The sequence below is a fragment of the Seriola dumerili genome, unplaced genomic scaffold (genome assembly GCF_002260705.1).
Source record: "Seriola dumerili isolate Sdu_G_001 unplaced genomic scaffold, Sdu_1.0 BDQW01000091.1, whole genome shotgun sequence".
NCBI classification, from domain to species: Eukaryota; Metazoa; Chordata; class Actinopteri; order Carangiformes; family Carangidae; genus Seriola; species Seriola dumerili.
Window position 1 is genome coordinate 1,257,363 of NW_019174346.1, and position 144,179 is coordinate 1,401,541.

The window sequence follows — 144,179 nt, forward strand, 5'->3', positions numbered from 1 at the left end:
AGAGTTGGACGAGAGCCTGAAGGCCGACAGTTGTGTCTCCTCAGGCTGCTGCAGCTCCTCCATCCTGCTGCTTGGATCGAGAGACACAGAAACGAATTGACAGGCAGAATTTAAGTTTTGGGGTTTTTTGGCTTTTCAAATTAAAATTGCATTTGTGTGAGTTATACAGGAAATGTGAGGAATCAGTTTATTAGGTACAGCTGTGCAGTCTAATCCAAAATATTAGTCCTGACATTAGAAGTGACTCTTCTCTTCTCTCACTGGCTTCCGTTCAAAGCCCGCATCCAATACAAAATCCTCTCCCTCACCTTCAAATCCCTCCATGATTTCGCACCCCAGTACCTGTCTGACCTCCTACACCCCTATACCCCGTCCCGTGACCTATGGTCCTCGGACACTGGTCTGCTCTCCACCCCCTACACCAACCTGCGATCTTTCGGTGACAGCGCATTCAGTGTGGCAGCCCCCATCCTCTGGAACTCTCTCCTGGAAGAGACCTGCACAGCCTCATCTCTGGACATTTTCAAAACACTGCTGAAAACCCACCTGTTCACCAAGGCCTATGGCCTCTAGCTGCCTCATCTCCTCCAACCTCCTCCAATCTCTGCCATCCCTATTCTGTCTTGTCTTCTTTTCATTTATTTGTTCTTTATTTATTTTGTGTTTCTTTCCCTGTAAAGCGGCCTTGGGTACCTTGAAAGGCGCTATAAAAATCTGAGTTATCATTATTATTATTATTATTAAATGGACATACTGTTGTTGCCTCCCTGTACAATGGTCCTCAAGACGCTCACAATGAGGAGTCTTCAGAGCCCGTCAACTGAGTCCTTCGCTGTTATCTATTCAGACATGGCCTCTTTTTGCCTTAACATCAGTTAAGAAGGTGAGAGGGGACCATCAAAGTCAAAAAACTCATCAGACTGGACCGGAGCTGTGCCATGCTGAGGAACAAGCATCCTTTGCACCAAAAAGCATGAAGAGTTATCTCAGGTCCAGCACAGACATTCGGAAGCTTTTCATCCTCCATCTCTCAGGGAGAAAAACACACTGTGAAATAATGCCCTGTAACTACCATGGCATGTCCAACAGGTGCACTACGGCGCACAGGAGCTCTTTGTGTGCTGTCCTGTCATAGGGGCTTTGTGTTTGCATTTTATAAGCCTATATGGAAGAGGTGGTGGTCTATATGTTCGGTGAGTCAGGATCTCTCTAAAGGTCTATTTTTTCTTAAGTTCAAGTGACCTATGAGTGGTGAGCTGTTCTCCATTAGTCTATCCGCTGCCCCCATGTTCCAGTCTGCATTGCTCTCATCAGTGAACGTTCCTCTGCCTCAGCCTGTTTCTGAGAACTGGCAGGAGCAAGAGGCCATGCGCAATTCTCATATCCATGAACATACATTGCATTCTCGAGAGACCTGGACATGTGACCGCCTGTGTGTATGGATGAGTATTGAAGTCTTTCAAGCCCTGGCAGAGGCTGTGTGTTTACTGTGATGGTAACTAATCTGACAACTTACAGTTCAGCAGCACATTTACATCCTGACAGAAAAACACTCAACACAGAAGGGAGCTAACCTTGGACATAAAGACTACGAAGGTGAGAATTGATGAGAGCATGATTTGTACAGTCGTCTGCTTCTGCTCATCCATGAATCTATTGTCAAACTGAATGTGATCTTGTATCTGGCATAGACTTGGTTTATGTAGAATATAACACCTGAAAGATACAATTAAATGTGATGGGACATTTTTGTGAAGCCATTTTATGCTCAGAGTCACTTTCTGCCAGTGTTCACTGAGATAATGTGTGAAAAGCAAGCATATGATTATTGACTACACAAAAATCTTTATATAACAATGTCATACATTGACTGAAGCCTAAGCCATAATGCTCACTGCCAGCTATGACTGAGGACGATGTGGCTAATGAGTGTAGATTAACAGGCTTATACAAGGGAGATTGTTGCCTTTTATCCATTTCCAGAAGAGTTAATACCTCCAGTTCTGTTGGCCTGTGCAGTTGCTCAGCAGTCTCAGGGTGCCCATAGCACACGTTTGATCTTTGAAGCAAATATAATATAGGTACAGTAGGCTGGTCCACTGTTACACTGCAGTGAAAGGCAATTACAAAAGTCAAAGTGCTGGCTCTCCTGCACTACATCTGTTTTTAGCCTTGCTAGTGTCACTGCTTTGGTCCACACTGAAATATAATATGAGGTTTATGGCGTCCAGAGGATAAATCTTCATCACGCTGGTGATGCCCTGACGTCTCCTCATGTGTCACCAGCAGGTTGGCATGGCTGATTCACGAGTAAGTACTGAACGGATTACCATGAAGTTTGGTAAAGATATTCACAATGTGCCTTTCGAACTAGCGCCTTCTGTAAATTAAAATTTATATTTGACCAATAATTTGGTTTATGACAAAATACCTTCAAAGTCTATGACTTTCCCATCAGCCTCAGTTCTACTTTGTGCCAATTAGCAACAGTATTACAGTCTTACATATTGGTGAAAACACTGATGTTTGAACTGTAGAGAAGTGTCAACCACTACCATATATATATATAAATATACATATATATAAATATATGTATATATTTGATACCTAAATGTTTTTTTTTTTTTAATTATATCTTTATTTGGAACGGGCAGAATAGTACATCTACATGGCATCAACAATAAAGCAGAAATAAATGCCATTCCAGTTTTTGTTTTAAATACAGAAAATGTGCAACATCAGACTCAGGGCTTATAAGACCAAAGAGTGTACAGTCAGAAATCGGGGGTCAGACCCTGTTCGATCTATGCAGATCCCACTCTCCTGTAGTAACATAAACTACGTGAGTTTGGTGTTAGATTCAAATCAGTGGGAGCACAGTTATCTTCTTTAGGCCCATGTTGACAAGTTGCCCAGACTAGATCGCTTAGGGAAAATTCTGATACAGCTTAATGAAAGGTAGACCAGTTAACTATGTACAGAACCCATGGGGGGGGGACCCCTGCTGCCGCCGTCATAGAAATAATCATCAAAAACAAGTCATAAATTAAATGAGTAAATTACAAAGCAATATTACCAGTGGGATCAAATAAAGTCTGCTCTCGTGGGGGCAATGAATGAAATCCAGTTGTTCCAGATTTGATAAAATTTGTCCTTTTGAAGTCTTATTTGATAGGTCAATTTTTCCATCCTATATATCTCCAGAATAATTCCAATCCAGTCATCTAGAGTAGGCGGAAACAGGCTTAACCATCTTCTTGTAACTGATTTCTTACTTGCCACCAAAAGAATTTGCAGCAGCTTTACCTCTCTCCTACATTGAAAAAAGGGAACATGACCCAGGTACAGGACATCAAAGCTCAGGGGTATTTGAGTGTTAAAGATTGTGCTTAAAGAAATGATACCTAAATGTTATGGGGAAAAAAACTTACTTGTTAAATATGTGTAGCTCATGTTTTGCAACTTTGCTTAAACTAGATACCAGAAAAAAAGATCTCATGAGTGACTTAACATGATTAACATTAACCTTTCTGCTCACACGTTCTTCAGACAAACTCACACACCGTGCACATTTCTTCACACTTACGTGCTCACAACATAATAAACAGGGGCAGGGGGGCCAGGCTGGGGCACAGACTCACAGAGGGATGGCATATTTAAATAACATGTACAAAGTAAACCACTTGACCTGTGATATGAAGTGGCAATAACAAACAATATCCATTAATAGAATGAGGTTTTCTACAATATATAGTTATATAAGTTCTGGCGCCTCTGCCAGGTACTGGTACCATTTTAAAACTATGAGTGACTATATAACACAATATTAATCCAAATTTTATGACCAAGTTGAAACATTTTCTGAATTCCAGGATATTAATGAAAAGGGTGGCTGCTTTGTATTAGTTTCAAGCTCCCTCTGGTCTCTGCAAGCACTGATACACATACCTTGATTTGCATTGTCATTGGACAGAGATGAAGGCTGATCATTCTGCTGCCCATCCCTGATACGCCCTGCTGCTTCACTGCTTCCTGCTTCTGTAGGTTTACACTGAAGAAATTCTCAATATTTTGAGACCTTTTCATTGATCCTATTGTTGCTCTTTCCCCGTTTACCGTCTGTCCCTGAAAAAATAGCAATACACATTCTTCAGTTACTTCATGAACTCACAAAATGATGTCTTTCTTAAAACTGGACCTTTGTGCCTATTATCTTGACACAGATATTACATTTGGTCGTATAATAAATTATACATTTACAATATAAAGCATCTCAAACAGACATGTTAGCAAAGTCAGTAATTGGCAGGACAATGCTCTTTATGATTGAATATCTTGGCCAGTACGTTACATTGTACCTGTAACTGGACTGCCAGTCGTATAATACGGAGTGTCCCTGCCTGACCACATTTCTACCATTGGTCAGATTGGTCAGAGTTGGAGCTTAACTGAACATGAGACATACCGAACAAGAGAGAGCAGGGGGGAGAGAGAAGTCATTGGTAACAGCTAAAGAAATTAGCAGATGTGAATGGCATGTAAACAACAGAAACAACTGCAACTGGAAATGAGACAATACGCTTACTGCAGCATAGCAATAGAAGCCCTGTTATATATGTAGAAATAAAAGGTTTCTGCCCATTGAAACACTACAGGGCTTTTAATTTGAAACGCCTACAGTTAGTGTTGAGTTTGTAATGCAGTAATGCGGAGTGACTGAAAATGAGGCTTCTTTCTATAATGTGACCGACTCTACATCTGAAACAGAGGGAGTTAGACATAAAGACCTGCCTCTATTAAAACTCATGACATTCTGGAGTTGAAGTAAATAAAGAATAAACTATTGTGGATCCAGACGGAGGCTGTGCTCTGTGTCAGACACTAAATAATAAAGATAGTCTGTCTCTTCTAACTTTCTCTCTGAGTGATCATGTTACAGTAAATACAGCTGAAATCACAGCTCAGTCTTTGTCTTTAATTTATGTGTTTGGTGATTTTGTCAGACACGTTGCAGTTATAAAATCAGGATTTGACCATGGCGGTCCAGACTTATACCAGACTCTGACCTAGTCTTGTTTGAAGATGACACAGAAGTCTCTCTTTACTGACATGCTGTCAGGGACGGTGTGTTGGCGAAAGTGCATTGAGGAAAGTATATACACTGTTGCTCATAAAGTTGGAATAAAACCTTTAAAATAAAATATTTAAAATATTTTTTTAGCGCCAAACAAATGTTATGCATGAATTCATTTCACCTGAGTAATTGGGACACATAATGTAATCATTGCACCGGGTCAAAAGTGATTACTGATGAATTTAAATAGGAATAAACAGAAGATTGTGTCTGAAAACAAAATTATTCCAACTTTATGGGCGACAGTATATATATATAGATATATATATATATTATACTGTATATTAATAGTTCTCTCAACTAGCCAGCCTGGCTTGTTAGCTAGCTGCTGCTAGCGTTAGCTGCCCTAGAAGTTCTCCGGAGTAATGTTGAACACAGTCACAGTCACAGTCACAAACACTGCACAAACTTCAGTTTACTTACCAATGACTTTGCTTTCTTGTAACAGCAGAATTGTCTAGATAAATCCAGCCTTGCCAACCGCCTTCATGAATGTAGTTGACTGCCTTGCCGGCTTTGAATGCGTCCTTGTTTACTCCCTATCAACACGTCGCTGGGACAGTGGTTCTTCCCCAGCAGCCTTTAATGTCAGGTGCTCCACGACCGCAACAATCAGAGGGATGATCTGAACACAGGTGTCATGCATAAAATTAAATATAATAATTTGACCAATATTTAAGCACTGTTATATAAACAAAAAAAACTTGGGGCAGCCAATGAGAGTCTAAACCACCCCGTTGGCCCCGCCTATGCTGATAAACCCTCCTGATATATGTAGGTTGCTAAAGACTTTTATTCTGACACCATATTCAAGCCATGTACTACTTTCACCACTGTTGTTTAAGATCAAAAATGAATTTGGGCCTTTTATATCGGATAGTATCAGTTTTCTTTCCAATGAGTGTTGCAGCCTCAGCACTGCTCGCAGGGCTACTGACTCTCTGTAGCTTTTAGCTGATCTTTCCATCTGTAAATCTCTTTCTGGATTGTGGAAGTGACCTGACCTTGACTGATACATCTTGTTGTGTTAAAAAATATGCATTGTGTGCTATTATAATGATTATGGAGGACATATTTATACTCCAAGTGAATTAAAATGAGTGCTGTCTTAAATGTCCTCTGAAGAGTAAGAGGTGGAGCAGAACCACATTAGTAATGAGTGACTCGGATAATGTTTGTGAAACAGGCCGGAAATTCATCCTGCTCATGTAACTGCAGTTCACAGATGATTAAATAATATGGTATCTGTGCAACAATGATTAAGTCACTTAAGATCACAGCTAATGTGCTAATGATCAAACACAGTATAGATGCACAGAGTGTGAACATCCAGACATAGAGACAGCTCCCCTTTCACTGAAGGCTTTCCATCCAGGCTCACTGTCCGTTAAAGTGAATATTTCCCTCCGACTTTAAGAAAAGGCACTTAGACGTCTCCAAATTAACCTCACGAGACCGACTTCCTGTCAGCTGCAGTGTGCACTAAATGTGTAGCAACGGGCAGCTCATCAGCGCTTTGAAGAAATGTTCCGTATCAGCTTTAGTGCAGTGTGGGGACTGAGTACTTCTGGCACATTGTTTTCTAGTTGAAGTGGTGAGCACAGGTCCTGGGACTCTTCTACTTCAAGCCCCGAACGCCTCCCTCTCAGCATTCTGGAGCCTCCTGACTTAGAAATGAAGCTCTGTTCCCCACATGACAAGAATACTAGTTCTTCTTAATGAGTCTTGGTCCTAGAGTGAAACACATTTTACACAATGTAGCTCCAAGGCTGCAAAGCCTCTTATAAAAATGTAACAACCAAAACCTTGTTTAACACTCAAAAGCGATGAATAATAATAATAGAAAACAAAGAAAACAGTGACAGCATTCATTTTTTCCCTGCAGTGATTTTATTACAAAGTTCATGAGGACTTACAGTATTACAAGAGAATTTGTCAACATGCGAAAACAGAACAAAGCAGAACACAGGAGTTTAACAAACTGGTAAGATAAGACAATCCACTGTTCACGATAAACATAAAAACTGATTAAGTCCTCAGGAGGTGGGAGCCGGTGAATGACTACAGTGCAGGCATAGAACGGCCACATTCACACTGACTCAGCAAAGGTCAATCCAACCAAGGCAAGATGTGCACATCTCAAGAAAACATGTTACAATTTTTATATGCCATCGGCTTTTCTCAGAACTTTTAGAAAGCTTCACTTGTATGTACATAAAACTGTACAAAAACATGGCATCACAAGCATTTTATCCTATATAAATATACCAACAATTAGGATAACAACTAGATTCTCTCTTGCAAAGACATATTTTCAAGGCAATTGTCTTTGTTCTAGATGAACTGTGAAAAAGATGAAATGTTCAGTTAATTTCAGTTCGTTTGGGAGAGGGCCTTTTGAATATGAACCAGCACTGACATTTCATAAAGTAAAATAAAAGGAAAAAGAGTAAACAGTTTCTACCAATTATCTTTGGAATTCATGCTAAAATCATAGGCTGCCTGACAGCAGACACGGTTGTGGAGATCTATGTACACTACACCACCAACAGATTTCTTTATTTTTTCACACAACCACTTTGCTAAGAGTCTTTGATCAGTAAGAAAAAAAAAATCCCTTGCCAATTTCAGTACAGTAATTTGTCCATCTGTCCACATAAATGATCACCATACGATACACACTACAGAGAGGCAAAAGATACTAGTGAATTCAACATTAAATCAATGTTAAGTACAAATTAAACATTATTCAACATACTTTTGAGTGTATTTAGGTGCTTCATGATGTCCTCTTACTTGGATCAAAAAGAACCGTTCTGTGTTTGAGTTCATTCAGCATGAGTTCAAAAGAAAGGTCAAACCTGGTGATATATTGTTCCAGGGGAGAGTAGCAGGAGGTCATTATCGGCTGGAGTGAGAGAGTCCAACTCATCTCGAGAGGGGAGGGGGGAAATAAGCTCAGCCTTGTTTTTGTTTTTGTAGAGGACTCCAATCAAACTCCTGTCATCCCATTTGGTGCAACAACCGACGATTACCACTTATCTGCTAAGAGTTAGCCCCATTTAATTAATGTAGTGGTGATCAAAGAGACAAATCTGAAGATACGTTCCAGATTCACTGACGTGATAAGAGTACTCAGGCTGGAATCAGGTTGAGATTTAACCCCAGAGATAAATCTGGATGCGAAGCAGTTGTGAATCAGAATTAAGTCAAAGCATTTAAATAGATAAAGTTATGATTGAGGCTATGTGACATTGGTTTTATCACTCAGTGCTATCTTTCTCACTTGTCATTAATTCCAGGTCAGTGATCTTACCCGCTGCTTTCAGTTCGTGAAGCGGCTATCTACAGCTCTGAGAGGGGTGCTCGGGGGAGCCGTGGGGGTTTAATCACAGTGTATCATGGCTGTTGTTTGAATTTTATTTCAGTCGCTAAATGGCTTTGAAAACGGCATAATGTGCTTTCTCCCCCTCAAGGCAGGATAATCGCCCACCTTATTTAATCATGGCCATGTCCAGTAATTTCCATATGTTTTCAGTTTAATTATTCGAAATGCAGTTTTCAATGGCAGCATGATGAGGTAAGTGCTGATAAAAATACCCCCTTTAACTGATTGTAGCTCTGCGGGTGGATTTGCATTATCTGGTGGGTGCCTTGTCCTGGGGGTGTGCTCACACATGCCCTAGCTCAGGACTCATTACTCACCCTAATTAGGAAATGTCCATTTTTGGCTCTTCCACCCTTACTCAGAGACACAATCTCACTATGGAAATACTCTGCAGAGGTGAAAGGTATCTACAAATCGAATCAAATCAATGTTTAAATCAAAGACACTGGCCAGCTCTATGATGTTGTAAGGCAGGCTAGTGTAGTCATCATTAACATCCAATTAATCACTAATATATAGTGTCCTTCAGACATATCCTTCAGATTCGCTCGGAAAATCTTTGTAAAGATAAAGGAAGCCCACGGGCATGCCCTATTTTTTATTCTCTGTTCAATAGCCAGAGGAGGAAAAACGCCTAATAACTTATTAAGCATGTTGTCCTCAATACAAAGAAAATCATCATCAAGTGGAGCTGCAGTAAATCGTGCCTGACTGCTGCTCTGCAGACCTGTGTTTAGACTCAACAGTTTTCTGCATTTTCAGATATCAATTACTGATACCGCAGCAAATATTTACTCACGTTATTGACAATAACTCTAGAGATTTATTCAAACCTATCTATTTAATAGGTAGTTTCTGTGAGTGCTTTGTGCATTGAATTCACCTCTGAAGAAGTATGTATCTAGTGAGAGCTGATATTTTGAAAAACAAAGAAAGAGCTGTGAATGTGGAGCACTCGTGTAGTTTACATCAGCTTGATACCAACTTCCAAAAGTGCTCCATCTCTCCAGTGGCTCTCAACACTGAAGTGCCTTTTCATGTAAATAACTTGCGCATTCATCAGATCTACTGAAGTTCTTATAGACCATGAGGGGAGAGGACGACGAGCTTCAGAGGAAAGCGTTGAGCCCGTCTGATTGTCACAATAGAGAGAAGTGTTTTAAACTGAGACACTGGCATGATTTCATCAACAGGGTGAGTCACAAGGTTTCATAAGAAAAGCCAATCATAATATGTCGGGTGAGTACTCTGCGTTTGGTCATTGCGACTCCGGGGTTACTGTGGCCAAGTCAACCGTTTTCATGATGAACGATAGGTCACAGTGCTCAGAGTCAGTGGAACATAATGTCAGTTTAAATGTTGCCACACAGCTTTCTCCACCAGTGGCAGCGCTCTACAGGGAGCAGAGGTAAAGGCCATTCTACCATGATTAGGGGTCGAAGGTGTGTGTGATTGCGTGGAGCGGATAAATGCCTTCCACAATATCGAGCTCCACTTCTGGAGATGGTTTCAATCAAGTTTAAACAGCAGCAGCAAAGAAAAGCTTAAATATGCTAAAATTCTGAGGCAATTTTTTTTTTCAGCTTATGCCAGACAAAAATATATGTAGAACACACCATTCAAATGTATTTACAGCACTGTACATTAAGATAGACCGTTTCATTTGATTGTTAGTCAAAAGTCTAAACTTGCCTTTTGATAGGGCCTGACTGGCTGTCTAGGAAATCATATCTAAAATGGCACAAGAGCACTGATCACAACTTTCAAATTCAAGAGATCACTTCACAGAATGGGACGTGGCTAACTACAACAATAATCACTTCCTACTAAAGTAGCAATTTCCATCTGTATTTCCTTTTGATCTGTTTGAATTGTATCCTTCAAGATTTAGTATAAATAAATCAGTGAGTGCATCAATTAACTGTGTGGAATTCTTAATAAATATGCTAATAACTTAATAATTTAAGGAGCAAATGACAAAAACAAGTGTCCATGCCAGTGATTGAATGAGTCACAGCCTATTGTTACCTACAAAACGGGCATTGGCTTTAGTGTGTGGACAGCCTGTTTCTCCTCCCCATGTGGGTATATCTTTCCTCATTTGTGCACCAATCAGATGATGATAATTCTCACAGGTAAATTTCTCTTTTTGGAGTGTGGGCAGAGGGGGAGGTGGGTGGGAACTCAGAGGCTACGCTCAGGGGCATCTCCTCTAAGGGGCAGTCCTGACTGGCGTCGTGACCGCTGCTGGAATAGGCACTGCGGGAGGGCGGAAGGCGCGATCGGTGCTCCTCGCCACCCAGCCTGACGCTCCCGTTTGCCAGGCGTCCCAGGCTCCCTCTCTCCTGGTAAGGCACGAAGGTGGAGAGTTTCGGGGGGTTCCTGGTCTTGCGTACAGGGGAGGGATGCCCGGGCATCCAGCAGGCGTCTGAGTGGCCCAATTCGCTGCACTCTGTCGTACAGTTTCCGGTCATTGCCACATCAGGGAGGGAGCGGATATCTGTGGGCAGGAGAGAGAAAACGCCGCCATCAGAGAGAGCTGCATAGTGACATAAACATCGGAGCAACATTCATAAAAGAAAAAAAAAAGTCATAAAAAGGCATTTGTGAATAGAAATGGTGTCATCCGAAACACCCCATGAAACCCACCCCCCTCCTTGAGGTCTTTGCAGCTGTTGCTAAGCAGTCAGCAGCAGTTGCTATGTAGCTGTTGCTATGCACTGTGTAATGAGCGCTACTGTGTGTGTGTGTAGTCCACAAGCCGATGTGATACATTCAGGAGACAGCATGCTGTGTCTATGTCATTTAGAAGTATCCAACAGCAGTTTGTCTGGTATATCTGTAATACAGTACATCATCGTATTGTTAACACGATCAGAAGCAACATATTGATCTCTATTCGAGGGCTGTGAATGCTGCTCCAGATATGTGTCACCATGGAGAAAGGACTACAGGGATGGACAAAATACTACAGACACACACGCTGCAGACGCAGAATTTGGTTACAAAGGGAATGGCTCCGTCCCTTTGGGCAAAACCACTGCTGACTGAGTTATTGATTGACAGTGCTGAAATGAGTTCCCTGCCCCTGATTATCATCCATTTTTTATTCAACTGCTCCTAATTAAATAAATGGGTCCATGACCCAGTGACCTCGTTTTAATGTACAATCTGTCAAAGCTCCAAAATAAGTTTGCCTCAGCTATCAGTCAAGAGGCTCACACAGTCTCTGAAAGTAAAACTGCACTCAGGAACCCATGGATTTGTTTACCAGAAAAGTGCAGCTGGCAAACAATAGACTTGTTAAGCAGCCCACCTGTTGACAAGCTAAACATACAGCCAAGATTAAATGGAAATACCACTCAATTTATCTTTGTTATCCCTTCAGTCTAGGACTAGGACAGCCAAATCAATGTCTGTGAAGAGAGGAACAGACAACTAAGATCCGCGAGTCTGTGATGTCCCCTGCATGTAAAGTTTTGATTGCTGTGATAAATGCATTACTGTAGTGCCACAGTGTTGTTCCCGCCGTGGAAGAACACGTCCATCACGGATGCTCGGACTTGTTTTGTGGCAACAGTGGGACAGTGTGTGAAAAAAGAGAGCAAATGTATTCACAGGGAAAGCGGAGAGGTTCGGCGCTGCACACACAACAAGCAGAAAGATGTTGCTGCATGTGAATGATGCAACCACAAGAGATGACGTATTAGAGGTGGTGGCGAGAGTTCATAGCTAACAGAGAAAATGCCAGCTTGACAGTAAGCCTATGAGACATAGCATCAGTATTGTACTCATGACCACTGGCAAGATAATTATCCCACAAAATGTCAGACCTCTGAGGCTGGAAAAACTGCATCTGGCCCACCAAGGCTTCAATCAATCACAAGCCAGAGTGACACAGCATGACTTTAAATCTGAAATTCCTTCAAATAAATGTATGGAAGTTATTTGTTCTCGTTTCGTTTCCCTTATTTATGTCTAAAATATTCATTTCTCATGGATAATCCACATACAATTGTCCCAATGTTTATTAAAATAATAATAATTGGACAAGAAGAATGCATAGCTTGATCTATTGTTGCGGTTAATCTCGTTGTTCCTGTAATCCTAAATAGCTAGATGTTTAGGCTTTTTAATACATTTACTTCACAATTGAGCAATGTTCTGCCTTACTCATGCTTAATTATATCATTATGCTTAAGTGGCAAACTCTCCTCTCTGTTTATGAGGCCAGTGCCAGTGAACTAAGATTCTTTTCAAATGAATGAACCACATTTTAATGCTTGATTAGGAGAGAAGAAACTGAATTTGGAGCTTTAGGAAAAGACAGGCAACCCAGGCATGAGTGTGTGTGCACACACTGCCTGATGCATGATGATTGGAGTTTCATTTTCTCAGCTCCGCTAAGAGCGTTGTCTGTATGCATCACTGCAGTGAAATGGACTCTTGCTACAAAAGATGTTCACGGGAAGAGACTTGGGGAGAGGGTTGAGGAGTACGCTTCTAAGCACAAGCACAGTCGTGTAGGCATCTACTCCAAAAGGATTTCACACTTGATTAAAACCTCTCCACAGCTTCCAGGAGGTTTATGCCACACCAAGCGGCCTCGTGTAAAATTAGATCCACAACTACAAATCAGTGTATGGACAAAAGATGTACATTTACACAGGTTTTCTAAAACACTTCACATGTCACAGTTGGGCATATTTATTATTTTATGAATTAGAAATTGCCTGTATGTGTGTGTGTGTGTGACAAGGTTTGGTATGAACACACGTACAGCTAACTCACAGTGAGGCACAAATATTTATATTTGCCTATTAAATGCCGAATTTCTCTTTTAACTCATTCAGCCTCTTTAAAGAAAAGATAAAAGACGTAAAGATTAACACTGATTTCCACATCTTCACTGACACTGACGCTGGCACTTTACTTTAGGTCGACTGTGTTTTGAGAAAATATAATTTGGACTTATTTAATGGAATGCCAGATAAAAGAAAACATGTAATATAAAATGATACCATGCACCGGTGACAGGAATTAAAGCACATACTGAACCGTGCTCATCATCATCAAGGGCCAGAAAATCAGCAATGACAGCTAAATACACCGTCTAACTTGCCAAAGTCTGCCATTTTCTTCCAACGGTGCCAAAGCACATATCACGCACGTCATCAAGAGAAAACATAGATGCTCTAATGCCAGCTATTTTAGTAGGCCATTACCTTGTCTGTTAGTGTTTCATCTAAATTTTATATGGTTTTATTTATAAAGTAGGTTTGACACATTGTCTGTTCTTACCAGACAATTTAACAAACGAGAGCTCTATATTCAACTGCAGCCTGTCACGTTGGAGTAATTGTTTCTACATGCTGTCATTAGTGTTCTATAGTGCAGATAATTTCCAGTCACACAGGTCAGTTCACAACAGTTATTCAACATGTAATAATAATAAATAGTTTATTGTTGTTACGACAGCATGTTATGATAGGGTGTATCATTTGTGAAAGCACAAGTTTGAACATTTGCTTGCACTGACCTTTCTGTCACACTCGAATCCATCTCCACAAAAAAAATCAATACTGATAATTATACTTTTGTGTCTGCCTTTTGCTGTGGCCATTAGCCATCTGTAGCTGTAGTACCCACTTACAGTGTGGCAGAGTACTGTACTGTCTGCTCTGCACATCAAAAGCACACTCCCACTCTGAGCTGCAACAATCATTGTTTGAATATTTGCTGGACACGATAAAGCAAATGAGTCAACCACGAGGTGAAGGAGCAGCCAAAGGCACACTGGGAAAATTGGTATTTTCTCACCCACTCAAACCTGTTTTCTGCTGTACCTATACCTGAAATAAATCTGCTCACAGTCTGGAACAAACCCTTTAGAGTTTATAGTCTTGTATGTCATGGATGGAGAGCCAAGGTGGACAATGGAGAACAGATGGGCAAACCACAGCACTATTATGCCAGTGGCTGGAACAGGCTGACTGGATTTAGGGAGCTTGTGATTTGGTTTTGAAGAGCAGTGACTCAATGACATTTCTTCCTCTCTGCAGAGCAGAGCTCTTTTCCTCTAGTCTTGGGGATAGATTGCACCTGCAGCTTCCTCCTTTTTTATATTGGGTCAGTCCCATATTCCCGCTTAAAGCAATATCATGAAATAAAAAAAAAAAAAAAAACAAGACAGTAATTTCCACCTTCCACCACCTTCAGTAGCACATCACACTGAAGCTTAACGAAGCTTCTAAAAGCACCTCCAATGCAGTAGCATAACATGCACTCCACAGTGCAGTTACAGAGTGGGGGTACACACAGAGCTTAACCCCCCGGCTGACAGATACATGTGAGGGGTGGGTTTGCATGCAGCTTGCATCAGTGTGCCAGTGGGAGGTGTTGAGTGTCTGAGGCAGGCTTCCTCATCGTCTGATCCCCTGCCCACGGGCATGGGGGAAGCTGCCTCTTCCTGAGATTTCACACTGCTCCTCTCTGTTTGATTGCAGCCTCTCCCCACCGGCTGCTTTCCAGCGTGTGCGCCACACTGCTATGATCGATGGCGAACAAATATGAGCGACCCACACCTCATGGAGGGATAACGGGGAAAAACAGCCACTATCGTTTGGGAGTGTGTGAGTGATATTAATGGTATATTTGTGGTCCCTGCAAACAGTTTATGTGGTAAATGACTAAAAAGTTCCAAGAAACAAAAGGAAAAAGAAGAAATATCCCACATGTGAGCAGACATTAGTGTCTGGTGCTGGCTATCAGTATAATAACTGTGTGTGAATGTATTCTGTGGTTGTCATCCTCCGTGAAGAAAAACAAAAAGAACCCAGGGTTTTGTATTTCTTTAGCTATGACATGTCAAGTCTTGTTATTCAAGTGCTCAGAACACTTCCTCACAGTAAGCAGAAGCTACCAAAAACAATCCTTTTTTTCCTCCAGAGGTGCATTTTTAAGAGAGGAAAACTTGCTACAAGCACACAAACATAGTGTTGACATGCACGTTTTTCCTTGCTCAGTGTAATGGAATACAAACCTTAGACGTGCACTTTCACATCTCAGGAGCAAAATTACAATGTGTAGGCTTGAAGGCTTTGTCACCTTGCCTTTAGAGAAAGTGAGATGTGAGATAAAGCTGCAGTTAACTATTTAGTGGCAGTGCTGTGGTGTTATTCTGCAGGTAATTGGCATGCCAATTAATTCCATGTGTTGTGCAGGATACTTCACGTACACAGCATCACCTGCCTCTTACACAGCCTTGTTGGATACGTTTATTTTTAAAACCTATTATAAATGTATTGTTAATTGATTTCATGTCTTTTGTTTCAGTTGTCAAAATGAAAATATATGAATACATCACTTTATAAGGAGATAATTCAGTCTCTGTTTGGTTTCTGGGTGTAAATGTTGTGGAAACAGGTTAATCACTGTCAGACTGTCTACAGAAGATGATGCCAGGATGAGAATTTGGTAGCAAAGTTTCGGGCACGCGTGTCAAAGTCTCAGTAAGGTCTGAATTCTCAGCTTCTTGAGCAGGCAAGCCTCTTGCTGACAAAGGCTGATGAGTGGACATGTCGGCCAGAGGCCTGTCAGGAAAAGCGCTGTAGATGGTTCAGTGGGTGATGGTACACCTCCTGTCAGTTCTCTCGCCATCCACCATTTTGTCTCAGAGTTCCTCTATTTGAAGACTGCCTTTTGTATCACTGCATTTGACAAAGCCTTAGCACCTGCTGACAGATCACGCTATGCACCAGCTCCTCCAATTGAGAAGTTGATATGTGGTGTGATATGTCAACCAATACTAAGGCTTTGTCAAACTGTGACACACACAAGGCATTGTCGGATAAAATAGATTCAAAACACTGGTGGAGGAATGTGAGGAAACAGGACTAAATCATAATATAGCTGCTTTTGTAAGTAATATAATCGTTTGTTGGCACACAGAGGTGTTTGTGAAATGCTTGTGTAGAGAACAGCTTCATGCCTCTGCCCACAACAATATGTCAGGCTTGCTGGTCAATTACTGACTGGAAATTGCATTCTGAACTTTAACAACACAATATTGATCTGCAGCAGCTGCCAATGCAAAAAAAACAAGAAATTATTTCTCATGAACATAAGAGATTCAGGTTTATGATTACCATCTAAGTCCAGTTTCAAGACTGTTCCTTGATTGATTTACACTTGGTCAAACCCCAGTATATGGCTGGAGCACGTACAGTCGATGTGTGAAATTGAGGAACCGCTGAAAACAGTTGACATCGTCACGTCCTATTTACATTCTGCCTAGTATCAGCTGGTTCCAGCCCTTTATTTGTTTGCTTCTCTCCTCCTCTCTGTGCTCACATATACAGTACTTTAATACAGCTGAATTCACAATAAAGCTGTTCTCATTTACATGTTTTTCTGTTTCTGTTGACAGATAATGGAACAAGTTTGAAATAGTGACTGGGACACAGTCCATTAAGACTACATGTTAACTTCTAAGACATTTCCAAGCTGCTTCGGTTAAAATCCTGATTTTATAACCACGATGTCGTCTGACGAAATCACCAAACACATAAATTAAAAGACAAAGACTGAGCTGTGACTTCAGCTGTATTTACTGTAAAATAATGACTCAGAGAGGAAGCTAAAAACACCAGAATATCTTTCTTATTTAGTCTCTCAAACAGAGCACAGCCTCCGTCTGGGTAACAAACTGCTGCTCCACCTCTCTGCCACTAGACACTCACAGAGATGGAGAGAGAGAGAGAGAGAGAGAGATAAAAGACAAAGACTGAGCTGTGACTTCAGCTGTATTTACTGTAAAATAATGACTCAGAGAGGAAGCTAAAAACACCAGAATATCTTTCTTATTTAGTCTCTCAAACAGAGCACAGCCTCCGTCTGGGTAACAAACTGCTGCTCCACCTCTCTGCCACTAGACACTCACAGAGATGGAGAGAGAGAGAGAGAGAGAGAGANAGAGAGAGAGAGAGAGGGAGAAGAGAGAGAGACAGAGAGAGAGAGAGAGGGAGAAGAGAGAGAGACAGAGAGAGAGAGAGAGGGAGAAGAGAGGGGGGGAGAGAGACAGAGAGAGAGAGGGAGAAGAGAGAGAGAGAGAGAGAAGAGAGAGAGAAGAGAGAGAGAGAGGGAGGGAGGGGCTATACTCTCCTCTAAGTAGCCAAGGTTTTTAAAAAAGACCAGTTGAAAACACTGCAGACTGTAAGAACCTGTTTGCACCAATTCAGTTTGAAAGAGCAATGGCCAATGATGACACTCCAACTAAGTCACATGGCATTAGGCTGACCAATGGTGGATCACTCCACTCAGTCAGTCAGTCAGTCAGTCAGTCAGTTACTCACGAACACTTGTGATTATAGGGTTGGCCCCGCTTTGTGTTTCTACTTAATAAATGGCATCTGCAGGGACACACAAAATACATTAGATATGTAAATAAAAATCAATGATTATATAATAAATAATTAATAATAATGCAGATGGATAAATTACATATCCATCCAGCCCATAGTATAGCATGTCCTGACCATAGATCTGCTGTTAAAGTTAAATTTACCTAAATCTCTCATTGGAGCAGTCGGCTCGGATAATAAACAGCGTTACTCTATACGCTGTGTTCAATCTCCTATTCATACAGAGAGCGCTTCAGGGACTCGGAGTAAAATGTGCATGTTGAGGTTGAAACGCATTAGTTAGACATCAGTGCCTAAATATAGAAATTTGCATTTGTTCCTTGGGCCAATGCAGGTATTTTATTTTATTAATGCTGTTCATTTAAATCTTTACTGTGGGCCACGCCACAGTTGATGTAGGATGTAATACTTCACACACGGATGCTGACTTGGATTAAAACATCGTATTAGTACAGTTAGTGCACAATTAGTAGTTCATATATATGTATATGTGTCCCATATGATCATATACAGAAAGTATATGTATAATATTATTCATTTGTCATGGTCCATGAAAATACAATCATAATTTGTATTTTAACAACATGTAATTGATATAATTAATTGAATAATGAGGAAATTTACTGCCACATAAACCACACAGATTTACTGTTTTAGTAATCGTATATTTCTGGGAGCCACGTGATGACCTGGTTGTATAATTACATTTAGACCCACTTTCCTTCTTTCTTTCTTTGTCTCACTCCTGAAATACGAAACCATGCATTTGATATTTCTGAGACGCTCAACATCTGACAGTCCACTCCACACAATTTTTCACCCATGTTCATCTTAGAATGCAGAAAGTTTTGTGGAGGTTTTGGTCGGTGGAGCATCAACTCTCTGTGGGGCGTGGAAGAGACACAGGCGGGGAAAGTGCGGCGGTGAAGTTAAGACAGCAGGGACTTGAAATGCCGCTCCCGTCCATTCACCTGGCGAATCTCTGTTCTCGAGCCAACAAAAAAGAATGAACTACCACTCATCAACAGGACAAACTCAGACTTTTCACGCTCGGCTGCCTTGTGCTTCACTGAAAGCTGGCGGGGAATCCATCCCGGACAGCTCATTACAGCTGCCTGGTTCTCATCTCCAGCGAGCGGAGTGCATAACGGAGCGATTGGGGAAAACAAGGGGAGGTGGAATCTGCTTTTATATTAATCAAGGTTGGTGTATAGATGCCACACATTGAGAAAAATAAAATGTGCAGTCCAAACATAGAAACTCTCATCCATGAACCGCAAACCTTTTTCTTCTCAGCCTGTGTTTCACTCTTTTATTCTGGTCAGCGTTTACCTCCCACCTCAGGCCTGTGTTAGTGAGGTGATGCAATACCTGACTGAGCAGATAATCAGCATGGAACATAAACAGCCAGACTCCCTCCTGATTATTTTAGGTGACTTTAACCGAGCAAACCTCAGCCACAAACTACCAGAAATACAGACAACATGTTAAATGCCCCGTTAAGGGTAAAAACACCACTGCTCTGCTATGCCATATTAAAGCACTCTGTTCTTCTCTGCTCCCCCTCAGGAAGGCACCAGGCCCAGACGATGTGTTACCCTCCTGTCTGAAAGTCTGCACTGACCAGCTGACCCCCATCTTCACTCGTATCTTCAACAGATCTCTGGTGCTGTGTTAAGTCCCCTCCTGTTTCAAAGGCTCCACAATCATCCCAGTCCCCAAGAAATCCTCCATCACAGGACTCAGTACTGCAGGTCTGCTGCCCTCACATCTGTGCTCATGAAGTCCTTTGAGAGAGGACATCGCAGGCCCCCCTGCTGGACCCCCTGCAGTTTACCTACAAATAGGTCAGTGGATGTTGCAGTCAACATCCTGCACCACTTCCTGCAACACCTCAACTCCCCGGGGACATATGCAAAGACCCTGTTTGTGGACTTCAGCTCGGCCTTCAACACTGTCATCCCACAGATCCTCCCATCTCCACCTGCTTCCTGACAGACCAGGAGCAGCAGGTGGGGCTGGGGAAAATCACACGCAGCACCCGGACAGTAAGCACGGGCGCCCCCCAGGGATGTGAGCTCTTCCCATTGCTCTTCCCACTCTACACAAACAACTACACCTCAGGAGACCCATCTGTTAAACTCAGACGACACAACTTCGCCCTCATCGAGACAGTGATGAGTCTGCACACAGACGGGGGGTGGAGCAGCTGGTCTGCAGGTGCGATCGCAACAACTTCGAGCTGAACATGTGGACAAAGACTGTGGAGATAACTGTGGACTTCAGGAAGACCCCCCATCCACTGCCCCCATCTCCAAGCACCTGAAAGCTCCTGATCAGTTCAACCTGCCTCAGGAGCTGCTGATCCTGTTCTACACTGCAATCATCGAGTCGCCTCTCTGCACTTCCATTACTGTCTTGGACACTAAACAAGACAATTACAGGCTACAGTGGACAGTCAGGAAGAAATGATCATTGGTGCCAACCTGCCCACCATCCAGGACTCAGGAAGCGGACAGGAAACACCACCGCAGTCCCATCACACCCTGGACACAAGCTGCATGAACACTGCACGCCCAAACACGTACCATCACTCTGATGAACGATCAATCAGTCATGTGATATCAGAAACAATCACTGTGATGCTAAGACATCCACTTACCTACAAATTATGTTTATATTAGGTTTAAACTCATACTGTGTAAATATCAATACATGTATATACTGTAGGTAGATATGTAAACATGCACATACTGGACAGAATCACCTGCTGCATGAATAAGTAACTTATTCCACTACCCAATATTCAGTTTAGCACTTCTTGCATTCTTCCCACGCCCTGCTGTTTCCTCCTGGTTGACTTGTATCGTGTATGTCTTTTGTGTTGTATATGGACATTATATGTCTCTTTATTATATATCGTGTCCATTATTGTCTGGACTGCATTTTTTCCATCTTTGCTCAGCTCTGTTATCCTTGACTCTGCTGTACGTCCACGTCTACCTCCCTGCACACTGATCCTGGTTCTGTGCACTGTGTGCAGGTACACGCACAGCCACTGAGAACTGGAGTCACATTTCTGGTATGCACAAACATACTTGGCCAAAAAAAATGATTTTCTTATCCCCTTCAGTTTTGAGTGTAATTTAATTAGAAAAGCTCAAAGTGTGTAGACTAAAACCCTGTGGTGTGAGGTTGTGACTGGACACTCAATAGTCTGATGATTTTTTTTTTTTTTACTTTTGGCTATTAAGAACAACTCCATTACAGATTCCACACAGGTAAAATAAGGAGACAGGGTGTTCATCAGCTTGAAACAAACTCGGTTGGAAAATGTTAAGAATACATCCTGACTGCATTACGTTTGCTAAGTTCTGCTTTCAGTGGACGTGTATGTCAACAAGCAGCAGAAGACTGTTTCTGACTGTTTAGCCAATAAAAAACGTGCTTCGTTTTTCGCTTAACAACTGGTGACAGCTGTGAGATTGGAAGTGAAGATGGATGGAGCAGAGAAAAATTAACACCAAAAATACACACCCAAACCTTCTTTCTCGAGCGTCGCTTCTCTTTCTTGCTCCCTATCCTTTGAATCCTTTCTCTTGCTTCAGGCTTTAACATCTGCAGTGTGTGGCTCTTTCTACCTCCATGGCCTCGTACCAGCAGCTACAAGATGTTTCTTCTTGTAGGAGCAGAAGAAGAAACAGTCGGCCCTATTGTGAATGTCTGTTGTATTTAAGCTGCTAATTTCCTCAAAGTGAATTTACAGAGGAACACTTCCAGTAATGTGCCATGGTTTGTCCTGACAGGACTCTTTCTGTTGGCTTTCTGTTGGTTATTTTACTTCCTGTCTTTGTCCTTTTGCCCTCTTTGGTGATTGTGTGCCCCACCCTAATGTGTTTCACCTGTGTTCAATCACCTGTGCCGCCCTGTGTTTGGCTTTTCTGTTTTGCCTGTTTAGTTCCTAGTTTTTGGGTTATTTTTGGATTTGTCGTTAGTGACTTTTTTTCTTATTAAAACCTCTTTTTCCACCAACTCCCTTGTGTTGGCTGCATTTGGGTCCTGTATGTACAACCCCTGACATAATGCGCTTTTCTACTCAGGTGGAAATATGTTACTACTAGTGTCTTTATTTGTGGGCCACACACTAAGCTGCCTCTGTTTAACCCAGCACAGAATTAACTTCTTGATTTAAATATAAAATGTGTTTTTTCTTGGAGGGGTGAAAGAAATGAAGTACTAAATATACAAACTGGATATTAGTGGCCAAAAAATTTGAGTATAACTCATCACTAATTTTATTTTCACTGACAACAAAATGAAAGTCTCCTTTACGTGTGATCTACAGCTCTAACTATCAAAGAAGGAATTATTCATCTCTTAGGATTTCCCCCATGGAGTTAATTCCAATGTAGCACTTTCATGCTCACTATCTTTCACTCATTGATCTTATTGACACGTAGAACGGATGTCTTCCATGATCTATTTGTTGTTCTTCCCCTTTCGATCAAGATCTTATCTCTTTGCTAATTCTGCCTTTGATCTCCACGGTCTGCAGAGTGAGACATGGTTAGCTTGGGAGACGTAACATTAGCTGCTAATTAGCCTTCACTTGCATAGACATATGAATAGAAGAGAGAAATGTTGACATATCCTCACCATGCTTCCATGTTGTGTGGGATGCATAACCTTGCCTGTGGTCTTGGGTGTTTCAGGACAACTTCTATCATTTGATCGTACATCATATCCTCAAACCACAAACAAAGTGGTCAGGCTCAGACTGAAGAGCAGAGTACTGTGTAGTCTGGATGCGTTCATACATATATCAGGACATGTGATATAAAGAGATATCTGTGGTAAAAGTTAATACCCAGAGATTTAAATAATACAGTCACAGGAGATGCATCATTTTCATGCCAAGTATAGACAAATATTCAACATAATCTCACAAAATCTGATCTTTAGAATCATGTAAGCGGTCCATACAGCGGCTAAATAATGACCCTGGAGAGGCCAAGCTTTATTTGAATGTTGTGTGTAGATAGCGAGTTGCTGCATGACTGACAATTCACTGGGAAAGTCAGCATACTAACGCAGTCAGACGGAAAGCCCACAATGCTCTGAACAATACAGCCATGCATTTGGAGCAGGACAATTCAAATTTACAACATGATGAATTATGAAAATTGCCTTTTGTGTAGCAGAGAGAGTCAACAGGAAAAGAACCGCAGCACTATCCCAGTGCTGCTCTAGCCTTCTGTACCCTCTGCCAGACGATAGCTTTTCTGACAAGGCTTTGATTAAGGGAAGGGGAGAAAAGATCACATGGAATCAAAAGGATGATTGAATATATAATTATTATGGAAAACTGCAAATTTCAGTCTTTAAATATCGAGTTCAGGAGAAACGCAAAACACAGAAGGCGGCAGGGGGTCATCATCTTGGCTTCTGAGGCCAGCGTGATTCCAGCCTCCCCTGTTGTTCTTTACTAATTCATTGCTTTCTGCTGCTTGTGTCTGATTGACTTTTATAAGCTTTGGCATGGCAAAGAAGGGTCAACATCCAGGTTCTTTGAAGCTGTTGAAACCCTCCAACTGGAATGATCCTTGAGCACAATAACACCCTTGACCTTAATATTTGGTGAGATATGGAATAAATGGAGGGTGGGGGCTGGGGTGTGGGTCAGGAGCACTTGGGCATATCTGGGATGCAACGTGTTTTAGTTAATTGAATGAGGGCTACACCTGCACTTTAGTGCTGTCTTGTGTATTAAAGGGGCATAAAAGAGCAATATAAATGTTTTATCACTTTAAAATAACATCAATGGACGGGACATACACTGCATTATGAGATAATAAAATGAAAATTTAATGAAAGGATGGGTAAATGAGGTCACGGACACAGTGCAGTAGTCTGGGTCTGTCTGTGACCCTGGATGTGCGTCGTTCAATCTCGACGTTCAGCATAAATGTAGAGACTTTTCAGGGATATTGTTTTTAATAAATTGGGTAAATTCACAGAGCTTTTTGTGCCGTGTAAATATGGCTAGTCGTGAGCTACATTGGGGCAATCAAGTGCAAGGGAGCCGTAGCAATAGCAACAACAAAGTGGGAAAAAGCAGTAAGAGGTGGGAAAAAATACAGCAAATGCACAACAAGAGTAAACATTGCTGTCACTTTTTTTTTTTTTTTTTTTTTTATGACAGTGGCTGCTCTCACCATCTGTTTTTTCAGCGCCTGTGGCGGCTGCATGTTTGATGGGTACCTCATCTCCAGGCTAGATACTGCTTCAAAGTAGACACTTCATCAGGATGAGTGACAAGTGTTGGGGCCTTGCAACATGACCATCTGAGATGGAGTTACCCAAAGGTAAAGTGAAAAAATCCATAAAATAGCATTAAGTAAGATGGACCTCTGATGGCGAACAAGGAATTGCATTGTGATTGTCAATGTTACAACACTGTAATTTAGGAGTAACAAAAACTGGTCACAATTTCACAATGAAGTCAAGCATGCTGTGTAATTAGAGCAGAAATTCATGGTGGAAACAGGCTACATCGTCATGCAATATTCTCTCAGAATTACTCTACTTTTGGCTTGAGAACAAGGGCCCTTCAGGGATGCCTCGCATCAGAAAGTGAGTTTTAAAGTCAGTTTTGAAATGCATAAATTTCCAGAACTGGTGAAGTAATCACTTAGATGTGGTATTGATCAAAAATCCTGTCAAGCCACTGTAAAAATATGTAGATGATTTTATGTAATAGGGAAGTAAAATGTCTATCTATCTATCACCTAAAATGAATAACACTGCAACATGCTTGGCCATGAGCAAGACAAGTCATTTTACTTAGCTTAGGGCATGTAGGATATTGACTGCATGATGTTAACACAAAACTGCAAATTAAGAATCGATCCTGTCACCAGGACCATATTTCCATTTGTAAACAAACAAATGAGCAAAACAAAAAAAATGTGCCGCTGCTCTCAACTTAGAGCAGAGAGGACATGTTCAGTTTCACAGGGTGTAGTCCTCACTCAGTTTGTAAGGTCCCTTAACTGCACTGAATCCTAAGATATCCTCAACTGACTGTGAGAAAGCCTTAAAGCTAGAGCGGCTTCATTCCTCTGTGACTCACTGGAAATAAGGAAATGCATGTCAGACCCATACAGTACAATTCCAGTCCCTCAAGTGCCATCCATCATTGAAGGGCAGAACACTAGTTAGAGGGAGGTTCAGCGGCTCTCGGTCCCCATCACACTATGATGGAGAGATGACCCCCGGGGCCTTTCTCTGATGCCGGCTTGAGCTGCCCGACCAACTGAGGTTGAAGTGGATCTGGCCCCTGGCCAGCATCCCCTCCCTGATGCACATCGCTCTACCTGCTCTGCGAATCACATCTGGGGTGAGACTGGGTAAGACCCACTGAGAGCAGCAGAGCAGTACCACCGCTTTCTATTTCTGCCTCCATAATTATCTTTAAAGTTTCGACTCCAGATCCCATGGACCTGCCAGCGGACACCGCTAAAAGGAGTGTCTTTTATAGCTTTGAGTGACACTGGGGTAATTATGAAATTTTTCTCCATGTGTCTTTATAAACTTGTACTCTCAAGCCTGTGTTTCACACATTACCACCTCCAAACCTGCTGCTTCAGCATGCTGTTGCCCAGACTCGATGGCGTGGCAAGAGTAGGCAATGTACTATCCAATTTTTGCCTAAGTACAGAGAGCCATCCACTTTTGTTAGAGTAATACATGAGCACATCTAAAGCTTAGGGATCCTGGCTTAGGCATACTGGCTCACTCATTCATTTTACAAGCTTAGTGCTAAAACCGGACATTGTGGCAGCAATGGCGTTAAAAGCACTATTTATGGAACCTAATGTGTGCTTATATGTGTGTACTTTTCTTTCTGTGCATAATTCAGAACACTCATCTGGGTTTTCATCCATGTTATATACATGCAGATAGAGCTGAGTAGCTTGTGTAGACCTCAATTAAAATGAAGAGGACTGGGAATCTGTCCCTAGAAAATGTTCCAGAAATCTTCTACTAAATCTCTTATGATTTCTGCTTTCCTCTTTTTTCATTATTTAGACAACATTTAAACTCATGTTTTATTATTTAAACATCATTTTCTCTGTTTTCTATTGGAATTTTTCCTCTTCTTTCTAGAACATACACACTATGTCATGTTTATATATAATACCACAACACAAAATATACGGTGTACTCAAACCCAAATAAATTTCAGGTTCTGACAAAAACATGCTTTTATCAGTGTAGTCTTCCAGTCAGCTGGACATAATGATGAAACTACAGAGAAATCACTTTTATGTGTCAAAGAAGGTAATACCAAATTGAATGCAAGGGGTAGATTTATTGAGATAATGGGACTTCTATTCTAGTTCCATCTAAATTTCACATGTAGCTGCAATCTCTGATACACAGTGAGAAGTCAGTTCACTCTAAAAGACAATAAACCGATTCCAGACTTTGCTGCTGTTAATGGTCTGAGCTCTGACACCATGTCTTTTCTCTCACATAGCCCTGTTCAAAGGTCTGGCCTATCTGAAGTCATTTGACAAACACTGTAATGTGTGCAGCCTGAGTTGGGGATGAGCGTGGAGGTCGTATTGTTAGTGATCACAGAGGCGAAAGCACATTTTCAGATTCAAATTGGGCGAAGGGAAATCAAGACGCATTCAAAACTGTGAGTAGTTGACACATCGTCGGCTCCATTTTGAATTTAGCTGCATTGTCCCATAAAGTCATTGCTATTGTAAACCATTGTCCACAGTGTCACGGCCTAATCCAGGTTAGAGAGTTTAATTCTGCTCCAGTTAGGCTCTTCCAGTGACCTATTTGCTCTGAAAAAAAATTACAAACAATTTGGGGGGGGGGGGGGCAAACAGCCGCTGCTGATGTGAGCTGAGCATAATGCATGTGCTAGAATGAGCTTGGGATTATAGGCGTATTACTCATGACAACTTGCCTCAGGGGACCACTTGTAAGGACTTTTTTCCACAGAAGCCTCCACAAAACTGCCAGTCCCATGACCTGTCCCTTCTCGGGTGGCAGCAATTCCAGCAGTGGCTGGCATAGGCCTCTGTGCTGGTACAGGCTGGCATGGTCTCCTCCACTCAAAAGTGGGGACTCTGACAAAGCACATTGACATCTGCTTGAGGAAATCTACACCCTCGCATCAGTACACTATATTGGTGCCCGGGCAGGGGCCCAATCTGGCACTCATAGGCCAAACAAGCCCCATTAGTCTGATGTTCTGACTCTCAGTCTACACAATGGCTTTCTCCACATCTTTCCTTTGTTTAAAATGTGTCTCATGCTTTGTACACACAGACCAGATATACACGGGGAACTCATGATGTCAAAAGCAGTAATGGCTAAAATGGTTGTACCCTTGATATGGCAAGCGCTGAAAGCAGAGGAAAATCCCTGACAGGAGTTCAAAAAGAACAAATATACGACGGTACATGCGTCATCTGAGAGATCTAAGGCAGGAAAATCAGACAGCATCACTAAAGAACTTCATTATCATGCAAACGGCATTTATACCATTTTATCTCACCCTTCTCAACAGCCCATATGGCAGAGAGTCCGTACAGAGGAAGACACAGGGAGACCTCACACTGGGCAACTGGCCACATCAAAATTCCTCCATCTGTGGTCAGTTGAGTGTGTGTGTATGTGTTTGTGCGTGCATGTGTGGGTGTGTGTGTGTGTGTGTGTGTGTGTGTGTGTGTGTGTGTGTGTGTGTGTGCGTGTGTGCGTGCACACTGGTACCTGTCTTCAATCCACCTGTGTCCTATTGGTGTGAGCCTTCGTATCACAGCCAAGATGCCTAACCGCTGATCCCCAGAAGAGTGATTATTGTCTGGGTTGGACTGGACATGACGGGATTGCCAGTCAAACTTGTGTCCTGAGCAGAGAGAGGAGGCCCATCATAGGTCCCGGATGACTCATACCTCGTGCTCTGGGGCGGCAGGAGGTTAAACTATTTGTGTGTGCTGGGACTCAAAATACGCTCACTGGCTCAGGGTAGGAAAAATAATCATTTAAAAAGTCAGTTTGTTTCATCAGTTGTCTTTGTCATGAAATCAAATTAATGGAATTAACTAAAAGACTATATGAAGCAAAATCAAACCAAGTCAACGCAGAGATTATAGATGACTAAATTTGACAGATCATCTTGTGTAACTGATTTCTTACATAAATAATAGTTGTTCAAACTTCAATCCTCTCAGGCAACACCCCCTCTACCCTAACCTGCAGCCTGCAGACAACACTGCAGCTGCAAAAACACTGCAAAACCCTGTAATGATATATAGTCAGTATTCTCCTGAACATATATGTTTCAATATGAGTCCAGGATAAGGCAGCACAGTGTGCTTTATAGTAAAGGAGCAAATACAATATTCATCTGTCGTGAGCTTCTGATTTCTACTGATAAAACTTTTCAGAGGTTAGTGTATTAAGGATGCCACAATTTACATTAATTTTTTATTGGTTTTATTAGACTACAATTCAATTGGAAAGCCCAATGTCCAATTCTATAATGTGTTATTTGCTTGATTTGTATACATATACAAATGCAATCACATGTAACTGTTTTGTTTGCTTTCCTTTCGGCTTGTGTTCCCGCCCCCAGCCCACTTCTGAAATCAAAACTACCATGAACCAGTAACAAAGAGTGTAAATGACTTTGATACGACCACTGTTCAAAATCTGATCAGCAGTGTCTGAGATACAGAGAGATGGACAGATGGGGCAAAGCAGCCTTCATCTGATTTCACTGTGGAGGACAAATCATGCATCTTGACAGCAACCAGACATACAAGATAAGCAGTTTTCATGCTGTCTACAGCAATCAATTTAAAGAGAATTACAGAGCTCAGTGATTATGATGAGAGTCTATTAAAGTAAAATAGCACCGTAATCAAAATGATTTAGGGATTCGGGGTGTGACGCAACACACACAAATATGAAGAAATACATGCATGCATGCAGGTGCATGCACACGCAGACACACACGTGCATCTGATGGATAAACATTTCTGATGAGATTAACCAACAGAAGAGCAATGTGCACGCTACATGTGTGAACATAAGAGTGAAAAATACACAAGGGGGAAGTGAAATGGAGTGCACTCTAACACGGCCTGAAGATAAGAATTAGAAAAAAGTGGGAGGAGGGAGCAGCTGCTCAGGCATACGAAAAAAGGAACTCCAGAAATTAATTGCTGCAGATCAGGCAGCATGCATGTCATATATCACAAATTTTATTACTGTAGTTTGAAACTACTCTTAATTCCAAAGCCAAGCACCATGAGGGAATATGTTGATGTCTACTTCAGTGAACCAGAGAGACTGTTAGAGACCGCACAGACTCTTTGCTCTCTGCCGTGATTCTTCAGTCTGCAGGACTCCTCAAAAGACAGAGAACATCAGATGATATAAATGAATTGATTATAATGATACAATAATACAATACATGACAACCCCTGGCATTAACATACTTAATATTAGCATGTCTTGAAGAAAGGAATTGCACAGCCTGGGATGTATCCACACTGAGACTCCAGCAGCTGACCTAATTCCAGTCTAATACAGTTAAGGTCTGAGTGCGACCATAATTTCAACAAACAGCTAAACTAAAATGGATCATGACTATACATCACTCTCCGCTGTGGGACACTGACACTCTCTCAAAATGTAGATTCAGCACTGCCAAAGTTCAACTTGTATAACAAAACACATCCATGTCGATATTTCCTGGGCCCAGTGATGCAAACCTGACAGTCTGGGGTTCATATACTGTGTTTTATCCAACTTAAATGGAATGACACATCATGCTCACCTCCCCATTTTTTGGCTGTCACTCATCTCCACTGCAATGAATAAAGCTCCGCACCAGTACAACCTGTCACTCTGTCACTCAAATGCTTAAAAAAAAGGCTTCACGTCACTGTTCAGGTGGAGCTGGGGAGGAATTCCTCTGTCTGGTTTGATTTTTCTGTCTAATGCTTCATTTTATGTGGGCTCTCGGTTATCTCCCTGAAGTGGGAATCACATTTTAATTAGGTCTATCCTCAGTTAGCGGTTCATCTTTGCATCTCCCTGTCCTCGGGGCTCATCCTATGGGCTTTGCTTACTTGTCAGAGACTCTTAGTCCCCGCTCCCTGTCACAATCTAACATCTCCCCCATCTTGTGCCATCTTTTCATTCTTTAACTGCTCCATCTCTTCTCCCAATCTTGCTCTCCCGCTGCTGACAACAAAGAGCACCCTGTCTGACAAAAACCTGTGTTCTGCAGATGTGAAAAACACAATAAACAGGTACAACAATAGAAAAAAGAAAAAAGGAAATGCATATTTCACACATAGGAAAGTGAGCAAATGGAAATACTCAACAGCTAGCCTTTATATGGGGCAAACAAAACTATTTATTAAATGCGATGTTAAGCAATTTCTGACCTCTATGCGGCCAGAGGGAAATGCCATATTGGCAGAACTTATCCTCTCCTACACACCCACCACCCTCTTCTTGCTCTTGAAATATGGTGTCACTAATTGATGTAAACAAATAAACATTTGCAATAGAGATGAATAAGCAAGCTAATTAGATCCAGCACAAGTGTCTAGTAAAGAGGCAATGCATCACAATGCAAGACATTGTACTAATAACAGAACTTTGTCATTCGTTTTGGCATGACGATGACACGTTTTAGCCTGTGATACTGTGAGGTTTTGCTCCTGGGAATGCTTGAGACTGAAAAAGGCTTTTTTTTCCTCCACACTTAAAAAAAAAAAAAAATCCAGAAATGTCTCCACACGTGGAAATACAGTCCCATTGACAAAAGATACATCTGTGTATTTTTCACTTCGACCGTGACAAAGTAACTGTTCTAGCAAGTCCTGGCTGATACATGCCCCACTCTGCACAGGGCAGAAAAAGCCTCATTACTCACCTCAAACCCGCACCCCAAGCACGAAACGCAGAGATAAAACCTCACTTTAATACCACAAACTAATGATTTACAAATATTGGAAGAAAAGCGAGACGTTCAAGGTGAGCAACAAAATATCCTCATGTAAAAGTGTCTGATCCAGAGAGCGGTGCGATGCAAATTTACCATAATGTCTGAAAATGTGAAGCATGTGAATCACTTATCAAAGTGTGTTGCAAGACATGTAATGAATTATGTTTGGCAGCGTAAGGCAGCAAAACAGTTGGCAGCTGCACGGCAGGTACAGCGTTGGCTGGGACTTTTTTTCTAATAAGGACCTGTGCTGAGACCAACAGTGGTCACCCTGTGGATTGATTACTGTGCCTAGAAATTATGGCCTGTGCACACCTAAGCCGCAGTGCAACTTGGGTCCAACTGGAGGCAAAAAGGTGCTTCGAGTAAACATAGTGTTGTCTGCACAGATGTCATGGTTCAGATTTATTTAGAGGGCAAATGCTCCATTAGTTGGGCTTTTTAATTAGCGCACTTGTGAGAGAGGGTCATTAAGGATGTCTGACAGAGGACCTGCTGATGAGGAGGATGGAAACACGGCTAACTCCGGCTCAGATACCATACACACACACACACACACACACACGCCCACGCACACACCTACACAAGCACAGATCTGCTTAAAAACCAATAACATTTCACACAGTCATCGACAAACACAGCGAGTCAGCGTCACGGGTGCCACAACATTTCCACTGTAAAACGGCCACAGAGCACAAACACATCTCCCAGAAATGTCTCCATTGGCAACAACAGCGCCCACACCACGACAGCCTATTAAAACCATTTACATTTAAATACATATTCATGGCGAGCGCGACAGAGAGGAGGGGATTGTCACCGTACCGTTTTCCGGGTGCTCGGTCTCTCCAATGCTGCCATCTGGAGTGGTTCTCTCATAGTGGTCCTCAGGCAGGGTCAGGGGTCCGATGCGAGGACCAGACGATGACTTGCTGCTGGGAGTCTCAGATTCCTCCAAACCGCTGTCATAGTAGCTGTGCTGAGAGGCATCCTGCAGGTCCTGCACAGGGTTAGTGGTGGAGAAGGTCACTCGCCGATGGGGATGCTAAAAAACAGAGAGACAACAAATGAATTCCTTCAAAACAAGGAAAGTATTTTTCAGCTACACTGTCTTTTCTTGGTTTGATGGCTCGACTGGGAACAGCTACAGCTCAGGACCAATGTCTGAATTTTGCTGGCCTCCTAATGTTCACTCTTCAAAAGTCAGAAAATAGTATTAAATATTAAACACTCTTAAATATTAAATAGCCTTTTGCACTAGTATTATTCTGAAGATTATATAAGGTAGAAATATATACGAACACAGTGAGGTTATGGACTCCAATAATAAGAGTGTGCAAATTAGGGGCAGCAGAAATTGAATAAATTGAGACAAAAAAACACGTACACTATTAAAAATATCTCTTTATCATAAAATTTAAATATCTCAATATGGGGCATGTGTTCAAATATTCTCTATGATACTGTTCTGTATATATAAAGAATGATTCAGATCTATTTGTACGCAGTGTATAATAAATAAGAAGACGTACAGCATGTTCAAGAACTTTGTGTTTCTATTTATGTGTCTACAAAAATACCACATATATATTTACAGACAGAATCCTGGCCCATTGATACTGTATGTGACATCAGCAGGTGTAGATCCTCGATACAGGAAGTGAAGATGTGTATTTATGTTATTCATGTCCAGCACCAGATGGAAGTGACATACAGTACGTATTGAGAAGTAACAGTGGACGTGTGCCATGCGCACTATTGTCACTGATTTCAATAATTACACTCAGAACATTTACTTGGAGGGAGGCAGACTCTTTATTTAGTAGATGTATAAAGAGATTCCTGTGTATGGAGACAATGTCTGTGTATTTGTGCGGACATGAAGGCAAACATTAGAGGGTGTCATGGAGACTGGGAATTTAAAAAGCACCATTATTGCTGTTATTATCATTATTAGTCAGACAAAAGTTTCATTTTCTAAATCTGCCACTGCCAAATGAATTCTGATGACAATGATTGGTACACTAATCAGTAGCCCCAGTGAGCTACTTCCTATCTCCATATTTTAATATTTCCCTTTTCCTCAGCTTTTGATGTTTAACCGAGCAGAAAGCTAGACAATATTTCTGCAATTTAACTAAAAACGAGTCCCTAGGAGATCGAAATAAGACTAACGAAAAGAAAAAAACAGAGCGCTGGAAATATAGTTTGTGACAGTCACTATTTTGCCAGCATTAGAATAAATTATTAGATCTGTTTTCGCTGTTACACACTGATGAGATGTGATGAAAGAATGAGAGAGTAAATGAATGAATAAAAAACATTGATGAAATCCTGAATCTGATAGCTTGAAGAGGAGCAGAGCGGCATTATAATAAATCATTCAAGATCACACCCTTTATCAAATTGAATGGCTTGTAAATACAGTTAGGAGACCATTAAATTTCCTCTTCCAAAGATCAGTTTACTAATGGCCACTTACCACCGATCCACAACAGAAAGATGACTCCTCACAGTGCACATGCAATTGCATTCTTCCCCCAACCCCCACACATGAGCACCTCTTGTAAAAGTCAGGAAAGCACTGATACAGCAGAACAGGCCAGCGTCTGCTGCACGAGTCAGCTCAGATCGATACCTCGGGACTGTGCTTTCTACCATTCCACCACTTTTCTGGCAAACAAATCCATGCTAGTAATCATTCAAACCATCAGCCTTTTAGTACGTACACACCAGATATTGAGAAATGCTTTTAGGGCTTAGGTAAGAGCTAGCAACACTGTGTTGTTAATACCATTAGTGGGCTTCAAAATGTTTCCAGAACCCTGTTCATCTCCCCATCACAGTCATATTTCTCCCACTGCACAGGTGCACTTCTTGGTCTTTCATCTAAATAATGATTACTTGAGGCCTGGGGTCCATCATGTTTTTTCTCCCAGCAGTACGTCTGCATCACTTCATCAATAAATCATACACAGTCACAAAACGGTCTCGGACTTCTCAGAGACCTGTAACATTTACTGGAACTTAAGATAAATTTTAAAGCACGAGCGAAAGATTCTTGAAAAATATCCAAACAAAGACTTTTTTATGTTTTTGTTTGTGATAGTGAGAAATGAGAAAATAAGGGAAATGGGAGGTTTTGGTGGATAAAAATATATTTTTTCTTTTTTTTCTATTAAAGATGCTCTTTGGCTGGTGCATCTACACTCAGCAACATTTTTAACTGTGGAAATGTGTTTATCAGTATGTGTTGGAGCAAAAATACAAAGGCAGAACACACCATTTATAATTCATTCAAGTGGAATTTAAATTACACTGATTGATCTAATTGAAGTTATGAAAATAAGCCGAACTTAACAAAACTCCTCCATCACACCAGACGATTGTACTATTGCTTCTGTTTTATTTCATTAAACTTGCTGTTGACTCATGCAGCTGGATATTTCAATGGTGCATTCTTAAATATGATTGGAGGCCTCTGAGACTCCACGACTATTTAAATGTGAGGGGGCATTTAGTTGTTTAAATATGGATTCTTGCTTAAACTTCTCCTCAAGGCATCACTCCAGAGAGTCAGCATGTTTCCTGGGTATGATAACTAGCTAGGGCTGCAGAGATGGGAAATAGATTCTCCTTTTAGTCAGAGCACAAATCCTTTGCCAGGCCTTGGGGGCTGCAGGGATGCGGCAAGACGGAAGGATGGAAGGGGAGGCTGAGCAGGAGTGGGGAGTTGGTCAGGCAGACACGGACGGCGCTTTGGCTGGAGGGGACAAGCAGAAGGATTAGATTCTGGGAGACTGGAGGCGGGAGCGCGGGATTGTTTGGGCATTGTGGTAGGAGTAAGAAGCTATGGGGCTGAGAATGAACGAGGGGACAATTATGATGACATCTGAATTCATAACACCATTTAGTTTGGGTTAAAATGGCCTCGTTTATACGCATTATATTACAACCCCAAAGCAGATGGAAAGATAGAGCAGATTCTGTCCTTACAAGGGGACCAAGACACATTTTAATGTAGTCATAAACAGCAATCATCCACTGCCTACCTAGAGCTCCAGCAGCCCTTTGGAGCCATGTTCTTTTTTTTTCTTCTTTTTTTTGTGGAACTCCCAGAAATATAAAATCCACCCGACTGCCTGAACACTTTGAAGCCCCACGTGGTTAGATTGTTTAAAACAGATATAAAAAGAAGGAACCAGTCAGATAATAATGCAGTTATTTCTTTGATTCAGTACGCAGGTCATGACGAGGTTCCTGTGGTCAAGTGTAAAATGAAAAGTAATTAACTACACTGTTATATAAACTGGGCCAATCGGGTCTCGTTCATACAATGGCTAACCAGCTTTTAATAAAAATAGACAATAATGACATCCACTTATCTAGCCTGAATACTCCATCCCCTTCCAGCTGATACCTTCAGCATAATACACTTGAAAAAAAAGCACACTGTACACCTGCACTGAACGGCAACCTGTGCCTTTGTTTCCTGTCTGCTGACTGACGGGGGCATAAGGTTGACAATAGAAAGACGGGAGATTAATTTCTTCACAGACCAAATTAAAACGTCTCTATCTCACCACCATTACATCTTTTTTATAAAGATTTAAAGCTTTGATAATTTATGGAAATTAGTTACCAAAGCTGTTGCTTATGATTGAAATTTCCTTCTTGATGTGGATACTGCAAATTGTAATAGTCTACAATTAGTCTTCTATATTGCATTCGAACTTGGGTGGGGGGGGGTGGGGGGGCAGCCTTTTCTACATTTGTAGGTGTCACAGAAAAAAGGAAAAATCTTTAGGTGCTCTAAGGTGAGCGAGGAAAAAAGTTATATTAAAAGCCTTTAAATACCAGCACATCAAGTGCTGGTATTTCAGGCTGTTGTGTAAGAGAGTAGTCTTTGTTAATTGACTGAACTATCGGTGTAATATAAAAACATCTATAAGAAAAGACATTTGATTTCATGTGAGCTTCACCTTCCCTCTCCCTCTCATCCTTCAACTGATCTCTACAAGCCAGCAGAAAGTATAGGCGCATGCACAGAGTATACATCCAGCAGGGTGAATTATCAAGACCACACCTCAGTTGTCATATATATGTTATATTAGAAGAACATAATATGACATGGTGTATCTTCAAACAACAACTGGTTATGACTGTAGTGATGAGCAGATAATTATAAAAGACGATCTATGTGAATTAAATTATGAGTTTGAGGCTTAAGGAAACAGAGAAGCCTGCTGGTCTGAACTTAGGGATGCGTATTAGGTTATGTAGAGACTGACAGCCTGTATCAGATTTATGGCACACTGAAGCATCAGAATGAATATTTCATTCATCAAATCAGATTTAAACAACATACATGGGTGGTTTGATTTCTGATTTAAAACTTGGCTCTCAACCTGCCCTTTTCATCACTTCACATCTGACACATAATGGTGACGTCATGTCCAGAGAGCTGTTAGCCCTGTTAGCTGGCTGCGACTGCTACAGAAAAACATGTATCAACCACCTCTGTCACTAATGTTGTCTGGTGTGATGGAGGACTTCTGCGCGGAGACTAGATATTGCTATGGTGTGAAGAGGAAGAGGATACATCTCCATTATTCACCCGGCCTGCGGCTTGCCATTTTGTGTCTGCATTGAAAAAATACGTGTGTGTCGTTTCCACAGCAACCGACACAGATGGGTTATCGTTAACACTTATATCTAATCACTTCCAAATAACAGTGTGGACAGTCTGTCCTAAAGATTGGATTTGAAATAAAAAATAATGCATTTGCCTGCAGCCTGGATGAAGGAATAAGAAGGGAATCCTGGGGCGAATAGCTGTGCCTAAGCAACAAGGACAGCATTTTGGTGACTGTGGAGCATCTCTATTGCCACTGCTGATTTGCACCACTGATTTCTGATGGGACAGCAGACCCCACTGCTGTTGTGCTCCTCCCATAGCACAGAGTTCTGGGTCCATTGTGAATGCCCTGGAGCTACCTGACACCACTCTGCCGTCAGGTGCCCTGTCATCCAGCCAAGCCTCACTGATTGCCAGTGCACAGGGCTGCTGGTACTTATGCAGATGGGAGAGCTTTTCCATCTTCTCTGCCTGTTTTTGAGCAGACATCCAGCAGAGTTGCAGGTGAGTGAGATTCAGCGCTTGAATCTCTGCCTCATGCCTCCAAGTTCGTCTTTGTGTTTTCACTGATCTTCGGGTGAACATTTGGTGATCAAGCTAGTCACGGCCATGTCTGTACTTGAACTACCTTGTAGAAATTATTCCTTGGTGAACTGTAATTCACAACAAGTGGCAGCTTAGTGCTTGATTGTACGTATGGTGGAAACTAGATACAGTTCATATAATGTAGAGGCAGCAGTGTTTGACTGAATGTTCACAGAATAATAAAATACATGTGATAACTTTAACTCAAAAGATGATTTTATAACAATAATTATTATTATAGCAGAACAGTACTCTGGAGATTCTTCCATTAAAGTACCTCCATTTGATATTAATCTTAATACTTTAATATCTATCTCTGAATTTTAAGCCAAAGTGGATGGTACCCCATTTATGCCATTCTGATTGCATCTCCATTATTCTTGTCTGTCTGCTTGCTAAAATATATCTGGATCAAAGTCAAGTTGCACAATTTTTATGAATTAAAATAATCCTTTTTATTTTTTCCTTTCCTTTTTTTATTTTATAATCCTTTTTTAATCAAACCAGTTATCCATTTTCTTCCACTGACAAATAACCACATGTGCTAGATTGGTGTAGAGTAGTAAAAATAGATGCTACATGCTACTGATTTTGTCATGTTGCAGTTTTATGCAGCAGATATTTGTTGTAGCCTTCTCCAGATCTGAGCCTCAACACAATCCAGTCTCTGCGCTCTGCAGGCAGTTCCTTCCTCCTCATGCCTTGGTTTCTGCTCTGATCTGCATTGTCAGCTGTGAGACCTCATATAGACAGGTATGTACCTTTCCTCATCATCTCCTAGCCATTGAATGTACCACAGGTGGACTCCAGTCAAGGTGTGGAAACATCTCAGAGATGATCAAGAGAAATGGAGGAACCTGACCTAAATTTCAGGTGTCAAAGCAAAGAGTCTGAATACTTATGTCAACGTGATATTTCAGTTGCTCTTTTTTTTTTAATGTGTTCTCACTTTGTCGCTCTGGGTGTAGACTGATGAGAGAAAAGTGTATTTAAACCATTTTAGAATGAGGCTGCAACATATCAAAATGATAGAAAGTGGAAGGGGTCTGAATACTTTGTGAATGCACTGTAAATTTCATTGTTATGTGAAAATGTTGTTTTTCCAAAATCTAAAATAATCAACAACACAGCACGTACCCCACCACTGAATATAAGTGAAATTTATTGTTGTTTCCCATGTCTGGTGGGTAACAAGCAATTTGTCACAGTTAGTTTGTTGCCAGATGTTTTCCTTTAAATTTTTTATTACACAGAGGTATTGTTTATGGTGAGTCACTGTGGCCAGAGAAACATGCTGAATATTCAAAATTTCTGTTGGAGGAGCAAAGCACAACAAGAGCCTGAGTGTCACAACTTTGAAGACACATGAATGGGGATAATAAGCAGCTAAACACAATCACTGCTGCGTTGTGCAGCAGCGGGTGCAATTTGCAAGTGGAAACTCGGGTTCAGTCAGATTGCTCACTTTTCTTCTAATAAAAGTAAACTGGTAAAATGGGAGGCTTCAGCAGGTAAAGGATGCAGTTTGTATGTCTGACACAGATGAGTGGAGAGAAAGGAATCTATACGGGTATGAACGCGAGCTGCATTTCATTTAGTTTACAATGGAGTGTCTTCAACCGGTTGGAAAGCCAAACAGCTCTGGTATACTCTACTGGAATGCCCTCAACTTTTGAAGCAGCAGGAAACCTATGTGGCCCTGTTTATCAATCCTGAGCTCAGGTATATCGTATGTGTTCTGGAGCTGGGAGCCAGACTTTTCCTATTGAATCACAGTTATGTGTCTCTCAGATATTATGAAATGGGTTTTCTGCCCATGTTAAAGGAAACGGCTGATGTCTCAGTGCCCCTGTGATATGAAAAATTCAATTTAAAAGGATGAGAGAAAGAATGGTGCACGGCCTATTTTCATTCCCCCACACTGAGAGATATGAGAATGATGTTCTATTGTGTGGAGGAAATGATGCCAATCGTACTGCAGAGAAATTCCTTCATAATTCAATTCAATTTCTTCTAAATCCCGATGGCAAGCTCCTCTGCCAAAGAGCAGTAGAATGACGGAGACAAAAAGGGAGGGCTGAAGACTAAGATGGAAGAAGAGGGACTAAAGATTGAGACTGAAACAATGGAGAAGTAGAGAAAGAGTCACAGAGAGCAGCCAGATGTACTGAAAGGTAAGAGGAGGAGACAGCGATACAAAGTGGAGGGGAAGTGGGTGGAAGAAAAACATTTAGTAATGATTAATTTTGATCACAGCGACATTTTAAGTATAGCCAACTAATATTCTCTAATTACTTGGCTGCAGCGTCTGACAGAGGCAGCGAAAACCATTTTTATTGAGATCTAACAGGACAAGCTGCTAGCTTCTGTGAAGTGGTGTTCAGCCTGGTACACTGGTGTATGGCAAAGTGAATCTATAGTATATGCATCTTTTGTTATTTAATGTGTAGCATTAGTTACAAAATGTGCATGTCTGACAGCCTGCGAGAGTCCCCCCCAGTGCGGGACCAGGAATTTCCATTTAGTTAGAGCGTTTGCGAGTTTACATCCTGGCTCTGGCATTTTGGGCGTGTATGTAGGAATCAATGAGCTGCTGCCTCTAAAGGCACAGAAAAAATGAGCTGCACCAACAAATATGACAATGAAGAAGTGCACCTCTCAGTGTATGCAGCAAGCAGAAAGCCATAAAGACTAAAGCAGTTGAAAAGGAAATGCATATGGAACTGTTTTTATTTTCCATTCCACCATTATGTCCTCCATTCTCATCCCATCTACTGCTCTCTCTCTCTCTTCTCCCTCTTTTTCTGTCTCTACACGTGCACACACACACACACACACACACACACACACACACACACACCCACACACGCAGTTGTTTTTGTAGGTGCAATAGCTCCAAGGCAAGCAGCGTGGAATTGGAGTCTTCAAAGAGTCTTGGATTATCAAAGAGACACAGCTACCAGAAAACTAGGGGACACGCTGGAGAGGGGGAGGGAAGAACATAAGCGAGAGGCGGGGAGGGGGAAAGAGTGCAGAGGAGTCAGCACGGGTTTGGGTGGAGGATGAAGCGATCAGACAGGGGAGGGGTGGGGGTTGAGGGGTGGATAAAGACCAGGAGTCCCTTTGTTCACGTACTGTAAATGGAGAGAAAGAAAGACTGGAGTGAATGCATTAAAAAACAATCACATAGACCTTAATGGTCTTGATAGGCAAGACTGAATTCGCATTCTTCACTGTCTGTGCTGCCGAAGTATTGCTGAGTTTTTCTGCACAGAGAATATCATTTCAATGGGAGCACTGGCCTTGAAATACCATAATGTTGTCACAGTAAAACCAAGTATTACTGCAGCAGGACCCACCATGTGTGAATATAGCTGCCACATCTAATGACAAATCTGACTGTTCACGCCATTCCATATGACAGGATGTGGGAGTGCTGGTGTGAATGCATCACCCTCTGACAAAAAGCTCTCCGTCAGCCCCTCTGTCCCACAATGAGCTATGGATGTCGTTTTTTTTCCATTACAAGAAGTGAGTGTATGGAAGTGATTCTGGTCGGTCCCCTGCTGTCAGCTGCTGGGCATCATCCAGCAATGATCCTGTCCCACTGCCACAGCTGCCACACAAAAACCTCCCACCTTCACTGAGCGGGTTTGAACTAAATTAGATTCACTTAGTGTCTGATGAGGGCGTAAAATACGCTCAAAACAAAGCGGGAAACGTCTACGTCAACTCTTCTTGTGAAGGATAAAAACTTGTGCGAACAGAGGTGTCCCTCCTGCCTGTACCTGTCTGGTAACACTGGGTTACGCCACGGCTTCATTTGTTCTGACACAGGCAGTCAGTGCAGAGTTGTGTCTATACAGCAGAAACTGTTGAATTCTTATCAAAAATTATGTTTGTGCCTCTGTGCCTCACAGGCCACATGTGCAGATGTTCTGTGCTATTTCAATTGAATCAGTTAGCGAAGGCGCACATGGACAGGAAAACAGACAAACCCACAAAATCCTAAAAAATCGAATCTCGACTGCTGCTGCTGCTGTCAGTGCAGCGACTGCACAGACTTCTCTTCTTCTCAGACAGTGTTTGCTCATTATCTAATAATCAAATAATCATTTTGTGTGTTTTTCAATTTAATTACGATTGATTCATCAGTTAAAAAACTTTTCATTGCGTGGGTGTGAAGTTAATATGCTGTACATATTAGATGAATAATACACAATATATTTTGATTGATTGAAGGGTTGTAACGGTAGACGGTTCAGTTCACATCACAAGAAGTTCGGGACGACGAACGCATGAGGCTGGGTCTCTTTATTTATTCTGAACAGCAGTGCAAGTTACAGTTTGTTCCACCTTGTGTTATATGTTCCCCCTGTGCTGGCTGGAACAGCCTGTAGTGACTCAAGCAGTAAAATGTGACACAGGCACATCTGAGTGATGTCAATGAATATGCGTTAGCATGTTCAATGTGTTTTCGCACACATACCTTACACCTGTCAAACCACGCCGTCCGCGTCCCATCCACCACTCACTCTCTCCTGCTCTCTCGTTCACTTGGAACCCAAAATCTTCCCACACGACTGATGTGAGAGAAGCAGGCAGGTACTGAAGTTCCTGTGTGAGCACTATTTGCCAAAGTGTGACTGACTCATGGTGTGTTGCTAACTTGCTAACAGCTTACAGCTTAAGGTTTGCGGGTATGAAATTTGGTTCCACATTAAGTTCATTCATCTTCACACATGTGCTGCCGTGTAACGTCCGTACGACTGCATGAGCCGAACTGTAACGTCCGTGCTGTGACGGTCCCGGATGAATACCAGTACCGTTACACCCCTAGTTAATTGGTATTTTTCTGACATAATGAAATAAGATGATGGAATGGGGAAACACAAATGTAATATTCTTTGGTGTCAAGAGAGATTTGGAGAGGAGGGATGAGCTTTGGAGAAGCCAGAGAAAGGATCAGTGGTAAAACTTAATTGGGAAGGGCACAGGATTAAAATTTTGATTGGTTTAGGGTTTAGATAGTGATGTCTTTCTACCGACACTCTCATTGTCTTAAACTGTGGGGACTAAATATGCTAATATGAATTAGCTCAGAGGGCCAAAAGAAATCTTAAAGAATGAACACAATTTTTAGAGTTGGGGGTTTGCAAGCAAAGTGCGAACACACACTCTGGAAAGGAATCAGTGCCGCAAACAGAGGAAACAAGAGGTAAGTAGACTGGAGAACATAAAGAGAGGAAACAATAGAGAGAGAGAGAGAAACTGCTGTTTGCTAGAAAAGATGTTCTGAGGTTAGAGAAGATTTTACCAAAGAAGAATGATGTTGTGGAGATGCCCACAAAAATAACTGAAAACTGCAGGAGAGCAAAATTGGGTTTTAAACACTAAACAGCTTTTGAATTTGGATCCATTCATCATCATCATCATCATCATCATCATCATCAGTCTTTTAACAGTTAATTGAGCTTTAAATATCTCATGACATTTATTGAAATATTGTTGTGTTGTATCTTAATAATTGTAAAATAATTTTCCAAGAAGAAGAAGGAGAGATGGAGAAGATCCATGTTCTGCCTGACCAATTCAGATTTAAAGTTTCTTCTGTTTCTCTTTGAGTGATTCAAATCTACGAAACTCACTTTCTTTTAGTTGATCTTCTGACCCAACATTAACACTTCCTTGAAGGCCAAAGCACATTTGCAGCCTAAATAATTTCCAACAACCACAACAGGAGTTGCATTGAGAAGAGAACTGTTGTGAATCAGAGGGACTACACTGTACCTTGGATGCAGGCCCAGAGGCTGAAGGGAAGGTGAGAGGCAGGGAGGCTCCAGGAAGCAGATAAATGATAATAACCCTGCATTATTTACTGTAGAAAGGCTAATCTGTGTTTGCGTTACAGTGAGGTCTTAACTGTGGTTCTGTATAGAAGATTACAGTCAAGTCGTTATGCATGGTATATTTGTTTGTTTCACTTTTATATACACTACATATACTGCAAACGATCTAGTCTTCATGATCACTAATAATGGAAAACAATCTGCAAACTGCCTGCACAATAGGATGCACTGCAGTCATCGCAGCACTTATCTTTATATCATGTGTTATTGAGAATCATTGTCTCCCACTGGAACTGTGGTTTCACATCGTCACACATGAAAACATGGTGACAGTGATTCTAATACTCCCAGAAATTTGGCTTCAACTTAAAAGCTGCCACATCTGACCTCAGCAGGATATTTTAGGTGGCACATATTTGCACTGTGTGACTCTGCACCTCTGAAACAAGAACATCACTCCCTTTTTGGTGAAGTTCCTCTGGTGAGAGAGACAATCTGTGCTGTACTGGAGGAGAGTAAACTGCTTTCACCAGGAGGAGCTGATTTTATTGGCCGTGATAGAGGGCGGCCCTTACGACAACTATGATATGTAATTTATCTTAATCAGGCCTCTGTTATTGTGCTGCAGGTAAAAAAAAAAACTCTTTTTGCTCAAACCCAAATGATCTAATGCTCTTAACTTGAGCCAGACTCTGCTCTTGAAGAGTCTCTGATTTTCCATGCCAAAGGCAAGAGAAATCAAATTTTACATAAATATCTGGAATTGGCCCCAAAGTTTGTCAGATCACATCTGGTCATGCTCTATAATGTTGCTGAGCAGATGCTTTGGCAGCTTTGCAAATTGTGATATCTGTGTGTGTTTGGCATATGGGTTCAAAGCCCTCTCATGGTCAACTGCAGCTTCATATATTTTATCTAAATAATGTCCCATGGGCACGTTTCCAATTCAATCTCCAAGAGCTGTGGTGCTAAACAAAACTGAATTAAAGACAAGCTGAATTTCAAGGCAACACGAATTTAAAGGAAATACATGAAAAGGAGCGATTCCCCACCATGCTGATGGTAAGGAGAAAGAGGTCACAGTAACACGCTTGTCTGGAGAGCTGCGCTGCATCCAGCTGAAATAAATATCATTCTTTACCCCAAGGAAGAACTTTTTTGGTATCAATTCACAACCATGTCTGACATGGATTATGGCTGATATTTGCAGTTTACAATACATTTTCTAGTTGTTTTGGCTTGCAAGCAGTTGCTTCAGGTTCTGTGAAACCAATCAATATTTACTGTTTTTAAGCCCAGAGCAGAAGTTGCACAGTCACCACACAGTAATAGCTGTCTGTGGGCCAGTGTACACTTTGCCAGTGTACTCGTGTCAGCAAAGAATAGTAAGCTCAATTGGACAAGGTTTACATCAAGCACCCACTTAGATGTTGTGATGCTTCCTTAAGTGTATACTCATTGCAGATTGTCAGTTAGCCTCCTCCACGTATCTTCTCTCTCCATTTCCTATAATACACTGTAAAATAAGCATCTTCCAAACTGTCACAGACAGACACATGAGGACTCAATAACACTAGAAGGGAGAGATAGACATGGAAGAAGATGGGCTGATGGGGGAAGTGAAGAATCATACATGAGAGAAATTAATCCTCAATATCCACTCCCTGCTGTGTACCTTATTGCCTCTCAAACTTCCCATCTTCAGAGTTAATATCTTTATTGCAGCAGCATCTAGCTGAGAAGCATGCACATACTTCCATTTGTTTGAACTGGAACATAATTGGATTGGGAAGAGGGATGAAAAAGCCTTCAACCCTACTTAAAACTTCTTTTTTTTCCTGCCCATCCTCTATGTGCATGAGAGTGTGCGATTCTGTGTTTCAGTGTGCGTGTGCATGCACATGTATGCATTGCTATTAATAGCATCTCTCGTGGTCTTGCTTGTCTCCATTTGTTACCCATGCAGGCGAGATGTCCCGATTGGCAATACATTCCAAGAGCTGGACAATTTGGGAAGTGTGCCTGGCTCTCATTCTTGCACCCAGAGTAATCCTTCCAATGTAACTGGAAGGGGAGATCTCATGCTCCTCCATCTTATCAAGGAACTGAAAAATCATGCTTAATTAGATTCATAGTGACCTTTTTCATCTCTGGCTACAAGCGCCCAGTCAGTGCCGAAGCAGGATGTGTTCTCAACATTGATCTTTCTGCAGACCCGGGGATTGAGAAGAGCCCGGTGCAGTGAAACGAGGCAGAAAAACAACACATCAAAAATCATCAGATGAAGAGATTACTCTGTTTGAGTGAGCTGCTCTGTGTGTTGAGGCCTTCAGGAGTTGGTGTGTTTTTGTGAGAAGAGCTCTGTAATCCACCTACTGTATCTCAATCATAGTGCAAACATACTCACACACACAACTATCAAGTCCTGCCCTCTGTCTCGTCACCCATTTGCCAAACATGCACATGTAATCCTGCTGCATTCCTCATTCCCAGACTCTACCATCAGTTGCATCTCCTTGTGCATCCTGCTACCCCTCTCTCTCTCTCTCTCTCTCTCTCTCTCTCTCTCTCTGTCTCTCTCTCTCTTCTGCAACAGCAGTCTGCAACTGAGCAATGATCTTCCTGCAGGCTTCAAACAAAAGATGACTTACAACTCCCTTCCAGAAAAAAATAGATACCCTGCTGATAAAGCCACTACGTACTGATCTGCCATTTCCAGGCAATGGGGAATGCATGGCCGATCCCACACGCTCAAGGTACATTCATGTATTTGCGGCAACACATTATAAATACCATATATACCACTGAAAAGAGATCTATTAAGATATCTAATCAAACTGCCTTGAGTTCAATAACACAGGGACTTCTCAAAGAGTATGAGCAGACTTGTGTTTGTCACGGTTGCTCTGCAGCTTTGGTAATACTGTGGGGGAATACACTAGACACAGTTGATACAGATATGGTATGATATTGATGACAGATTTGATTAGTCCACTGATGAAATTTTGGTGGAGTGCTCCACAATGGGCTTTAGACAGAGCCCCAAAGCAGAACATCTAGTATGAATACTCTATTGCCATATCCTTTCAGAGCTCATTTGAGTCATATCTGACATATTTATGGCTCATCATGTCATATCGTGGCCATCAGAGTACAAGCACCATGAACCATTTAAATACTGTGGGCCATGCTGTCACCTCCTGTTAGTAACATATGTCTGATAGATGCATAAGAAGAGGCACTCAACTTGATTCTTTCATAGTGCTGCGGAGGAGCTGGAGCCCAGAGTTGGCGAATTTACTGGCAGGAATGATTTTGCAAGGAGGCCTATTTATTTGAATAAAAAAAGTGACTGCTTTATATTGAATGGAATGCATGAGGAACAGAGATACTGGAAGCATAGGAAAATACAACAAACAGGAGCCTTATCTGGATAGAGAGTGGTACAATATCTTTTTAAAGAAGTTAAAAGTTGCACCCAAGAAATCTATAATGATCCTTTGTGTGCACCTTAACAGAGTTGCCTGGCAACCGAACTAGAGTGCTGCAGTGAATTAAAGTGTCAAACGAAATACATTTGTAATCCAAAGGCAACATGGATTAAATTTTAGACAGTAGGAGTGCCTCTTGGACAAGATTTCAATAGCTAAGGTGGGCGATGTGAATTGGAAAAAGGCAAATAATTTTCTGCGCCTTAATAACTTGCAGAACACTGGCTCGCACCTGAATACGGACGGCTGAATGAGCACAAAATAAGCACAACTAATTAACTGTGTAGTTTTAAAATGGACTGTCTACACGGATGCAGTTAGTCACTGGCCACCGGCTGGAGGCTATGAAATATCACGAGGGTGGACGAGGAGCTGATAAATCATGATAGCATATAGATCAGTGTCATACCTCTTTCCTCTGAATTATTGATCAACTCATACGCAGAGCTGCTGTTTGAAAACACATTTCCTGATTGTATTTGGACTCCAGCAGCTAAAAAGCATATCAAAAATGGGATCAGGGAAAACAGTGCTTCTAATATGCTTGGATGAAGATGAAGATGAAAAATCTTAGAAGCAGCCCCCCCCCAAATTCGTCTCCTCTCTGTCTGAAATGCCACACACACACACACACACACAAATAAAGTGTTTTATAAGCAGACTGCTTATTTTCTGCTAAACAATGTTAAGCATTTACACAAAGGGACACAAATGAGCCTCTGATTGAAGATAGAATCAGTGCCCAAGCAACCCATCACAGCTCCTCTCAGTCCCACATATGCATGATTAATACATCAAACAACATCAATTCTCTTTCCTCTTCCACTTGTCAATGAGAACACACACGCACACACACACCCACAGTATACAGACGAACACACACACACACATACAACTGCATATACCCCCACGCACACACAGACACAATGTACCCAAATCCTTACAGGACTGCTCATGAGCACACAGAGACTGCCCCCTCCATCATGGTTAATACATCAAACAGCATTAGCTTCCTGGATTCCTGAAGCTTAGACAGACACGGTTCTGACAGCCCATGATTCCTCGCTGGCTGCCTCCCCCTCCAGCTTCCCCACTTTCTTTATTCCCTATGAAGTCTGTTTGGGTGGTTACAGAACATGCTGCCAAAATAGATTCACTTACGTATTACCTTTGCTTTTTGTAAGCTTGTATAATGTCATGTTAGAAAGCCATCTCTACAATAAGATGACACTGCTGGAGCTTTAGAGGCCTGGGAGATGCAACAATAATAACCACAAGCCCTGATCAACAAACTCTTTCTTTTATAAGATTTCCATATTCTTGTGACATCAGCAGATATTTATAACCATGAATATCCAGGAGTCACTTTTGTACCATCAGTGAATCCTCAGTGAAAGAAGAGAGCAGGTGGCTTATTGGATCATGGGCTAATAAAATGAACATTCATTAGTATATCTTTAGCATAAAGTGCTTTGTAATTACCATGAGAGGCCTGTTACCTTACAATGCAATCCTGCATATAATCTCCATTTGATTTTATGGTGCTTTCAGCAGGATATTGATCTGAACTTGATTTTAGAGATCAGAGCTTTGTCTGAGCAGGAATCTCTGTCCCTCCTGTGATGAAACTTAAGCACAAAGGAAGTTTTAGTTTTAGTATTTCTCCCTTAATTCTATTGACAAACTGTCAATTTTTTGTGATGCTTTCAACATCAAATGAATAAACCTGCTGTTCCCTTCAGTCTCCATCTGTTTTCATTTCACTGTGTATTAAAAAACACTATAGCAGTTCTAAAGTATCTGAAAAAAGATATGCTGTTTAAAGCCCAATATTTACCTTATTCCGATTCAAACTACAGCCTGCTGTTATCTGTAAAATGCTGTGGTATCTTTCGGTATCTAATCTGATTTTAGAGTGAACAAGTGATTTATGAACAAGCTTCTCAGGCAGCAAAGACATATGCAGCACTGTTATTTTTCCACAATACTTTCATTGGCTTAAAGTAGTAACATTAGGGCACTTAGCAGATTGTTTCATGGTTTTGAATGGTATCCAATGATTATAGATTCAAAATAAACACAAGAAAACCAAATGAAAAGAGGTTGTGTGTGTTATGGGAAGCCTACTGAGCTGCTGATAGTGTAGCTTAAGTGCAGGGGGACTCACATGTGATCTGCTATACTGCAAATCCTCAAAAAGAGGATAAAGAAGCTTTAAAATCACATTTACAGCACAAGAGCAGCATCCCGCTGATAAATACAGATCATGGTATTTGACCCTGTCCATCAGCGCATTGAAAGCCTCATGGCTTCCACACTACAGAGTCACAAACCAACCTTTGTCACTAACAGATAGAGGGCTACACTTCGATAAACTTAAATAAGCACCAGTTTGTGAGACCCAGGGAGCAACTGGGGGCAAGTCAACTATGACTTCTGAATTGTCCAGAGTTTTGCTCAGTTATTTGACCTTTTGTTTGGTCCATTAAAACATGCTCTTGATTTTAACTCTCAGACTTGGGTCTGAAAAAGCCAGAATGCAGAGTCTGCCGTGAAATATGTTGTGTGTCACACTGATCGATCGGCCTCCTAAAAGCCAGCATGCCATATTTGTTCCCTCATAACATTCAACAACAACCTTAAATGTCAATACTGATCACCATCTGCTAGACATTTTCAGTACTACCTGAAAGGAATTAAGTTCACAAGATTACAGGAATCCGATGGCAGCAGGAGCGTGGATCGTGCAGCTCTAGCCACGGGCATATTGTTGTTGCAGAAACCAATAACTCACCATACGTTTCTAAGACATTCCTAAGGTGATATGAAACCTGAGATCTCTATTCGATCAATGCGTCATTATGGGCTTTTTAGCTAAAAATACAATCAAGGGAACAACTGTATAGATTAGCTGTGTCTTTATACAGAAGGAAACCTGCTATTCAGTAATATCTAGCAGAAGATAATAGTTTATGTGTATTGATATTTATCCTTGCAGAGGTGTTTCTCTATAACTGTTTATTAATTTTTAGTTCTGTTTTCTTGGAGAGACAATACTCAAGTCTGTAATGAATTTACTGGGTGGATGTGGAAGTCATTTCTAAGGGCGAGTTTGTGTTCTATCAGCCTTGAAGTGCCATTAATTGGACGTATTTTATTGTCCCCACAATCTAACGAGAAGAAAGAATGCAGACGGATTCCTAACTGTCTGTCTACTCCTTCATCATGCACATTAATTGATATGATTTTGACAAAACAGCAGGAAATTATGCATGCCATGATTTTCAAAATAAAGTTGATTGACCTGAATACAGGACACACTTTGTTTGTCTTTCCATAAAACACACTCAGTTACAGGTCTCATCACAGAGGCTGACATGAGCTTGTCAGGTGGGAATTAAATAATTAAACTGGATGGGAAAACATCATACATGAGCTGACATCTCATGTTTTTTTTTTTTTTTTTATGCGGAAGATACACAGAGTAATGTCACACACTGTAGCATTTAGCGGCGACAGTTTGCAACTCTAGTCCCTAGATGGACTTTTATGAGGGAAAAATGAATATACACTGAATGAAAAATACATTTTACACTGTCCACAACACACACTATAAACAGACAGTACAAATTACAATCAAAGTACCAGGGACACATTTAAAGGAGAGCTGCGTAACTGTGCTTCAGTAACGGTTCTGCATTAGCTTTAAAATGGCATGAGGCTTTTTGAGCTCAGTAGTAAGGAGTTCCACATATTGATCCCCTGAATAGAGAAAATGCCCAGAGTAACTGAGCCAGAAACCCTGAGAGGTTTCACCGTGTCACCGAGCGCAAGGAGCAGTTATAAAAACATTTATAGATACAGTGAGTTTAGTGTGGCGCAGTCAATGAAAGTTGTCGTGCTTAATGTCTTGAGAACGTATGAATAATGAGGTCTTATTGACTCGCCATCCATAATCTTTAGCGCACAAGACCTGCTGACTGCTGCTCATATACCAGTCTTACTAGTTTGGATTATTGTAGAAGGAGCTTAAAAGAACGAACTTTCACACCTTCACACACATTAACAACTGATGGGTTTTACTCACTGTTACTATGTAAGTTTGCAAACTGCAGCTATACTGTCAGACAAACTGAAGATTTCTATAATTAGCATGTCTATAATTTCTCATTTGCAATCTTGTTAACCATTTCTGCACTTTTCTTCATTAACAGCACAGAGTGAGATGTTTTACTTTAGAAACCTGTTTTGCAGATTGTTCTTTAAAATCTAAAGACTGCGTCAGTTCTTGATGTTAAGTGTTAATCAGGGGTTTTTGAATCATGCTGCCATAGATTTCAAAAACTGCTACAATGGAGCAAAACATGATACTTCTGCTAATTATAGAAATCTTCAGTTTGTCTGACAGTAAAGCCGCAGTTTACAGTTTAAATCTGAACTGATTTGCTGCCACTGAAATTCAAAGACTGTGGATCATCAGATAGGCCTGGGTTGATAACCGTGTTATTTGATGGAGATAATGAACAACCACTCTAGGAATTCAGCTGTTTTCTTCCATCAGACATTAGAGGCATGTGAGAAAAAATAGCTCTATTTCCCTGTTGGCATTTTAGTGACATTATGATGTGAAACGTCTCTGGAGAGTTGGGCAGAAATCTACTATATAAGTTCAAATAAAAAATCTTCTGTGCTTTATAACCACCGTGTATCATCTGTCTCTGATCGATCGCTAAAGCCAAAGTCCAGATGACCACCCTGAATCAATAAAACAAAATTAAACGTGCTCTTTATCTAATCTTCATAAGCTTTCTCTCGTCTTGCGCTAAAGTGTGTTTTCACATTGTGATGGTGGCTGCTCCGCGGCTGATGGAAGCGGTGGCAGGGAGGTTAACTTTTAGAGTAAATACAGCGATGGCAGGTTTTCACCAGTGTTGGAAATAGTTTGTCATGCTTTTCCCCTTTCCAAAACTGAATAAGAACAGACCTCGGTGACTCATTGGCACTACAGTAGTAGGTTCCTGCTTTATTTATGAGAGCTGGTGGTTTTCTCCTGCGTCTCTCCTAGGCCCGGTGATTCATGAATGGACTAGACAGACGGAGCCTGCAATTGTGGAGGTGCATTGGGAACAGTGGATATTGAGGATTAATTTCTTTCGTGTCAGACTGTTATTCCCAACCCCCATCAAATCCATCTCTCCCTTGCTCTCTATCTACAATGACTTTCCCATTTCTTAGTTTAATAGTGTGAAGCACAATTATTTGTCCACTGCCTGAAAAATGGTCTGAATATTACCATGGAGCAACCCTCTGATATACTGTAGTATATATTATGTTGTTGTTGGAGGTTATGCTTTAGACACCACCAGTCAAATTCTGGCTTGTTTTTAAGCACATACGGGGTTATATTACTTGCATAGTGGACCCGAGCAGAAAGAGCAGTGGGCCTATTATCCTGCCAGGTGATAAAATCGAAGATTCGAGGAGTGAATGAAACCGTATATCTTGGCAGTGCTACTGTAGCTAAGTTCAATTGTGTCCTGGCTATGGCAGGATCTGGGCATTTTCATCTTGTCCTGGTGATCAAATGGGGAATGCCCACTCATTTGATTGGCTTAAATGATGCAAATCTTGCCACATCCTGTCACAGTTGGAACTGTTAGACAGTTAACTTGAAATGTAGCTTGTGTCTCTAGTTTTAGTGACACAGTAGGTGTCCAGAGGAATCTCTGAAATAGATGAATATGTCCTGGTTCCAACAGTATGTGTCCCCAGATATTCACTTTTTGGCAGATTGTTTAATATTCCTTTCTAAGTAATGTTCCTTCTGCATCCTGACCCACAAAAATCAAACCATAAAACAAACAGCTCTAACCCCATGTGGGGTTATTTCTGCAGCTGTTGATGGTTGCTTAACTGCTGACATGCCAGTCAATCACGACAGAAATAGTTTGAACCGTCCTCACGACATTGATTCTGAAGCAACTCCTGCTGTCTGACAGGAGAGATTGCTGACATTTTGCATTTCACCTCACCAAAGACAAATTGTTCAACAAAGACCTCCAGCTAGAATGTCTTTATCAGCGGCTCGCACGAAGGCAGCTCATGATATTCAGAAACAAAAATGACGAGGGCTCTGTTGAGAATAAAGGGAATTTCAACCTATTTTGGAAAGTACGATGTCAATGTCCAATACGATGCCTGCCATACACAGTGGTACAACATGGTGGTTACTTCAGTTACTTTGCCCTGCATTTAGCTACAGCCATGCACACAGGTATCACAGTATCACAGCATGCTACTCTGTCTCACACAATGAGATCAACCAGCACAAAAGATTTCTAAAGGGTCAAAAATGTATTTGCATTAATTAAAGTATAAAAGAAGCAAGTGCTGCAGACCTCAGAAGACTGATGGCACTATTTTCTGCTGGACCCCCTCGGTGTTGTTATTAGATCGCTTCCTGGCTGATCAATGTGGTAATTTGATTTATAAAGAACAAGATGTATTGAACTTAGCAATTACTAAGGGCTGTACAGAGGAACTGCAGAGAAGCTCCATCCGCACCCACAAAAAGCCATTTTGTGCCACAGTGCAGCTTTGATCTGTGGGAAAACAGATGCAGATCTGTACACATGCTTTACACTGTAATCCTATTTTGTAGTATAATCTGTTCTCTCATAGTTCCCTCATAGTTCAGCAGTCGTTCTCAAATCTTGTTATTTTGACACAGGAGCATGAAATATCATGAGTCTGTCTCAAATTTTAGCAGATCAAGGCTGTTCACCTCAGCTTCACAATATCATTTCATACAATGTCAGAAATTTCTTGAAAAAAAATTATCAAATTATTTAACAATGAAACTCAGTTATGGAAAGGAGTATTCAAGCTTTCTGATACACCTCTTTGGCACTGTTAATATTACAAGATAAGCTTCTGGCTTAGAGGAAGCTGGAGCTAACAACACTCCAAAACAACACATTAGCATGTGCCTCTCTTCTTATGTTATCAGGGTGAAAATGGAATATAAAAAGGCCCATTGCCCGTCGCGATTTCACACCATTTTGCCGGGGTGCTAGGTGCTCACATGACGTAAATACATTTTTCAACAACAACAGCACTGTGACTTGACCACTTGACCTTGTGATTATTTCTTCATCACACAGAAAGATTTGATGGGACAGGTTTAATTTTCACTGTGAAAACACAGGAAGAAAGGCTGCGCCTGGCCCACCTGCAGTAAACAAACAGACTGGACATGGAGACTATAAGACACAAGTGTCACTGTCAAACCTTTATTTCTTTGAATGGATGTGATGATTGTGACTGGTGGTTAGAAGCTATCTTACAGCATGACTGTGGCACACAAGACCACCATATACTGTATGTTGTTATTTAACACAACAGTGAGTTTATTTTTGCTAGTTTTTTAACATATACGCAAGTCTCTGGTGCTGAACACATGAATGTAATCATCAGTCTAACTGGGGTCAAGTCAAAGCTTTTGACTTCATGACAGTCAATTTGACACCGACCTCGTTCCCAACAGCCTCAGATACGGACTGACGTGAAACTGCTGTAGCTCTGCTAAAATGAATGTCAGATTAGCCAAGTGTCTTTAAAAAAATCTTTTCTATTTTTGAAAGATAACTCCCACTGGAAAGAGTAGAACGGCTTTCCTCAGTCTGCAGTCAGACCTAACTAAACAGCCAGGAGGGTTATGATGGGAACAAAACCAACAGGACTCGGAGAGCCCTGGAGGTAACAGTGGGTTTATCATAAAATAAATATTAGAAGAAAGAGATGGAATAATTCCAAGAAGCTCGATGGCAGCAGAACAACATGACCCAGCCACTCTTTCTCATCATGACATCTTCTTCTCTACAGCCAAGCAAATAATAAGACAGAATTTCCTTTCTTCTTCTTTCCATGTCTCACTCTCTTGCCCTGGTGCTCTGTCACTCACTGTCTGCGGTCTGCTGGGTGTAAGAGCACGTCTGACACATTTCCATTAGTGGGGAGACTATTCAATTACCATAGCTCAAGATATTTAAACCTTGCCAATTACTGAACATCTCCCCTTTAAATTATGCATACACGGAGCTGATAAGGTTGTGTGTAGTGATTTCTCCTTTTGACACGTTGGTGAGTGTTCTGCTGTGTCAGACTTGCTTCTTCAGAGAGGGAGAAGACTACATATTTGTTTCATTTACATAAAGTCAGGCCTTGGGTTTCACTGTCACATTTGACGACTCCAGCCTTTATCCACAAGTGCTGGAGCCTAAAAGTTGTCGGCAACAACCGAGAGGAGGTTTTTCTATGTGAAAAGTGTGAGGCCGGCCAAATTTGCAAGGCTTTGTGATATACAGTGCGTGTTTTTGGGTGGTAAACTGCTGATCTTGCACTGGGTCTTGAGATTATAGAATTGCTTACGCGTGGTAGTTTTCTTAAACAAGTAATAATCATTGGCTCTAATTTCCTTGATGCCAAATCCAGTGGACATTTTTGTGTGTGCTCTCCAAGAGCATCTGATCTCTTTCCCTCGTATCCTAGCAACCCCCCTCCATTTCAAACGATACAGTAGCATTCACACATCCTCCTACTCGGCAAGCCCACATACTTCTCCCTGCCCTGTGTCTCTGCTCTCTGCACCTGACCCAATCCCCGGGTGAGCAGCTACCTCCCATCTCCTACCAGACTTTTTCTTCACCTTCACCCCAACCCACTCATTGTTGTGGCTTTTTTTCTGTAGAGACACACATAAAATACTAAACACAAACCTCAGTGCTCTGGCACTTCTCTGTGTTCTATACATAAAGTGTACGGTGGCGGGTTTACATGTTGTGTCCACTCTGACACGCTCGGTGCGGTGGGCGGCTCTGCAGCTGCCACACTGGCGTTTCATTGAAGTGAACTTCCATTTTGTGACATCCCTGCGTTAAAAATGCATTTCTTCCTTTCATACTCCATCCTCTCTTTAAATCAGATGATGTTTATGGGAGAATGTCCCCATTGATTGGACAAGAGTTCAAGAGAGAATCTATTTTATGTGCTGTGGAAATGATAGACAAACTGAAAGGATTCATAAAAAAAGGTGAAGGTATAGGGCAAAGTTATAAATGATCTCTCTGAACACCAAGATGATTAAATAACTTGATGAAGAAGTTTCAGTGGTAGCTGAGTCACTCTGGTGCTATGGTAAATGGATTTTGCCATGCAGTAAAATCTGGTATATGGATTATGCTCATGGGTTAAAATATCTAAAGTATTTGTTGTAAATTATGAATTATAAGTGACGTGTCACTTCTCCTAATTCTTGATGGAATTATTGTCTTCTCTTAGTGAACAGATAATATGTTTACCCTTCGTTATTCATTTAACCTTTTCAACAAGCTGCTTATTACAGAGCCACTCAAGACCACTCTGCTGCCAGCATGTGTGAATACTGATATGTTGAATACACATTATCTAATTACATTCTTACCTGCTGTACCTATAGCCGGCCATGTAGCAGCCTTCCTTCCAAAAAGTTGTTTTAACAGCTCTAATATATAATCAGATATTTCACATGTCACATGGGTGAGCAACAAAAAACAATAAAACCTATATTTCTGTGTCCTATGTCCATAAAACTTTAACTGAGACATGTTTAAACCGAAAAGCATTTATACAGATTTGAGACTTAAAGGAGAGTTAGTTTGACTGTACAGAGATCGTTGATGCAACAGTCTCTCAGTGAAACCAGATCCAGGAAGGAGAAGCTACGTCCACACTTCCAAACTGAGTGAGAGTCAGGCCAGACAGAAAACAAATGAGCTGTGTCATTTACTCATTAGTCCTAATGACACAAACACACACTGACACTGCCTTCAGCTGATGTTTATATGTAGTTTGATGTGTTTGTGTACGACTTAAATGCAGTGGTCATGGACATGTACAAAGGAAGCTGCGGTTGGTAATTGGTGACCTCACTGGTGAAATATCTCAAAAGCTAACAAGCAGCTAACGTGGCTTTACTTTCGACGCCAGAGCCCCAGCTCTACATGTTATATATCTTATATATAAATATATTATGGTAATTATGCATGTTTATGTTTTCATTATTTATACATTGCTACAATGCTTCTAAGTGGATTTTGCACATTCGTGTTTCCAAATGTCAAACACGTTTAATGCGTTGCTGCCACATACTGTTCTACAGCCAAAGGAAAAGGGAGATCACTTTTCAGGTTAATTCTTTCTTCATCCATTAGTTTCTGTGAGATCCTTCTATCTCCTGAAGCTCTGGGTATAAGCTTTGACCCAACAGCTGATAATATTACAGGAACCCTTAATTATCAGAGAAAAAGCCCAACGAAGGCCTGGAATCAGTCTTGAAATGCTCAAGGCTGAAGAACAATTAAGACTTTGCAGGATTCTTTGCAATAAGGAAACACTTATTACCATCACTGTAAAAACTGGGGGGCATCACACTGACATCATCTAACCTTTCATCTTATCCTGGAGAAAATAAGGCACCAAAGGACCATTTGAAAAGAAGAGAAAGACTTCAGAGGCAAAGGACTGTGCCAATGAAATTTTTGCATTTCATCAAAGCCCAGCTCTTGGAAAATATTCTGTAGGTACGGGATTCTTGACATAACAGCAAATGTCATCAAGATGTAGATTAGAGGCGTCAAGATGTCTGCAATGGGGTTGTGGCATTTATTAAATACATGTCAAATTTAAAGTAAATGTGTGAGGCACTTTTCCTTCCCCAACCTATTCAATCATCACTATTGTGACTGGCAGGAGAAAAACACTCTTAAGGAGGAGAAGAGAGAACAAGATGAACACACACAAAGATCCAGAGTGTGCTTATTTTGTCATCCTGCCGTCCACCGGACAATTTGATAAACAAAGTAAGGTTTCACTACAAACTCATAAATCATCCCAAATGAGAGGAGAAGATTAAAGACTTTTATGGAGCCGTGTCTCCAAGAAAGCAGAAAAATAGGAGCCAACAGCAGCAGCGGTATTCTCCTGTGGAAACTCTACGTCTTTCATAGGAACGGAGAAAACGAAACTCTGTTTTCTGCATTATTACTTGTGAAATGATGGAAATTAATTGAATTATACTCAAGTCATAAGGGTAATTGTTTCTGATTCAATGACTGTTTCTGACAGTGAGGCAGACAGGCTGAAAGACACAAACAAGCTTCCAGCTGGAGCGATACATGCACAAATTCACAGAATCAAGCAAATTACAAATGGCTATCATCAAATACATACAGTACTGTGACAGTGAGCTCCTGCTATCTCTCTCTCTCTGCGTTTATCAGATAGATTCTTATCAAAACCATAAACCAAATGAAATAATCCAGACAACATTATCACAACCAGACATCTTGCTCACCTGTGAATCAAGTTGACATTTTGGCTTAAAACCAGATATAAATACATGAAAAACAGTTATTATTATAATATTAATGTTAAGCTTCTCTCTTGAGAGAGTAAAATACAGAGTTTACAACGCTGAGCTGAGAGCATTGGCTCAAGTGAGAAAACTTACATTACATACATACAAACTAACATTTCTAATTTTTGGTCAGAGAAGGAGAAAACAGGCACGGCTGCACGGTCCGAATGCAACCGAGTCTCTGCTCAGCAAATAAAAGTCATGAAACCAGAGACACTCAGTTCTCTGCTGCAAACAATCTATAAGCTTAAAAAATTTACACAGAGTTAGGATCAAAAAATAATGTTAAATACACAGAGACCACAAGATCAAAGGCGCAGGCGTTCCGGAGGGCTATAGTGAAACGTAAGGCTTATCACACACTCGCAGCATATTCATGTAAGACATATGCTTATCAAGTACATACAGAAATATTATTAAATGCATTGACTCTTTCTAACATATTCTCGGGTTGCGGCTTTCGCAAACAGGCTCTGAAATGTTCAGGTTTGTGATATATTGTATTTGAGCTTATCCATCTCTGCAGACTGTCTGTTACTCAGTTAACAAGGTGGAAAAGGAAGTACACAACTGAGAGAGAATATAAGGAGCTCCTGTCAGATACCCAATATACTGTGGTGGGTGTGTATTCCTCACAAAGGGCATCGCCTGTGTAAATCAAGTAACCATGGATCTGTTTTTCTTTTTTTTAACCACGAGTTAAGAAGCAGATTACTTACTTCATATCCTCGGGAAAGATTTGTGGACGGGCAATAGCTGCTTGTGTTTTCTCCTGGAGGTGATGGGACCCTTCAATAACTTTTTGTAATCATCAATATGCTGAAACTGCCCCTGGTGGGGCACTGCAACTGAACACCTGGAGATACCCTCGAGCGCTCAGTGTAAGCGCAGCCAACGTGAATGATCACAGCTGTAGGATCGGAGAATGCGGAACTGGCTGCGCTCTAACATATTAGTTTGTGCTTCCTAAATTGTGCATGTCGTGCCTCATTGTTCAATCTGGTCATTTTTAGGAGTCTCTGTCATCTCTGCATAGGAACAATGGTGAAGTGGCATTTTTCTAAGGTGGAGTGAGGCTTTTCCCTCCTTCATTTCTGGTGTCACGTTTCAGTGGAACCTTGACCTGTAGCAGGTACGAGCAACATGAATCACGGATGTTCATTTAACTGTGTTGGCTAAATTGAAATAGTTTAAAAATGGGAAATATCTGTTTTTGCAAACAAGCAAAAGCTGTCTGACCTTTTTAGACGAGGCAAAATGTGATTACTTAAAAAATAATGATAATAATAATGATAATTTTATTTATATAGCACTTTTCAGTGCTGTACAAACATGAATCAAAACAAAACAAAAGACACAGAGAAGAGAGGCAATGTGTCAATTAGCAAGGCAAGTATAACAGGGAGATTTACAAATATGTGTGTTAAAACAATGAGATCAATAGAGCAGACAGAAGACGTCTTTTAGAGTAGTGTTTTAAACTGGAGCAGCGGCTCAGTACGCCTGATTAAGGATTAGCATTAAAAAAGTGAAACATTTGAGAAAAACTGGACTGTCTACAAATATAATAAATACCCCCATTACAATATACTAATATACTAACATTATGTACACATGTAGTACCTTAAACCTGAGTGACCCATAGTGCTTTGCTTTATATTATATTCAAACACACATGGTGCTGCAATGGTGCTGGAGCTTCCATTCAAGGTGATGACCTGCTCTACCATCACAGTTACCGTCAGCCCACATTCAAGTGACTCATTATGCATGAACGCCATGCTGAATACAAGCATTCAATCCAGAAATGTGAATCCATCTTGTAAAGACACATCATCTGCCCTTGGCAGCTTATTCTGACTGCAGTGTGTGTGCACTTTGAACTCTGCACATTTTGTATGAGAACAATAGGCGAAGATGCTTCCCACTCTCCGCTGCTGTCACTGCTTTTAAAGGGCATAAAGGAGCCAATATGATTGGCCACAGTTGTGGACACAGCCCCTAAACGACCCTTACTCACATACCTATTATGTATGAAAATTGATTTGCCCTAATCCAGCCCGACTTCTCTGTGCAGCCAGGAGCGCTTCATGCTCCAAGCCACAAAAATACCCAAATTGTGTCACCACTCCCTTGGCACACACGGCATTCTACAACATGTTTCCTCAAAATGAGCGTCTCCTTTTGACTGACTGTCTAGAAAGTCTGAAACTAAGAAGTTCAAATAGGTGAAATCATAATAATAGTAAAGATTTGTGATCCATTAAAGACAGTTGACTAGTTTCCTGTCTCAAATCGTAAACGCTGTGGCGCAGCCCCTGCTCGTACATATAGAGGTTTATTGGCAAATTCCAGTGTCATGTCAAGGGTACGGTGGCCCTGAGAGCCCAGTGCACTTCAGCTGAAGAAAACACATGCAGATAGACAAAACACAAACAAATTCAGAAAACATCTTCATCAATTTGACAACACGTGTGCTGCAAATACTCACAACACAAAGAAATACACAAATTCATGCAAATTCATGGTATGTGCTCTTCAGATGTTTTCTGAATTTGTTTGTGTTTTGTCTATTTGCATGTGTTTTAGCTCTCAGGGCCACCGTACGAGCTAATGTATTACCCTACTTTAGCTCCTGTATGCTAATGTTACAGCTAGGAAAATGGGATATGGCATTCAGGGGCTATTTCCTGTTGCTTTTCATTATGATTAATGGGTTCGTTAATTCATTTGTAACTTGTTCTTGCTTCAGTACAATGCCTCGGGAATGTCACTGAAAATGACAGAGCATTTTTTCAACAAGTTTTCATTTATTGGACAGCAGTCAGTTGAGAATGTGTATACATTACATCTGTCAAGGTTCCAGGTTTATGCATATTTAAGAAAAAACAGTGCATCAGTTATGTTTCTATCTTCCTATCACCATACATCTATTCTGTCTTTAAGAGCTCTGGGGCAACTTTAATGCAAAACAGGAAGTAGGTGCCTCAGAGTTCAGGGAGAGACAGCCCCATAAGGGTGCTGCAACAGATGGGAAAGAGAAGTAAACTTAACAATAATGTGCATGTTTTATTCTGGCAACATTTACAGCAAAATATGCCTTTTTTTTAAAAGTACTGTCAGTCAACAAAGTCTGTAATTTACCAATGGACAAGTCTGGATATAAAGTGTAAATGTCACAATGGTAGAGTAATTAGCAAATTTAACCTAAATTGAAGTAGATGCTTTTCACACGAGTCTCTATATTAGGTTTTAAAAATTTATGAAAATGTGGTAAGCACTTCATGAATGAAGGGGGCTGAAAGTGACTTTTCTGCATCACGTTAAGAAAGAGGCAGAAAACTGCTGCTGTAGCAACCTGTTTGTGGTACAATTTCTTTTTCTGGGTGAATCTCCATTTAACTCGAATTTCGGGAATGTAGGATGCCTTGTGATCCTGAATACGTTTCACTTGAGTTCTGAAGCTAAAAACAGTAACAGTGTGCTTATCGTGTTAAACACTTGACACACATGCGCACACACACACACACACACACACACACACACACATGTGAGCAGTCACAATAAACACAGGCTTGAAATGTGAAGAGAATCTCAATTTGACAATATGAGATGCATATTTCTCTGATTATACTGGAACTATTCACGAGCGAATCTTTCAGTACGCCACAGTGAATGCAGCTGCAGTGGATGCATATTGTTTGAAGTGAAGTGGAAGCTGGACAATTGTCCTACTGTAGGATGCCCTGGAGCTCAAACTGTGCAGCCATGGAAATATCAATGTGCTGAGCAAAAGAAAGCCTCAGATGCAAACCCACTCCAGCTGTGCCACCGAACCTCTCAACAGCTGGAACCCACAGCTCAGGCCGGATGCATGACCAATTCGCGGCTGTACAGGATTTAAGTGAGGTGCAAGTAGAGTCAAGACAGTTTCTGTGGTTTCATGAATTACACATTTTATATTTATATCAACGAAACAAACAAAGGAAGAGGGTTTTAAAACACTGACCACTATGATCTTCAGTCTAAGAGAACGCTACAGGTGCATTTATCAGAGAAACCGGAAGTAATGATATTATCTGATCAGACACTTTGTTCATGCTCAAATGTAAAGTGCAACTGTGAGCAGGACTTCAAAGGGAAAAGGGAGTGTTTCACCTTCCCGGTTGGTTGAGAACTCTAATTAGATTGAACTACAGCTAACCGGTGCTAAGAAAGGAAATAATAAAGTCAGACGTAGTAAAAGATACGGATCTCTTCTCTGTTGAAAGGAGGTTGACAAACTGACTCCAGAATATTGTAGCTGAAATTAACGTAACCAGGAAACTGTGAAGGGTTTTTAATTTGTGCTATGTGTTTTTTTTGTTTTTTTTTGGAAAGATCTTATAATAATCTTATGAATGCTTTGTTGGCAGTGTACATTAATAATCACACCAGAGGAGAATTACACAAAAACACATTGAAATGTTTGTTAATATCTTACCATGACAATGTAGAGCTAATATAAAAAACAAGCTTGGCTAAGTGATATAAACTCTGCACAAGAGTGTGCAAATTCTTGGCCAGTGACACAGTATAATCAGTTTAATAGTAGAAGAAGGCTGCCAGTTATTCTGACCTCGAGACAGCAGAGCCCACAATAATTCTTGTGGCAAATAATTAGTTTTATCGCACAATGACATGGGTCACCCATAAGGGCTTGATTATAACAAGAGAACAATATAAGAAAATGTGCGGTTCAGTGGAGCTCTCAAAGGGGATTTCTTCTTCATATCTTGTCAAATTCCAGATGACATTTCATATGACTGCAAACCAGAAACAATCCTTCCCCATATGAGCTGCTGCAGCCTCTGAGAGTCATTATATTGAGAGCTGAAATTCCACACTGCAATGCTTTAGTCTTCTCTCGAAGTGCTTTGTTTGTACTGACACTTATCAGAAAGCAGGAGGAGAGAGAGATATCACATTTTTAAATCAATGTTGTTTGCACTATTTTCTTGAGTAAAATATGCAAATATTAGATTAATATGTAAACAAAATATTGAAATTGTATGAAGGCATTAAGGGCTACCTTGTTTGCTATTAATCTTTACCTCTAACTGATTGACAGTATTTATTTGAGCTTGTATTATTCATCACACTTTCCATTACCCGTGGCGAGCTGTTCTCTTAATGGCACTGCATATTGTGCCTGCTCAAAGGAAATGGTGTGGCAAACATGCACATTTTGCTTTTTTTACTCTGACTCCAATCTGTATGGTATTGACCATATGTTGAATAATATAGCCTGCTATTTGTTATTCCAATTACATTTGGTACACGGTATTTTTTAGCTCTGCCTGATGGATTTGCACTCATCTAATGTGTGCAGTGTACTGCTGCTTAACAGACTCAGAATTTGCATTATAATGATTTAGAAGACCAATGCATTTTTAATGCTCATAAACTAGAGTGTGTACTGTGGCTTTTTTTTTAACAGAATATGTTTACTCCACCATTTAACTGTGTATATGGTCGTGACATTCGTGGCAGCTCCTTGGTATGAAGCTGCTCTTGCTTCTGCATGAGACTAATCATGATGAGAATGTGTCTCAGCAGAAACACAAAGACGGACGTTTAACTAGAATCTGCGCCTCTGTGGTCAGCTGTCGCTTTAAAATTACACTGGCTTTGGTCATAGCCATTAGAGCAACTGCGAGACTGTAAGCTTGGCTCTGAGAGAAATTTTTAATTAATAGTGTGTCTCTTATCATGGTGTAGGAGACCTGATTTTTTGATACTGATCAGCTTTTGACAAAACTTCAGGGAATTATTCATGTCACTGCTGGATTTTGGCGTTTTTAGAATTACACTGATTAGCTGAAGGGCGGCACTGCAGTATCCATTCATTCCTCCAAGCATCACACACAATATCTCACATATCACTGACTGAATTTTTACTGAACTTGGGGAGATGATGCATGCCAGTACAGCATTTGAGTATTTTTAGATGTAGACAGATCGGCCCAAAGGGGGTGCTCTGTTTGCCATTTGATTATCCACACATTAATAACCTGTCACTGAAGTACATTTCCAAAGACTGCACAGAGAACAGAACATGCATGATACTTTTCTCCTGCCATCATCGTGCGTGCGGCTTCCTACATCAATACACATAAAATCAAATTCATGCCACTGAAAAGAAAAGCTCCAAAAACACACAAACCAACCAGTCACATCATAGCTGTATTGTTATAGTGCTGTGCAAACACACAATACACTGCTACTTCCATTCAGTAAGTCATTCTGTCTATCTAAACAGCAAGTGGTAATGTGGCTCAACAAAAGATTTCTGGAGATCAGGATTCCATGGATTCCATGTATTCCATGTATATATATATATATATATATATATATATATTCACAATCCAATGTCATTGTCTGCTTGTTATCAATAAAACCTGCAAAGCAATAGAAGTTCCCTCCTGTATGTCAGATACCAACACAAGGTAACTTAACTCAAACAATGCACCCACAATAAATGCGAGATAGTCAGAGGAGTTTCTTAAGGTATTAGGGTGGCCCTAAGCCTTTATCTTATCAGGTTTCAGTCCAATGCACAGGGGGATAGGGGCGGGGACAAAAGGAAGCCAAGCAATTAATTGTCTTCTCTGCTTGGCATCTCATTTCAGCACCCCAGAAGGTCTATTACAGGAGCAAGACAGTCATTAAACCTCAACAATAATCACTGCTGAGCTATGCCTTCATCCTCTGTGCTACTTCAGTGTCTCCTGCTTAATGGCAGCCGGCTATGACAATTCCACTCAAACGCAATAAAATTTTGATACATGCAAGTCAATTTATAGTATTTAAATGCCATGTTAGTCACATCGCTGACATGAAACAGAAGTGGAGAAGTAATTATTGTGCGCTAGAATCAGTCTATCTATTAAATGGACTAAATAATCCAGTGAAATTACTACATAATAAAATGCAGCAGGACCTCTTCAGATGCAAAAACCACCAATACTTCTGAAGCAGCAGAGCAAAAAAGAGAATAGGGGAAGCTAACAGTGGGAGCCAGAGAAGTGAAAGAGCATCACGGGGAGAACAAAAGACAAGGAAAAAAAAATGTAGGACAGGGGAAACTGAGGCTGAAAAAGAGCTTGGTAGGTGAGAATGAAGAAGATAGGGGTTGAGGGCGCTCAAGAAGAAAATGGTGGTGGGGGGGTAGGGAGGAGACAGAGGGTGAGAAAGGAGTTTGAGAGGCATAAAACTGGCAGTTGGGGAAGAGGAGATGGTTCATTTGTCACTGTCAGATCAGTTTGTTTCTCCTTCGTAACTGCGAGGACGAGCTCTGGCCCACAACCCAGCCCCGATCCTCCCCGTTCTTAAGCCAACCTCCCATCACCATCTATCCTCCAACCTCTGCCAGCACCTGCCCTCTCTCCTATCGCTGGAGATGAGGATGCAACCATGCTACAGTGCACTCTGTACACACACAATTTTGTCTGCCTGCATGGACATGCTCACTGAGCTTAATCCAATGTATGTCCCAGTAACAGTAGTAGCCTATAGCCTGGAGTAAAGTCATCTTTCCAAAGGCATGTCTGAACGATATTAACATTTCTTTCAGCAGATAAATTAATACGTAACGAGGCACATCCATGCAGTCGTAGTCTTTTACAATGCTCACGTTTTAAACAGAAGATGAATGTTTGATTTTAACTAAATATTATACAAATACAAAGCAGCTGCTTATAGCTCAGTCTGACTATGGCCCCTCTTTCTTCTCTATATATGTACCTCCTGCAAAGAAGCAGAGGCAGCATGCTGATATTGCACTCCTGGATGCATCACAGGCAGAATTCCACAAACTTTTATTGGCTGAGCGTCTACCCCAACCTGGGCCCTGTGATGAGTACTGTGGTGGTACTTCCTCACTAAAAATCTATCAGTTGGAGGTTAAAAAACACTTTCTTTGGCTCAGGAAGCGTGCGGTAGTTGGCAGTCATATTGCATGTTCATTCCCCGGTGGGTAATGTGTCTACGGATCCATCACCAGGTGTAATTAACCTAAATTGTCTGTGGTGTGTAGGTAAGTTTGCAATTACTGCACCTAACTACGAGATGTTTTCTGCTGCTCATGCAGTTATCTAACAAGCAATTTGGTTTCCGAATGATAACCACAGTCGTGACTGTTTCTATAAAGACACTATTTCTTAAGAGTCTTTCTTTTCTTTTACTGGAACTCTTTTCCTGCCGGGCGTCTCTGCCTTATGACAGCTGGATTGTTCATTCCTTTTTTTTTCCTGCTGCATATTATCTTCCCATTTCCTTTATTTGTTACATTAATTCCTTTTTATCATTCATCCACATAGTTACGTTAATATGATTGATGGTTCATTCATCTCTCTTTATCTTTTATTTTATACTCCATGTATTTCCATGTATATTTTAACACTCCTGAATGGACCAAATGACTGTCGAGATTACTGCAGCTATATACAGTGGAACCATCCCAAAGTCCATGTCTGTGGTAACATATTAAATAGCAGAGCAGTAAATTAAGGTTTTGTCATTTTGCATCATCACTGTAGAGGAGCACAATGGTAATTTATGTATCTATAAATTGCATTGTGTTATTATTAGCAAGAGGAGTTTTTTCAATCCATTGTTGGAATTTTGAAGGAACTATATAACTATAAAATTTCACACTCAAATAAATGGGTTGAAGGTAAAAGGTATTGGTCTGTACAGTAAAAGGAAACGGGGCATGGTTCGGACACAGCCTCCAGGTTTGGTGAATGAGACAGGTGTGTGCAGGTAAAGAAGACTGGAGGGGCAGAACTGACTTCACACCAGGGGAGCAGGCCTGACTTGTTATTAGATACTGATGCGACACATCTTGGAGTCGCCAGGAGGGCAACAGTGGAGGTGTTGAGTTCTCATGCCAAGAAAATCCCAAAAGGGTGAACAGTTCCGTGCAAGGGGACCTGAACTGCCAACATCAAGAGAAGAAGTGGCAGCCCTGGCAGAGGAGGTCTACAAGCCAGCCGAATGCCATCACCCCACAAAGAGTCCTGCGGCTACAGGGGAGCCAAACCTATCGCCCCCAGGCAATGGAATGTAAACGGACTCAGAGGAGACGGATATGAATATCCTCACATCTGTAATTGCAGCACACAGGACAAGGCTCCGAGGGAGCAGGTGAGTTAGTTGGAAGGTAGACTGTGTTGAAATTGCCCTTAATAGCCTAATGTTATACTGAGTAAAAAGTATCTCTGTGACATGCTAAGCCTAGCTTAGCACAAAGACTGGAGCAGGAGGAAACACCTAGCTCCTGTCAAGAGAGAAAAAGAAAAGAAAAGTCTTTCCAAGACTAAAAATATCTTATTAACATGTTGTATCTTGTTAGCTGTCAAGCAAGCCAGTCATCATTGCATCGAAAGGTCAGCTAGGCTTCTTCTGTCATGAACACACAAATGTGGCACTAACTCTTTGGAAAACACAAAAATCTAAACCCTAAAATCCATATTCCTTTAAGGTTTTTGCAGGTGGGAAGTTATCGTGTTAACGGGAGCCGCTCTGGCAGTTCTCTCAAGTTAAAAAGTAATAATTTACTCAGGGAGATTGCAGTTATATCTAAATGTAAAATGAACTGAATCTAATTGCTTAATAGCTTTCTTAAGAGTTGGATGTGTCACAACATTCTGCAGCTAAATGAAAATTTGTCATAATCGGAAAAGTCTTACTATGTCACAAATCTTAATGAAAATCTTGGCAGTTCCACTAATAAAGTAAAACCTTTGTGAGAAATTCAAATGTAACTTTTCTGATGTAACATTTAAAATGTCAAGCACATCAAAATTAATGAGATTATTTTCTTTTGGCAATTTTCTTTTTCTTCTTCTGACTTCTTTCCCTTTAGTTGAAAAGCATATGAACAGTGAGGTCTGTGATCATAAATGTAAATGACATGGTCACATTACAATAGTCTTTCATCTGGCTTTCACTAGCTTACAATGCATTTCAACAGTTTATTGATAGCACTAAAATATTTCTCTTTCTGGATTAGATGCTGATATAAAGTCACACCTGTCATCCCCCTGTTAACAGAACAAGTCCTCATCTTTTCACCTACTTGGGCCAGGACCAGTTACAAGACACAAAAAAAAGGTCTTTGTGTATGCCAGATATGCAAGATTGCAAATTCATAATAGTGTGAATTTACATAAATTCCTCTGACTGAAATATTCATGCAATTAAAAGGTTAACTACTTCTTAATATCTGTCTGCAAATGACTGCAAAGAGGAGAGAGTGATATTAGACTAGAAAATACCAGAGGAATGAGGGACGAATAACCACTTGCAATGTAAAAGAGAAAATTGCACTGTGGACCGCTCAAGGCGATGTGCTGCAAGTGGCTTCCCTTCTTCCAAAGTTCATCTCAATTTTCTAACATTGTTTTAGAAATAATCATGTTGATATAAATACCCGAATGCATTTGGAGACTGAATCCATTCAGTTGGATACTTAACACTAAATTTTTTTTCTGTTATTGGATTATGAATGGATCTTTGTGCCATGTTACCCTTTAGGGGCAAAATTTGCAAAATATAAAATATGTTGGTCCCCCGCAGCACACAGAACATAATCCTACAGGACTAATTCATGACTCTATTCAGAGCAGCAGTCATGCAATGGAAAATGAAAGCAATAGAGGCACATTACATTTACAGTTCACAAGAAGTAGTTATACAGTCTTGTATAATGTGTGTAAAGAACATAAATACAATTCAAATGATGCATTTCATTTTCATGTGTTCATTCATCACCAGCTCTTTTAAAATAATTAAATTACAGCAATACGACAAAAACAAAAACAAAATGTACTTGTGAGTGAAGGTTGTAGAAAAAATTGAATTCATGAGTTTCTCTCGTGCTGCTGTTAAGTCCGAAAAAAAAAAGAAGCATGGAAGACATGAAATTAATCATAGCCCCACATCAGTTTGTCACAAAGAAATGTTTCCTCAGAGCTAATTAAATGCCATTCATTAAGCAGCTCCAAAAGTATGCAGCTGCGACACATCATACTGCTTTAAAAATTTGTATACATATTTAGAGATGTTTTCATAATGTTTATTTAATGTCATGAAAATCTCCCAGAAGACCCGATGGTAGAGTTTCCCACAGAAATGCACCAGAAATAGCAATTTATGGCCAAGTCAGGGATTCACCTTTGACTTGATCTAGGATTTAGAATTTCAGACTCGCTATGAAAAATGTGTCTGCCTCTGGAAGATTTGGGTCAGGCTCATCAAACGCAATAAGCAGCACTCTAATCACATGAGAGGCAGTATGCTGAAACCTCACAGCTGTATGCGATTGTTCCGATCGAAGGAGGGTGAAAGAGCTGTCACTGGCTGAGGAGCATGTTACAAAATCTCAGCTTGGGTCTGTTTTAGCTCAATAATGTTTCAGCTAAATTCTATTTATTGGGATGATGATCATTATGTGGTGGTCTGCTAACTAAAGAATAATTGGATAACTGTATAACTGCAGTTTTCACCAACCATCGCTGAATGCAGGGATGATCAAGACTCACTGATATCTGACTACCGCGATGACATTTCTGAAACTGTGTTGCAACCATGTAGAAACACTTGACACACATGAACCACTACTTTTTTGTGCAACAACAACATCTGACACATAGCTCTGAATACATATCCTAAGGACAACATGGCAATTCAGTGACGAATCAAATAAGTTTTACCCCATCTGTAACTGTGCACCTTTGTGGCTGACTGGTCTTAAAGGTGTCTGTGGGCCAGAGCACTTCCCTAATGGACTTTTATGGGTTTTATGGTGCACTGCAGGCTTCTAATGGGGTAGTATGTCTGATGGGGATGCTGCTCTCTGGCCCTCCTGGGCCCTGTCTAGGTTCCTAATGTGACCGGAAGAGAAGAATGCATAATGTATCACTGTTTCTCTAAGTCAGAGGTTAATATAGCAAAAGAAAGTGGAGAATTTTGGGGGGTGAAAAGAGGGAAATGTGAGGTTATGAGAATGTGTAAGAGCAAAAGACACGAAAAGAGCCCAGGAGTTAAAGCAGCAGGAGAAAAAAAAAATACCATGGCATATTATTGAGGGACACTTTGGTGCTAAGCTGCTTATTGATAAAAGCACTAATCTGCCTGGCAGAAGGTAAGAAGGCTGGGATGTGTGGTGATATAATATCTCAGCTAAAGGCAATGCCATCAGGGAGCTGAGCCTCCACACAGCTTTACCTTAAGGAGTTACTCATTTTATTTTATTTTTTACATAAAAGACGGAATCTGACCATGTGCCAAAAGCATACATATAAGCCTGGGGAAAAGTGAGAGCAGATCACTGTGAACCACTGGCTTTTCATCAGACATTTCATCAGACTTGATCGATAGGGGGAGACCATCACTTTTTAATACGTATATAGATCACTAGCAACACTTTAATTATTTTCCCTCTACATCAAAGAGCAAGTCAGCATTGCTGGGCATTTTGATGACATCAAGAGGGTTCATGGCTGGCAGTCAGTGCTAGCTACACTCAAAGTTCTTGCCATTCATCAGGAAGACTTTTGTCACGGGTCCTTTGGCCATTAAATCAATACATTGCCACATTATTAAATATGTTTAATGCATAATTATTACATTAAAACTGACTTTATGCGTGAAGCAATATTCATGAAAGTGCCAATAACTGTTAAAAACCTTGGTTGAAGCTTGCTGCTGAAATGTTATTCACCTTGCCATGTCGCACCAGACCTGGCATGCAGTCTCATTAAATCTGTTTCAAAAAAAAAAAGAGCTGAGGAGGAAGTTACAGTTTGACACTATGTTAGTACTTTCAAGCACTGAAATCAGCAGCATAAGCCCAGTGGTATCACACATCGTTGGTACTTTTTCCAAGTTTTGTAATGTCATGCTAAAAAAAGGAAAGAATATCATCACTTGCCTCTGCAGAGAATAATGTGTGGAAAGGAACAGGTTTTAGCTTTTTACAGGTAACTGGGTAAAATAGGATTTACAGATAGAAACAGACAAGTATGTTAATTATACTTTATACACTGAAAATGTACTACGCTTTCCTGCTCACGGTCTTAGGCTCTTACCAACACCTTTAAGTCCTGTCACACCGAGACTACGGACCAAGCAATCTCAGTGGGCCAACTCTGATCATTCAGGCTGAGAGTGGGGTGCAAATGAAATCGATGCCTATGTCCTAGTTCAAAGAATGGTTCTCTCATTAGGGCGAGCCTGCTAATTGAAGTCATTTGCCTCTCTGCTGTCTCCGTTGCCCTCCCCATGTTGATCATCCCTCTAGTTAAAGGCTTTTTTATTGGGGCATTTTGAATCAATACCTTCTCTGTTACCTAGAGTAGTGGGAAACATCTAAATATTATCTGCTCACAAAAGTGCTGGCAAAAAATTTCTCATGTCCAACTATTTTTTCTGTTGATAATACGTGTTTTCCAATTTAAGTTAATTATACTTTCTTAATAAAGTAAGAAAGACATAGTCTAGGAATCCCATCACACATTCCCAAATACAAACCCTCCTAAAAGACGAAGAGTTAAACAGATTAAGAGAAGTTGGGTAACAAGGCGTGAGGTACTGTATATTTAAATGACTATATTAAAAAAATACTGAAAAGTAAGTATAGTTTACTTTCCAGCGAAGTGAATTTTATCAATTAGTGACATAAAATGTTATTCCAACTGTAATTTTAATATCAGTAATTTGTAATTTATGTATTAATTGGAAACATTTTTTAGGACAAGCCCAATTTACACTTTTAACTGAAGCCCCATGATAAGCAGTCTCCACCAGATGAGGTGCTGAATATGTAAACTCAGGCGTGTCCACCTTCACATTGTGAGCCATAGATTCTGACCTTCGGTTTAGTCAATTTTTAATCTTCTCTCCTCAGCTATCTGGAAGCCGCCAATAAGTCTGGCACCTCCGTTGGTCTGCTGTTGTAAAGCCAGAAATCTTCATATTAATGAGCATCACATACATCAAATAGGATTTGACTTGCTAAGTCACAAGGACTTAATGAAACTGCGTTTCAACAGTTGATTGGCCTCTGAATAATTAGGATGTATCCTGAGATTTAGGCGCTCCAGACTGCAGTCCAGTGAACATGAAACAAGACAGCATCAGAGGGCTCCATGGAGGGTGCCAGGACATTGTAAATGTGCTGAGTATAGCAGCCGGTCTGAGCATCCAGCGTTTCCGCATAAGCCTTGATTATTGAGCTGTGCCATCTTTTATATTGTGCAGCGCCAGATCGTACAGCTGACATCCGTCTCCGTCTACTGTAACTCAAGGTAACACACATCCTCTCTACCCTGGCAAGACACTTCAAAGGATGTCTAGGGATGTTATGTGAATATTTTTGGCCTCTTTATCTCCACCTGCCTAGCGCAGTTTTTAATAGCAATGAGCAGACACACCAAAGAAGATATGAAGGGGTGGAATGTAAGGATTTTAATTTGAATTTGGTCATTGGTTGAGACATGGGTCCCTTCTTGTCTGTGGTGTTGTCTTGTGTATATGTTGTGTGCAGAACCAAAGAAATGTATTTGATGTTGTTATTATTATTTTCTTCCAAACATTTTAGAGGACAGTTTCTTTTCCGAAGGCAGTGGTGTGTTTGCAAAAACAATCAATACATCTGGTGTGTGGAGGAAATTCGTTCTTATATTTGTCCTGGTGTTGTTATGTTAGCTAGCTACTTCTGTCAATGAGCTAAATGTCATAGATGCCTGCCTGTCTGTAACGCAGCTGCACATTTGACTACCGCAGCTACGGCAGCAGCTCCAACAGGCAGGTCGGGGACAAACCCTTTTATACTTTAGGGTGAAGCAACTGATGAAAAAAAAATATGAAAAACAGAAAATTCTTTGTCATCCTTAATAAATGTTGTAGATCAGTGTAAGCTGTGTGTCTTACCAACTGGGCTAATGAGCAAAAAGTGACTCAAGTGTTTCTTAAGGATACAGTATGTATCCAACAAACACCCAAAGACCACTGCCACAAAAAATAAAAAATAAAATATATTATTAAAAATCAAAATTAAGACTTTGTTACCAACTGATTTTGATTTTGTGATTAAAAGAATCTTCTCCGATGTCAGCCCAGGTGATATTTTAAGGCAGACAATGAAGAAAATTAGATGTGACATTATTCTATTACTTTGCTCTCTTTCAGGGTTTCTTTGTCTTTCCCTTTATGCTTCTGCTTCTTGTAGCTGACACTGCTGGATTAGTTGATGTTGACAGATTGACATCCAATCAAAGCATAGTTGCTTGTCAACACATTTTCTTCATTTTCCTCAATATCCAGCAGGACTTGAGATATCTGAATAAAGGACAGATTCATCATTTTGAAAGCCTTGCAAATAACATAGGTGCCATTAACTACCTGCATGTGGCCATTTTTAATAAATATTCACCTTTTGTCTGATTACTGATGATTAGGATTGTTTTCTAGTCTGTCAATAATGTCCAAATTTAGTAGCAGTTAGTTGTCATAATGAACAACACCAAGAGACAGTAGCTTGTCAGAGGAAAGCAGTCACTTTTAAGATTCTAATCTTTTGATAAACTTTGATAAACTACAATTTTTATGTATCTATCTTGTGTAAAACGTCCTGATAATATTTCTCTGGGTAGAATAACCTGAATATTTTGAGGATGGGAATGCTTCATTATACTTTAATTTAATTAGTGTCCCAAGGAAGGGAAAGGAAGTTGCCAGTTCAGTCTTCCTGTGCAGCCATCCTAAACCACATGAAATTAGCCTTCTTCATGGTCTCCCTCTCTTTCCTCTTCATAGACACGTCTGTCTTCATATACAGACACAACAGTATCTTTTTTCTCTAATCTCAGTGTTTTCAGGAATTTTCCTGTTTTTGTCATTCCTCCTGTGCTTGCCTCCATATAGATCACCTGCAGTGTTTCCCCTCTGGTATTTTTTCCCAGCAGTGCGGTCTGGGGGGGCATAAGGTGAGGGGATGAGGTGCACCCTGAATGACAGGCACATGGAGAGGGCCAGAAAAGAGACTGACTGGGCCGGTAAAAACTTTATTGATTTTGTGATGGCCCACCAGCCCACCGGAATTTGTGCCAGTAGACCCGATGGGCAGTCCAGCTGTGAAGGGTTTTGTTGTACCTGTGTGATACGTGCACATAGTACGCCGGCAGTCAAAATGAATATCAATAGGTCATAAAAAATCTATCTCACTTAATATACCTTTCTGTCTCTTCTGTTTCTTTTTCATCTTTTTTCTCCCTCTCGCCTCGGTCAGGTGTTTCCCTGTGTCTCCAGTTTCAAATTAAAAGCCCTCTGCAGAGTCATGCAATTGCAACTCCATGATATTGCAGCGGCAGCAATAATTTTTCAGCAGCAGGATGCTTGCAAAAATGCATATAGGGGAAACACTGACCTAGTCCTATCACCTGTCTACCAAGCTACTACTCATCCACAATTAGAGGTAGTATTTCTTAGAGGCTTGCTCACTGCCAGGTTACGTTACCCTTCTGCTTCAGCATCCCAGCCATTCCTCTTGTTACATGTTTGTCAGTACCTGCCTGAAATCTTCATGATTTGCCCAATACCTTGCCTGACTACCAGTTGTTCATATCCTGCCTGTCTGTCAGTTCTACTGTGTTTGACAGAACCACTCTCACTGTTGTGAGCTATAAGCCTAAAATAACTTACTTTTGAGTCCAACCTTCGATTACCTGAACGTGACAGTATGATTTGGCCAAACTGCAGTCCTAGCAGACCCAGTATTTACAGTGGAAGAGGGAAAAAGGCAGATGAAGTATGAAGGGTTATGACAAACAAGACCACTGCACATGATTTGGTACCCTCATGGTATGTGCTTTCTCCGATGGTGCAAGATTTCCAATTAAAATGTACTCAAACCTCCTGAGAATCTGCTCTTGTCATCTTTATGACTTTGTTTGATCCTACCATGTCTTGGCTCCATCAGGGCTGGATCAAAGTCCCATTGATTCATTACTAGCTTCTGCTCTTAAAGCAGTCTTTCACTGTTTGTTTGCGTGTCAGAAATGTCACTTTATCTCAGCCAACAGTGATCATTTTCTTTCGACATATTTCCAGGTTGGTGTTTTAAACTTAATTAGGGTACTATGACTGCATTAGTGCAACCAAGCATATAATTACTTTATTATAACATTACATAAATTGGTATACGAAATGTTTAGATCCTCCTCAAACACTTAAAAGCTACAACATGCAAGTTCTGGAAATGAAGCTAGCACTAGCTTGAGATTTTAAAGAAAACCACTCTGCTCTGTTACGCTACGCCCAGCTCTTTGCCTATATCCTTGTTGTGTTCACTGTCTAAGCTAATGCAGGAATCGGGTGCTTGCTAGCCTGCAAGTCAGCCATAGTGACGTCTTAGAGCAGATAATACTAGTTTTAAGCCGCAGTGCGAAAAAGTATTAGTCCACATATTGATTGACAGTTGTGAGTCTGTTTACATTAAGATATGTTCTGAAGCATATTACATCTAAAAATTTGGAAATTTGGAAAAACCTAGGCACTGTGGCTTTAAGAAATTGATAATAGTACATAATGGCAGCAAAAAACAATGACTGTATATAAAGATGTATGGCACGTCTCCACTTCCTGCCATTGAACAAAAATAAAGGCAAAATATCCCAGACACGAGTGCTGCCAACTTGCACTGGTGATGTCATTTGGAGCCAGAGTCTACGCAGTTGTGATCAGGGGGTGGAGCTGCAGTACTAAAGTCCCGCCCCTAAACCCGTTTGACCCAATTGTGAGTAAATCATGACATTATACTCCCATTTTATAGCATCAAATAATTAATGCAAATCATACTACTGTACATTCGTGTGATGAGAGCTTCCTAAAGAGACAGAAAAATGTTTGACATGTACATTGATTTGTTAGTTTCAGGGGGCGATCAAGATGTTTTGGCTTCACTTTTCCATATATATATATGGAAAATAGTATGTGTTTTCTAGCAAGTTGTAACTGTACTAGCAACATTTCTCACAGGTAATATGTTGTACTTATAGGATGCATTGAGTACTATGTATATTGTATTAAGAATAAAGGTCAATATCGTTTATCTAAGTAGGTTTGGCAGTGCAGTGTGAAATGGCAGCAGTATTGGTGACTGAACACTACATAGTATTTTTAGTAGAATGCCGTGTACGATCCAACACATTGTATTGAATCATGCTTTTATGCCATAAAACAGTAAGCAAAAACATGCAGTACAGGCAAAGTAAATTATTCCAGCACCTACAATGCTTTTCACCTCACTTTCCTTCCAGCCTTCTTTTTCTGGGTAATCAGCCAGGGCAAATATGTGGTGCACAAAGAGCCGTGTGTGTGTGGGTGTCTGTGTGTGTCGTGCCTGTTTGAAAAATACTGGAAGGCAGATTGGAAACTGAGATAGGAGAAGATAGGGAGAATAAGTCAGCTGCATTCCCTGCCTTCTCAACTATTCACTGGAATGCAGATGACATATTTTCTATGATTTCTAGGTTTCAATGGTCTTGAGCACAAGTGCGAGAGAATATTGTGTCACAGTCTTGTAGAACAAGTGGAAATTTTGCCTCTGGCCTCGTCTATAATACACCTCTGCTGGGTTCAAACAGCAGAATTGGGCTAAATTGGGCTAATCCCAGCTCAAAGGGATGCCTAAAGTTCACAAAGTGTGGGCCCTGCTTAACAAAGAAGCAGGTTAATTAAGACTGACTCACTCTACCCACTTTCCTGTTCTGAGAATCCACTGGATTGGTTTTAGGTAACTGGACAGGAAAGGAGATAAATGAGTATCCCACAGGGAGACAACACTCATCCATTTTCTGTAAATAAAGCATTTTACTAGCATGAATGTACATAAAGAATGAATTTACAGCTTTTCAAGCAGCCATGATTACTGTGTAACAGGGATTCTTAGTGTTCAATACCACTCACACAGTGTTTTGTTCAGGAGGATTCTCATGAAGTGAGGTGTGAAAAAAGGTGGCAGCTCTTGGACCCAACAGGGCTAATTATCAGCTCTTATGACTAATGTGAGTTACTGGTTTCTCCAGTAACCATCACGCAATATCACACATTCAGAGGTGACAAGGGGGAAGTTAGAGCTACAAAGATAGCTGATGTAATGGTGCACAGACCTCCAATGTAAAGCTTACCGTGTTTCTGTCGAATGAGTAAATGTTAATGTAATTTGTGGACATCACTGTGCAGAGGCAGTGTGAGTTAATAATCTTCAATTATGTCTGTATAATACTGTAAATATGATTTAATTTAACAAATCACTCATAGGTTCCAACATGCAATACTTTAGCAGTTCCACAACACACAATTTGAATGAATAAATGTGTGTTAATTTATATTAAAATATTATAATGTTAATAACAATTAAAAACTAATTGATGAAATCAGTTTTTTCAAATGTAATTCAGGACCAACATCTGTGATGTCTACTCAGATGCTGCACATCATGCATTTTAACAGTACATGATATTGTCACACTGTTAATTTTTCCTTTGAAATATGCACATTTTACTGTATGTAAATGCCTACCCAGGCTCAATGACAAATATGTGACATACACCTGAGAATACTTCAACTTGCCAAGACCCTGAGGAAAATTCCCAATGTCCCCACTTTAATTACAATATTACCCAAACAGGTGCAAGTTGTATGAAAAAAATTGTAGGGGCCTCTATTCAGCGCATGGAAGCTAGAGCACAATATCATGCAAAAAGCTTTTTTAAAGCTATTATAGAACATTTTGTGTTTGTTTGATGGTGAATTTGCACTTGTTAAGACTTTTTCTTGCCAGAAAATAGATCTTTTTATCTGAAATTGTGGGAAAAATGGTTCATTTCTTTTCTGATTTTCTAGCTGTTGGTGGGCTTTCACCACCTACTGGTAAAATATGGCTGTTTTTTTTATTTAGCATTTCACACATTCAAATTAGTGTGTGTTAAAATTCTAAAGTGTGTTAACTAAGGACCACAGAAAACAGGAGTCCATCTATACCAGCCACACACGTGCCTATCATCTTTCTCACTACTGTGTTGCGATGGTACTCCATCTGCACAGCGGCTGTGGAACAGTTGGCAGCAAAAAGCACTGTCCATGGTTCTGAATTTCATGAGTCGAGACACATACATTACATGACAACCGTTGATTACAACTGTGGTTAAGGGTTTCAGATGTCTAAGTCTATTTCTGGCATTTACTGGTTCCTTTCTTTTTTTGGAAGAAGCATTTTAGGAAAAGGATTTATTTTGACTTTGCTGTGAGGTGATGGATATTTTTTGCCCAACTGCATTTGACTGTATTTTGAGGCAGTATGTCTGCTGTAATATACGATATCCCAGAAACTGCATTTCAGGAATTCTGTGCCAAAGTGGGTTAATCTAAAGCAATTAGAGGGCTGCTAAATTCTCTACTGAGTCTTGGGAAATGATGAAAACGTTTCTGGATTGATAACAGTACTATCTCCTAGTGTAGAAAATAAACTAAATATGGCTTTGAACATATAGATGGCACATGCTTAGATAATACTGTGATCTAATTAGAACATCTTAAACATCTGCTCAGATTTTGGCACCCTCAACAAACCATTCTTGAGTATAAAGTGCTCAAATATTCTACTATCAAGCCTCAGGCTGTTTTCAAGGCTAGCATTTATTGGTGTATATGTTTCCATAAAATGAAAACATCCTCTGATAAAAGAGAAATTGGACAAATCAATTGATGTCTGCAAAAGAAATCTATAGTTACCGTAAGTGAGTGCAGCAAACAAGGCTGTATAGTACACTATAAAAAAAAAATCTGTAATTTAACAGAATTTTTACTGTATAGTTTAAAGATTTTTCCTGTATTTTTAAAATACATGAAAATTTTAATAAAATTACAAAAAATAGACTGTGATTTTACGTCAAATTTTAAATAACATGAAAACACCGTAACTGTGAATAACCATAAAATTTCCATTTTTTTTAAGAAAATTACATTTTTTTCACATGAAAATACTGTTAAAATACATTTGCAAGTGTATCGTAATTTCACAAGTATTTATTTGTTATTTAAGAGATTAAACTGTTAAATTCAAGTTTAATACTGTAAAAAGATTATAAAATCATAAAATTACTGACAATTAACAGTAAAAGAAGTATTTGTTCTGTAATTTTATTGAGATTTGTTTGTTAATTTTCAAAAATCTTGTGTAATTACGTAAGTTTTCACAACAAAAAATGTTGAATAAATGTGTTTTTTTTTAAAATGTATAACATGTATAAGCAGATGGTAAACTGTCAAATATAAGTATATATATATAATTATAAGTTCAGATTTTTTCCCCATTATACTTTTAAGGTGAAATCAATGTTTGGAAAACGGGTTGTAATAAACATATGAATTTTAAATTTGAGTACACACCCTGGACAGAAAGGCGACTTATTCAAATATTAAAGTTTGAATCTTTGCCGTCCAATCAGAGCATTGCACTCAGCTCCGCCTCCTCGAGCTTTGGGACAGTTGTGTGTGTGAACTACGCTACACTCTCTGCTCTCCTCCAAAAGTCCGTCGGCTAACCTGCTCCTCCAGAACTTTCTGTCTTCAGCTTCCAGGGAAAGATGGAATCAAGTTTAACAAGGTAAACATTTTTTATGAGTGGTATATATAGATTATGTTGTTTATGTGAAATTATGTAGATTATGTGTTTTTAATTGCTACTAGCTAACGTTGCCAGTGAAGGGCAAATTGATAAAAATTTTAGCTGTGTCCAGATACGTTACCATTAGGCTAACGTTAGCTCCAAGGTAACTTACAGCTGGTTCTGTCGCTGGTTGTTAGGTTCATAGACTGTAACATTATCAGCCGGTCTGTGGACAATCTTTTTTTCTCCAACATTTGCCGGCCACAGTTGCTGCAAAGGTTGAAATTTGCCGTGGAAGTCAATGTTATGCTTGCAGCTATTACAGACTCCCGCTTTTTTCTCCTCTTTGAAGTGACATCGCCTGTGTAGTGGCTGTTGAGTGTTTTGAGAAAAACGCGGTGCCTGATTTTGCATGCCAGGACATACTGTATTTCAGGCCAAAGTGTCATATTTACCTTAGTTAAGTTATACTGTTCATTTGTTGATGATTATAATGTTATGGCTGTTTGACCAGTGTTAAAAGATGTACTCCTGTTGCATTTGTGGAACATCTGTTCAGTCAGTAAATGCATATGTTGTGCTGTCCAGCAGGCTGAGCCAAATATGTCCAGTGGTCCTGAAGTCCTGAAGTTGAGTGGTCCTCAGCTGAATCCTTGACATTATTACTTTTCTAGGTAAGATATACAACTCTAGAAAAAGTAAATGATGATTACATTGTGAATAAATAAATACATTTTTGAAACTTTTTCTTTTTTCACGTGTTAGGACATTGAGCTTGGCCCATTTAAAAGCTACCAAGTTCACCTCAGCGTTGTCCTGGTGTTGGTAGATCCATGAGCCTTCGCGTGGATCTGTTTCTGTATTCTATCGGCACATTTCTGGTGAGTAATTCCATACAAACACAAATTCATACACACTTCCAGTAAATGTTGACTTAAATGTTGTACACAGAACTGCAAAGCACAGTATTCCCGCCTTGAACAGGCTGTGTAAAAAGGGGCTTAACATTAACACTAGTTAGTTGTGTGGATCCGCATTAACCTCGGCGGATCGGGCGGGTTGAGCCCAAAAAATGAACATTTTGATCAATAACGGATGAATGGATGGAATGTTAAAATGAGGAACATAGTAATTAAATTCTCTAAAATTTTGTACATTATGTTTGTTGACATGCAAATTATAAAGGCACTGGGAGTTTATTTGGGAGCTAGATTTTATTTGGCTACCTGTTCATCTGACTACTTGTTAGGTTATATTGTGGGGATGACATTGGTGCTTTCATAAAATATTTACACAATGAGATTTTTGATAAATAATCATCAGTAATGACTAAGTGTGTAAAGGAAAATAATAGAATAGTCTGGTAAGTTCAGAAAATGATATCACTTTACTTTAATGCAGCCAGAGACAAAAGACAACACTATAATATCCATATATTTCCCAGTCCTAAGCCGACACTACTGGTTTTTATTTTAAGTATTTTGGTGCTGTGAAATACTGTATACCGTTATCGTCAAAAATTCTAAAAATATTGTGATATAAATTTTAATAAATATTTCTCATCACAACTTTAGTTTCAATGAAACAACTTTTGATCATATAATAATTGTTATCTCTGCTCTCTCCCTGACGCTGGTGTTAGGTCCATTGCTGCAACTCAGTCCATCCAACCTCGCGAAACCCTTGATGTCCACATACAGTAACATTTACTGCGCCCTTGCTGCTCCCTTGCATCAACAGCTACAGGACGGGAGGAGGCAGCACCTTGGAAACATCTTGGCTAATAAAGGAGACTTTTATGGCAATGGACTTTTCAAAACCTTGGACTTCTATCTCCCTATGGACTGTAGTAGTAAGCCAGGGTATACCTGGGTTATACAACTCACATTGTATAACCCAAACCACCTGTTCAACATCAGTAATCTGAACCACCAAGAATGATCTGTCAGTAATACTGAGCACTCATGTATTTTAATATTAAAAAAAAAAAAAAACTTGTTTAATGTTCACAATCTTTTTGGTCATTAAAATATTACATCCAACTTTTGCCTTGTATGTATTTTTCACTGATCTTTTTTAGTAGTGTAAGATAGTGTTATAAAACCAAATGTCTTTGGGTTTTTACCAAAACAGGCTAAGATACTGTTAATAAAATACTTTTTTAACATGAAAGGTATGTTAAATATACAAGAAATCTATGTAAAATTACATGTAAAAAACAAAAATTAACAGTTGATTGTTGCAATTTTAAACCCCCTACCGAGGTTTTCAACAGTTTTTGAAAGATAAATCAAATGTTTTTATGTGTGGTATATCATTTTATTACATCAAATATGAATTAATATACTATTTTTTTTAATGTAAAATCATGTAATAAAAACCAACTAATAACAGTACCTTTCTGCATTTTTAAGCCTTATTATTTGTATTATAATAATGTTAGACCTTATTTTTAGGTAATTTCATTGTTTTTATATGGGTAAATATTCTTTATTAAACATTAAAAGGCCAAAAAAATAAAAAATCTCATGTAAAATTAAAGCTATAAACTGTATTTTAATTATGGAAAATTACTGTATTTTTATGAGATAGTTATTTTCCGTTATTTTACAGTATTTTTCTGGCGCCCCAGCTGCCTGAATATTACCGTTTGTTTAAAGTTTTTTTTTTTTTTTTACAGTGTAGATCTAAATAAATGTTAAAGCAGTGGGACACACACAATACCGTGTATCTAGCACTCGTCTCAATTATTAGTCTATGTACATTTGTGTTAAAGTAATATCTGTATACATAACTAACTTACCACTACCTTTGTAACTGTCTGTGACAGTTATAAAATTACTTTCAAACTGGTCAAGAGCACAGACACATACATTTTCCAGTTTCCACATCAAACTGCTTTACTTTGTTAAGCAGCGACTCAGACTTCACCCAATAATAGATTTGTTTTAATAAGTGACCTGCCTTTAATCCAAGCCTGAGGGAGTGATAATGCTGCAGACAGTTACACAGCTAAATTCTGTTTGTAACATGATTTTTAAAAATCAGATTTTAATTTTTCAACAAAAAAAAAAAAATGCTTATTACATTTGATGTACTCACAATTGATTTACACAAAAGCTGCAACTTTCAGACATAATATCAAGAAGTGTAGTACGAACCTCAACACCTGACCGGTGATGTCACGATACTAACATTATGACTTTGATACGATTCTGGACTAAATATCTCGATACAGACACTCAGTAGATACCACAAACCTGTTCTCATTCACTTACATTTTTAAATCGAATTTGACTGAACAGAAAACTGGAACATGCATTGAGTAGAGTGCAGGGAGGTGTACTGAGTCATTCGTGTTCAGTCTACTTTAGTGTGCAAGCTAATAATAGTGAGTTTGAGCTTCATCACCATGAAGTGCCAGTGCCTTACAGTTAATGTTATTTATTATCTTCATACTCAAATAAACTTGTACTGTTGATTGTTTCCTTTTGTTTCCTTTTGTTTTTGACAATGAATCAGAATATTTAAATAACAGGATGATTGTGATAAAGGTCATAGTGTTAATAAAGCTTTTACATGGTGTGCAGTAATCTGACTCCAGCTATACTTGAGTTCATGTGATTTCTTTGCAACCAGATACCATTTATTAAACAGTGTCTAATGAGATCCAGCCTTGTCAAAGGTCTGCACTCTACTGAGCTAGAAATAGAAATTACTATTGACAAAAATGTACATGCAATGATTATCACTTCCAATAGTGATTGAGTTTAAATTGATCATTTATAACTGGTTTGTTGATCTGCATACATGTGAACACCTGATTTTTAGCAGCTTGCAGGTTGTAGTCGAGTTAACGTTACACAACGTTGCATTTGTCACATTGGTAAGTTAGCTAAAAAGATGAAGCCAAATTAAACTCTTATAATTGCCTTGTAAAATGATGAAAAAAGTTCACTTGTCACAAAATAAATCATGCTCGTTTGACTTCTATTTGAGGGCATGAGCATGATGTAATGATGTTATTTATCACATTCACTAACCTGTCGCTCTCTGAATTCTTCGAACAGGTCGCCATGTCTGTCGACGAGATGCTTTGCCAAGTTGGCTCCCATTATTCTGCGTAGGTTTCAAAACATCTTTGACGGACAGGCTTTGTGGTGTTTGGCCTCAGTGATGGCTATGTTAGTGAAATAATGCCATATTTTGCTTTGTGCTTTGTTGACAAGCAGTGGATGGTCAGCAAGAGCACTTGTATTAGCAGCCATGCCTCTTGTTTTGTCTCCATGAAAGCTGCAGTGTGAATATGAGAGAAAAAAAAAGCTTGGCGTGCCCACTGTTCCTGCAGGAAGTGGAGGCAGAGCACTGCACACACACGCACGCACGCACGCACACACACACACACACACACACACACACACACACACACACACACACTGCCCCACTGTTGCACATCGACGCAACTCACTGGAAATACTTGTTAAAACACTGTCATTCTTGAAGCAGCAGAACCAATAAAGTGGGGTCTAGAACAGTTTTAACAGCAGGGGATTGTGATACCTTTCCAGTATCCGCGTGCCAACACTACACCTGACCACATTCCCATTGAAAAACCATTGTTGAGAGTAGCACAGTTAATTAAAGCAAGGGCACCACTCTACATCTGTCACATCACTTGGCAGTTACTTTAATTATATATTTTGGTCAATCTGTTCTTCCTGATGTGAGAGGGGATGCCATACATGAGACAACATCTGCTGAGGTATGTCACATGAGCTTCAACATCTGTCCATGTTTTTACAAAGCCTGTCAATCACTGGAGTCATGTCTCATACGCATCTATGTTATCATATTGAGAAACCACAAACACTGTCAAGAGCTGAGCGTCTACATCTGTGCCTGAGTTACAATTAACACTCTTATAATAAGCAGCAAATCTACACACATACACAGAGATTGGCACTACACACAAATACCCAGACACACCCCGTGGCTTGCAGTCATTTTGGTCCCTTATGTTGTCCATCAAGGAGACAGTGGTGACTGTTCTCTAAACTGACTCCACCCACAAAGGCTTGTGATCACCTAAGCTGTCAGCTAGCATCTGCTGAAAGTACCGACCAGCCAACTGTGAGACTGGCTCTGAAGATATCTCCACAGAAAATGTGTCACCTACACATGTTCAGAACTCAGCAGCATATTTTCCACTTCTATTTTTGCTAATTTTTATGTGGCAAACCTTATCTGCAAAGCCTTCGAGAATGTAAAACTCCTTTCTACGTATGACACTGCAATGTAATATATGGAAGCTCCTTGAAAGCTCATGTCAACGCGTCTTGAATGAACATACATTTTTATGCATCACTGTCAATGTATACCATTTAGTTTCATTGATTAAAATAATAGCCACCTTTTCAATGTCACTGTAGTAACACAGATATTGCATCCAGAGAGCTGGTTATGATTTGTTTGGTTAACAAATATCCGTCACAGTTCAGTGGTATTAGTCATGTGAGGTTGCTGATCGTGGATGCACTGCGTTTGTTTGAGAGGGAATGCCCCTGGAGCAGGCAGTCTTTGGATTTGGAGGTACTTTGAAGTTATGTAATACTGTCTTTACCTCCTACTGATACCTTGTATTTTTTCTCATGCTGAATGAGAGTTGAGTGCAGTAATTACTGCACTTGGAAAAGAGAGAAGAGGTGCATTACAATAGCCTGTGTATATCTGTCTTAATAAAGTGTTGGGATCATGACATCTGGACATTTTGCAGTACTATACAGAATGTGAGACTATTCAAGGATTATGTTAGTCTGCCTTATCCGCTTGCACACAGACACAAATACACATCGACACTTATTTAGTCCAAGACGCACATTCACACACTTGCAGATGACACAGAAACCTAGAGACACACTAGCTTCCTGTCCCTAGACTTTACAATTTTTCTGTTCGTAATCCCCTCTGAGTCTATTAATATTTCTGTTTCCATGGCGATTCAAACCTTGCCAAATGTTGTAGAGATAAGAGAAGATAAGAGCATAAGGAGCAGGGAGATAAGAGCAAGTGACCTGCAGAGATCAGAGCACTAGAGGTCAGGGAGAAAGCAAAAATAAGTCGCTGAGAAATGGACTTTCCCTGCTCGACTCCACGGCCAAACAGGTGAGGAAACAAAATATGAAGGGCCATCCAAGTTTTCTAGTAGTGCAACACATCAACACATACTTGGAGTTAATCATTTTTGCAGCATCTTTCTTTGTGTATCCAATTTCACCCTCCAGAGAAGTTACATGGGAGCAAAACAAATGGTGAGACAGCATGTCACTGCAGTTAATATTAAGAGAAATAACTGATACTATATTATATCTATAACTAGAGTCCAGAAAACTCTAGTTTTCATAATTACATTATTCCCAAAGCATATAAATGTTATCCTTGTCACTACAGAATGTTTTAGTGGCAAGTAGAAATGAAGAGAAAACAATCTGAATTCAGTTTAAACATGTTGTAGGCTTTCAAATGGGAGTCAACGTTTTGTCTCTTCTTAATCTGTCATATCACAAATTATGTGCCATTCAGCAGAGAATGGAATTGTGAATAGAGAAGTGTCAGTAAAATATCTGCAATAAATGTTTAAGTATCATTTTACATTTTTACAATCCAGACTGACGGCACAACGATAACAAAACCCATTCAAATTATTCAAATTTGGTGTCATGTTACTGTCTTTTCAATAGATGGTGACATATTAGTGTAGCTGGCAACACCAGAGCTCTTCACTCTATAAGATGTTTTAAAGCTGTTATAAGAGTAATATATTCAGTATAAGTTCTAAAATTGAACTGTCCCTCTTCAAATGTGACACACCAACCATCCACTCCTCTAACAGACCATGTAGACAGTAGTTTCATATTGTAGGGCATGACTTTACCTGTTTGTTGTTGTACTTCGGTTGGCTGGTCTTGTAGCTGTAATCTGAGTACTGGTCTGAGCCGGTAGAGTTGTCGTCTCCTCCTGTTCCTACAAAGGTGTTGGCAGCGGGCAGGTCCTGGACGGCTTGATGCTTCTGTGAGGCGGAAGGGGATTGAGCCTGCAGCTGGATGGAGGGTAGGGGGGAGTTGGAGCGGTAGTGCCTGCCTATATCAGGGCTTCCTGGTGAATAGGTTAAGGGCAGGTGTATCCTGGGGCTATCATTGACTCCATCGAGGTTGAATTTGAGACTCTTTTGAAGGCTGACCTCTTCCTCTTCCCCGAGTGGTTTGGGGGACTTCTGAGGTTTGCCTTTCCTTCCTCGTTTGCCTTTGGCATTCTTTGGTGCCTGTTTGGGTGCGTATAAGTCCTTTGTTTCCTTTTTGCCGGCCTGATAACCACTCTTAGTTTCTCTCTGGATGCGGTGTCGAATAAATACCACCACCAAGATCAACATGACGACACCTGCCACACCGGCAAGGCTTCCAAACAAAATGTTACTACGCTGTGCAGCAAAACCATTGTCAGGATCACCAGCAATGTCTCTGTCCAATGGAGTGTAAAGACTGTGTCCAACTAGGGCTTCCACTAAGCTGACATTTGAAATGGTTTCATTGACATAGATGTGGACCAGGGCAGTGGCATGACGTGCAGGCTTACCCCTATCACTCACTCGCACCACTAGGCGATGTAGTCCACCGTGTTTTCGGGTCATCTCCTTAGCTAAAGTGATCTCCCCACTGGAAGGGGAGATGCGAAATAACTGGTAAGGGTTCCCACCAGCAATACTGAAGACCAGCTCTGCATTAGGCCCACTGTCCAGATCTTCAGCTTCCACTATCTCCACATGGCTGTCTGGGGAAGCCAGAGGTGACAAATGCCTGAAGGAGGAATTGGAGGGCTTGGTGACCACAGGGTCATTGTCATTTTCATCCAGTACATTGATAGTAACACCCACATATGAAGACCTTGGTGGCTCTCCTCCATCCACTGCTTTCAGACGGAAAGTGTAGCTGCTTTCTTTCTCCCTGTCAAATGAGATGCTTGAGAGGATGGTGCCCGTTCCATTTTGAACAACAAACTTCCCTCCATCAGGCTCGACAGAGAGGTGAACACGAGCATTCTCACCTTTGTCTACATCAAGGACTGTCACCATACCAACTGGACTGAGGGGAGGCATGTTTTCCAACACTGAAAAGCTGTAGCCACTAAGCATGAACTTGGGGTCATTGTCATTGCGGTCAAGGACTTTTACTACAACGGTTGCTGTTCCTTTATGAACAGGTGACCCTTTATCTGCCGCTGTGACCCGGAACTCATAACGCTCTTTATGCTCACGATCAAGAGGGCTTCGGGCTCTTACTTCACCTGTATTTGGGTCAATCTCAAACAGACCTTTGATGGATGAGTCTGCCACAATGTTATAAAGGAGTTCTGCGTTAGTGCCACTGTCTGCATCCGAAGCTGTAACATCCAAAACCTTCTCCCCTGGTTGGTTTTCTTCGGCAAAATCTACCTCAAACAAGGTTGGGGAGAATATCGGAGAATTGTCATTCACATCAGTCACCTGAACCTTCAATGAATTTGTACTAGAGAGTGCTGGATTTCCAGAATCCACAGCCACAATCTCCACTCGGTACTCCTTAACCCTTTCGTAGTCGAGAGGAGTGGTGGTCTGTAGAAAATACTTCCTCTTGTTGTCACTGGATGAGTCGCTGGCAGGGCGGAGCTGGAAGGGCACATCTCCTGCAACCACACAGGTCACCACAGCATTCTCTCCCTCATCCTTGTCAGACACTTGCACCAAAGCTACGGCTGTTCCCACTGGCATGTCCTCTGAAATGTTAGCCACTCCCTCACTGTGTGTCACGAGACCGATCCCACGAATCTCCACAGCTGGAGCATTGTCATTTTGGTCAGTCACCTCAATGGTTACAAATGTCTTAGAGCTTTTAGGTTGAGGACCTTTATCTTTTGCCATCACATAGAAGGACAGGCTGCTGATTTCCTCCCTGTCCAGGGATCCTTTGACATAGATAATACCAGTAGACCGGTCAATTCGTAAGAGTTTCGGCACAGGGTCCACTGCTTGGTGAAGGGTGTACTCAATTTCTCCATTAGGGCCCATGTCAGAGTCATTTGCTTTGACCTACAATTAAAAAAATTCAATGGTTAAAGGCATGAATTAGTATTAGAATTAAAGGAAGCAAGTCAAAGAGTTTCTCTACTAATCATTAGTCAGTGAATTAATGAATAAATTAAATCAATGGATGTCCGATCACTTAAAAGCACAGCATCTGAACGGCTTTATTTAGGCTGCTGCTGACTGCCTTCCTCTCTCTGCTTTCGATGGTTGTGTCCCTGGTACCTCCCCCCCTTCTTTTATTCCAGAAAATAGGCTATAGAAAATATTCACATGAAAACATATGGTAAAATATTAGGGCTGCTATTTCTTTCATGGCACTCATGTGCAATTTCACAGCAGTATGCGGAAAAAATCCTACACAGAGCATCTTACTCCTACACTCCGGCATTGTGTATCTCTAACTCTATTTCTGCAAGTATAATAGCACAACAAAAGCAATAAGCAGCTTAATTACCTGTACAAGCATAATGTGCTCATGCTTTAATACTTCTAGTATTACTTAAAAATGCACATTAGAGCAATAGGGGTAAATAAATCTTACATGTGAGAAGATATGTGATTCAACATGAACTAACTGTGGCCTTGGTTCCCCAAGAATTCTGTATTAGGTTAAATTTTGAACATTCAGAGTTGTAACACTATGTTTAATATTTTAAAGCTGAAAAACCAGAGTAAAAATATCTATCTTTGATTTGGTTTCACACATTAAGACTGAATTTAGGGAATACGCACAAGATATTTATATTTATATAGATATTTTATTCTAAATCATCTTTATAAATATACTTTCTGTGTTTCTTAGCTGCCGAACATAAAATTCCAAACAGTATATCGACCTGCAAAGAACAATTTTGGTTGCAATTTTTGCAGATGGGAATTTGATTTAAAATAAAAACACAATTTAACAGAAGAATAGTACTACAATCTTACCTGCAACACAGAGTGGCCCACTGGACTATTTTCCGAAACTTCGGCCTCGTACGTGGACTTTTCAAATTTGGGAGAGTTATCATTGGCGTCGGTGACTACGACTCTAAGCAAAGCACTGCTGTAGCGCTGAGGGTTTCCTCCATCCACTGCCTTGATGGTAAGGTCATAGGAATCCTTTAACTCACGATCTAGGTTGCCCAGGACAATCAGCTGTGGGAGTTTCCCACCCCTGTCATCAGCCACTTGTAAACCAAACAGGGTTGCTGCTTCTGGGCCTGCGGTCAGCGCATAGTCAGCAACTCCATTCCTGTCCGAGTCCCTGTCTGTAGCTAAAGGTATGGAGAATAGCGCCCCCATGATCGTGTTCTCTGGGACAGAGATGGTGAGCACAGAAGAGGGAAACTGTGGGGTGTTGTCATTGATGTCCTGCACCTCAATGCGTCCTTCGATAAGACGTGGGCTCTGATTTTGTATCAGATCTGTCACTGACACTTCAAACTCCAGGTAGCAGGGCTTACCCTTAGCCAGGGATCGACAGTCCCTCAGGGTCTCTCTGTCTATGGGAATCTCCGTTGTGAAAATGTCTCCCGTCTTTCCATCGACACGGAGGTAAGGGGCACCCACCTCCAGCTTGTAGAGGTGACCCGAGTCTGGCAGTCCCTGGTCTGCTGCCAGGCTACCAATCAGAGTGTTGGGGGGCTGCTCCTCCTGGACCCGGTACAGGATACTGCCTTCAGCAGAGCCACAGCGCAGCACCAGGACCCAAAACAGCACTACAAGTAAGTTCAGTTCCATTAGGTCATCAGAAGATCTGCCTGTAAATGAGAGAGAATCTGTGTCAACATATTGTCTTCTTTTAGAAATCACATATGAAGATTTAGGTATAAAACAAGATATATAGGCAATAACTTAAGTTTAATTTGAAAAGAATACCACAGAACCCATATGATCAACTCATAATGACCATGGTGACACACTTGTAGTCAGTAGGGGGGAAAAACACATTGCATTGTTATTATTGTATAGTATTCTTTGTTCTGTTATTTTTTCAATAAGTTGTCCCAACACCTATAACAGGCCTGCAAGCACAATATAATAATGAGACAACAGCAACAACAAAGGATTTTTTTTTCATAATCATAACTATATCCCAGCATGGTTTCTTTTCTGTCCAAGAGTTTTAATAGCTTCAATAAATGCCTCAACTTTACAAATGTCATGTAGAAATTAATGTTGGAACAAGAAACTATATCTTGTGAGCTTACACACAAAACAAACTTGAGGGCCAGTGTGGATTGCTTCAGCTGTGTAATCAAATAAGAATGAAATACAAAATCTCAGAGATTCAACACAGCCTAAGAGACTCATTATTTCAGTATTACGCTACTAGACATTGAGTGGTGAAGCAAAGTAGCTCAAAAGTAACATACAGTATAAAAATATCCTCAAAAATAAATTCTTACGAACCTGCAAAGATGTTGTGTATTGACAGAGCTAAAATGTTTGATCTATTTCATTACCAGAGACGAAGGGCTTTCATACTAAGGGTCATAGAAGCAGTGAGTCCATTTCTTCTCATGCAGATTATGCAACTTGGTCATTATCATCTCCTGCAGTTTACAACAATGCACAATGCAGAAATTTCCACCCATACTCCATTGCTACTGGCTAGCTCAAACACTGCAATCATTGTTTGATTCTGAACCTTTCAACTCTGTAATTACGAGCCATTATTTTAGTGTCTTCTTTGATCTGTATTCCCTCCAGCTAAAGAATTCTGCCTTTTTTTTCATGCTGCAATGATTTTAGACTATAATTATTTCCTGCGTGTGTGTGTGTGTGTGTGTGTGTGTGTGTGTGTGTGTGTGTGTGTGTGTGTGTGTGTGTGTGTGTGTGTGTGTTCTATTGGTAATTGAAATGGGAGCAGACACTGAGGTTAAGTATCAGGGTCCAGTGCTCGGGAAAACTTGGTGGCGTGGTGGGCAACATTTTGTGTGTGTCTTCTCACTAATATTGCTGTGTTTATTCCTATGCATGTTTTCACTGCTGCCCAGACTGGACCCGTCCAGAATAAATACTGTTTCTTAGTCACTGTCTTAACGAAACTGGGACAATAGTATTTTCTAAACTTTCCTGAATCACATAAAAAAAATTTGCACAAGCTTTTAAATAACATTAGTGTGGTACGACGCCACAGTTTAATATAAATGTTTAATTGGAGCCTCATGTCACATTACATATAGAAGAATGGTTCCAATCAACTCCACACAGATTTACATTGAAAAATAAAGAAGAGTACAGGAGCTGGATCTAGTATCGGTCACAAGTGGGATCAGCGCATCCTTAGTTTGTGAGAAAGATAGAAATGTACATGAGGACGAGCAGTCAGGGTTATTTTGAGCTCAAATCAGAACATTCTGCTTATCTTCACATGAAAACAATGTTCCAGAGAGAAGCAAAGCAAATGTGTATTAAGCTAGACAGAAAAAGACAAATATACAGAAATCCAATGAGAAATCCAATTCCTTTTGAATACATTAAAATTGGAAGTGCAGGTTATTGATGTACTAATTGCTCAGTTATTGATGTGTCCCTCTCTACATTTGCAGGGGAGCCTCTAGTCATTGTGGCATGAACGGTGAGTGTGTTCATGTGTGCAAGGGGGGTGGAGGGGTGGGGGGGAGTAAAAGGTGATCAGAGGATAAACACAAAGACACATTTCTTATACGAATATACAATATTCACTGTTTAAGTTTTCAATTTTATTTTAGGTATAAATGTCCCCCTGCCATTAGAGCCACTTCTAGAATGAATAGGAATGCTTTGATAGTGACATGATTGTTATGGTTGATGACACTCATGACTTAATGTCTTCCAGTTGGCCTAATGCCTGTCTTCCAGATGGCTCTGTGCCTGGCAGCCACAGCGAATTGGTGTTCTTTTTTCTTTGTTTACGTTTACATTAAAATTCATGTTGTTCGTGAAATATGGGTTTTGCCATCACTCAGTGAGAATCTCTTATCAGTTGAATATTATTGACACCAGGCCTTTGGGTTTTTATCTCACATTTCTCAGCTATCTCACAAATATTTTATCAAAAGCTTGACAGTGTACATTTTTTTCACTCATCTCAAAGCACTCTGAGGTGGTCACGAAGGGGAACTAGTGCTGAGATTTTTCTCGACTGGAGGATGTGAGGCTTCTTGGACTGCTACATGTCTCACTCAAGTTCACTACCTGAGCAGCAAAATGGATAAATTAGAACTGCTGAACACAACTAGGAGTGACATTTCCTGCATCTCAGCGCTTTTTCTCCGAAAAACTTGGTTATCATCTGCTATCCCAGATGGTGTGGTGGACCCACAAGACTACCTGCTAATTCAGGGAGATTGCGATAGATAACTCAGCATAAAATCAAACGGAGGAACAAGAGGTACGTTTTTCAGTGCTGTGTCACATTAGAGTCCTGCTCAACCAGTTTAAAATCAAATGGTTTATTTTGTTGTTTCCAGGATTAAGGTTTTGGCTCCTGTGAGGACTGAATTCTACAATGAGAATGGCAACAAATAGGGCATATATTACAACGGGTTCAAGAATCGTAACACAAATCTTCAGGAAGTGTAAGACAGTGAAATCCTTTTGGCTATTAAAATTCACCCTGATAACACCCAAGTGCTGTGGCAGCACTGTGGTGTTTAACAGAGAGAATCACTGAAAAACCTTTGTGCACTGTCTAACCTTTATAACTAGAGCTACTATAACTAACTCGAGCTACTGTACTTTGTGGTAGCCACACCTCAGGACAACTTAGCCCTGGGTAATTCTTGACTGACCCCTACTGTACCACAATTTGTATGAGTGTAGTACACACTGTACTTCCTTTACATGGAGCTGTTGGGGTTCTACACGGCATAAAGAGCTCATACTATAAATCCCTCATGCACTGTATGCTGCAAAAAACATCCTGCTCAAATATACAAAAAAAACAAGCACAAAACACTTATGGAGGTGCTCTGCAGCAAAAATATTCATAAGAAATATGTTTCCAAATAGAATCAAAGCATCTACGGTCAGACTGAGGAGAGAACTTAAACTCTACCAGTGAAGCAGCATTCAGCACATGGGCTCATGCTGTGATCATGCAATGGTCCAGATGGTTCCAACACAGAGAAAAACCGAAGGCAGCCTGTACCGCAGTATGGACGTGGACCTTCAAAGACCGTCTCAAACTGCCTGATGGGTCTACTGTTTGCTTCACCTCCTGTGAAAATGTTTAACTTTGCAACAAGGCAAAACTGTTCGGCAATGGAGTTAAAGACTCTGAGAACATCAGAGAGGAGAACTGCAGCAACAAGAGCAAGACTGGACCAGAGGCTCTGTGTTTCGTGACTCCAGCTCAGCATGGCCATCAGTCCACAGACTTCACAAGCTGCAGGAGAAGCTCACCCAAGCATACCCCTTCACCTGTCAATGACCTCTATAGATAAGAGTGGCTTTGAGAGAGAGAGAGAGAGAGAGAGAGAGAGAGGTTCTCACACCTGCCCAATGTGTCACAGAGGAGTGTGTTATCACTGAGATGCCGTGTGTTGATTAATACATGACTATTCTATGCTCTACTATAGATAGATAGATAGATAGATAGATAGATACAGTAGATAAATAGATAGATAGATAGATGTCTCCTCACATTGTGGCTGGTCTCTCCCTTACTTCACTAATCTACACATTTCCTCTGAGACCATTTTGAGTGACTGAACTCCCAAATTCCACCTTGTGCCTGTGAAAAACTTCAGTGGCAGCTAAACATCAGTCATACTGCAAGGTCTGATTGAGTCTCTCCTGGAGCCCTCACACTGTGCACCACCCAGCTGACCCCATTGTTCAAGAACATTTTAACTTTTACATGTCTACAATCAACGTCCCATCTTGTGTCAAACTGTGCACAATTGACCTCATTCACAAGAGACTTACGATTCTCTGCTTTTATGATGCCAGGGGCGTGGAGCCCAGTCACACAACGCAGACATCTCTGTGACACCTTGGCTCTGATATTAGGACCCTGTTCGTTCAGTCTGACTCCTAGAACTGCTCCCTGAGTGTTTCGGCATGTGCCTTTTGCACCACAGGCATTTGTCAAACTGTTTTCAGTTTTCAGGAATGTTGACATTTTATAAATGGGAGGAATGAAAAATATAAGGTTAACTGGTGCTTTTTAATAGAGAGTCAAGATTTTTATTTTGAGGACAAATCGTTGGGCACACAGCATCCATATTAATTGATTTTTAATATCGTAGCTGTGGGATTTCCAAAGAAACACATTGGTAGTCTAAACAGCAAAGTATTTCATCAGTTATGTATCACCAAAGTGAATAATATCATCCATCTATCATCATCGTGTATTTCCTGTGTGTACATGGACTTTTTACATTTTATTTGTAAAGGAAAAGAAATTGCAGTTAATTATCTTAAAAAGTGTTAAAGGAGTTTAGAAATCGTTATTTTTTGTGTAAGATGTAGCAGCTTTCGGCTTAAAGTAGAGGAAGTAGGAAAACTTGAAGGAGTGTGCGTCTGCACACGTGTGACTGCTGTCATAACACATAAAGAAATCAGGTATTTAAAAAATGAACAATATAATTGTGCTGCTGAGCATGTGCCCCTGCCCTGGTTACCATAGAGACAGACTATCTACTGACTGAGTAAACTCAGTGACTGACTGGATGACATTTGCTCTTTAAGTTGTTCGCTTCACAGGTCCAGCAGAGATGAGTCAAGCAAAGAATAAGCTGAGGCGTAATTGTGAAATTACTAATATGTCAAAGGGTTAGGTTTTGGGTCTAGAAAAAAAAAATCATGTATAGGAATAAAATTGCTTATTTCCTACAGATGACTTGTTTTCTGTGGTAACTGCGGGGAGGATTATGATTCAGTCGCTCTATCAGGCGACGTCTTCCCCTGCAGAACCAGGATTTTCACCTGTTACCTGGTACAGATGAAGCTCATGAATCTCTAGTGTGGGATGTTCTCTGCTCTGCTTTGCTACGTCGTGGGGAGATAACGAATGATTTAATGATTTTCTCAACTGATGTGATTTGATGTATTGGCTGACTCTGCGCCTTTAGCTAGTATAACAGGTAAAATCCATTACCCTCCCACCAGCATGATTTATGACGGGTAGTATCAGAGCTATGGGTCTCCTCACAGCTGATCAAACATTAGAATTTACTGCTAAATGTTAGCCTACACACTTGTAGTGAGTGTAAACCCTGGACACTGGTAGTGAGAAAGCAGTGGCCTTTGGTTGTTAGGGGCATGAGTATTTAATTTAGCTATTCATGTAGGCTGCTCCACACAAAAACATTGATGGAGAGTGACTCCTACCACAAAAATCCCATTAAATACAGTGAGATCAAAGAGGCTGCATTCAGACATTGCCATAGTGTGTAAAGGGAGATATGAACGTAATGACAGGTCATACACTTTCTATTCATTGTTGGTCTCTGTGTGTGACTGGAAGCAGAGTTTCCTGACAGGGTATTTCACTGTGTTTGTATTATTTTGAAAAGGTTCATTCTGTCAAGTGTCTATTGGAGCAGTCATGTCAGAAAACCCATTCCAGCACTTTCTGTGATTTGATATTTACCAAATGGCAAACAGTTAGCCTTCCTTCAGCAACTCCATTACAGGACACGTCGCATGTTATTGTACAGTATTCTGTGGAGACCAGGGGAAATGTGTCAAACTCCCATCATCACGCAACTGCTGCATAATGGACTGACTTGGGTCATCACTTTCATCAGGGTTCCGTCTCACAGACGGTCTGTCAGAAACGGGGTACAGCTGGGTTACAGGCCTGTTTTGATCTGCTCTGTTTTGACGGCCTTGTAGCCTACAGTATGTGTGCGAACTTCCGACATCACTATGTAGAGCAGACTATTCAAATGTGTCTGGTGGTCGGTGGAGTGGCGAGAAACAACACCCCAGACTCTTGCTGGAGAGCAGAGCACATTACCCGTGCGGATGCGCTGATCAAAGATTTCTTTTTTCTCTCCAATTACAGGCCTGAGCAGGAATCTCTCCGTAGGAAAACTGCCGATTAATTATTAACACGGCAGGCTATACGTCAAATTATTTGCGCAGATATGGTTTCTCGTGAGTAAACAGCTCCAAATAAAGATTCACTGATAGTGGTAATTAGTATGATGTTTGCAGCCAGTAGAAAAGAAATGGCAGGAGACGGATGATACAAATGGATCACATTTTCTGCTTCACAGAATCATAATGGTTTAATAAAATGCAATTAGCCGATCGCCGGTACAGATCAGATGGAAGTGCACGGACTCATATTGTAGCTGAAGTGCGATGATATGCAGACTTAATGACTTAATGCCATTACTCGAGGAGGCTCGAGCTCAAGTCTGTTCGGATGTGTTTTAATTCCAGAGGATCGTCTTATCAGTCATGCAGCGCGTCATCATTGTGGGTGACATATTTCGACTGTTGCCTTTCTATCACCGCATCCTCGATCAACCTGTAACACCGAGCAGCTGCCGTATCGGCTTCTCTATTATAAAGTGCACCGCGGACAACTTGTTGTATTAACAGTGTATTTAGACCCCGGCCTGTCACATCACTTCGGACAAGTCAGAAATATTTTTTCAAAATAAAACTTCACTCATATCGCAACACAAATCTTCAACCACACCAATATCAATAAAAGCAACTTTCTGTGTTTCATTCTGCAGTGATTCCTGCAGCTACCTGAGCCGGAGACTTCTCTGTGAGCGCTTGTCGCGTTGCCAATTCCGTCCGCGGCTGATGTGTCCACCGGTGCTCCCAGAGGCAGGTGTCTAACCCTCAAACCTCCGTCACAGCGCCCACATCAAAATAACTTCAACAGCCGCGAAATCCATTCACAGCATTCACAACTTTCCGCATCAAAATTCAGGATCCTGCGTCCGTCGTCCGGTGGTCTTTGTAGAGCGGGGATGTAGGTTTCTGTCCGTGAGGTTATTAGAAGTTATGAGCGGTTTGTCTTGTGAGATTTTATGACAGAGCTGCAAAATGAAGAGTCTTCCTCCATGAGGATAACCCACTCTGTGCCATTTCCAATCCTCAATAACTGATCCCTGCCGAGATATGCACTCGTTGGCGCATCCCTCTGGTTCCAAGTTTCTCCAGCTCTTCCCTGGTGTAAGTCGCCTAGAGCGCACTCGGAGGATGCACTGGGTGTCTCAACGGCGGCAACGCAAATGTCATTTTTGCAACGTGAAACGTGGGATAGCTAACGGCTCCTGAACGAGAAGCCCATCTGAAGCATTTCCAGAGAGCAAGTGGCGAGATACTGTGGGTAGGTTAGTTGCTCCCCTCTCTCGCTCTCTCTTTCTCTCTCTACTCATCAGAGCGTGGGAGGAGGTGGGGCTCCCATCCACCGCAGCACACAGCAACTTCACACTCAACATCACATTATACCCGGGCTGCCTACCAGGAAATTGTGCGATTCCTACAGTTTAAAAAGATCAAATCAAACTGGGTCAGACCCCAAACAGGAGAATTCACCTCATTAAATAAGCGTGTCCCGCCGTCACTGTGCCCTCCTTTTTACTCCTGTGCAAACCATCGGTGCTTCCCTTCATATGAAACGCACTGATGGTCCCACTTGTCTCTATTTGATGTAACAGGTAGGCTGCACTGACAGTTTACTTGTTGATATGCATTCCATGTAGCAAAATGAGTGGCCTAAAATGGAAGCTGGTTGGCCACTATTTATTCATTTGGCGCCACCCTCAGGCGGTTAGAATAAAGAAGGGAAGTGATACAGTCCTCCACATTAGCTGAGGAAATTAGGGGAATTGAATGTTAACATTGCTTGATGTTGGAGTAATGCACAGTATAATGTTAGTTTCTTGCCAGTGAAGACAGTGACTATCAGTTACACAGGAAAAAAGGCAAAGCTGTTAGTGTACATTGGAATAAACTACTTATGTCTGACATCTCCTATTAAAACTGCAGCAGTGTAATTAAAAAAACAAAAAAAACAAAACAATGCTTTTGCTCTGGGCTATAAATCAGCATGGCTCAGCGGGGAGTGAAATTCATCCCACACCGCAGTTACTCTCTCCCTTTCTTCCCAAACACTGATGCCAGTGATCATAACTGCTAAAGCATAAGCAATGGACCGGGGACAATGAGTCAAATGCGGGTTTTGTCACAAAGGAAAGCCTTAAGCAATGTCCTCTGGAGAAAACTTGATTTCCTATCTTCCCCAGCCTTTCTGAAGCAAGAGTTTATCAGAGTGTTTCCAGTCTGTGATCCTTTTACTCCTCCCCCATCTCTCATTAGCTGCAAACACACAGCTGTTGGGTTACCTCTCCAGGGCTCCCATTAAGGGCTGCCACTCAGGCTCACAGTGTCCCTGAGCCAATCATATTAGAGCTCCCGCCCACGCACTGCTATGCTATGCTGCTCTTCAGCAGCAATACTAATAACATTTAAGTATTTTCACAGGTGGCCCATGAGTTGTCTGAGAGAGCAGGTAGAAAAATGCTACAGCGACATCAGTTAAGACTCGTGTGTGTACCAATAAAAGAGACAATTATATAATTAAGAAACTAACTGAGTGAGTCAGCGTTCCAGTGGAGAGTGACCAGCCATCTGAGTCGAATAATTACTTTTCATTTCAAATGTTTCACAGGGTCATTTAGAATAAGGCATTATGTGTTTGCAAACAATTTAAATTCATAATCCTGACAGTGAAAAGAAATGAAGTTTGATGATCTTTCATTGTTTAACTGAATATTTTTTATTTTTGTAACTAACCACATAAAAGGAAAACAGGAATTTAAATCAGTGTATCAAGATAATTGCGCTTAACCCGGCTACATGTGCCAAAGTCATGCATTTCTTAAACCAAACCACAGAGACACACAGACAGACAGCAGTATTGTCCATTTCAGGTATAACTGAGTGTGGGCTGAAACACTCTGTCATTTGATGTCTTTATTTGTTAGTTGAAAGAGTGCAGGCCTTTTTGATTCTGACTCACCTGTTCCTGATGGCCATATTTGAATATGAGAGAGGTAAAACAAGGACAAGGCAAGGGTAATCAGTGCATCAGAAACAAATTCTCCCAAATTCCCCAGATGAGTCTGCCCACCGTGTAGAACCCGGCCAGCAAACCTTCTGCGACCCCTCCCTGAATATTGCAGCCTCACTCTGATGCTCTGTCTCAGTTTGTTCGAATCTGATTCAGTCACATTCAACGTTCATTAATTAAGCGTTTGGCAAGTTTTTCTCCAGAAATGAATTTTTGAGACCAATCTGTCGTTTACGTCAAGTGATGCTGAAAACTTTGAAGCTCAGCTTGAACACTCTGCAGTCAGACAGCTCACGGTTTGTTTACTATTGCAGCACACGGCAACACAGCGTGTGAATGTGATCTGTATACATTTACATCTATTCTCTTATCACATACCACACCTGGAGCACCCCCCCCCCCCTTCACAGTAGGTATATATAGGGAAAAGACAAACACAGACGCTACAACAGACAGATGCAAAGATACACACACACACATATACATGTATATAATGCAAATGGAGCTACACACATAAATCCACACTGAAGGAGAAAGGCTAAAGTCTGCTGCTGCACTGCTCCAGAGGTACAAATGTTGAAGGATGCTGCTCCTCTGGTCACACCCCAGTCAGTGATGTCACAGCAGATGTTTTTGCCTTTGACAGGTGATTGAAAACACCTCCTGTCACATCATAGGTTGTGGCCAGACTTGCAACAACATTGAAGCCCGCAGGCATCAGTGCAGCACCAGTCGTCTGCCATATGTGATTTGGTGTGGATTTACTCTTTAAATGTCAAACCAATAAAAATAGTCTGGGATATTTCATCCTCGGCTACAGAGAGAAACATCCTCACATTTCCTTTTCTCTCCTTGGGTAGACACTGACTTAAAGAATATGTTGCATTCAGATTTGTAGCACATCCACTTGTGGAGCAGGAGCAGTTACAGACGGGTCAACCGAGGGATTGAAGGAGCAGTGATGCGAAAAGGAAACTTCATGATACTTGAACTGTTCAGCACCAAGTCAAAGCCCAGCAGTACAAAGTCATCAGTTTAGGAAAAAAATTCAATATACTGATTTTAACCTGATTTACAAAATGTTTTCATCACTACTTAAGTGAGGATTTTAGTTGGCATCGCTTCAGTAATGGGAGGTTCACACCCATTCATCTTCCTCAGTCTTAATTCCTAGATTTAATTAGTACTTCTTGAGATTCTATCAGCTGTAACAGTTCAATCATAAAAGCAACTCTCTCCTATTACTCTGCACAATTTTAGGAAAATTTCCTACATGACTAATTTCTGCTGTTGTTTCATATTCTGATGCACAATTTATGTAACTTCCTAATAATGTAATTGTACATGGTCCCATCTTTTCCTCAGCTGAACAAATACTTTCATGAAACATTTTTATTTTGGTATCATCAATTCTTTATAAAACTTTAAACCCTGCTTGGTGAGGACAGTATAATTGGAGTAAAGCAGGTTCAGATTTGTAAAACTTTTTAATGAACATGTTGATATATGAGTGTAGAAGTCTTAATGCCAATATAATACAAGCTGCATGTACTCACACACCTGAACTAACACCCACCTCTACTTCCATGTGCTTGCATTTTATTTAATTTGTTGTCAGGTAGATGGAAATTAATTCTGCATATGATATCACAAATCAGTTCAGATGATTTTCATGTCAATAAGAAATACATAATGAAAGAAACGGGAAGCCATTGTTGTCTGAAGGCTGCTGTAGTCTAATGACTGAAATGTGTTAATGGACAACTGATTTCCTAATGGCACGCTGGCATTTGAAGAGATTTAAGAGGTGTGTTTATAGAGCTGTCAGCAGCACATGAACAGCTCACCATCATCCCTGTGTGTGTTGTGTGTTGGTGGGTGTACGAGTGTTTCTGATTGGCAGTTACAAAGGTTGGACAATTTACCTGCTAATATTTTCACCAGCAGCTGTCAATTCAGTTACGACTGCACTCCACACACACTCATTCATCTTTTCCAAAAAAGATCGTATGTGAAACAGGTGGGGAGCTTAACAGTAAGACAGGCACTGATGTATGAAAAAAAGGAATAAGATCACCAATAATATGACAATGCCAGTATGATTAGGAGGAGATGGGTGGTAATGGTCATATGTTATGGTATGGTGTATACTTATACTGGCACATTAATTCCTCCTGTGTGAGGTCTGACCCTCAGCTCCCCTTACAGCATCACACATACAGGTATGCTTATATAAATTTCATGAACAGCCTCTGCCGCCAGCTCTTACTCACTGGGAGAATATACAGTGAACTTAAATCAAAACAAGAGAGAGCATTTGGACTTATGTTTGGCCCCATGTGGTTTGCTTAATTAACAGAATGGGCTCTCTATCAAGCAGAGAGTATTAAGAGGTGGGAGGATCCGCTCCACTCCTCCCTCCTGTAGAAATGCAATATCTGAATTTGGGAAAACAAGGTGCTTTGGAAACAGTTCCTGCATGTTCACAAATCTGGACTTCAAACAAGAAGCCTGTGAATACAGTTTTAAAATAAATAATGTGTGCGATGAGTATACTGCACTGAAGGGGCGAGTAATCCTGTTACTGTCATGTAAACACGTCTCTGTCTTATACTCCCCTTATCTTATTCAGTGCATTATTCAGCTTCTATGTAGCAGTGCTGGATGTCGGTTTTTCTCTTATAGGGGTTGGGGGTGGGGTGGGGTGGGGTGGGGTGAGGTGGGGTGTTGGTGGGGTTGCAGTGTGTTTAACCATGCCAGAAGCTACAGTAGTTTGCATTCACTTTCCCTGCACATTGTTTATGTTTGCCACTGGGCTGGGATTATATTCACATGATCCTGACAGTTAGGCATGAAACAGCAGCAACAAGAACATTTCTGATAGTGAAACAGTGGGCTTTGAACACTCCTGCAGTCATCTGCTGCACAGCTAAACTGCTAACCCTACCCCCTCTGAAGAAAAATAAAGAAACAGGGGAAGGGTGAGTGAGTGAGTGAGTGAGAAAAAGAAAGAGAGAGAGAGAGAGAGAGAGAGAGAGAGAGAGAGAGAGAGAGAGAGAGAGAGAGAGAGAGAGAGAGAGAGAGAGAGAAGCAAATTAAGCTACTTAGCATTTTGGTCGTGCTTTTTAAAAAGATTAAATTATGTACAAAGTCTTAAATAAATGCTATAGATTTGAAGGGGTTAGCAAGTGGTAGCATTCATCTAGGTTTGCAGCCTGAATCAGGGGCTCCACTAATTGAATTGTGGATCAAATTATTTTGTCTCATTTTCCAAACTAGTATTTTTTTATTTACTGCATATTGTGCCAAACCATTCAGCTGATTACAAACTCACTCTAATAGCAGTGGGAAGGTTTCAGGATTTTTATGCTCTAGTTGATGTAATTGCAGGAAAATAACAGAGTTCTCTAAGCTCTTAGCTATGAGCTTTAATATGGGCACAGTATCATTCACTTGGCTAATTTCTCACTGGGGAACATCTTCAGAGCCTAAAAAACGGCTGGATGAAAAACAGAGTTTAAAGTGTATATTATGGGGAAAAACAGATAACAGTGTATATTTCCTCATACGTGTCCAACCCAAATGAGAGTAATAGACAACAGCTTGGTAGCACTCATAAAGTAATACAAAGCAAATTGGGATTCATCTTCTTTCTTTTTTTTGATTTAGTGATATATTTTGGACTAATCATTCACAAGATTAGTATGTGTCCAGTGTATTAGGATAAAGACTAAGTGGCGTGAAGTGACACTGGATTTACTCGTGTTTAGTAGAAGCTGAGTTACACAGTTAATCATTAGACCTGCTTGCTATTGACGGCTGTAAGTTCCCTTGTAATTTAGCTTGGTCATGTTTAAGTTCAGTTGTAGCTCAGTCGCTTCAAACAGCTCCCGTGTTACATAAGTCCCATGGCACATTTTTATCCTTCTTCTTACATTTTCATTTTAGATTTATTATCCTGAATGAACTGCTTTTAATATGAACTATTTTGACATGTCCTGACACCAGATCCAAAATAACATGGAAGTTCCATGTAGTGTGATATTTTATTCCATATAAAACTTTAAAAATCTGTGGAATATATGGGCGTCACAGAGAGAGACTTCAGAGGACATATGAAAATGCCTCCATATTAGCTGTGTTGTTATTTTTTATTATTAGATTTTGGTAAAATGGGATCTCATTTCCATGACTTTAATAATGTTCAAAATCAGATTCAGCCCTCTAAAGAAATTTTGGCAAGGGCTAAAACAGGAAATCAATTTCTGTTTATCATTTTCAAATTATTAAAGTCAACTTAATGAACACAATACTTATAACACACGAGATAATAACAAAAATATGTTTTTTCCATTTGGATACAGAACAACAACAACAACACAGTGTGTGTGCGTCGGTGTCAGTCACCCAAATCCTGTTGCATGCAGTAAAAGAGTAGTAGACAAAGTGTCTCCTAAAGACCTCACCGCCTATGACAGAGTTGACTCGTTCATTGGTTCAGTGGTTTTATAATTACTACATCCACTAATTGCCTTAGCTAACTGTAGATATTGGCTGAAGTGTGAATAAATTATCTGATGATTGCTATTATTAGTGTCTTTATCATTAAACTCTTTTTCTTTCTTTCTTTCTTTGTGTTGCTAACAATGTAGCTGATGAAAGTAAAACTAATAAGTGACCCAAACCACACTCAACACATCTTTATTGATCCCACTGATGCATCTGACATTTAGCAGGTCTGTCTCTGTGTATATGTGTGTCGCCTCATTGATTTTACCCCACCCACATTTTGCAAAGACCTGCCCGTACTCTGCCTCCGACTGGCTCTGACCCTGATATTCTTCTTTGCTGAATACAGGGGGGCGACATCAAAACCTTAAAACAAATGTAATTCAAGAGGAAGAGAAGTGTTGATTGTTTTTTCATCAAGAAAAATTCTGCGCTGCCCATTACACCTGTTATTTTTGTTAATGAGAATATTCACTTCTCTTAAGATTCTACAGAAAATATCCTATTCAGTTAATATTTGGTACAAATACTTGATTCTGTTGCATATAGATAAAACTACTCTTAGACCAACAGATGGAGCAAAGGATAGAGGACTGTAGTGGGAGCACTGGGATGTCAGGTGTGAATGTGTGGTAATGGCAAATGGTTTACATGGCTCATGGGTCAGGTAGGAAGGCCACTTAATAGAATTTTGCTTAGGGCCCCAGGGAGGTCAGGACGAGCTCAGGGTAACCGCTACACCACCTGTCTCTTCGCTGCCCCCGCTAAGATGCTTAATCCTGACCGAACATCTTCGGCAGAGAAGGCTTCATCTTACTCTGAGCCAGAGTCAGAGTCGGAGCCTACAACATACAAAAAGCCCAAAATATCCACCTTTGACAAAGAATGGCTTCTCCATTTTCCCTGGCTCAGATACGATCAAGCGTCAAAGAAAAGGTAACGTTTAAATTTATTATTGCAGCACCAAAAGTCACTGTGAAGAATCATGTGCTGGTGCACCAGTGCAACCAATGTGAAGTTATTCTGGAGCCCTGCACAGTCCTGAAACAGACAGTAAGTTTGACCTATGTAGTTTGGTTTTATATTTGTATCTCTTTTAGTTTTTACTTAAAACAAATCATTTGTAGATGAGAACTAGTTAATCAAACATATGAAGCATATTTTCTGTATACCATAGGCAATAACATTCAACACATTCAGTCAACCTGTAGCTAATTAATCATCCAAACTACAGCACAATGGGAGTATATCACACCCACAGACAGTAAGGCAAGGCAAGTTTATTCATATAGCACCGTTCAGACACAAGGTAATTTAAAGTGCTTTACAGAGGCACAGAAATACACTGAAAAGTAAGACATTAAGATGACATTAAAATGTATTTAAAAAACAATAAAAACAAGGCCATTCAAAGTGCTTGACACAAGCATAGATTAATAAAAAAAACATTAAAAATAAGACATTAAGAAGAATGCATTTAAAAGACAATAAAAAGAGTCGGTTAACAGTTAACACTTTTACTTTTGTTTTTGTTTCAGCAGATCTCAGGTGTTCAGGAAACTTGTTCCACAGGTGAGGAGCAGTGAAACTAAAAGCTGCTTCAGCTGGCTTGGTTTTGATTCTCAGAACATGGAGTAAACCTGGATGCTTTGTGACGTGCAGTAGTTAGTAGTAGTAGTAGTAACCCAAAGTAAATGAGATGTATTTAGGCCTTAGACCATTTAGTGCTTTATAGACAAGGAGTAGGATTAAAAATTCTATCCTTTGACACACAGGAAACCGATACAGTGGTTTAAGGACTGGTGTGATGTGCTCCACTTTCTTGGTGCTGGCGAGGACTGGCAGCAGCTTTCTGGATGAGGTGCAGCTGTCTGGCTAATTTTTTACTAAGACCTGTGAAGACACAGTCACAATAGTCCTTTTATTCTTGCTATGTTTTTAAGATGGCTGGTGGCTGACTGTGTTTGTGTGGTTGTCCATAACTACATCAATATGTCTGGCTTCATTTGTTGGTTTTATGGATTCAAGGTGAGCACCGACTTTTCATCTTTTTTTCTTTGGGACCAAAAACAATTATTTCAGTTTTTTCTGCATTCAGTTGTTGAAAATTCTGGCACATCCACTAATTGATTTGTTCAATGGACTTATTCAGTTAATGTAAGGGAATATAGTCATGTGGTGACTTATGACTTTTGTAGACTTATGTTACAATATTCCATCATCTCAGCAAGGGGGAGCCAGTAGTTGTTGAATAGAAGAGGCCTGAGAATGGACCCTTGAGGAACTCCACGTCTCTTGTTCGCTCAGATTCATAATTACCATCTGAAAAAAAACTTTCCTTTTCTTGTAAATCTGATTTGAACCTATTTAGTCCCAGAAAGTCCAAAGCACTTTTCCAGTCTGTCGAGCAGTATCTTAAAGTGTACAGTGTCGAATGCAGCTCTGAAATTCAGTAATAGTGAAACTGAAATTGCTGACGCATCACTGCTCAGATAAATATCATGAAAAGCTTTAAGTGCAGTCTCAGTGCCCATGATGTGGTCAAAATCCAGCCGGAAAAACATTAAAGAAATTGTTTTGTGCCAAGAAGTTTCCGCACAACAACTTTTAGAATGATATTTCCTGGTTGATATGGACCGATAATTATTTATTACTGAGGCATTCAAATTACACTTTTTTTTTAGTTTATTATCTGCAGTATTCAGGGCCCTTGGAAAAAGCCTTGAGTGAAGTACTATTGACTTTCTGTTTTACATGTGCAGTTAAAAACATCTTTAAAGAAGCTCGTAGGCAGAGTGTCAAGGCAGCAGGTAGCAAGCCTAAGGTGTTGAACAATTTCTGTCAAGACTGCATAATCTAGGGAGTGAAAATGTGAAAACCTGACTAGAGTAGTCTAGGGTGGAGGCACAGGCGACACAGCCGTTTTGGCTGAGATTGAGTTACAAAATGTTTGTCTTATCCTCAGCATTTTATCTGTGAAAAAGGATGCAAATACATTGTATGACTTGGTGTAGAAAAGTTCAGGAGGGACCGATGCTGATGCTGAGGCGTCTGTCAGTCTGTCAACGACAGAATAAGGTGTGTGCATTTTTATAATTTCTATTAATCTTAGAGAAAAAGTTCTGCCTTGCCCTTTTTAGATCCAAGTTATAGATGCAAAGTCTCTTTACAGATGTCATAATGAACCAGGAGTTTGGTTTTCCGCTAGCTGTGTTCTCCCTGTCTACACTCTCTTTTTTGAGCTTTACCAGTGTTGCTTTCCTCCCTGGAGCTTTTTTCTAACCAGAGACAGCTATGATCTTCATTGGGGCAATGACATCAATAACATCAATAACTTTAGAACTGAAACTGTCTAAAAGATCACTGAGAGGAATTGGAGGCAGAGCTGGTGTGGGCGTAAAAGCCTGAGTGAATAATGTGCAGGTGTTTTCGTTGATATAGCACTTTCTGATTACCTCTGTTTTAGTCCTGCTGGTGTCAGCAGCAACGGTCATTTTAAAAGAAAACACAGTGATGATCAGAAAGGGCCAAAGTTTCAAAATGACAACTGTTTGCATTAGCGGACATTATTAAATAAAGTGGCTACTCCACCCCCACCCTCCACCCCTGTCTGACGTGTTCTAGTGTGACTGATAAAATTGAAGGTTGGTGGAGCTGATTAAATAAGGGCTGCTGCACTACTGCCTTAATTGAACCAAGTTTCAGTTAAAACATAAAATCAAGGTTTTTCTAGATAATAAAATCATTAATTAATAGTGACTTCCCAGAGGCTGATATTTAACACAGCTAAGTTTAATTTACTACAAGCATTGTCTGACACAGTCTGTGGCTGGAGCACAGCACTCAGTTAGATAAAGAAGCTGTGAACTTTGTTGTGTTTGACCATGCCACCACTTGTTTAAGATCACTGGGATGTTTAAGGAAGCAGCATGTGGTCTTTTAATCTCTGGTAGACACCTGAGTGACCTGGTAATAACCACACCTGTGGTTTTTGCTGTTAAACAGTTCATCAATTTGACTGAGCTTCAGCGTGGCAGCTTTAACTAACTCCGTGATTGGTGAGTGTGGTGGAGGGGTGAGGGGGGGTCGTTGGGTCCCTGATTTGGACAGAGACATCCTCTGAATGCCTTGGGTGATGTGGAGCAGAGGGTCAGGTGAGGGGGGAGAGATACAGACTGTCTGTGTGCGCTGTCCTTCACGCTTATCCACACATTCTTGTTTGGGTATGACGTCCCAAGGGCATGACATAGGTTGGCACTGAGTCATCTGGATCCAGTGATGCTTGGATGAACCCAATCAAGTTTGAAGTGGTCTTTACTGTTCCAAAAGATATTGAAATTGTCAATAAACTGTATCCCATGGGTGAAGCAAGCCCACGTCAGATCTACAAAAAAAATTGAGTCTCTTCCCCAGAGTTGGAATGGGACCTGAGATGAATACATGTTGTGATAGACAGTCACTCAGTTTTTCCAGTAAGCAGTGGAAAGTTATATAAAGTCTTTATTTTTTATCCTAATTCTATCACCTGAAATCTGAATGGCAATGGTTGCCATGTTGACGGTGGTGGATACAGCTGCCTCTCATGGACCGAATATTTCTTTTTTTCGTTTTATGACGTTTTAACTCTCAAGAGCAACTTTTTTGCAGAAAAATTCAGCGACAGCAGCTGAGACCTTCAGGAGATTGGCAGAGGGAGTACGATGGACTATCCAGCCTGAAATGAAGATCCGGTGCATCTTTGTTTTCATGGAAATGTGGCCACACAGCAACTTTCCAGACCCGGCCGTCGAGCTGGACAAACTAAGTCGCTACTGAAATGTAAAGGGATCATTGCAGTCTGGTGGGACTCGTGGCAGTGGACTGTGTGTGTAAGTAAGACCTGCAGGAATGCTGTGGTTGTGTCCCACATTGTTCTGTGTTGGCCATATTATCTACCAAGGGAGCTGAGCGCTGCTGTTATTGTAGCAGTCTACCTGTTAGAGCTTTACAGCAACATCAGTGATCAACAAACAGCATCGTCACTGGCGACGTCAATTACTCAAATGCATTCAACTTCTACAAGAGGTGAATAAAAACTGGACCCTGTTTCAATCAAATTTGTTACTGCTAATGTAAGACTGTTCACTGGTGTTTGTATGTCTGCTCTACTGCAGCAGTGAGGTCCAAGAAGAGACATTTTATTTCCTTGTATATACAGTTTGTCAAATGTGGAAATGACAATAAATCTGAACCTGAACAACTTAAATACAAAAAAGAGGGATGGACTGAAACGATAATTCAGGCCGGTGATGTGACTCCGCGGCCATCCTGTTCACACAAACCACCAGACGCTAATTCTGTTCTGGCTTAATTCTATTATTATATCAAGGTGAACAAGGCTAGTTATGAATTCAACCACTATGTTCATCTGGGAGGAAAATTATCCAGATTAGAAAATATAAAAATTTGGGACTGATCAAAAAATATGAAAAAATTCTGTTCAAATATAAATATTATTTTTTCTAACAATTTTAGCAATTGCATGTTATTAAAAAACGTGTGTACATGTGTACTATATAGTCAAAGCAGAAACCCAATGTGGGCTATGATTATATCATGTCAATAAGTCGGAACATTAGTTTTCTGGTGCTCTCACTCTCTCTTGCTCTGATCAAGGGTAAACAAAACTCACATGACTGCTCTTTTCACTTTTTTGGAGAATCAAATGAAATCAAAAATGATATTATTGTTCGCCATTATTGAAGGCAAACTCAGAGGTTAAAGACAGGGCTGACAGGAGCAACATGGAGGTAAACATGCATGGAGCTGCAGCCGCTCAGAGACAGGGGAGGAACTTCAGTCTCCATTGACCTCAACGCTGTTCATGAAATAGCTCCTTCTTCAGACTCAACATTTACTCAAATTATGTTACTTTATTCATTTATAGTTGTCTTCCATGTCAGTGATAAACCGGCCTGAGTCAACATGTATAGCCATCTTTCCTCCCTGAAGAGGTGGCTGTCCATTTTTCTAAAAGAAAAGTCTTAAAAAAAGTCCAATTCAGTGGCTTTGCTGCTTCAGTTGGTGTCCAGACAGAGAGGTAATCATTATCTACACTTCATTCTGAACATACAGACTAGAGTTCAACAAGTTTACACCCTGCAGTTTTTCATCTGTCAGACCTGGTGAGACTATTAAACAAAGTCCTCTGAAGCCATATGGGTCAAATCCACAGTAACTATCAATATTACTCCGGCTTCTAAATCTTGTCCAAATGTGTTGATTTTTTATTAATCTCTGTCTCTCTCTGAAAAATAAATTTTGATCCTTATCCCGGCAGAAAAATAAGCCTTGTGGTCTAATGTTGTGCACTAACTAAAGCTGTGTTGCAACTCATCTGTAATTCTACTTGTTCCAGGTTACAGCTTGGTACAAACTGTGAGGGGCTGATTTATGGCATAAACCTCAAACAGAGCAGAGATGATTTACAAAGAGGTGGATACAGTAACAGTAACAATCAAATGCAGTCCAATTACCTCGCAACACACCGTCTGGGTAAAGCCTATACTATGGGAGTTTTTGAGGCTGTTGTTTATAGTGATGCTGAATAGGATTTCATATTTTATAAAGAATTTCTATTATTCTGACCACAACCTGAACATAAAGTGGATTTTTTTTGGTTTATAGATTTTTTAGAAAAATGGACACCCACCTCTTCAGGGAGGAATGACTAACCTTTGGTAGAAAAGATGGCTATACATTCTGACTCAGGCTGGTTCATCAATTCCATGAAAACAACTATGAATGAATAAAATATATTCACTCTTGTAACATTATTTTAGTAAATGTTCAGAGTCTAAAGGTGGAACTATTTTATAAACAGCACTGAGGACTAAGGAGACTGATAGGAGGCTGATAAGTAGCTGTACTGTAGATGGTATTCCTGGGCTGGAAGAGAATCTCTATCAGTCCTCAACGTTAATGTGATGAGCATTATCAAATCTTTACAACTGCAGAAAAAAGTGGTTCGTAATTTCTCCAGCTATTCTTCAATCTCATAGCTCAAAGAACAAAAGCCCTGCTGTGCTATCTGGTGTCAGTAATAGTTACAGTTGAAAGAAATGATTGTTTTCCTCTCCTCAGTGGGAGCAAATAATGCAGATATCCAAAGGAAGAGACACAAATCAAGTGTTTCACTGGTGTTGACCATGATGGTCATAAAGCAGAAAAGAAAATAATATGAGAGCAGGCCTTTAACAGGCTATACCCTCATGGTCTTATAGGGCATTTTGGACGAAAAACATTCAGCAAATGACATCTATATAAGAATATCCACTGGCTGAAAATGAAAGAACTTTTTCTTGCTTTATTGTGCATCCAAATAGCTTTTTGAAAAATACAGAGGCTGGAGGCTGCCAATAGAATACTTTGGGGAAAAGAGAGAAGGCAACATCTGGCCTCCAAATTTTAATTAGACTTACCATTAGGATTTCTTTCATTTTACATACTTTTCCTTGAGGAATACTTGACAACATGATGTGAAATAAAATGATAAAATATAAGCTAGTCATTTAAAGTATTATTTATTTGTGAATTCATGTTCACTTATGATTTGTCTGTCAACAGTCTAAAACATCAATTCTAAAGTTTTCAGCTTGTTATAAAAACGATGCTGTGAGCATTTCAGTTTAGTGCTTTGTACCAAAAACCACAGAGTAAGACTTGGATTTAGGGCATGATCATGATGTCTGAAGTTACACTGTAAACAAGCTAAGTCATTTTGTCAGTTTGTTTGTTTGATTTGAGATGTTATATTCACAAATTAGACTAGTTCAACTGATGTGCAACTGGCATTGAAGCAGAAAATGCACTCTTATCTATAGAAAGTACCCTAGAGTGAATTTGCATCACACAGGGAGGAAAACTGCTGCTTCACTGCTCTAAGTGGGTTCAAAGTTTGAAGCATTAATCTTTCCTCAAGCATTCTTTGAGCAGTCTCTCACTCAGTTTTACATTGTCTTTCAGGACTGGTCAGCGCTGCCCTTGCATAAGCTCAAGTAGGGCATACCTTTATTTTTTAAAAGGAAGTACTTGATAAGCTTTACTATTATTTAGGTTATAATGTGCAGCTCAGTAGTGCAAAGTCCTGTGAGCTTTTTTTCTGCTGACTTAAGCTTGGACATATAGTAAAAAAAAAAGATCCTTCATTTTCTCTGTCCCCCTGTGCCATAACTTGCTAAAAGTATTGAAACTTTAGTAACAACTTACGTAAGTGTGTTAAAAGCAGTTATTAGGGCTGTGAATCATGAATGTATAAAAGATGTTTAGTGGGCTGAACTCTAAAAGTTGAAGTAAAATTGAAATTAATTTTGCCAAGAAATCTGTGAATATCGTTGGTGTTTGTTTTGACATTTTACCAAATTATGAAAAAAATAGTTGTATTAATTTTTCTGCAGGGATAGAGCCCCTCATATTAGTGTTCTGCAGGGAGTGGGGATTTACGGTTCCAACTGACCATGGCAATATTGGTAATTTGATTGGTGCAATATATAATGCAGGCACTAAAATAGTTTCTAATATAGTTATATAATATATAGATATAGATGCCACACAGGCAGTTATAGTCAGCAGCTGTGTTTTATCCATTTCCTAATCCCATCTGTGTTTTGAGAATTCCCTGCAGTACTCAGTGTCGTGACTCGAATCACGGGGTAATGTACAGAGTGCTGAAGTTACAGGATAACATGTTGCTGTGAGTTTTTACCGTCTGATTATTGCCATCATCACATCTGAATGTATTACAGAGAGATAGCTAACACTCTCTCCTTCATATAATGTGAGTCAACACAGCATAACTGTGCAGCGGCTGCCAATGACTTAGCAGGTGTTGAAGCAACATGAATGAAAAGGATATTTGTGGTAGGAATCAGTTCCAACATTAGCAAGCTAGTTAGCCTAGCTTGGTAGCTTCCACTTTCTGAGTGGAATAAAAACTGAATGGCATGATGGGTCCTCCCAGGTGCTGAATTGTACATAAGTGTTTTCTTAGCTTGTTGTTTGAGGGGGAGAACACCCTCCTGTAGCAGAGCCTGTAGGCAATGCAGGGCTACGATGTGCTCCAGTCAGAAGTGGACCACTGTAGTTGATGGTGTGTCGCCTTTTAAATGTCAGTTACCAGCTGCCACAGGACCTGAAGCTTCGACATTATTCCCCATAACATGTCAAAAAATGGTTTTATTCTCTTGTGTAAAACTGAAAAAAGAGCTCAAGACTGCAGTGTAATTAAAGCTTGTATTTCTTTACGCAAAAATGAGGAGAACTCAAATTTCGGCTGGACTTGAACCATCAGCATTTTTCTTAAAGTCTAATTATTCGCAGTCTAATTCTTCTAATTGTGTTTGTAAATGTTCTGACACTGACACTGACTGCAGGATTTGCAAGATTAAATAATGTTTATATAAACAAAAGTTGCATTCATCTTTAAAAAGTATAAGTTATGATCCTTAATTTAAAAAAGTTTAACTTAAATTTAAAGTTAAATAATAGTTTGTTGAATATTTGAATTTCTGGCATGTTATGATATTATGCTTTGCTCTCTGATGTTGTTTAAAAGTAGGTCATGTAATTTGTTATATGCCATAATTAAAGAACGCAGTAATTTGGAATTTGTCGATTTCGTTCAGCACTTTTCAAACACAGATATAAATTTGTTCAATAATCTTAATCTTAGAAAAATAAACACAACCTATAATAAAATGCCAAATGACAATAGCATGATTCCAGAAGAATTACATAATGATTAAATTATATTAAAGTTGTCTCGCTTCACTGACATCCAATAACAAAACCAGGAGCAAATGCACTGACTCCACCAATTTAAGCTCCCCAGGTAGGATGTTCTCAATGCCTGAGGGCCTGAAAAGCAAAGACTGAGCTGCCTTTGGTCTTCAGACTACAGCACGGCCAAGGGGGTCCTGAGGTTGTCAATTATATACTTGCTCAGGTTAAAAGATCAGAGGTAGCTGCACTCACACATACCAGAGTGTTATCAGTAATCAGTACGACATAAAATCACAAACTCCAACAGAGATACAACAGACACATAAGAGCAACTGACAACCACCTCAAATACAGAGAGTCAGGTCTGGCATGTGTGGAGTCTTCCTTACTAGTGTAGCAGCAGGTTTTACCACAATCTGGAACCGAGACGAAAGAAAGATTGATGAATGAACAAAATGTCAACAAACTATTTTGAGGTAGCAACTTTTGAACAACTTCTGATCTTAAAGGTGATAAATAATGATTTTTTGTCCCTTATAACCTGCTATAATGTCAGATATTACATACAGTGTATTAGGAAAGTCTTCAGAACCAATTTCTTTTCACATTTTATGTTGGAGCCTGATGCTAAAACACACAAAATACCCAATAATGATAAAAACTGAACTTTAGAATTTTTGCAAATTTATCAAAAAAGAAAAACTGAAATATCACATTGACATCAGTATTTAGACCCTTTGCTTTGACACTGGAAATTTAGCTCAGGTTCCTCTGTTTCTCTTGATCATGGTTGAGATGTTTCTACACCTTGTTTGGAGTCCAAATGTGGTGAATTAACATGACTGATGTTGACAGACACACACCTGTCTATATCAGGTCTCACAGCTGACAACGCAGATCAGAGAACAAACCATGAGGAGGAAGAACTGCTGAGCTCAGAGAAAGGATTGTGTCGAGGCTGAAAAGCATTTCTGCTTCATTGAAGGTTGCACACTGGCCTCCGTCATTCTTAAACGGAAGAAGTTTGGAACAACCAGGACTCTTCCTGGAGCTGGCCACCCAGTAATCCACCCTAAGTAATGGGGGAAGAAAGGCTTTGGAAAGAGGATACTGTTGGGTCTGAGCTCTACCTCATGAGCTGGACACCAAATATGTTGGATTTCGGTTATCTATCAATTCATTGGCTATCATAAATTAAGAAAATATTAATATTAAAAATATTAATAGTAAATAACAACTTTAAAATTAATTAAAGTCCTCAGGGCACCAGCCTAAACTAATAGGCAAAATAGCCAATATGGTCTCAATTTATTACCATTAATCTGGAACTCTGATTAACCATTAGCTTACTAACTATAACCAAACTACCAAATCAACAGTAAGTTAAAGTTAAAGGATTGGAATTCTACCAAGTAGAGGTTGGCAATATTCACGCTTGTGCATTGTGCGTTTTCAGTTAGCTGTTCCACGCTAACTCTGCTATGTCTCCTGTTCCTTGAAAAATCAGCTGGCCTTGTGTTTTAGCTGCTGTTTCCGAAGAGAACTTGGTTCACTCTCAGTTAATCCGAAGCAGGTCGCTGCTGTTGAGGAGAAGAGTGTTTGCAGGCTGCTGTGAGCAGGCCGGCGAGAGAGCTGGTTTCTCAGGTAGCAGAGCTGACCTGGGCTGGGGCCTTGTTGCCCTTTGAAGAGCCGAGAGGAGAGAGCTGGAGCTGCTCTCCAGAGCAAGCCAAGAAAGGAAGAGAGAGAGAAGAGGGCCAGAGATCTGGTTTTGTTTGGTGACACCCTTGGGGTCACATGTCACACGCTGACCCACACTGGCTGGCCAGTAAGGTCCGTGGGGGGAAGGGTCGTCCCCAGGTGTGAACGGTGAGGAACTGTGGGGTGTGAGTTCCTTTGTCCACTGGAGCAAAGAAACATCTGGTCTCTTGAATGATGAGTCCCAACAGATACCAAGAACCTGATGGTCGCTCTGACTGACTCTGACCCTTTTACGTCTTCTAAAATGAACAAAACAGCTTCATGTTATTGTCATTAACACTCTTTATGCAAGCTGTAAGTTTACTTAACACTCTTATAATGATAATGCTATGGAACACTGAATGAAATCTTTAATTGTTCCTGTCGGCTTACTATGATTTAAGTTTAGTCACGCCTTCTATTTGCCCATTTGCAGATGCAAATAGAGCATTAAGTTGTACATTCAGATCTAGAGTGATTAATAGCCTGCTAAAGATCATTGTTTTTAATTCCCACCCCACAAGTTTAGTGAATTCAGTCTCATCAACACTGGGTCTCATTCACCAACCATTTTTAAGAAGAAATTCCTTCTTACACACCTTTTACGAAGATTCTGACATTCACCAAAGTTTTCTTCTTTGGGATTTGTTCTTAGGTAAGAACATAATCTACACACACTCAAGAGCTCTCTTACGCAAATTTGAGTGCTGACATGTTTGAGCAAAATAAGAGGTAATTGTATTTAAATTACAATAATATTTCTATCATTTATAATATTTTTTTAAAAACTAACTTTTTGCTATTTTAAAAAGCATTATGGTTTTTTGAAGTAAATGAACACTACATTAACACTTAACACTTGCGGCTCACTTCCTGCAGCAGTTCCTCCACTTTTGATTCTGGTGCTCCGTCTTTAGATTTTCATTTTGGAATTTTCTCAACTCTCCCTCTTTGTGACTTCTGTCTGTGTCTGCACACGACCCTTCAGTCTCATGCCCTTTAAGGGCGTTTACCTGTGCTAATTAGGGCCAACTGGTACACGCTTTAAATTTACGAGGAGATTGGCATTCTTCAATCTAAGAACACAGGTGCGCACAATTCTGCGGTTTAAGAACACGTTCATGAATCTGAGGTAGAGTTTTCTTAAGAACTTTCTTCAGAACAACTTAAGAAAGAATTTAAGAAAATACTTAAGACACTGGTGAATGAGGCCCATTGTTTCCAGCTGCAGCAGGTTGTTGTCCTGAGCTCAAAAGCTCAGACAAACCATTAGTACACTACATCCACACACTTTTAACAGACAACTATTTTCTAATACGTTGACAACATTATCTTTACAAGGCCATAATATGTGAAACACGTCTCATTTTCACCTTGGTTGTGTTCTACGTCCAAAGACTGTTTAGTAGAGCTAGAACAGTTTATACTGCAGAGTGAATAAGCTTTGAGGATGAAAACTGGCCTCTATTTCAGCTGAAGAGGGGTATTAAAGGGACTTTTGGAAATTTGCGTGCAGGTTCACTGAAGACTGTGTGTGAAGTGGGAAGTTTGATAATGATCAGGCAAAGCAATGTAGAGAGATGTTTTACTTCCTCTTTCAGCAAAAACTGCTGCCAAATATATTTGCATGTCAAAGACCAACTTCTGTTGATAGGGACATCCAAAATGTGACTTGTTTTGCATATGCTGAATAATGAATCAGGAAAGAAAAATGTGCTTTTGATAAGTTCACATCATGATGGAAACTGCCCAGACCACGGACACGACTGGGGAAATAGAGGTTTGTGATAGATGACGAAAATGAAAATTACAGTCAAATTTTGTACCAGTGGTGACACTGGAAGAATTGTTGTTAATGTCAACAGATATTTGTGTATGTAGAAAAGTATAATGATACTCTATAATCTGTATTATAAGTGGGAAGAGTACTGCAGGGAAACGTCTCATATTTCAATAAACATTTGCCAGAATCAAGTTTCATATGACATCAGACCAGCTCTATTGATAAGATATAATACAGCTTCAGAGATGTTTCCTTTTGTGTAGAGGAGATTAATGTCAAAGGACATTTTTTAAAAAGGTGGTGAAGTTGAAAATGGTATAATTGAAAAGGTTTGTATTGTAGAATGTTGTTTTATTATTGTTGATGTTGTATTGTACAAGTATAGTTATGTGGAAATTAATCTTAATTATTTAATGTGGCAGTTTTTTATTTTTTTCCTGAAAGTCTTCCTGAAACCAAGGCCAGATTTTGCCAGAATGCCAGATGGGCTCTACAACTGTAACTCTCCATGATTTACAGGCAACAGAGAAACAGAATTAAGACGGTTTCAAGAGGCTTTTCTTTGAAAGGATGATGGTACTTCAGCTTTTGTCTGAGAATGAATAATTGTGTCTTTCAGAGCTATCCTGGGTGGACCTAGGGGACACAGATCAGCAGTTTTGTGAGCGGCAGGCTTTCGAAATCCATTGTTGGACTCCTCAACCACCCATTGTGTCACTTTGTACCAGGATGTTTTAAATCACCAATCTCGTTGCACAGGGGGATGTGGGTTCACACAGGTAGTTATTTAGAGTATTATAAAACATATTATAAGAAAAGTTGAATTTCTAACTAATGAACAGAGACATTATGGTGGGATTTTCTTCTCATGTGTTCAAACACTGGAAAACATCATGCTGTGAGGCATTGAATATCATGATGGAGATTTCCATTACCATGAGAACTGTCACTATGTGCTGTTTTGAAGTAGACGCCATGATACAGAGGAAATGAGAAGCTTTTCATGTTTAATTAATAATGCTAATGAAGCTTAATTAGAGCAGCTTATGAAAAATGCATTCAAATGAGAGATGAGCTTTATCCTTAAATAACAAGCCTCCTGTGCTGGATTTGGTGTCCTATTACATGCTAATTAGACTGCACTAGGGACTGTTAATGAGCATAGATCATTTCAATCTTTAGCACAGCAGGGCCCATATATTTGGAAATCATCTCATGTGTATGTATATAGCATACACTACGACTGGTTCTTTGTGTGCGATATTAGTTGGACATCTGTCTGGGCTACTGTTATCATCCACTGGCATATACTATAGACATTGATAATTAATTGATTATTTCTTATTCATTGAAAAACCTGAAATTTTTTGTAAAAATTAAAATGTGCATAACTTGCATGAAGTCTCTTTGCCTGTGTTTTACCAACATTATCTTTATTAAATACTTCAAATGAATTGGGAGTTTATTCAGTATTTCACATTTTTATTTGCTAACTGTGTCCAGTGGAAGACATCAGATAACCAGGGAAAACAGCCTTTTAACTTTAAATATTTTGTCAGATTCCAAATGACTTTCCAATTACTATTATTTTTTAATTACAATAAAAAAAAACATTAAAATAATGGAGTCCCTCTTGTATCTGTGATACAAAATCTTTAGTTATCTAAAATATTTTGATTGTAATTATTTACATTTGCTGCACTGAAAACAAGTCGAGACTGACATGTGCATCAGAGATCGCCTCAGAGCATCTCAGCGTTCGACAGCCCTCTGGGAGTATCTATTAAAAAACCTTGCAGACTGCAAGCGATCAGTACACAGCTAACACATTTGAAATTGGAAATCTTCAAACAAACTTGAGCAGTTCATTTGCTGTTCAGTGAATAGACATCCCAAAAATACATTTTCAGATGCATAGTTTGTATATCTGCATACAATTTTGTATGTTCAACACATCAATTATCCACGTTTGGTTTTCGCTCTTTCATCTAAATACAAAAGTCAGAAATAATAGATTTGCAATGCTAAAGAGCATGTCTACTGATGAATGCTGTGTGCTGAAAGTACATGGATGGTCTTTATGTAGAGAGACAGTGGTGAACTGTCACAGTGTGTGTCATCTTCAGATTCTTAACAGCTTACTAACATCACAGCTCAATTGCTGAAAATGCCTGTATACCCTGCAGGTAAGGGTCTATTAAATCCTCCTACACTGTGATCCTGCTCCTACGCCTGATTCCATCTCAACCTGTGAGGCTTCTGGTCAGTCGCACCTATTGCAATTTACTTCTCTTGAATTTCAACAAATTAACCCTTAAAACAAGAACAATCATTGATTTTAGTGCAAACACGGGGCAATTTACACCAGCTGATAAATGAGTATGATGCATATACATAAACTAATTAACTATATAACTGGCGTCTCTGTGCTAAAGAAAGAGAGGGGGTTGGATGAATGGGTGGATGTGTGCGCTCTGTTTTACACTGTCAATTTGGCAGACGCCTGCAGGGGCTGGTGTGTTGCCATGGTGATATGAGCACGGCATGAAAGAGCAGCAAGGTTTGCCTAACAGGACCAGTCTCATAAGGACTGATAAAATGAGAACCTTTCTTTAAGAGTCTCACATACACTATATGCCTATTCAGCCCAACCCAGAGTATCGCTCTTAAGCACAACACGACGTACAATGATTGAATCACACCTGCTCACTGAATGTTTGAATCAACATTTGCTTTATGAGGAAATAATTCTGCTTTCACCCCAGTATTCAGCATTTATTCTACAAATGCCAAATTTATAATAAATGTGCTGTAAGTGCTTCACGACCATCTGAAACTGAAGGGTTGACCTGATATGCAATTAGAAATGTATTCAGATGTTTTTTTGTACAGATTATAATTTGTTCATATTCATAGTAATTATAGGTCTGACCAGGATTTGTCTTCAGCTCAAGTTTTAATAGTTAATGATCATTGCTGGTAATATCCTGGGATGGAAACGCCACAAGCTGTTAAAAATCAAGACCAGTGAGGATATTTACTACAGTCAAATCAAGGACCACTGGGGTTGTGCACTGGTGAAACTGAGGAAAGGCAGCACCACAGAAAACTGCATGTTTGGTCTCATGCAATATGTACATTAAGGCATTCCTGTAAACAGGCACAAAATACGGAAGGAGGGAACGGAAATTCATACAAATAGACACTGTATCTGATTTATTAATGCAGACCAACCACTGCGACAGAGGAAACTGTGTCTGACATCGTACATCAGGAAAAAGCAGGTGTAACATCTGTGACACCGCTGTATTGGGCACACATGCAGGGAGAGACTATAGTCAGGCGGAACTCTCTGCTCAGCACAGCAACACAAAACAAAAGAGCAGCAGCGCAACAACCTGATATATTTTACATGACTTTACTTCTGTGTTTCCTGCAGGTCCCTCCTGCTTATTTTTTCCCGACTTTTAATCTTTTACAGCAGCTCTGTTCTGGTAATACCTACTAAATAGGCCTATATATTGTGTTTAACAGCAAACACATTTCAGAGTTTTACCTAAAGTCTCTCCCACACTTACTCTTTTTTTATTTTTTATTTAATTTTTTTAAACTTACTGATGTTTTTGTTGAATTGACAACATAAGGCAGTTCCTCACATACAGCTTTCATCTTGCAGGATGAATACAAGCTTTCAGTTCCACAAGTGTCTTCTCTTCAATAAATATTCCAAGTTCAGCTGCAGAAAACACCGTCTTTTACACTCCATGCACAAGACATGTCAAAACATCACGCCATCAACAGCACAATGTGAAAACCAGATGAACTGCAGTTGTGCTCATCTGGAGTCTTAGTAAAAACCAAACTAAATCCAGGATTCACAGTGACGCAAAGTTTTGCGCTGCTGACGTGATGTTCAGCAAAAATCCTGCCAAGTGTCTGCAGCCATGCTAACAGCTGTGTGAGGCTGTACTCAGGCACAGTGGTGCTTTGAGCTAAATGCTAACACAAATGACAACATTTACATTCTGATGTTTAGCATATACAATATTTACCATGTTCCCCATGTCTAGCATGTTAGCATGCTAACATTAGCAAATTATCACTAATCACAAAGTGCAGCTGAGGATGATGAGAGTGTATTTAAATCAAAGTAAAGGGGGCGTCTCGGTGGCTCACCTGGTAGAGCGCGTACCACATAGGTTTAGTCCGAACCCCAGCGGCCACAGGTTTCAGTCCGACCCACGGCCTTGGCTTCATGTCACCTCCTCTCTCTCTCCCTGACTTTCCTGTCTGTCTCTCACTGTGCTTTCACAATAAAGGCAAAAATTCCCAAAAAACTAACAAACAAAACAATAAATCAAAGTGACATGAATAACAATCCATCCAATAGTTGCTGGGACATTTCTCTCAAAACCACTTATGTGAGCCTCGAGTGACTCTGGAGGAAAAGGCTGTGGTCACCAAAGTCAGTAGGGTACTACTTGTCTTATCTCATTGTTCCAAGGTGATATATTTTTATATTTTAGGTGGATTATTTAGATATTTCAGTCTTGTGGTGGATTGATGGACAGATGGATATTAACATCATAGAGCCATGCTAAAAACAGGCGAACAAAAACAATCTCACTCACCAAATACTGCAGGTTCCTCAGTTAAGTCCGCAGCAGAATCACTTCTGGCTTGGCCAGACGCAGCACCAAACATAACTGGCAGCGAATGCAGGTGGAAAGACGAGCCGAGGATCACATTCTCTTCACTGCTCTCGTGACTCCTACTGGTTGAACAGACTGGGATCTTCAGGGGTGAACGTTGTGCCATGAGGTTCCATGTTGATTAGGCTCTCCCGGTCAAGCTCGTCACTGTCGGATGATAATGAGCAGCCGATGTGACTCCATGGCTACACGGCTGTCCATTCCCTCCACAGGCCAACGGTGAGCGTGCACATGGCGCAGTAAATAATCCCCTTTGCACTGGAAGACAAAGAGAGCACGGAAAAAAATAATGTGTCAGTAAACAATTATGTTAACTTTACACAGGGACATAACAAATGAATGCATATACACGGACACCTGCTATGAGGAGCTTTGGTCTCACATTGACCCCGAGTATTGCAGTATAAGCATTAAAGCATGCGCAATTACATTTTCAAGTAGTTTGATAAAAACACGTTTTATAGTAAAAGTTCAAACAGCCAGGTGTCATCATCAATTTTGAAGTTAATGATGGTGTGAAGTGCATAGCATATATCCTAAGTGATGTTTAAGAAAAATAAAATGGTGTAGTGGTTGCATGTGGTGATCCCAAAAAAAGATAAATGAGGTTTTGTGGTTGGAACAACTCAAGTAAATACCCATGTGCAATTTGTGTCTGTTTGTCTTTCTCTGTCCCTCTCGTTAGAGGTGAAAGTATTGGACCATGTAAACTTGCATTGGCTCTTTCCTTTGACTGGTTGACTGGATAATGTTGGTATATCTTTTTTCATTTTCTCATTTTGTTTTATTTTTTTGTTTTTTTCTAATTCCATGAATTTTCAAACAGCAACCTCCATAATTCGATTAATCCCTCATTAATCCTAATTTCAATATTCACTTGTGTCTGTGTTTGTTGTCCTTGTGTCGACCCTGTTATTTGGTTCTCTGCTTTTAGAACGTTTCAAACACGAGCTTGTTGGAGTGTGAATGGTTTTCCGCCGACACGTCATTAACCATTACTAATTGTTTTGCTGCAGTGTTCTGGTGTTTCATTTTTCTTCTTTTTCTACATGACACACTGGATTGTCAACTCCATGCTTTTTCACAATGCAAATAGTTTTTCTGTAATAGTCTTAACCTGATGTTTCTCACCATGTTAACACTGTGTTACTGTCTAATCAGGCTGTAGCATAACTTCTTTTATCTTCTGGCCAAACTATTGAACGATTGACTGTTTACTGTTCTCATTAGTGATCTGCTACGCTCCAGTCATTATTCCAGCTGACAGGTCAGTGCACCCTTTGGGTGAGCCTGATTTGTTTGCATGCGTGAGCCCAATCATTAATTCAACCAGCAGATATGGCCCACAGCTTTAGAGAAGACTGAATAGTGGGTACTTTACGTTGCCTTTCTGCAACCTCACAAACCCATAATTAAGAACTTCCAACCGAGAGACGCACTGGAAAGGCCTGTTAATTCAGGGCTCATCAGATCTGATATTATGGGTTGTACAGCATTTCACTGCCTGTGAAACATCGAAGTCTACTCCCATCACTGGCAAGAAGAAAAGGCTTAAATTGGACATTCAGGTATTGAGTGTAAATTGATGCACTGATGCATTAAAAATGAGGGCTCAATCACCGTCACACAGAGTAATGATTAACACATCCACAGTTTTTGATTTTCAGTCCTTACTAGAACTGAGAACCTTTTAGCGGAGAAATGATGTGAGCAGACAAAGCAAGCTCCACCATCCTGCAGAAGGAGCTGCATCGCGCTCAGCCGCCTCTCTGTGTCAGCTATTTTCAGCTGCATGCTTCTAACCAAACCGACTGCCACAAAAGTGGAAGAAATTGTCTCATTAAATGGACTCACAGAACTGGTCCAAATGCTCCAAATGCTTTTGACATTTTTTCATTAGAAAAGAGAGAATGAAGACGGTACAAATGTTTCAGCCTCAAGTCTTCTTCACTGGTACTTACAAGGCCTTAATATACTCAGACAGATTATATGATTCACTGGTCCACACACTGAGAGAGCATACCATGGCTTTTTAGTGAGAGGGGGTGTTGATATATGATCATCTTTTATGTGTGGCCAAACGGACTAACTCACAGACATCTTACCGAGTCCATAAGAAAAGGTTTCTGTGTGAGGTTTTACAGTATGAGAAGTAATGCAGAATAAAGACGAGCATGGCACTCAGCAGAATGCATAAATCCACCAAGGCCAAACAATTGTACGTGTCTGTGAGATCCAGATTCTGATCTGGATCTGCACCAAATTGTAAATGTAACTATAGATCATTGTTTAGTGTTGCTGAGTTTTGCAATTAATGTTGGTGGTAAAAAGAAATGGCCGTTATTTTTATTAAATCCGTCTGAAGTTAGCTTCTTATTTAATGTGAACTTTATTATACTTTTATGAGATGCCTGTATTTATATATAAATTGGAGGCTGAGGCGTCTGCTGAAGACATTCAATTTTGTTTATGTGAATATTGATTTTTACTAATTTTTTTGTTTGATTTCAAATATAACTACTGTGAGGGCATTATTCTTTTATTTACTTCTATTACATATATGTATGAATTTTGATGTACATACACACAAAGAAAAATGCTGGGGTCAGAGATCGAGAGAGCCTGCCAATGTGTGTGTATGTTGCTCTTCTAGAATAAACAGATCCTGATTCCTGGTGTTTTCCTGTGTTCTTCAGTCTATGGGCAACCATTCTACATCTGCTACATAATGACATCAATTACATGTATAAAACAGCACAAAACAAACACTGATTTCTGCACATGTGAGCAATGACTGACATTTTTATCACCTCTGTTCTTAAAGCGTTTCAAAGAAAAGAATTGCAATTTTCTGCAATGCTTGACTGAGTAATCTCCCGCCTTGCAGATATTCATTTCGACTGATTGTATGTGATTATATGTGCTCTCGTGTTTATTTAAATTATATCCGGTGTTGACACACTATTTTACGCCATTTACATGTTTTTTGTTTCTACTTTGTCTTTCCTTCTTCACCATTTGATTTTCTTTATCTTCTTTCTCTGTCCCCCTGAAATTCTCCCAAAAGTCCTTTCACTTCTTTGTCTTGTTCCCTCTCTTATGTCACTTTTACTTTTTGTTATTCACACTTTCCTTGTTTGTCTCCACTTCTCTCCCGCTCTCCTCTTGCTGGAATATTCTGCTCCTTTACCTATGTTTAATTCCTCCTCTCTTCTCCCTTTTGTTTCCTCCTGTTTTATTCTTCACTTCGTATCTTTCCTCTTTGCTTTTCTCTCTTGTAATTCTCTCCTCCATCCTCTCCTTTCCTTTTGTGTTTCTCTGTTCCTCTCATTTATTCCTGTCCTCCAGCTCTCTTTGTGTTCACGACTATGCTCCTAATCCTGCGCTTCCTTTGCCGTCCTCTCAACTCTTTACATCTCTTCTTTATTTCCAACTTTATAATCTTGTACCCTTGAATTAACACAGTGAAAATAAGCAACAGTGTAACAGTTGCACTGGCTGTTAAACAATCACTCACCCTGTTCTGGAAGTTTATGGCCAGTGCTGCTGTAGGTGAAGTTTGCCTAACACTGCAGGATCACGTCTTATTTACAGTCTCCAGTGATCTGACAGAAACAAACGAGGGAGCGCTGAGTCTGACGATACTTACTGTAAAATGTGGGATGTAACAGGGTCATACTTCAAGGTCAAATCCAATGGATTTTCTTCTGTTCTCAACTACAGTTTGCATGGCGGAGGGTGGGGCTAACTGCAGAACTGCACTGTGCAGCTTTAGAGATAGTTGGCAAAGAAATGCTACGACTTGCTCCAGTCTATAGTTACAGATTCTACTGCAACTCAAACTTAGATTACACACACGATCTGTCGTCAGTCTGTCAAAACTTATCAGTGATTACAGAACTTTTATGTGCAGGCTGATGTCCATTATAATTTGTTATGTACAAGCTTGATTGTTCTGTCACTAATCAGCTTCCACAGTTGACAGTTACTGGATGTGTTGTTTAGGAGGAATGATGCATCTGAAGCCAATGTTTGTTTTTTCAGTGACACATTCTGTCATTTGAAGAAACTCAGCAAGGAACTAGTGAATAAAACAGTCTCTGTTGTCAGCCCTCACTCACCGAGCAGTTTATCAGTAACATCGTATTAATACTGCGAAGGGCCCAAAGGTGTTCCACTGGACTCAGGTCTGGCGACTGAGGAGGCCACTGAAGTTCACCAAACTCACCGTCATGTTGATGAAACCAGTTTGAGACGACGTTAGCTTTGAGACATGGACCATTCCATAAAGGATGCAACAATACTCTAGACAGGCAGATTGATTTATATGTGACCATTTTTTGAGAGTGTGGAGTTTAAAATTTCACGTGGTCACATTCATGCAAGTGCATGATAATCATGGAGCTGTTTTGGTGCCCCTCCCTGCGTTAACCGTTGTGGTGGGAAGCAGTAGATTTTCTTCTCCCTGTCTTATCAATGTGCGAACAATCCATTCAGTTGTAACCACAGCCGGACTGGACAAATCACAAAAATCTAGGGGTTTAACGGCCCTCTCTGTGTGACTGTCATTCAGAGTGTACATAAGAGTGTGCTGCATGCATGTTCCCTCACCACCTGAATCTTGTTCCATGCCTGCCTCAACTTTAAAAAGGTGTCAATATCTCAACGTTGTGTTTACAGCTTGTTGCGCTGCCCCCAGGTGGCTAAAAAATCATTGCAGGTTTGACCTAAAGTATTTGCTGTCTGTACATTCAGTCAACGCTTTACCCTACCTTTCAATTTTTGTACCATCCCCTCTTCTCGCAGTGTGCTGATGTCATCTGTTGGACTGGATAGTGGAGTCTGGAATATAAAATGACAATTTTAGAAAGGAAATGGCAATTTCATAAGAATGTCACTAATCTGACAATCACATACACATACAAAACCAACTGGGAAACAAACATGGAAGGCCTCCCTACGCACTCTTGACTGGCAGCTCCACTAATAAGTATTTAATCCCTTTTGTTTTATTAGTTTCGGAGCACCTGAATGTATGCCCTTTTCTACTCTTGTACAGGGAGTTAAACAGAGCTGAAGTGAGAAGTGTCGTTCATTTATAGCATCTAATACATGGCTCAGATGATGTTGGTGAACAGTTGGTGGTTTTAGTCTGTTTTCTTCACAAATTTACCTCATTACATTCAAGAACCAACAAGTAAATGAACAACATTTTCTTATTTCAGGTATTTAATGGTTATTGGAAGTGTTAGGTTTGCTGACTCTTAATCAGACCTGCTGGTTTGAAGGGCATGTGCCATCTTTTGGTTAGCTGTCACTGCTGATGAGAGAACTCCGGCACAAGCATTTAATTCACACACCAGATGGTAATGTGGTAATTTAATGTAATGATTCCTAGTTAAACGACAAACAGTGTAGGCAGGGCCGGCTTGTGACATGCGCAACATAGTTGGTTGCCTCAGGTGCAAAATGGGGGGATGAAATTATGTTAGAATGCCACTAACATAATTTTAATCATCATTACAGGAACAGCATTATCAACAAAAACAGCATTTCAATTACAATATTTGAATTACTGCTCTTCACTGCACTTGTACTGTGCACACTGTGCACTGAAAGTGGAGGATGATGGGTACCGATGCACAATTGTGTATCATGTCAGGGACGTACCACTGACTGAAAGATGGCAAATGCTAGACTGAATCAGCCAGAGGGACAAATTATTCCATAATGAAAAGGTCAAAGCCTTCAGGTGCACAAGGACGAAGAGGAAGACGAAGATAAGAAAGCCCAGAGTAGAGGTACGTCATCGTATGTTAACATTAAAATGTAGTTTTGTCTATAGACATTTCAGTACCACTTTACAATAAGACTACCATTATAAAAGATTTATAAATGGTTTATAACTAGTTTATTAACTTAACACTTCATATCATTTATAAGTTGTTATAACACATTAGATAAAAATGGCCACAGTGACCTGTTGCTTGCCAAATAGTGAGCTCACGTGTCTCTGTACTGTCCAGCCTCATATCTCTTTAGTTACTGAACTTTCTTTGTTTCCTCCCCCATCCAGCGTTTGTACATGCTGCTTCATAACATGTTTGTATAAATTTATATAATTTATATATATCATAATTCATGCTATCAGATTGTTCTGTACAGTGGATATTAAAATGGAGCTGTTTTTTCTGGTTGGTCTCTTCTTTAGGACTTCAGCATTGCAGGTAATTACAAACGTTTATAACTGATAAAAGGAAGTCTTACTGTAAAGTGTAAAACATGTCACCATTTGTTAATGAGTTACTATAAAGCTCCTTTTACCAGTTATAAATGGTAGCAACTCATTAGTAAGATTAATGAGTAGTAAGCATTAACTTGATATTGCCAAATAGTGAGCCTGAATCAATATATGAAAACTGTTATAACTTAGACTTAAACTGTTAATTTATTAAGTGTTAACCGAATTTATAACCAAATTATAAACCATTTATAAATCCTTTATAAGGGTAGTAGGGTAGTGGTACCGACATTTCGTCTATGTTAGCTAGCTAGCTAGCTAGCAATAAAGCAAATACTAGATAATGATGCCACAATAGCTGCTGAACGTAGATACAGATTGAAAGATATGAATCTGAATAGCAAGACAAAAGAAGTATTCAGATCTTTTCCTTAAGTAAAAGTACCGATACAACAAGAAAAGGTTGTGCATGAAAAAGCTGACTTAAGTAGTTAAAAGTATAAGCAGCAAATCTTAGTTAAAGTATTGAACTACTGGTTTGGTCCCTCTGATATATTATTATATACAGTGATATGAAAACTGAGATATCACATTGACATCAGTATTCAAACTCTTTGCTTTGACACTTGAAATTTAGCTCAAGTTCCTCCAGTTTCTCTTGATCATTGCTGAGATGTTTCTACACCTCGATTGGAGTCCACCTGTGGTAAATTCAATTGATTGGACCTGATTTGCAAAGACACACACCTGTCTATATAAAGTCTCACAGCTGACAATGTAGATCAGATCAGGAACGATGAGGAGGAGGAACTGGCTGCAGAGTTCAGAGACAGGATTGTGTCATGGCTTAGATCTGGGGAAAGATACAAAATATTTTTTGCTTCATTGAAAGTTTCCAAGAGCTCAGTGGCCTCTATCATTCTTAAATTGAAGAAGTTTAAAGCAATTAGGCTGCCCGACCAAACAGAGTAATCAGGACGACAGGCTTTGATAGGAGAAGAGACCAATAACCGGATGAACTCACAACAGGGTATTGAGTGTAGATTGATGAGGGGAATAAAATTAATTTAAGCCATTTTAGCTTAAGGCTGCATTTTATAACAGAATGTGAAAAAAGTTAAAGGGTCTGATACAACTTTCTGTCTGAATGCACTGGATGGCATCATTAGACGACTAATACTGAAGCATCAGTGTATAAGCAGCAGGTTACTGTTGTAGCTGCTGGAAGTGGAGCTGTATGATACACAGGGACACGGCCCTCAGATTTATCTGAGTGAGATGATTAATGGGAGAGGAAATAAGAAAATCAAAGTCCTTATACACAAATCTGTTTTCAGTTTTTTATATTGGATCATTTGAACTTTTATAGCCCTTTACAACTGCCACTGAATTTTTTTTTTTTTGTATCTTTCCCCAGATCTGTACCTCGACACAATCCTGTCTCTGTGCTGTTGGCAGTTCCCTCCACCTCATGCCTTGGTTTCAACTCCTCTCAACTCACCTTGTTTGTTTTCCATCAGGCAAAGGTTGTGGATAGTACTGGGTACCTGGTACATTTTTTGGTGTCCCCTCTACCGAGGTTCCAACTGAGCTGAGGCGATACCAAAGAAGAATCGTCACTACTGTGTCATCGCTGGGCGAGACGGGATGTTCTCAACAAAACCTCCATTTTTAAACACCCAAGCAACTGCACACCGCTCACTGTAGTCCATTGCATTTCGGTTAGTTATTGTACTGTACTTTTAGTATGACAACTTGTAAAACCACGCCACGGTCAACTGAGGAGATGCAAACGTTTTCCTGTTTGGTATCGCTTCGATATTCTCCAATGTTCCTAAGTGTGTCATGCTGCCGATGTCATCACAGTGGCCTCATCCATTGTTGCTTTAATAAATGCCACATTGACTTTGCGCATTGGAAAAATAAGAAACCAAAAGTGAGCAGAGTTGAGAACTACATTGGAAAAATGCTATCACTGAAATGAAAACACAACAAGGTTAGAAGGAAAAAAATCTGTATTTGGTGGAACTGTGAACAAATCATAGACATAAATGTGACACAGACTACACACTGCTTTTTGGAAGACATCAGAAGCCAAAAAGGATCAAACCAATGGTTTAATCTTTAACACCATGTTGTGTTTTTAAAGCTTCAAACATGCATTATGCAAAATCTTCATCTTAAGAGTAACCAGTAACTAAAGCTGTCAAGTAAGTATATTGGAGCAGGAAGTACAACATCTCCCTCTGAAATATACTGGAGTGGAAGTATAAAGTAGCATAAAATGGCTGACCATAGGCAGTGGATTCACAATATACACTTTATCAGTTAATCAAATAAAAGTCTTTGTATAACTGAGCAATGACAAAAGAAGATGCGCAGCATGTAGCAAATAAATGCTATTCCAGTAATAAGGAAAGAGAAAGCATTGTGTTGCAAAATCATTATGTCTGATAGCTCTGCTGCCATCTAACATCTCATTAGTCTTTTAATGTGACCAGCTATTGCAAAAAAAAAAAGGAGCACATGAGCTCTTGACGAAAGGAGCCATGCACTATATACACATATTAAACTAAACCAACACTAAGCTAGTGGCCAAAAGCTGCTTGGAGCTCCACCCGAGTTATTTCACTGTGGGTTTGGCAGTACAGCAACCCGTTCATGAAACTATAAGGAAGTGGTTGTGGTAAGTAGGTGGATGAACTTGACCTCTGTCAACAAAGTGGCTACAGCATGTCACCACTGCCTTTATCACTGTGTCAGCCATCATTACACGCAATACTATTTTTTTCTTCTTTTTTCATAAACTAAAAAACAAACAGTTTGCTATCACAAAAAATGAACTATAAATAAAGTAAGGTGCATTAATCCAAAATTATGTTGTGTTATATGTTGGCATGAATTTCATGTAATTACATTTTTTGTTGTATAATTTTAGGCAACACTTTAAATGCAACATCATAAAGGTTCATATTTATATCTCCTACACGTTGAACTGTTTGATGTCATCAGTATCTGATCTTTAGAGGAGATGCACTCCAGTTAATTTACTGTTAGCAAAAGTGTGTATGACAAAAAAATTAAAGAGGTTTTATATGAGCCAATGATGTGTGTCACTATTGTTAGACTGTGGTGACATTGACAAATAAAACTAGATATTTTAGCCTTTTGAGCATTTCTGTTTGTTTGCTTGAACACTGAAGCAATCATTGGGTTGTCGTCTGGAATACAGTCAGCTAACTAAATAAATAAAATCTTGAGAAAAGAGAAAGAAGAACAGTGCAACTGCCAGCACCGCCACAACCAATCCCATAGGAACACACACACACACACACAGATATATATATAAATATATATACATAAATAACAATAATACAACTATAAGTAAAACAATTTCGTTATCACTTCAAGTTAAACTAACTATTCAGCCAACATCACCCACATCCTTCAGGGTCTTAGCCCTACAAGCATACCAGTGAATGTCTGATAAAATAACAGCAGATAATAGCCTGCATTTCTGTTGAAGCTACAAGCATCCCACTATGTCTGGAGGGGAGGTGAGCATAACAGCTGTGGTGCCAGCTAACAAGCCTGTAAGTAATTGGTGGCAGTGCTGTGGAACAATCCATACACACACACACACACACACACACAGCAAACAATCAGATCAGATAAGCAGGATTTGTTTGTCCTCTCTGTGGTTTCCGGCCATAAAGCAAACTTTCATACAGAGCCACTAAGAGATGTCTTGTATGATCCATTCAACCTCTAGCCACTTTTCCATTTTCACATGAACCCATTTCCACTGCATTATCCCCAGTAGCATGATGAATTGAAGGCGGTTTCGAACAAGTCGCTTTGCTTACTCATGTAGTCCAATCCACCTTCAACATAATATAGGGTTGTATTCTATTAGTCACCAAACCTATACATCTGTTGCTGCAAATGCATGTCTGAAAACGGCACCCTGTATAATTCATCTGCCACAGACTCTGTCTCCTTAATGAAACATTTGCAAAAGTTGAATCCTGCCAAAATGTTGAAATCTAATTAATGTGGAAAGAGTGACTCATTTACAGATACTGATTTAAATAGGAATACTAAACATGGAGATTTAAACTGCTTTATACTGACATAGCAAATAAAAATTCTGGCGTGCTGGAAACAAATTGCCTCCTTCAACCCTCATTGTCTGAAAACTGAATATTTGACTGGTTATTGTCATAGTTCAGGTTGTCATTTGGGTTCCAAAAAACACACACACAATAGAGGAACTAGGCCGTGCATACATAACACATCTGAGGTTTTAGACAACAGGTGAGGAGGACAAAGAGATGCTCTCGAGCAGGACCAGGTAGAGTACACAAAGACATCATCTAACACCTGCTGAATGTCTCTTTGTAGCTTTTTTTTTTTTAAGGCAGTCGACTGAACATCCACACACTTTTCTAAAAATGTCCTGCTTCACACACTGCCGTCACATATTCACACTTGCCAGTTGCCAAGTACAACTGCAATCTAGTGACTGATTGGCTCACAAGGAACAAGGATACACCACTCAAACCATCACACCTGCATCCTCACTTCACACAAACACTACACACTTGATTTAAACCAAGATCACACTTGGCTTGTTTGTGTGTCCACACATGGATAGAGAATCAAGCTCTAACGACAATTAGCTAGTCAAGATGATTGCAGGAACATCCCACATCCCTTAATTGTTTTCCTCAGTTGTGTCTTTTCTTTGCATCCTGGTCCCTCCCACTGAAGATGAAAAGTAAAAGGTGCAAAGAGAGAAGAGTCGAGGAAACATTTTTTGGAGAAACGAGCTGTCCTTTCATCCAAACCATTATCTGAGGCAGCGTCAGTTCTTGACAACAGCGTCTTCAACAGCTCTGCAGCAAATGAGTTTTGAGTTGTCAATATACTGTATGCACTGTCCAAACAATAATAAGGGCTCACAGCTCCCTCTCTTTTAGGGAAAGTGGAGATTATGCAGATATATCATACTATCGTTTGGAGCCTCATACGACTGACTGGAAAAGGCAATAGACAATTAAAACATGACTATTGCTCACAAACAACAGACCCACTTCCTCTCCCTGTCTATTATATAACCGTGATACAGACTGAAAAAAAAAATCTTTCTATCCTTTCATAAATATATACACAAACACCAACCTCAAACTAATCCCCTCCTTTTGTTTTCCTCCTGATTACATGGCTTCCTACAAATACTGAACCACGCAGCATTACAACAAAATGAGTCAATCAAGCCGAACGCTGGTATGAGCATGTTTCTACATATCCTCCCCATGGGAGTATCATATCGGGGCAGGCATTATGTGTATTTGCACAGTGTACGGACGTGTGCTCTAACTGTCTGTCACTGCCTCTCATGAGGTTATATCTGTTAGGAGACCATCTGTTTATTTTGTCCTGATATCACCTCTGCTTACACCTTAGAGCCATATATTATCTCAACAGGAGTAAAAATGACTTTTGGATACAGTATTTGCCAATTTATTGTTATTTAGAGGAGTTATCCACCTTTTCATTCTGTTCCTGTTACACATAAAAAGTCTGTACCATTGTGTCAGATAAAGGTCTTTATGCTCTATGCATTTATGTATGTGGAGGGGTTAGCCGATCTGAATTGACAGCTACAGCTTTAATGGAACAAACTGCTCAAGATCCCCGGCATGATTTTTTTGCAGTGCACATCATGGTGTGATTGTGTACGTTGTCATCACCATCCCACTCACCCTGCTGTTGTGACATCAACAGATTTGCACATTCCCAGCATAATTATAAGAAAATCATAAAATGACAAACTTTGTCAGATTTTTCACAACAGAAAACCTAATTATGTTTCATCAAGAGGTTTTACACACATCCCCGTCTGCAGTGACTGATTGAATCGTCAAATACAATAAAGAATCCTTAGTTGTCGTCATGAGAAGCTCAGTTCATCGGTCAGCCTGAGATAAGCCCAGACTAACGTCTGCTTGAATTAACCCCTAAACTGTGAAGTACGTTTAAGGGAAAGCCACAGAGTCAAACACAGTATTTGGGTTATTATCATCAATATTATCATAATTTTCATTATTGCTGCACTTTGTTACTAATCTAAATTATTATTTTGAGCAGATAGCCATCTTACACTGGCTTGTAAACAGTAAAAGTGGGGTTCTCCTAAAAGGAAACATCCCTGCAGTCACGTACACTATCATTATGTAACACAAGTGGTTATCTTGAATTTGAAATGGATGATGTCCCTGCACTTAAAAGACCTCTATTAGCCTGCCAAAAAGTGCAAAGATTGCCAAAGATGATGGAAAATGAATATCAAGTGCAATACATCATTCTTGTCTGGCTAGTGATATGGCAATCCAGGGTGGAAAATTAATTTGATTTCCACTACAGCCTGACACAGTAAGATGAGCAGCAGGAGCACTCTCCATATTTTTCTACCAGTACTGATCATCACTGTGTCAAGAGTCCTAGATTTTGAATATATTTTCTCATATTTCTGTTTTCTCTGTTTGTTTTATTCAATATTGTGTGATCTCATTTTTAGTTTGGAGTCTCAATAGTACAAAAGGTTAATATGAACATATTATTTTCTTCATATAACCACTATAATATTCAAGCTTTTCTCCAAGCTGTCCAGAAACCAGGATAATAGGGACATTTATTAGGTGTGAATGAAATCACGCAGGCTATAGACGGATTGAAAAACACTCTGCACCAAATGCCCATGGTTGTTATAGCAATATGTGAAATACAGCAATCAGTGATAAGGGCAGAGTTTACCTATAGCTATAAACTACATTTGAAAAACAGACCTGAGCCTGAACTACGCTTCCTAAAGAGCAGCCTCGATGTGACAACTTCAAATGTAACCAGGCAGAAAGATTGTTTGTGGTCAACACTGACCAAGCATAAAAACCTACAGGCTTCTGCATCATGTGCACCAAACAGCTTCAGCATAACGAGCCCGTGAATGACGAAACAAGATCACTATTTCATTGTATGTGTGTGTATATGTATGTTTGTATTTGAGGACGTGCATGCAAAGGTGACTGGTTAATTTGATGATGCCAACAAGCTGTTATTTATTACACAGTAAAATATGTGTATGCAACAAAAACAATATCACTGCCAATTCTCAGCTCATTTGAAAAAACTGACCTGTTGTACAGCTCCAAAACCTGCCCCACATCCTGCCCTCATTCTTTTTTTTTTACCTGCCCAGTTTGTTTTGTATTGCAGCTGAAATGTGTATTTAGTGAAACTATCTTTTTTTCTTCCTACTTCTTAGGATAAAAAATTCAGTCAAATGGACCTGCTTCTTTTGTAATGCTCCCTGCGTTGCTCAGCGCTGGACAGACTTCAACAAATCGCCACTCTCTCAACTCGCTAATTAATTAACTGTCAATCACACAGAGAAGGCAACACCCAGAAAAGGGTAGCAGTCAATATTTAGAACAGTAACCAAACAATTAGAAACTGAAAGTTTGAGGAAAGGAAAAATAATGATGAAAGTCAAGATTAACTAAATACAAAAAATGTTTCTTTTGTAAATGTTAAATTCATACTCGGTGTGACTATGAAGAATATTATCACTGATATTAGTGAAAAAGTGTTGCCAAAGTGACATTTGTTCCATCTCCCTTCACTGAACAGACACTTTATAATCATGATGCTAGTGAAGCTTTCTATTGCAATGACTCACCTCCTCATCCAGTTTATTCAGTTTAAGAACCATGGTCATTTTAACCTGGTTATCTGGAACCAGTTGCACATGCATATGCTGTTTATACTAGTGGGAGGAATACACAGCAGCCTCTTATGTTTCTGAGTCTTATCTCAGCTTCAGGAGTGTTGTTCATGCTAAATGACAGTAGGCGGTCATGCAACCAATTAAGGCAAATCATGAGTCTGCATTTGACGTTAATGTTACATCATGTGTATACAAGATTTTTCCACCAGTTCCAAGTCCATTTCACAGATATAACACAGATAATCTAAATTACTCAGATCTCAGAAGTATGATTTCAGTTTTATTTTCACATCAGCTGTGAATCTTAGAATTATTATGATGGAATCATAGAAAGCAATGTGCATGCATGTGACGCTGGTGCAGTGTGACAGAGAGAGGGATGACTAAAATAATTAAATTTCATCTGCAGCCTGCCTTAATAACTGTGCATGTTACTGGTGAACAAGAGTGCTGCTGTGAGGCAAGCTGAAATGCATGATGAAAGAGACAATTAGTACTTACACAATCAAAGGGAAACATATCAGCAAACCCAAAAGAGCAGAGAGTGATTGGAGAATTATTTTTGTCATTAGAGCCTGGCAAATTAAATCAGTCCTTTAGACCCGTCTTTCTGAGCACCTCAGAATCCAGTTATCATGCAACAGACAACATCTAAAGGTCTAATCATGCCAGTCCCACAGCCTGCAGTCAGTGAGAGCCTCTCCATTCACATGGTTCTTAAACTGCATCTGTGACACTAGAATCCCGAGGGCGTGCTCTCCACAGATGCTGCTGCCAGACTAACTCTCCCGTCTACAGTCCCTATTTGGAGGGAAGAGATATGCAAAGAAAAAAGAACAGCCTTCTTTATATCCTTGACAGCTCATTACCACGGAAACAACCCTGGCCTGGCATCACTGGCCAGCCCCCCCTCACTGGAGGAAACAGACAATAAAAAAAGAGCATTGAGAAGAAATGAAAGTGCAATATTACATACACTAACTGGACCTTTAATTAAAAGAAGCTTAGCAGCAGAGTGTAGAGGTCTGCTATATTTTGGGCACCATTAGCTTCCACTGCTGTGGCATTAACACTCAAATATGGTAAAGGACAACACAAAGTGCCAGAGAGAGTGTCTGACATAACAGATAAACATGACAAATTTGGCATGAGCAGCTAAAATTGTGGGTCCTATCATGGTTTGGTGCACTCACCATTTTTAATATTATTGTTCTGTGTTCAAGCATGGAAATAAAACGACAAGGGGATAGAGAAGACAGGTGGGAAAGCCTTAGCTGGATACAGTCCATGCATAGAGAGAGAGCAGGTTTCTCCCCATGCAGGGAACTTTAACCTTGACTGTGTCTGGCCAAACAATGAAAAATCTGTTTAATTATCCACATTCAAGTCAAGCCCATAAGTATAGTAGGCATCAGCAAAAAACTGTAATCCCTTCTGTTTGCGGTAAACAGCCAACAATGGTTTTCACATGGAATAGGGTAAAATTTTCATAGGTAAGGAAATGTTTTTTTTCACAATCTGCATGTGTTCCCACAATATATTTGTTTCTAAATAAAACAGGTGACGAGGAGGACGACCACAGGAAAACTACTATATATATCTATTCTAGTAGAATGTCTGTACTTCCCCTCACTTTGAATTAGGGGACAATGCTAGTGAAGTACTTTCTAAGGTTTTAAGGTCTATTCAATCACTGTTATCTCCTGGTTCTTTTTCTCAATCACGCTGAAGCAGAGCTCTGATTTAACCTGTGACACGAGCATGGCTCAGAGTACTCCACAGATATTTTCTAAGACTGTTATATGTATATTTTTTCCACCTGCAGTTTCCTAACATCCTAGCATTAGGGTTTGCAGGGCTAAGTGATACTGCAGAGATACAATACTTGGTAAAAATCATCCTCCTTGAAAATTGAATTGACACTCTGACACTCAGCTTGGAGGTGTTACTGTCTAAGGGTAATGTGGACTTGATACGACATGCTTGAAGTTATTTTGAAGCAAACATTGGAAGACTTGCAAAGATTTTTTGTTTGTCAGTGGACTCTGCCAGAATCCGGTTTTAGCATCTCAACTTCAGAAAACTGTCCTGCCTGCTAGTTGTGGAAGTAGGTCAGTCTTTTAAGATCAACACATGCAAAGATTTTTCTTCATAGCTTTGAGCAAGGAACCATGGTGTGCCGTTTGGCTTGTTCAGTTACAATTTAAATGGCGCTCATTAAGTACAATCTCTAATTCTGAGGACTGGGATGTGTTGTTGTTGAACTTACAGCTTGGGTGAAGTATCCTCACACTGTGTCCAGTTTTAATGAATGCAGCATTAATGTACTGACTCAAAGAGAAGAACAACATAAACTCATCTGGGAAAAAAAATCCTGCATATTTAGTGCAACTATATTTGATAAAGAATTCAAAATACAAACCATTAAAAACAAATAATGTGTAGTTTCTCATTTACTATAAAATGACCCGTAGGCCATTTCAATTAAAAGTCACTGTTTTAGGTTTTCATATACGCTCAATTCACTAAATTTCTCATCATTTTTATTGTTAACATTACAGATAGTGAGCAGCAAAAATCCCATTTCTCACAAAGGACGAGAGGAAATATCTGAGTCATTGATTTTCCATCATAGAGCTGATCTTAAAAACTAGTTATAAATAACTAACAAAACGAACTAGATATCAAGCATCAGAAATACTTAAGATGTTGTATGTGTCTGTTCATTTACCAAAATCTCTTGCGTTACGTCTTCAGCTTGAGTTAATTTAAAACTGATTTGAAATGTTTTGTGTTTCCTGGACTTAGCTGTTGTAGCTAATGTGCCGAGTCTCTGGGAAGTATAGACCAACTGAACTATTCCTTTAAATCTTTACTCATCAGAACAGTGAGGTTAATTTCTGTTTTTCTTGAGCTTTCACATGTCTACTTATGGTTTATATTGAATGTGGAGTATAAAGGGTGAGCATGAGGGATTGGAAAAGAAGGTCCCAGCTTGGGTGACCGCACACATACACCAAAGCAGAGTGGGCAGCTGAGAGATACTGAGAAAAAAAAGATATATTTTTATCTCCCTAAATCCTGACAGATGACACACCCCTCACAGTACATCAGTTAGCCGGAGGAAGTTGTCTGAAACCTGGGATAGGAGATTTCCTGAACCCCCAGTCGGTGAACAGAAGACAGGAAAACAAGACCATAGCGGACTATCACACACTGCTGAAGAATGGAGTGACACGGGCCGAGCAGCGCCTCTGCCTCCGGCAAAGACTGAGGGACAGAGAGGCTTAATCTCATTCAAGCCCACCTTACCTGCTTCACCTCCTCTTGATCATTAATGTGCAGCAGTATAAACCACAACGTGTCCAGAACAAAGAAAAGGAACTTTGTTCCAATTGGATAAGTATATTTGATTCATCTTACACCTACATTCATTTTTTTTCTCTCTTAATGCAGACATCAATTTTCCATCTGTGTTACAGCACAGGTTGATCGTTTGATGTCAAGGACATTATGCAATTACAGGGAAGTATGTTCATAAATAAGAACTGTTTCCATGGTATAAGATGCTCCCTGGTTATGGTCGTGGGTGTCAAGTGCATGCACAAGACAGTTATTAGTGGTAACTCATAGAGTTACTTTCCACAGTTAAGTGCTAGTGAATGAGGGATTGTTTGGGAATGGGCCAATATCTGCTATTATTGAGTATGTGAAACAGGCTTAGGCTAAAATAATAATAACCACTTGGCAATAACCTTAGACACCCTGGGTGGATGAAGGGCTCCTGATGTGGATGTTAAGTGTTGAGGGCACAGAGCAATCTGGATCTCATACAGAAGCTTACGGGTGGTTGTGAGTCTTTTCAGCAAGCAAGGCCATATGGTGATGGGGTAGAACTGAAGCAAACGCTTAGGTTTTGATCGTTGCAAGAGAGCTGATGAACCAAGACCGTGCTGTTGCCAGTCTGGAAGGTCTGATTCTATCTTGGAAGAAGATCTAATAGAATGTAATACAGTTTGGTGTATTAGATTTTATTTTGGTCTGCGCCTTAAAGATTCCTATGTTAATTAATGCCACTCACATTCTAGCACATCGATGTCATGAAATAATTGAAGGCGTAGAATGAGGTCATTTACATGTGTGTGATGTTTGTTGAGTGTTAATCTATATTTTGAGATGTAACATTTAGGCCTGAATTCTGAAGGTGTGATACTGGCTCATTTCTGAGTCAACATGTGCACAAAGAGAAAAGTAGTTAGTTGCCTCAGATTTTATGCTGATTTTCTACATTAACGGGCAACATTCCCGGTATGTTTAAGTGAGGAGGGTGAGGAGAGCTGAATTTTTACAGCATTTCATCACTTTTTGTGTGTTTGTTGTCACCAACTTTACCAGGAGTGATGCCGTCGGATAGCACTGTCAGCAGCGTGATGCACGCCTTCACCCTTCATATTCCTAAACTCCCACCCATAGTTATGAGCCAAATGTCATGAACTGATGTCTGAATTTCACTTCATGGGGAGTCAAAATCCCTCATGTTGGCAGGAAGCTTTAACTGCCAAAGGGATATGTTTAGTAAATAGCAGCAGCAAACATCTGGCCCTCTAATTTTAATTACCCTCTGCTTACAGCTGGGCTTTGCTCTATCTTCTGTGATGAAATGTTCTTTATAAAATTTCATGACCTTTTTTTGGAAATGGTGGTGAAAGATGTTTACTGTTGTTGGAGATGTCTTTTTGGTGGATTAGAGGTAATAGGTCGACCTAAATGGGCTTCGATCATTTTATTGGCCTTTTTAAGTTATGTTGGTTTTCACTTCACTTTTTTGTTCCTTCACATATTTCTGCTCTCTGCGCTAGATGATTGACATCGTCTTTAGTTAACACACACACACACACACTTTGACTTCGTATGCCCCATAATTTCTATTTGTCTTCGGGGCATCAGCAGATAGCACCACCCTCACAGACTTCAGGTAATATAAAGTATGGATGTCTTCTCTGTATTCTGAAGGAAAACATAAATCTTATTTTTGATTTGTTCCAATCAATTGTTCCATACTAGTTCTGGAACATTAGGAGAAATGGGCTCCATTCAGTGGCTGCAGTACCAGACCGTTAAAGTCAGTATAGTTGCATTCCTTCAACTGACGATAAGCTTACTCTGCCTTGTTATGAAAGTGTAGGACTTGGTCTGTTAGCAGTTTTTTTAGGGTGCACCAAATGAAACCACACATATAAATGGCCACCTCATGTTTAGTGTTTTTGTCAAGGTTAGCTGATAGCAGCGCAGGCAGAGGATCCAAACGCAGACACAAAGCTGAACTGATGTATCGGAAGAGATTTCAATAAATGAAAACAGGTGGAGTGAAGTGGTCTGTATGGTGCAAGGCTGATAGCAGCATGAGGGCAGAGGCTCTGGCGACTGCATGCCAAGTGGGAAGAGGTGTGGGGATGGGTGGGGCAGTCAGGTGAATGGGAACAGGGAGGAAAGTCTGGGGAGCTGAGGGGATGAAACATGGTCTGGTAGCAGTGAGAAGAGGCTGGAGACATGGACCCAGAGAAACAGACGAACAGAGGAACAGATCGTGACAGTTTTAGCCTCTGTCTATTTGGTGAAAATCATCTGGTCGAGGAACTGACTGCCACCTTCTGTCTGACTCACTTTACACTCTTACCTAGAAAACATCTGAATGGAAACTGGCAATATCTCTCTCCCTTTAATTTGCTTCTGCAGGATAATATCATTCATTCAAACATCCAAAGTTATGATAGAAACATTACCGCAGAACAATCACCATTAGACTGGTAAACAGAGTATACCGCAGGCCTTCAAACATATCAACAACCATCAGAATAAAACTGCTCATATCGGCTGCAATAATTACTCTCTTTATTATGTCATAAATGGACAGTCTTCTGACATCTGCAAATACATATTACATTCCCCTAGGCTACACTACTGGATTATTATTGAATGTGAAGTATTCCACCTCATTACTTTGAAGATACCTTGCGAATGTCAGCTCCAATACCAGGCCAATTATAATGGCTTGCTATTGCCCTGTGGGTTCTCTCTAAGATGTCCACCAAAATGGCTGTAATGAAACTTTTTGTCTGCAGACGACTTTGACAATACGCTTCGACTCATTTCAATAGTGTCTGCAGATGTAGTACAAGTCTCTTTTTGGTATTATATTAAATATATTAGAATATTAAAAGGTAAAACCAAGGCAGAGACTTCAAGACTTCCAAACTACTGTCTATTTGATAATTCCTTGGGCTTTATCCTGCAGGTGTTCACCCTTCTCTTCATTTCAAATTTTCCCTTGCTGGCTGACACTTCAGAAAACTGGATATGGAGAAACATCCAGCACCTTTCACACGATAACTGGGACCCATTTTACTGGTGTGAACAGCCTGACTGCTCCTCCACCTGCCTACCTTCACCTCCTCTCTGCTTCAACTCTTTCCTCGTCACTGTCACAGTCTGACTTTGTCTCCGTTTCCTCTGCCTGTGACATGGTTGAACACCTCACAAATAACTCATTCAAAGCCACTCACCCTCTATCACTTATTAAATATCTACCAAGTGGATAGCGGGCCAGGAGGTTTGAAACGAGACCTACATTACAGAATTTCAGTGAGTATCGTGCCTATTAGAGGGCACAGAATTTGATTACTAATATTGTCCCACAACCCCGGACTGCCTGTGAATAACTGGAATGTGTGGAAGTGAAGGTGAAGCTGCTGCTCTACCTGTTGAATGTCCATTCGAATAACTTTGCATTGAAAAGTAATAGGAGGAAACGGCTGAAATACACGATTGACTTTGGAGCTGCATCCATCACATACTGTGTGTTTATCCAAGCACTTGGGTGGGATTCAGTCTGTCATTAAGACAATATCTGTTGTCAGCTGCATTTTGTGTGTAGAGTTGCCTAGCATTATGCTGCCTTAATGTGCTTGTAGGAAATCTCAAAATAATATCGTGAGCTCTGAGGAACCATGGTAACAAGGGCAGTAAAACCAAATCAGGTTTATTTCTTTCTTTATTTCTTTTTAAGTCTGGACAGAAATGCAACTGAAAGTTTAAATCTGCAAGAATGGAGCATGCATGCAACTTCTGCGAAAACTGACCGACTGTTCAGTCTCAGTCTTGTTTGCAGTACAGCCGACCTGTCACTCAGTGAGTCCACTGCACAGACTGCAGTACAATCCTACAACGCTCCGTTTACACTGCAGGATCATGTTGATTAAATCTGTTTAACGCGATCTTCTGGAAGTACAACAGCAGTCTTGGTGGTGTGCTCAGCTGTCCAGTCTCGGGACAAGTCTTCCTTTACCTGACATCTTTTCATATTGTCAGAGCGAGAAAGCCATTTTCATAAACATATACATGATTACAAAATCCATTAATATCCATCATGTTCTGCCATAAATCATATAGCTGGGCAGCCAGTCTGACTGCAATTATTGCTGAGCAAGAAGCAGAAGTCTGTGATTAGGTTTAGTCATTATTTCCCTCCATGTGATTAATCTCAGCTTTGAAATAATAAATGGGGAAAATGAACCAGTTCTCTGTCAGTGCGTTTGTAATTGTGAATTTGAGCATGACATATTATGAAGCCAAGTTTTGACAGAAATCTGTTTCTGTCAGTCTCTTCTCTCCCCCTTCTTTCTGTCTATGACAAATACAATGATCAATGCTTTGACATGTTGTTGTTTGTATCAGAGTATCTAAAAATATCATGAAACCTACAAATGTCAAATTGGAA

The 144,179-nt window shown here is 40.1% G+C and overlaps 1 protein-coding gene across 1 annotated transcript; it reads right to left on the bottom strand.

The window, feature by feature from the left end:
- Positions 1-10,651: 10,651 nt before the first annotated feature.
- Positions 10,652-97,675, bottom strand: LOC111222324 (protocadherin-1-like). The gene is made up of 5 exons (XM_022746024.1): positions 97,538-97,675; positions 89,780-90,594; positions 86,666-88,852; positions 31,824-32,043; positions 10,652-11,022 (listed from the first exon to the last, which is right to left on the bottom strand). Exons 2-5 carry the CDS (start codon positions 90,572-90,574, stop codon positions 10,652-10,654), a joined length of 3,573 nt encoding a protein of 1,190 aa, XP_022601745.1. The 5' UTR covers positions 90,575-90,594; positions 97,538-97,675.
- Between the last annotated feature and the right edge of the window lie 46,504 nt (positions 97,676-144,179).

Coding starts and splice junctions, on each gene's coding strand:
- LOC111222324 (XM_022746024.1), bottom strand. CDS start 90,574: ATGGAACTGAACTTACTTGTAGTGCTGTTTTGGGTCCTGGTGCTGCGC. Junction 32,044..86,665: donor CGAAGTACAACAACAAACAG/GTAAAGTCATGC, acceptor TCTGTTTTTTAG/CATCCCCATCGGCGAGTGAC. Junction 11,023..31,823: donor GACCGAGCACCCGGAAAACG/GTACGGTGACAA, acceptor TCCTGCCCACAG/ATATCCGCTCCCTCCCTGAT.